The sequence below is a fragment of the Strongylocentrotus purpuratus genome, unplaced genomic scaffold (genome assembly GCF_000002235.5).
Source record: "Strongylocentrotus purpuratus isolate Spur 01 unplaced genomic scaffold, Spur_5.0 spur5_scaffold_8, whole genome shotgun sequence".
NCBI classification, from domain to species: domain Eukaryota; kingdom Metazoa; phylum Echinodermata; class Echinoidea; order Camarodonta; family Strongylocentrotidae; genus Strongylocentrotus; species Strongylocentrotus purpuratus.
Window position 1 is genome coordinate 33,366,126 of NW_022145614.1, and position 144,179 is coordinate 33,510,304.

Below are 144,179 nucleotides of genomic sequence, written 5' to 3' on the forward strand. Positions count from 1 at the left end.
AGGTTTCTGAATCTGAATAAAGTGTTTAGGATGTACATGTATACATCAAAGTAAAGTAAATTGTTAAAGCATACACATTACTTAACCCCCCAAAAGGTTAAATTCTATTCAAGATGCATATGGGTACATGTATAAGAAACATTTATATAAGAAATATTAAAGATGCATTATAAAGAAATTGCATTTGAATATGATAGGACTCTAAGCGTGAAGTATGTATGTGTGTGGAAAAGATTCACTTTGACTAGGTAATTCTTGCCTTTTTCCAGAAACAAAGAAAAAGTGAGTGAATGAAAACTAATGGCATTGGATCATTAATTAAGATTTGTTTTATATCAATGTATGTTTACTGTGAAATAGAAGATAAATTAATGATTTACTTATAAACATATTATATTATGTATGAAGTCTTGATATTTTACTTGATGCATTGCTGTTTAATTACATATATGCATTTTGTATGTATGTGCGTGTGTGTGCGTGTGTGTGTGTGCGTGTGCGTGTGTGCGTGTGTGGATGTGAGTGTGTGTGTGACTTTGCTTCTGCACAAAGCATATGCAATGCATCTCATTTGATACATTCAATTTATTCTCTCACTTTAATACTTTTGCGCAAGTCGATTTTTGCAAACGCTTTACCTTCTGGTCTTAAAGTTGATACTCTAAGCAAATAAATGTCCCTTAATTTGTTACCTACGGCAAGTATATGTTATTTTTAAGTTTTTCAATTACTTAGTATATCACAAAAAAATTCTGTCTACTCGAAATCCTCAATTGAAATGTCTAAAATATCCGCCTCTCTTTGCATAGAAAATCAGTCACGACGCTGGTCTACTATTTATGACCTCACGTCCGGGAGAGAGTATATTCACGTACCCGGATGTTCCATAGCAAACATGTGCAGAGTGATACGATTTTCTGCATATTTTTGTTTCAAAGGCTGAAAAGTCTAATAAATCATAATTCTATGTACAATTCTTTACCTTCCCCTAGTACTTCATAGTATTAATATCAATTCCCCTTTTAAAAATTATGACATATACATGCCAACGATGTGCTATTAGTCGATATTTTCACCATGTAATTTTTGTTTTGGTGTTGAAATCGGCCCAGGCACGGAGTGTACAGTAGCTGTCTACCCATGCACAGTTCATTACCATACACTGCAGCGATCTCCCGATGGTTTCTTCTTCCTTTTTCCCATGTCTTTCGCCTTCCTTGGCCCTGAACATCCTTCATCTACCAATTCTGACACCGGTAGTCAGGAGCAAGTCTTTGTTAGTTGTTTTCTTAGCTGGCAACGTCACTTTCATTCTCTTGCAATTGCCGATAAACATATAACTAGCGCACGTACGTTCCATCACAAGCAAGCAGCGCCTAGAGCAGCGGCTTGGTCTTACCTCCCGATTCTGCTCGCTCCACGAACGTTCATGCAAGAGCCGCATCACTCGCCAAAATATTATAGAGGAAGCGCGCTTGCATGATCTCGTTCAAGTTTGATATTTTACAACATAAAATGTTTAACTGGTACTGTATCCTTTTTTGAGGCAGTCACACACATATATGATAAGTACTATCATAGTTCTAGACCTATTCGTTTTACAAAACTGCTCATGTACATCTGATGACAATAATTTATAATGCATCCGCCTATTCATAAGTGCACGATTTAACTTTAATTCCTAAGCAGTAAACTCGTCTTAAATCTCTACCAAATAGGTGAATATGAGGATGTAAAAAGAAATCAGCGACTGGAAAATGTTGCTTCGTTATTCTTCATTCAAATGAAAACAGAAAATCCATCAAATATACTCCTTAACAACAACAAATCTAAGCTCTGACAGGATAGCATTTACGTAGGGATATCACTGCCATTCACTCTCACTGAGCCCATGACTCCCGTTCGTGACGTCACGGATAGAGGCCCGACTCTACGTGCACTTCCGGGTTTCAGACTTAGATATTTTGGTAGAGTTTACTCGAATAAATTCATTATTCTAAACTTGTTTTGTCGGGTGGACACCATTTGGTGTTATTATGGGGTTAAAAGCTTTCTATTTATGTAATTATCTCAGTATTTGGGATTGTCTTAGAGTATCAGCTTTAAAAATAACACAGAGTTCTGTGAATACGCTAAAAAACAATAATAACCACGGTGGTTTTTTTGTTTGTTTGGGGGGGGGGGTGTCTGAACGAGCCTTAAAATGGGGTACTCAGAGCCTTTTTTAACACAGAGTGGCTTGGTTTCAGTTTTTCAATCACAAAAAGGCGCAATTTGTTTTTTCTGTGCTTTTTTGTTGTTGTTAAACGGTACACCCGCCCCGTCCTCCTTCCCACCCCCCCCCCCTTCATCAACACGGTCATGAAAATAAGACATTACTACCTGATCAACAAGGCTGAGCGTGTGTTTATTGAAATTTGAGCGGATCAAACATCTCATAATAATCAACTTTGGCGCAAGTCGATTTTTGCACTCTCGCAAACAATGCCTCCTGTTCATCCAGGCGTGAACATATACCGCACAAAAATGATACGAAATGATTTGGGATAAAACACTCTTTCATAAGATGTATAATAAATTACTGTTCATAGATTATTAAAAAAATAATTAGCAATTTTCTAGAATTTGGCATTCAATACATTAACATTAATGAGAGTAATATCGATACACCATCAATACTTATTGTGCGTGTTATTTAATCTCAAAGTCACACTGACACTTGCACGAGGTTTGGTCCCAGAGTATGCGTGCCTAATCGTAGCTACTCCTATAATCACAGTCTAAAGGTCATCCAAGTCCGGTACGCCCATCGAGGCCAATGGTTGTTTGCAAACATTTAGGTGTACTACTCCTGACCAGCCTTCCAACACATCAAAGACCCCATCCAGATCTAGAGGTGAGAATACGAAAGGTAAGCCTATATCGTGTGAGATCATGCATTGAAGCTTTTCGTAAGTATAAGATAATGTTTAGCTTTTTCATCGTTATATTGGTTTAGTTTACTACTATGCTGGATTTGTGGTAATTTTCTTTTCTTGAAATAATCATGAGATGATTATTCCTTTATAACGTTTGATTTCTTTCAACATACACCAAATGTATGGGCTAACCTGTTTGTAGCTATAGTGCAAATGATATACGATTACCTGTTTCAAGACATATATGGTAGGCATACTACGTACTAATATGGACAAGGGTGTACGGCCTAGTATGGATTAAATTGAATTGACTTGAGTCGAATTATTAAAACCTGACAACCATGCTTAAAAATCGTGTTTGAGCAAGACATAAAGGAGAAAAGAAAGACTAACAACTTATCAGTACAGTAACCATATATCTCTTGTTAGTCATCAATCTAACTCATTTAAGAACCAGTCTCCCCTCAATGTTAAAATCGCTTTAAAAAATTCGCTAACTTGAGTATGACGTCTCTGTTATCTGATTTTTATTATGAATACGCACTTTTCCTCTGCATTGAGAGAAGCAAACTTATGGTACATTTACTAGGTTTTCTTTGTGTTTATCGAATTTGGGGCCAAACATCAGTGTATGTATTTCCTTACATATCTCTCCTTGGTAATGACCTACAGCTAGTATGTTTATTTATTTATTTTTAATCTCTTGTTTTATGTGAGTAAACTCTTAACAAAATGTTATCTTTTTTCCGATGTAACTTTTTACGAAGATGTTTTTTAAGCACTTGCCAAAAAGTAATACCTAGGGTAGAAGCTTTATTTCCGTAACGATAGCCCTACACACTATTCAGGTATTTTGAATGAGTTTGGCAACGAAAATGAGCACATAAGTTGTCTGTGTATTCTGCATGTATAGTGAACTGTATCATTTCGATGTAAAAGAAATAAGTAGCCCTCGTTGTAAGATTGTTGTAGGATTAATTGCTGAAGATTCCATACAGCCTATTATCATGCCCGCTGCTTTTATCTTGAAAATGGCATGGTAAGATCTATTTGTGTCCAACATTTTGGTTAATCCATGAAAATGTCACGATGATATCTGTGATAACATGTGATAAGACATCTTTAAGGAAGGAACAAAACTCAACAAAAACAATAACGAGATGATTGGTAGTGTAAAATCGAAAAATAGCAACGAAAACAGACTAAAGCTTTTTATCTTGTTCTTATCGGAGTAAATCGCAAGAATGAACAGAAAACCGAGATCAGAAAATATTATAACAATAAAACAGGATCATGATTGTGTCATATTCATGAAATATGTTCACTTACCAATTATATATAGAATTCCCCAATATTCATAATTGGAAGAGAAGGGGGAGGTTTTAAGGTAGGGCCCCATTAACAAAAAAAGAATTAAAAAAAAGCCCCTCTTACGATGAAAAAAAGACCTATTCAATGGTAAAGAATCTCATCTGCCATTCATGTCATATTTCAGCCTTTGATGACATTATAGTATATTTTTTCTTCACTTGTCAACATTACCATATTAAAGGTATGGCCTATAGACTAGTTTTGGAAACGCCCCCCCCCCCCTCAAAAAATGAAATGGAAGCTCGTATTAGCAATCATGTGAAAGAATATGTTTTGACTAGTACCTAATGATACAAATTTTGCCGGGAAACCGCCTACTAATTGATATATTTGGTAAATTATTTCTATCCGGACCGGATAGATATCGCGTAGTCCCGTATACATCTTTCTTTCGTACCATCAATTATAACTATAATTATTACATTACTCCTTTTCTCATCTTTAAGGACAAAATATACAAAAAACATACAGAAAAACAGAAGCAAACAACTTTTCATAGCTTTACCCAAATCTGGCAAAAATAAGGTTTCACAAAACAATATTGCTTAGCCTTAATTTGAGAGTTTAGGATTTTGTTCTTCTTTTGTTTTCTGGGACACACTGAACAGGCTACTTAGCGAATAGTGACCTGATTTGACGGCTTTATTTAGGAAATCTTAAGGTACTATATTCCCATTTGCAGGCCCAAAAATGAAAAGGTTACATTCCAATGGCATTTGAAAGATAATACAAATTTAGAACTTCCCTAAAAAAGGTGGGGCTTGAAAATGTCTTTTAGTGGGAAAATAACGACTATTAGTTGTCAAATCGACTTAGGATCTATAGAGCCAATAAGTAATAGTCTTGATTTTCAGACTATTGTACCGAATGGTCATACGTTTTATGCTACGCAAAGATTCAATCAGTTAAATTTTGGCTATCACAAGAAGTGGGTTATTGATGTAGACAAATGCTCATGTATCCTTTACAGCTTATTTTATGTATGTTATTACCAAAGAGGAAAACAAATACAGTCAGTCACTCAATAGTGTCTGACAGTGAAGTCTAGCAAGTAAACGGGTTTCCATGCATAATTTGAATATTAAGACACTGCTAACGTTTAAATTTCACAGATAGAACATACATGACATATTCATAATTCCTGCAAAGTTCTACAGAGTTTGAGGTCGGCTGCAAAAGGGACATAGCACCTTTAAGAAAGCGATTATAAAACGCAGAGACATTGTATCTTTGTTCGATTCCTCATGAACTTTAATCAGACACCAAGCTCGTTTTATTACGTTTGTTCAAATAGGAATAATGATGGAAACATGAGAGTACAAGATAAGATAAGGCCTAATAAAGAGTATGATTTGAAATGTTAATGTTTGTTGAACAAACAATGGTAGTCCGGGTGATTTTACACCTAAACGGAATCTCTAAATCAACCTCTCACTTCCATTTTGTTGTTTCCTTCTTCCCCCCTTTTTTGTTGTTGTTGCTGTGATTCATTATTGCTCTGTAAGAGACTTTCTCGGTAGTATGTAATTATACATATTCAAGTTCATTACGCCATCGATTGTACACTACGGACTCTATATGTATTTTGTTAATATAGATAATGTAAAATCCTAAAAGGGAAGTCCCCCTGATATTAAGTTGGTTTTAATAAAAGCAGAAATATCCGGTTGAAAATAGGAAAGCTATGAGTATTTGTAGTTGGTTTTAATAAAAGCAGAAATATCCGGTTGAAAATAGGAAAGCTATGAGTATTTGTAGTTGACATCAGTGAAAAAACAAATTGACAAGACTGTGACGTATTTTGCGAGCTCCTCTCCAAATTACTTTGTATAGAAAATGTCGTAATCTGTCATTTTATAAGTTATTGGTGATGGAATTGATTTGTTTCTTCCCAGCGGGATTGTGTAAAAACATATTTGAAATAATTATATTTAGGGTGAATGTTTTTATCGGTTTTAGCTCAAACTTTAATGACATGTTTCCCTCATGTTTTTGCTTTCCATTAAACCAACTTAAAATCAGGGTGGACACCCTATTTAACATGGGCCTACATCATCGTTTACCTTGAATACCTGACAAGAAATATATCTTCCAAGATCAAAGAGGCAGAGGTCTTTGGTTTGCGCTATTATATTCAGGTATTTGTCAACTTTCACATGAGCCGCAACATGGTTTTTTTTATAGCTAGTCGTGTCTAATTTTTGTTCTTCTTCTCCTTATTATTTTCTTTATTCTTCTTCCTCTCCCCCTTCGTCTTTATCTTCATCTTCTTCTCCTCATTCTTCTTCCTCTTCTCCTTCTCCTTCTTCTTCTTCCTCTTCTTCTCCTTCTTCTTCTTCTTCTTCTTCTCCTCCTCCTCTTCTTCTTCTCCTTCTTCTTCTTCTTCTTCTTCTTCTCCTTCTTCTTCTTCTTCTTCTTCTTCTTCTTCTCCTTCTTCTTCTTCTTCTTCTTCTTCTTCTTCTTCTTCTTCTTCTTCTTCTTCTTCTTCTTCTTCTTCTCCTTCTTCTCCTTCTTCTTCTTCTTCTTCTTCTTCTTCTTCTTCTTCTTCTTCTTCTTCTTCTAAAGTACGGTAAATAATAAGCAATTGAATGACTGACATATACATTTTTTTCTGCTATTGTTGTTATTTTCCATTGTCGGGTGAATATTTACCTAATGCATTTCAAATAAACAAACTTTTGAGTAATTTCCATGTCACATAATTATTTAGGATATGGATATCACGTTTCCTAATGACCAAATATTGCCATGAAGTGTCTACACTAGTAATGTTTACACAGTGCTACTCGTGACTCGTGATTAAGAAGATTAATCCCATACTCCAGATGTGTGCTATCTCACATATGAGATATGGTGTACCTGGTACCAAACAAGGGTTAATAACCTCGTCTTACGGCAAACAGAAAATCAAGGAGCTTAATTACAAGAAGACTTTCATGATAATAATCATCCTGCTAAATATAAAACTCATTGCAGATGTAGTATCGAAAATAATGTCGCCCTAGATATGTTCGTTTGTCTCGCAATGTATGGTCAACAAGGGATCTAAAAGATCACGACGTTTCGTGCGCCGCTGCAACTCTTCGTCAGGTGATAAAAGATATTGTAAGCAAGCGTGTTTTGTATTCTACGGGTGGACCGGCGGTCAAATAATCATCCTAGTAAGACAATTAGGAATCTCATCATCCGTCATTTGCAATTGATCTTTTCTTTCTATCTTTTTGTATTTTGCAGATATCTTTTTATTACATTATTATAGGAGACTCAACTCATTAGTTGCAATGGAGACTCGGGAGAGAAGGACAAATAAAACGAGTGGATCAAACTCAGAGAAACATGAGGAGACGATGGGGAACGGGGATGTTACAGAACCAGACAATAAACAGGGCAAGGTGAGACAAACAATTTTGAGTGATTTCTTTTCTTCAGACGGAACTTGATAGTATTCCGTGTTAGCTGTGTGAATGTGTTTGTTTTGAGCATCACACATTGGTATGTAACGCTGAAGCACTGAAGGGAGCTAACCGCTAAAACATGATGATAGCCTAAATGAAGTAGAATGTTTTTCATCATGGAATTTAATTGGTCAGTCCACAGGAGTTTCGACAGTTAAGTGGAAGATACTATAGATATCATGTATGTAAGCTCAGTGGCCTGCAGCTATCATATTTTGATTTCAGTCAACACGCAGTAAATGAATAATTAATGTGTTTAAACGCAGCGTATTCTACTGAAACTACTTTGATTTACTTATACCCGCACCTGCCTACAAATCTGAGAACTTTCCTATTTTGAACATTCTCTGGACGTATGTAGGCTTACCGTCAAATAGAGAAAAGAACTTCCAATCATTCTACCATCAACATTTCTTTCTCTATTGTTACTAACATAATATGACTTTTTTTACCAAATATCCTGTCTCCATATTGGATATTATTGCTTGCTTTCCGTGGACAAAATGAGAGTGCTTTGATCATTCTCTATTTGATAATGCAGATTTGAACTAATATTGAAAATGTCGATTCTTTGTGATTATAGGTCACTATGAAGAGGCAGATGAGTCTCCTAAGTGGTATTGCCCTCATCGTTGGGACTATGATAGGTTCGGGTATTTTCATTTCGCCAAAAGGAGTTCTGAGACAAACTGAGAGTGTTGGCATGAGCCTTGTCATCTGGGTCCTATGTGGTGTTCTCTCTACTATAGGTAAGATTTGTGACGCCAAAATTTATTTTGAGAAAGATGCTTATACAGACAGAAATCTCACTCTATCAAAATAATGAAAACAATTTATGACATTAGTTTTTTTTTAATAATCGTTATCATTATCCAATTATTCATTTATATATGTATGTATTTTGTCAATGTATTGATTTACTTGATTACTTATTCATTGATATATGTATGTATTTTTTTTTTTAATTCACCAGCCAACACAACTAAGCGGCGGTGGGGGGGGGGGGGGGGAGGAGCACTAATTATTTTCCCAATTCGTGAGAAAATAATACTCAACACCCACTATCCCCCCCCCCCTTTGAGTCAGGAGAAAGGGGCTCGTCTTCTTTGTTTTCTTCAAAAAAGGTTAAATTTACCTGTTTTGGGGGGTCAGGGAAGGGGCCGCCCCCACCCCCCCCCCCCCTTAGATCCGCCACTGCATAACCTCCTTGGTCATACAAAACAATTGAACTGGTTGATCTGAATCTCAATAACGTCTCTGTCTGACTCGTTTGTTAAGTTTGGTGTTCAGTTTAATACCCTCGAGGAAAATATGAAATATGAAATGTTCAGTCTCGGTGTTTACTTTCAATCCAATGTTTTCATTTGCTCAATGTGAAGGTGCCCTGTGCTATGCTGAGCTGGGCACTCTGATACCCAAGTCAGGCGGTGAATACTCGTACATATTGGACACCTTTGGTTCTCCACTCGCCTTCCTGTTTGCTTGGGTATCTACTCTTCTCATTAAGCCATCTTCAGTTGCGATCATCAGTCTAAGTTTCGCAGAGTATGTAGCAGCACCTTTCTTTGGAGGGGAGTGTGACCCACCGGATACTATCATCAAGTTGTGTGCTGCAGTGTGTGTCAGTAAGTCCCACGTTCACTATCACGATTTCGCCATATGTAGTGTTGACACGATATCACATGTTTTCATAACCTGTCATAACCCGCTATGATCTTTACAACAAATTTCTGACCAGACATATAATGTGTGAGATAATAGCTGTGTATTCTTTGAAGAGTGTATATCAATGGGGCGTCCCATCCCATCCCATTCTCCTGATAAAATCGACAAACCTCGCCAGCATATAACTAATCATTCCTCTTGATTTCAATCTTGATTGAGTGTTTAAAGAAAGTTGAATCAATTCACAAATGAAATATACGATCACTCTACTATTATATTCACCACTAACAAATCCTAAGAAAAGTGGCCACCTCTCGTGAAATACGTTTGAGTTTACAGACTGGTGTGTTCTTATGAATGGTGTAGCACGTATATGTCACATGGTTTTCATTTTAGTCAGGTTTCAGTAGATTTCAAATCTATGAAGAGAGAAGATTACAGACAAATACTTGGAATGAAACACAAAGAGCATGTATCTGGCTTACTTCGAATGATCGGGTCATCGCGTCCGGTCGTTGGCCGCGTTACACGACCTTTCGTGAAACGAAAGCGTTAGATCACGCGGCTTGCCGTAGGGTTTTCAGTGTCGGTTAAATTGGACCAGACCATTTATAGACGAGATCAGGGGCGGCTATTCTGGGGGACGGGGGGGGGGGGACACGTCCCCCCTCAATCTGTTTAGGGGGGGTCGTCCCCCTCAAAATTTAAAAAAAAGTGGAGAAAAAAATGTATAGCAAATACTGATTAAAGACTGCAACACACTTTTATGCTCTGAAGGGCCAAAGAGTGCGGTGTTTAGACAAATAAAAATGCAAAAATCTTCTCACTTGGTAGCTACGCTCCCTCGCAAAATATCCTTCAAAATGAACACGTAAATACCGAGAAAAGTGAAGTGTGAAAACAGTATATTGCTCGTTTTTATACTATAGTTTTGCTAGGGAATGTGATTTTTTAATACAACCTAAACCTTTAAAAACCTGTGAGGTAGTCACTTCCATCACTTTCACCCCTCTCATTCACTATGCTCCCTCGTACTTGCGTATTGATGGGGGGGGGGGTTTGGGGAAGTTCCCCCCTCCAAAATTCAAATTCACAGTGGTTTATTTCTAATTCGATACCAGTGATTTTTAAATGTTGCTGAAATGGCATTTTCCCCGAGTTTCCGGGGGTTCTAGCCCCCCTGAACCCCACCGCGGGCCCCTGGTTGCTCATCTGACCGCAATTAAATGCCTAAATGCCTGAGCTTCGGGGGCTTTGCCCCCCAGACCCCACCAAGGGCCCTAAGGAGGCCCCTGGGTGCTCATCTGATCGTTATTTAATGCCTAAAACCCCTGGGCTTCGTGGGGCTCCGCCCCTGGACCCCAATCCAATTAGTGACCTGCAGGTCAGTGCATGTCATAAATAAGGTATAATATATAAAATATGCTCATCTGACCGTAATTAAATGCCTAAAACCCATGAACTTTTGGGGGATCCGCCCCATGGTTGCTCATCTGAACTTAATTTAATGCCTAAAACCCCTGAGCTTCGGCTTTGCCACTGGACCCCACGCCACTTTACGCTCCACTTGCTTCGCTCGCTTTGCTGTACCAGATGCGGATTTTTTTTTTCTGCATTTCGCCCCCCCCCCCCCCCCGGTCAAGAAAAGAAATCGCCGCCCCTGGATGAGATGGGTTCATATCACAAACATAGCCCCCGACATTTCGTGAATAAAGAGACATGTTTTACAAAAGATCGGGTAACGCGACCACCCGACCCTACGCGATGATTTCATGTTTTGATTGGTATTGGAAATAAGATTATTTGTATTGAATTCAATTGAATTGACCCAAATAACCTAATGATCCGAAGTAAGCCCATGTATTAACTATTATGAGACCTCTTGCAATTATACATTTATATATGGTTTAGTGGATAAGGTCACTAACTGTGGATATCACATGGTTCACGGTTCGAGTCCCGCCGCGGCACTAATGTCCTTTGTCAATATATTAATCTTCTTTTTCTGCTCTAAATATTCTGATCATTATATAACATTTGAAAAAAATACTTACAATATTAGCACAATGTAAAAGGCTCTATTTGAATGAACCATTCAAAGTTAAACTTATTATTCTCCCATCTTGTTTTAGTTTTGATTGTGGTCGTCAATTGTGCCAGCGTCAAATTGGCAACAGGTGTTCAAAACGTCTTCACGGTAGCCAAGCTTCTAGCTTTAGTTATCATCATCATTGTTGGATTTATTCAACTGGCACAAGGTAAGACAAGTAAAATGGTTTATTCTTTTCTCATTGATCGGTTGATTAAATAAATGTATTGGTCAGCTTTTTTTTTTTTTTTTTTTTTTTTTTTTTTACTATAACAAGAAGTCATAGAATAAATGTCTAGACAAACAAATGTCGCTACTCTCTTTAGCATTCAGTTGTAAATGAATTGACATGGTTTATTCACTTGACTCTCAATCCAGGAGTTGAGGGTTTGAACCCCAGTACAGCACTAAAGTCCTTAATTTGTCAAAACATTAATCCACATTTGCCACTATCTTCCCAGAGGCAAATGGACACCTGCCGATTCCTTGGGTAATGATAATTGCAGGGCCTTCAGTAAGAGCCTAAGGAAGAAAAGCAGTTATGTTGATGAGGATTCCCTGGCCAACCAAAATTATTAATTTTATTAAAACATAATACCGTGTAGATCCATTAAACAATTAAATTGATCTTGTTCCTCGAATATACTCATCAAAGTGTAAAATTTCCAAACGGAAAACAAAAGGTCTGGTCTAAAAAATTGAGTTTAGTTGAGAAACGTGCTACATCCATGGAAAAACGGGAAAACGAGACCAACAGTTGATGGCTCGGTATTGTGTGATAGTTTGCCATGTCCATTAAGAACTTCAACAACAGTCTAATTCGTTATTTCTTCATACTGGCGAATTAATGTATAAAGCGTGAATTTTGAATTTCTACGTTATCAGCACCAACAACTTAGTGCATTTGGAAACGTTTTATCTTTGTTTATTTGATATCCTTCTTTCAAGAGGGCCCCATGTGCGAACAGTGCATGTCACTGATAAAGGAGGTTAATATTTGTTTTATATCCCACATCGTATTTCAATTCAGTTAATAAGTCAATAAAACTGGTAAAAATCCGAAAGAACGATGAATTTGACAGCACATAACATATCATACATGTCTACAGTGTATGTACACTAGAGATCACCGAGGGGATGATAGTTTGTAGTAAAAAAGTACTAACACACCCCTAGCTCACGGCCATGAAGTGATGGTAAATATATCATTGATCATATGACCTCGTTTAGACCAATCAGATTGCAAGATTCTTAGTATGCGGGATATAATAACAAATAATGAAATTGATAGTAATATTTGAGGGTTATCAATTTTTATTTTAATGAAACTGCATAGTTTTTTCTTAAATAGTGAAGTAATCCATCGGACATTAGGTAGGTACAAGTCCACTTCAAATCCACCATGATACAAAATGTGAGATATTTTTCTCTATCGGAACTTAAATTTGACGGACATGATAATGTTTGGGACTAAACTCTTCTTTAATCATTCATATTATCATACGAGTTATTTTGTCTTCATATAAGTGTTAGGCATATGACTAAAATAAAATGCACCCCACCCTGATTACATAAATCATAGATTGCGTATAATTACCTACATGTGAATACTAACCGTGTATTATGCATTGCTTTCAATGATAAAGGCTTACCTTCAGCCAGATACCTTTATCGTACGAAAAGACGCCAGACCGAGCTAGGGTAATAAACTGACCGTCAAAGCCTATAAAATCATTTGGAAATGCAAATACCTTTGTTTACCTGTGACCCGATAAAAGCGTGGACCTTGATATATCCTGCACTGTTATGTAAAAGAAAACTAGATTGAACCGGTTTAATATGACAGGACAATACCCTGTAGAGCGATGTCTGGACTTTCAACTTTGGTGTAATGACCAATTTAGGGAATGATAGGCACGTGCCCCGGGCGGCACTTGAACAACGCACAAACGAAACCCGCAAAATGGAGGGGAAAAAATGAAAGAAAAGAAAAGGCAAGAAGAAATGAATCTTTCGCTTCTTCAGGTTAAACCCATATTACACTTATCCATGTTTGCTTATAATACACTAAATCAAACTAGACACTAAAGATGGACGAACTGATGATAAGACAATAGTAGTAGGTATAGCACACCAAAAATAAGTACAACAAACACATGTTATTTGATGATTGCAAATGATCAAGCTTTATGAAAGCTTCAAAAAACAAAAAACAGAATTGAAATCGGTCAATGCGTTGTGATTTATACCACTTTTTTTTAAATCTCAAAATTACCGAAAAAACCTGCCAGAAATGGTCGAATTGGCAAAAATGGCAAAATTCGACAAAGTTGACAACTTAATTCATCACTTTCTTGAACTCAAATATTAAATTAAATTATCAGACACTAAAATATCATCTTTGTGGTAAAAAATACAAAACAAAAAATTCATATATCTTTTTCCGTTTTGAAAACAGAAGCCAACAAAATAGGTAATTTTTGCCATTTTTGCGAATCTGCAAATATGAAAAAGTTGTGAAAATAACTAAGTCCGCCTAATTAATATGCGCATATGTAATCAAATCAAAACCGAACATGATACATCAGTGAAATCTATGTATATCAGACAGGTATGAAAATATATTTTATTTCAAATTTTAAAATATCATGAATATTCATCAAATATGCAAATTAGGTCATTTCAGCTAATATATATATATATATATATATATATATATATAGGAAAGTCAAACTGTTTATTTTGTAGGCAATTTTAAATCATATATTTATAGATCATATTTACACGAAATATTAACATTAAATTCCAAATATTTTTGCAATGCCAATAAAATATGGCGATGGAAATTACTTGGATCACCGTCACAACTATTTCCTCGTATGTTTCCTAAATTATTCAGAAAAACCGATCAAATGATAAGAATTTGCAGACTTTCAGCTATATCACAGTATATTTTTCTTTTAAAAAAATGTCAGATTTGAGAATTTATGACGTTTTTCCGGGAAACCATTCAACAGGCCATAACATTCCACAAGGACTGAATTTTAGAGTAAAAATAAGTTTGGTGACACCAGTACAGTTGTGGCTACCTTGAGTGCAAACAACACATTGATTAAATGAGTGTAACACATGAGGATATTGCATTTTTTGTAGGGGAGTTTTCACCACGCAGAATAATAGTGCAAGTCAATGGGCGATCAGCGGGCCATGGCTGAAAAGACAATATTCTAATTAAATAATTTAACATATTTCCCACATGCCTATAACAATGAAACACACAGAATTGTAGTTAAAGGTATGCTTGAAATATATGTGAAATAAAAAATTAAAAATATTGTTTTTTTTAAATAAATTTACAAAAACTGCTATTTCTAGCAACTGACTGCCGTTGTGTGTGTGTGTGTGTGTGTGTGTGTGTGTGTGTTTGCGGGGCAGACTGTGTGCACAGGCAGTATGATCACCCTAATAGTAGACGAATTGAATTGATACCTGTTGAATTTAGGAAACACACCTGGCTATATATCAATGGAAGTGACAAGTTGAATAACAGACGAATTGGCATTTGACCCAATAGCCTTTATCAACTTAGAAATATGTTAGATATGTTGTTTGACTTTCTTCTTCTAGAGGCAGAGCTCCATAGCGGCTAGTGCTCATGAAAATGAGTGAAAACATTTTTAGAAATGAAAAATTCAAATTTTAATGAAACGTGGTCGCTAGAGTAAATGTTTTACCGTCAAATTAGTTTGCAATTTTGTAGAAATCTTGCCTAATCTGAATCCTCCCCCCCCCCCCGTCACTTTTTCGAAAATCTGGCTTACCATTGTGAAGTCAAGCGGTAAGTCGCCGCAAAAAAAAGCCGCAGGTTTTTAACGAATAAATGAATCTTTAAAAAAATGGCCTTATAAAAAATGTTGACCCAGTCTCAAACCTCAAATTGTAATACTCATAGAACAGAGATTTGAAATGGAGCCGAAAACCTGAAAGAAATTCATAGGACAAAAATATATAAGTCAGGTAAAGCAATCCTCAAACCTCCTCAAACATTTCGCTTCGATCGGTCGCTCTGTAATATCTGATTAAGCCCAGTTATTTGTAGGGTTAATGTTTGCAAAGATTTGTGTTTCCTATGATTTTGCAGGTAACACACAATATTTGGATCCTAAGATATCATTCCAAGGTTCTACTGCTAATGTAGCCGCATATGGGATCGCTTTCTATCAAGGACTGTGGGCATATGATGGATGGTAAGACAATGCCGGGTCACAAGCCAAATAGAGACTGAATCTAAGAATCACTATGACTTTTAAAGGATTGTAATGAACTTTACAAGGTTTTGGAAACAAACATCAATAATTAGTGGAGTGCAATAATGGATGCCTTCATAAGCTTTCAAGCAAAGCTAAAGATATTAAGTTTTATGCGGTCCATTTTGTAAGAAGCAAAATTAAAAATCGTTCCCATCTATTGTTAAGTACACTTGAAGGGATAGCTGAGTTATTGTTTAAGATCGCAAATGCCTTCATAATGCATGGTTATTGCTCTTATTCTTTTTTCTTCTGTTTTTATTGTTATTGCTCTTATTCTTATTTATGACATTTCTAGTGCCCTTTTAGAACCTAAAATTGAAGGTAATTTTAGACCCCCACATTTGTGAATTTAGATTAAATACGATCATTTCAATTCAGCTCCACTTTCCCCAAAATACGGTGACCGTTAATTAATAAGTTGATACAGAATAACAATACATGGGCCGGCTAGTTGTGCGTATTATAACCAACACGAAAAAAAGCCAACAAAAAGTCAGCATTGGCATAAGCTGAAATAAAACGTATAAGGCACTATTTCTTTTTTTCAACGGCTGATTCAAAATTATAAAATATTTGTGGGGCCCCACAAATACTAGAAATGGTTATATTTATGGATATTGCAGCCGTCTCTGAACCGATTTTGATCAAACAAAGATGATTTTATAATCTAAATTGTACATTCTTTCAAATTTGACACTCAGTTTTTCGTTATCTCACAAAAAAATATTTTATGTAGTGACCTCTGAAACAAAACTCAACTATCCCTTAAAGTATATATATATAATCACGTATGCCTTTGAAACGGCCGGAAATTTTAACGCAATGGCTATTTTTTACTTAATGCCTCGATGACATTATTTTTTCAAGGCGATTCAATTCATATTCATAAACAATATTATAAACTACTTCTTTTGTTCCTTATTACGTTATCATATAGTTAAGATTTGTTTATACATTTATGATAATAACGTGTATGCTATGTAATTTGCATTAATGTTCATGTATTTTACGTATAGCCTTTTTTAAATTTCCCATTCGACAGGAATCAGCTTAATTACGTCACAGAAGAACTAATTAATCCCTACAGGTAAGCAATTCAAATCATTCCAGATAGATAGGCCTTATTATGTATAGAGAAATAGACTGTCTCCAGGCATAAGAAGAAAAATACAAGGATCACACAAATTCTAAGTGAACTGTGAACGCACACGTTACTCTTAAAAATTGGTGGTGGAAGTTATTTTACCTGACTGCTAAGAAAGCATAACATAAATGCTTGTTAGTAAGCAACCAGGCGGCCGACGGCTTTAAGTACTCTCCGAGGGACATGGTAATGAGGATTATTGTTTTACCAAAGGGCACTGGCCCATCGCCTTGGTTTCGAACCCGGGTCACCGGATTACGAGACCACTGCTCTACCGACTGAGCTATCGCGCCTCCTCTAAAATGAATGTATTTTCGTCACAGAAAATTTAAATTTGATCATATTTCTGGAAACATAAAGATTAAGATTGAGTATAAAACTCACAAGATAGAAGAAAAGTGTTAAGTGGTAAAGAGAGATACTTTATTCTAAAATTATTGATTTTCTACCTCTTTTTTTGTTCTTGTTCCTTTCCTTTAGAAACCTTCCTCTTGCCATTATCATTGGGATTCCTATGGTTACCGTACTGTATCTATTGGTTAATATCTCCTACTTTACCGTCATGTCACCAGAAGAACTTCTACAATCCAGTGCAGTCGCAGTGGTAAGCACATTCTATCCATCATATCGTTTCAAGATTTACACCGGCGAATGCAGGAATATCATTCTCGTTCAGATACGACACAGCGTTTTGTTTGGTTTTTGACGCTTCACATTTCGGAAAATAATATCTCAGAGATTTAGTAAATACGCGCCGGACTTTTTTAGCGCGCTGTTACCATTCGTTTACACGTTAAAAAAAAAAAAATCCGCAGCAGCTTTTTTGCTGCCGGTTACCCCGCCATATCTGAACGAGTCTGAGAGCATGATAACAACGGCAGTTAAAGTGTGCAATGTGGTAGACCTAGCATTATATTTTCCCCAAGTAATATATAACAAAGAAGTAATCGTATCGAAATTGTAATTAATATCCGTATAAAAAGAATCCAGTAGTCCATATAACCTGTTTAGTCATTCAATCGTACAAAATGAAAGTAACGAAAATACCAACCAAGGACGTCAAAAATCAATATGAAAGTGTGACTTCAGTTCAATACATGAAAACAAATCTCCTTTCCAAGGCTTATTTCATTTAATCACTGTTGACCATTCATATATGACTATTTGAATATCTTTAATAAGGAAATGTTGAGTTGATATATTCTTTAAATGAACCGATATGAAGGAGAACTATAGTTGAGATGATCAAAATTCCATTCCCCAACGAAATGTAAATAAATTAATTGTAATCACGGGAAATAATCTACTGATAATATCTAACTCGTTGTAAATCCCTCTAAATGTGTGCTGGACAGACGTTTGGTGACCGAACATTGGGTGTCATGGCATGGATAATGCCTTTCTCTGTAGCATGCTCTACGTTTGGCGCCGCTAATGGATCATTATTTACGGCAGGAAGGTACAATACGTGTGACTATCGTTGACACGTCGAATCGCCGTTCATTCCAATGTTGTTTGTGTCATGATTCATAATGGTACCGCGTGTTCAAGACAACTTGAATGTTAAGTTCATCTGTTTGTGTCCTAAAGTTCAATGTGTTGAGATGCCATTTTCCTTATACTTCTACACATCGAAGGCATATTCCATCGAAATTTTGTTTAGCATTGTGCTACATCCATAGTGAGCCTCAGCCTTACTGTGTAGTAGCTTTATCCGCTTCTTGTTATATCCATCTGATTTGATTTATCATATTAGGTCTTTATATCGAATTTCATTTTGTATTTTCAAATGAAATGGTGAATGTAGATAGAATAAGTATGCTTTAGCCATTTCATTGTCTATGGTGATGACGTACTGTGCATAATTATATATTTCTTTAAAGATCGTCATGTTGTTTAACAGGTTGCCGTAATTATTTCTTCTTTTTCATGCATGGCTCCATTTTTTGTTTGATATATAATTGTTTGTCATCGTATTTTGTTTGTATAGCGCTTGGAGACTTCGGTGGAAAGCGTTTCATAAGCACCGTTTATTATCATTATTATTATGGCATGGTTATTAATCATAAAGTATTTTAATATAGAACTTTACTGCGGGAGGTTCTGTATTTCTACCAATGACATAAGAAAAGCTAGTAGGTCGAAGAAGGGGCTTACGCCCCCCCCCCCCGGTGATTGGAACGCAACATGTGAGAGATAAGGGAGACGGGGTGAAAGAAAATACAAAAACAGGGAAAGGAATCGAACAGAGAAGAGGATGCGTCTTCCCGACACCCTCCCCGTAGCCATTGGCCTTCTCAATTCGCATTTCATTCACCAAATACGTACGACTGCTCTCCCTTCCCCTCGTCTATATGTCTTTATCATCCTGAAATGACACCTTTCCAAAATTATAGCTCTTATGAAATGATACCCCCTTTTACGCTTGCGTTGTATGTTATTTCTGCAATATGTCCAGGAGGGGTTATGACCCCCCCCCCCCCTCGTGATTGTTGCGTGTTGACCTATATTGTTCATCAATAAGATTAGAATATCACACATTTAATCGATTTCGCGTATTTTATGTGAATTGTACTCGCTCTTATACCATAAATTGTTACCGTTACGTCGTCTATTTGTCCTGTTGCTTTAATTAATTTTGTTTGTAGCTGCAGCCACGATTTATTTATCCAAGCCCCATTACCTATATCCAAGTCCCATTACCATTACCTATATCCAAGTCCCATTACCTATATCCTTATCTCATGGACGGAAGCAATGGGAATCTGTAACATTTAAAAGGCACATACTGAAAGGTTGATGATTTTAAAGTCTGAATACTGGCAGCAGTTCTTCAATGAAAAGGTAAAGATGAAAACAATTACACTGTCACTGTCACTTATATTGTTATACTAACCATGAAATAACACAATAGAGGGTATTTATACTGATACGTGATAATATTAAATATGATAATCATGCTAAATACATGATATATTTATGTTATACGTATTTACATAAACAAAAACTTTCGATTTTTTTTTTCTGACTAAGACACACAAATTGTCTTATTAGTTTAATTCGAAAATATTGGTACTTAATCTTTAAAATTCAAATCTGCAGACGTACGCAGACCGTACACTTGGTCCTATGGCATGGATAATGCCAGTGTTTGTTGCTATGTCTACCTTTGGTGCAGCAAACGGAAGTGTATTCACATCAGGAAGGTAACATTTCCATAAAGATCTGATTTCACCCATAATACAATGAAGAATGATAATTTTGAAATGATTGTGAAATAATCACCGCTAAAAAAACCTATTGCATAACAAATCCAACTACATTTCTAAAGGCTCGTTAATTACACATATTATTACGTGGTAAACCACTGCGGCAATTAAAACAGGACCTACACTGTCGCTCATAAATTTGGAATATTTTTGTTTTGCCCCAATTTATGGAATTATTTTAAAAATAATTTAAAAATAATAGATCTAGATAATAGTATACATTCTCAGATTTTATTGAATAATAATTGGACAATGTGTGTTTTGCGTGACTGCTAAAGCATGTGTATGCTACTATGCTTATCAACTAGGGGACCTACGCTCTTAAGTCATAAATGACAGTAATGAGGATAAATGCCCCCACAAAAGGGCACTAATATAGCAAATCTACACGGTTTTGATCCTGGGGTCTCACAGTTACGAGGCCATTGCTTTGTCACTGAACCATAACTGTACGCAGCGGGGGCTAGGGTAGGGGGCAGTTTCCATAAATTAAACAAAAAAACAGAAAATGCAATAAATTTTCAATAATTTATTGCATTTTACCCCGGTCTCCAACATAAAAAAATCGTCTGGACGGCCATGCATTATGGCTCAAGGCATGGGCACACGGACGATTTTTTAATGTTGGAAACCGGGGTAAAATGCAATAAATGATTGAAAATTTATTGCATTTTTTTTTAATGGAAACTGCCCCCTACCCTAGCCCTCGCTGCGTACATTCATGGTTCAGTGACAAAGTAATGGTCTCGTAACTGTGAGGCCCCAAGATCAAAACCGTGTCGATGTGCTTTATTAGTGCCCATTTGTGGGGCATTAATCCTCATTACTGTCATTTATGACTTAAGGGCGTAGGTCCCCTAGTTGATAAGCATAGTAGCATACATATGCTTTAGCAGTCACGCAAAACACACATTGGAAAATTATTATTCAATAAAATCTGAGAATGTATACTATTATCTAGATCTATTATTTTTAACTTATTTTTAAAATAATTCCATAAATTGGGGTAAAACTAAAAATATTCCAACTTTATGAGCGACAGTGTATTAATTACGTGTATAAGAATGGTAAGTTGTGGGTGAGAAAAAAATGTAACAAAGGCCTCTATTTACATACTTCTCTGAAGCTCACTTTTGTTTTTGAAGGAATGGGTGATGTATATTTCATATTGTTACGGAAATTGTTTTTAATTTTCATACTCGTCATATCGTGTGGATATCAAAACATCATAAACCCTCGCAAAAAAATAATAAACACGCAATTTTAAATCATTGCACATTTCATTAGTTAAATAACGACGTGTTTACATGCTTCCCAAAGAAGGTCATTTCCACACTGACATTTTGTATAACATGCCAGATTAATAGTCATAATTCAGAAGAAAAAAATTGTCATCGAAGAAGGTTACTTTTTACCTATGCCAAGGATAATAAAATTGTGTCAAGAAAGGCGTATTAAGGAAAACAGTTCTACATGTTGTATATTCTTATATTCTCAGATCATTTCAAGGCAGCTAAGTTTTCAGCACCAGTATTCACATCACATGTAACTGTCATGAAATTCTTATGTGTCAAAAAAAGAAGATTTTCTATTCGATGTGAATCCGTTTTCACCATTTCATCATAACTCATGGAATCCCATGACTTGCTCAGGCGAATAAAAATTAAAAACATATTGTGTCTACAAGTATAAACGATTATAATCAATCATGTCATTTTCATTTCAGGATCACTTTCGTGTAAAATGGAGACATAATTTACATTATAATTGCAGGACTAGTAAGCTTATGAAGACTAATTATTTCTTCCAGTGATCATTATTTTATGCATTTCGATAGAAGAACAGTAATATAGTGTAATTATGCTAAATGTTTTAATTAATGTGATTATCCGAAGACACTGGGTGATCGAACGCTAAGTTTGATGTCTTGGGTTATCCCTGTATCGGTGGCTGCTTCGACGTTCAGCTCAGCCAATGGTACATTGTTTACTTCAGGAAGGTAGAAACTTTGTCTTAAAATGAATTAAAATCATAAAGCCTAGAAACCCTTGTGGTCCTTGACCCCTCCTTTTTTCTCTCCCTATCTCTCTCTCTCTCTCTCTCTCTCTCCCTATCTCTCTAATGCTCTCTGTCTCTCTCTCTCTCTCTCTCTATCTAATGCTCTCTCCCCCATTCTCTCTCTACCTCATTCTCTCTCTATGTCTCTCAATATATATATATATATATATATATATATATCTCATTCGCTTTCACTGTCTCTCTATCTCTCTCATTATCTCTCTCTTTCTCTCTCTCTCTCTCTCTCCCCCTCCCCCTCTCTCTCTCTCTCTCTCCCTCCTACCATAGCCTCTAATTGCCTCAATCTCTCTCCTATTTCGTGCACCTCTTTTTCTCAATTCTTTTCCCCAACAATCTTTCTTTCTCCATGTGGTCCTTATTTCTAATTCATGAAATATATTCTTGTGGAAGTAGGAAGCAAAGTATAAACCAAAGATGATGCATTTAAAATCACTGATATTGATGAGATATCTATCTCTTACTATATTGCTCCGTCTCTCTTGAAGCGCAAAGTCTTTAATTGCATAATTAATCAGATATGTTTAGTATATCTTTATACCTGCTTTATCTTATATGTACTAACATTTATTCTTAAAAATAAATGATAATCTTCCTTGATCAATAAATTTCTCCCACACTACAATTTAACAGTTTCTTTAAGCATAAGAAAAAATAATTTCCTTGAGAGCTCTCTTTCAATCTAATCAATAGTGAACTATCATATGATATCATCGCCCATATTACACGCATTGTTCGTAAAAAGTCGAAATAGCGGTACTCATGAAACTTACTATTAAAATAGTCCTGTTGAATCCGGAGTATATTGACGATTTTGACCGTCTTGACCATTTTCTTTTTGTTTGTTTATTTATTTATTTTAAATTGATTAATTTGTGCATTTAATTTGTGTGTTTATTCATCCATTTATTTCGTTATTTTTACTTCATCTTTTTTGATCATCCATTATTTATGTATTCATTTGTTTGTTTATAAATGTATTTATTTATATATTAATCATTTCATACTGTATTATTTAGTTACCTTTTCATATCAAGAATGAGTAGTTTACAGCTTGTTACCACCGAACTGCTACATTAGCTATCAAAGTTCCTCAAAGTGCACATGTATTCATTCCACCTGCCAACCTGTTGCTTGCATCCTCAGCAGGTGGAGACCGATTCTAGTTGTTACACAAGCAATTTCTCTAAAACTGTACATGACGCGAAGTTTGACGGTTGTGCCCTATACGGGATCAGGTCACAATAACACTATTACTCCTATGTCTGATTAGGTTTTTTTGATCAATTCGATATTTTTTCATATTGTACCAAAGGTGCGATGATCCATACAGTAATAGATATAACATTGTAATTAATGTTTATTGAGTGTCTTTATAGGTAGGAGTAGAATGCGTTTGGATAAATTGTTACAACGTAGCAACTTACCCCATCTTAAACATAATACACTCACTCGCACACACGCACACACACACACGCACACGCACACACACACGCACACGCACACGCACACACACGCACACGCACACACACACACACACACACACGCGCGCACACGCACACACGCAAACTCACTCCACATACACACGTATACGCACACACGCACGCACACACACACACACACACACACAAACTCACTCCACATACAAAGGAGTTATTTTTTTTAAGAGACACTCAAAGAGTGCAAAGACACGCTCAATTCAATGATATATTACAAAAAGATGTACAAATAAACCATATTTCAGACAACCACAAAATACCACATTATTTGTATCAAAATATACCACATATGGTGTAAACACTTACCCCAGCCAGCAGCGGAGGAGATGTTATGGCTGTCGGTGGTTTTTTATTATGTAATCTCTCGTATAAAGTGAAATAGAAAGCGATATTACAAAATTATTTTATTGGTTATAATGAAGTAAAATAAAAATGTTTCACCAAGATGAAAATACATGGAATTTATCATTATGTGTTTGAATGATATAATATACTTCATAATGTAATATTTATAACAACTAGACCCGGTCTCCCCTATGTAATAAAATCTGTTATGTGATTTTATGAAAATTGTTCTTGATCATGATAGATGTATAAGGCTTCTCGGCTAAATGTTTAGTTGTATCAAGATGTGACACAATATATGAATCATCACATAATTCTACGTATCATGCTGAACTTAATTTGAAGAGTTAGACTAATTAATATCTGATTTATGTAGATGCATGTAGCCAGATAAAGCTAAATATGCTTTTCTTGCGCTGAACACTTACATTCGCTGTCATCTAAAAGTTTGAGCTTTTTAAACGTTTGATTTATCACCTTATAATAGTTATGCTTTTACAAAAGTTTCTATTTATGTGCAATACGTATTGAAACGAAATGTTCGCCATGTAACGCATCAGTAGAGAATTAGATATTGCCAATTTTATGATAAAAATGCAGTGGATATCAGTTGATTCGTTGGCGAATTAGTTTACTGTACACCTTCATGATTATTCTTCTCTAACGATAATAAATTAATCATAATGGATTATGAACTTCCTACCTCGACAGGTAATCTACAATCAAAGTAGTTTATTTTAATAAATGTAGATTGTTGTGCAGATTAATACTGATTATGACTTGTTTTATATGAATTTTATACCACGAAATAGGGAATGAAGTTAAGAATTTACTGTAGGGCAGCTGAGTTTTAAGCGTGTTTCTAATTTGATTTGAATGATCTTGTTGCAGACTGACGTACGTAGCAGCACGAGAAGGCCACATGGTTGAAGTATTGTCTATGGTACATGTGAAGAAATTGACTCCTTTCCCTGCTATGATATTCACGGTAAGCTTATCTCATTTAATAGCTGCTATGGACACTGATTAAATGTGCTATCAATATAACATCACTAACGTTCCACAACCACCATCAACACCAACACATACACCTCACCACAGCCAACACCACCACAGACAACACCACCACAGACAACACCACCAACACTTACATCCCACCACTACCAACACCACAACACCACAATATTACCCCCAACACCGACATACTACCATTACCAACACCACTATCCCATCACCACCATTACCACCGCACTACCTTAACATTACCGACCCTGGTGAATTTCTACTCGATATAACTTTGATAAAGTACGGGGGTTGAACTTGTCGTGCACATAGATAATTATTTTTTACCATGCACGTCCATCATGATTATCAACGTGATGCAGAGGCGGGCAGAGGCATAGGCCCCCCACTTTTTACATAGGAAAAGTGCCCCTTTAACTTTTTTTTTAAAGAAGTGCCCCTTTTTACATAGGAAGAGTGCCCCTTTTACTTTGACAAGTGCCCCTATTAATTTGTAAAAGTGCCCCTTCCCCTTTTCAACTCTGATAAATGTCCCTTTTATTTGGACACGTGCCCCTTTTCCTTCGACAAGTTCCCATTTTCCATTCTCATAAGTGACCTTTTTTTATCTCTAGTAAGTGCCCCTAGTTAGGTACGAGAAGTGCCTCTTTTCACCTCTGATAATTGTCCTATTTAAATCTGAGAGGTAAATGCCTCTTTTACTTTGTCAACTGCCCCTTTTCCTTTGTAAGAAGTTCCCCTTTCCCTTTTAATAACTCGAATAAGCGCACCTTATATTTTCACATGTGCCCTTTTCCCTTTCTAACCAGTGCCCCTTTTCCTAATGATAAGTTCCCCATTAAAAAAGAGCCCCTTCCCCTTCTCATTAGTGCCCCTTCTCTGGTAAATGACTCTTTTCAGGTACGAGAAGTTACCTCTTTCACTTCAGATAAGTGCCTCCTTCACCTCCGATAAATGCCCCTTTAAAATCTGATCGGTGCTCATTTTCTTTGATCTAATGCACATTTTTCTTTATTACAAGTGCCCCTTTTTCATTCACATACCTGCCCCTTTTCATATCTGGTCATTGCGCCTTTTCAGGTGCGATAAATGCATCTTTTCACCTCTGATAATTTCCCTTTTAATAAGATATAATAACATCTTATAAATGCCCCTATTAAAATCTGATGGGGCCCCTTTTCCGTCGACAAATGCCCATTTCCTATTCTCGTGACTGATTTTTTTTTTCCATCCCTGGTGAGTGCCTCTTTCTGAGGGTGTAAAAAGTGCCCCATTTTACCTCTGATAATTACTTTTTGTACTTTGGCAAATGCTCCTTTTCTTTCCTGATAAGTGCCCCCCTTTTCCTCTCATCAGTTAACGCGCCCTAGCTAATTTCAAGCGACTAAGAGCAATTTCCCCCAAAGCTCGCTCGCTACGCTCGCACGCATCTATAGATGATATACTCATGTTACTTATCAAAGGTCTTTGCAGTCTTCCGTTATGAAAATATGCTTATAACCCCATTAGGAATTTAGGATTGGGTTTTTTCCTTTTTATAAGATGTAATTTTTCGCACTGCAACCTCACACATCTTAAAAAAATTCCTTCGCTCGCTTGCAAACAATTTTTTAGACAATCAAACCCAACTGCAAAGTATGATGCTTAAGTAATATCTTGTATGGTGTATAAAGTGAAACAAATATTGAAATCATCCCTGATAATTGTAATCACAATGTAGGGCTATATACCAAATTCCCAATGTCTACAAGATTGTATATTTTCGCTTTGATTCCCTTTTGTATTTCCCTTTGTAGGTGCCCTTTTTTCTAGAAAGTGTCCTTTTTTCTTGGTGCCCCCCCCCACTTTGTTAGTCACTCGGCCGCCCATGGCGTAATGCCATGATATTCTAGTATACTTCATGTCCAAAATGACCAGTCTAGACTATTCTGACTGGGAGAGCGATAGTTATTATTAGTCAACAATTTTCTAAAACATATTCTAAAAGGGTAACAAGATTCACTTTCGGGCTACAGTTGTTTGAAAATTACCTGCAGGTGCTTGATGAGGTGATTTGTAAAATGAAGGGGAAAAAAGGTAAATCAAACATCCAGAAAACGGCCAAGAGGGTTGAGGGTTAAATGAGAGAATTTTTTTGAATCTTGTACGAGTAAGGTTATGACGGTAGGGTCCTTGTTCTACAGAGCGTTAGTAACTTCAACCATCGCTCTGTAAAAATGCAGATGCGTATAAAACTAAGATGCGTAAATATCGAAAAGCGAACATTTGATCTCCGTTGGGCAATGGTGATACTTGTCTGGTGTAGGTAGCGTGATAATCAAAAAGGTAGTTTTCATATCATCATTTCTCATATTTTGTTTTTAGGATGAGTGTTATTCGTAGGTGCATTATATTGATCATCATCTTACTCATTCTTTGGTGTAAACCTCATCCTATCATTTGTTTTTACATTATCTTACTTGGTATCTTGCAGGCGATTCTTTCCATTGCAATGCTTCTGCCCAGTGACTTTGATACCCTGGTCAACTACTTCAGCTTTGCAGCCTGGATGTTCTATGGAATCACGGTATCGGCCCTGCTTTATCTGAGATACAAATGGCCTGATGCTCACAGACCTATTAAGGTACAGAGCTAAGTATTCTCGTCAATAAGAATGCAGTTGAAAGTGTGGTATTATAATTTCATCGCTTGGTTTTAACATACGAACTGACATGAACTGACCATGGTGAATGAGTATTCAATATTAAAGGCTCTCGGTAACATCATGTGATAGCATTAAGACGGAAAAAAGGAATCAATTAATGGGGCATTTAGAGGAATGAAGGAAATTCATTATTTGAAAACCCGACTTTCTTATTGATTCATCCTTGTATTTGTATCGATTTCACTCAAGTACTTCAATACTAAGGTATTAGTAAATCGGAACTGATTGAATATTTCATTTTAAATAAATAGCGTCTTACCTCTTTCGGAAATTCCTTATTTTGTTTATTACAAACGCAATACTAAGTAGGCCTTGTATATGAATTTAAAATTTTGAATAGAAGCTGAAGTTAATCTTTATGAAAATTATAAGCTGGTCGAAACGTTTTTCATAATAAGGTATCATACTCATTAGTATTGTTATCATCATTATTATCATCATTATTATCATTGAATACAAAAAAAACTTATCCAAGCGACTCCCCGGCATCCTTGTCATTTTAATAAAAGAATGCTATACTTTTGATGACAGGTTCCCATCGTGCTACCCATCATTGTGTTGATAGCGGCTGTATACCTCGTGATTGCTCCTATCATTGAAGAACCAGCTCTGGAGTTTCTCTATGCCTTCCTCTTTATTCTATCTGGTCTCATCTTCTATCTACCGTTTGTTTTCTACAAGAAGGAATTGGGCTGCATGAGTAAGTTAAAGATACAACATGTATACATCTTAAAATTATGCACTGCATGGCACAGTGAGATTAAATTGTACCACTCACCTGAAAGAAAAACATATCGTGCGTAGGTAGAAGGTATGAAATCAATCTCAGTAAACGGTTATGGAATATGATGAAGAAGACACAGTACAATAAAACCCTGCACGGAAGCCAAATCGGGCTCCGTGCGTGCAAAATAATATGCGAGTGCCTACGTGTGCGTTAGCTAGTCTACTCAGAAAGACGTTTCACTGTTCACTTTGAAAAAGTAATACTTGAAGCTCTTATTTTGAATACAGTATAGCCACATGAAACCTCTTAGATCAAAAATCTTACATCATGAAGACGTCACACCTTTTGCATTTTAGAATAATCACTGACAGAGTGATGGAGGTGCTTCATAAATACCCAATTGCATGTTCGCCATCTTGAAAATAATACTTCCACCTGTGTGTCAGAGAATGTGCCGTCGGTGAAAATATGAATAGGGGCCTCATGAAAACATAACTTTCATGAGCCCGAATCCAGTATTGTTGTACAAAAGACTTTAATCTGCCCATGCGCGGATTGTACCTACGAACTAGCTCATTCGGCAACATTTTTCTGTTTCCTTTCATTTCAGAATACTTAACAGTATTCCTGCAGCTATTATTTCAAGTAGCGCCCTCTAAGTACGTGGCTCCTGAAGAGGTTGAAGAAGAAGAGGAAGCTATCGTTGTGGAATCATGAGTGCTTTCTCACTAAAATCACCAACTTTACTCATTTATGATTTAATCATTGTTGCAGGTTGCACTTTTGTGAACTCTTATTTGCTTGTACCGAATTATTAAAGGCTGACACTTGAGGAAAAAAAATGAGTATCATGCAAGATTCCGAGGTTATGAATGTCAACCTTTGTGTCCTTTACAATTTAATATTTTATGTAATGAAATGGAAATACAAATAATTTTCTCTGTGAAATAGATTTGTTATTGTAAGTTGCTTTTGTGATTGCTCTTCTTCATTTCATTACGAAAATTAATTTTGTTTATTGTCATAATGCTGCAATCTCAGTATGCTAATTTATATGTAACTCAGGAATAAAAACACGTACGGCCTTTCATAAATCAGTAGACTAAATAAGCTAAACTGTATTTTATTTTGGCCGCTTTCGAGAATAACTGAAGGAGAAGTATTGGCCTGGTGTTCAGTCCTTACATGTATGTGTGCATACACCCTAAATCTTCGATGCGAACAAATTTTAAATACTTTCGAGAAAAACAGCTATTGGAATAAATCTAGGTGTATCATAAAGCAAACAAATTACACTTTCTCTGAATGAATCAAATTATTTCTGCTTCTTTTAAAGTGGAAAATATATTCCATCATTAATTTTTAGGGTAACTTTAAAACAATAAGCTTGTTAAATATGATTTTTGTGTAATTTACTGTCGTCTCAGAAAAATATTTAACAGGTTTAAACAGTGTTTCATTATACTCTACTTGATGTTCTTACTTATATTTTTAACGTCTCTCCCATATTTTCTATTCATTTTCTCTTCTCTTGTATATAATGTAAAAGTGTTATTTGTAGTTGATATTCTTTATTATCAGTTGTATTTTCCTTACACTGCTTTCGGGGACCATGCCTCCTTCAGTTATACTTCAGCTTTGCCGACTTCCTGTAAAAAAAGGAAAAGAAAATAAGACAGATACTTATAGGACTTACATTATGCAACGTTGTCATCACCTTTATAATGATCAGACTTAAGTTTGCAAGTTTGCAAGTTTTTCATTTGGGGGGCCTTCTGCCGTAAGATTCATGTAATAGAGATTAACTCAGGAATGAATTCATCTCGTTATGCTGCAGAGTTACACATTAATTAATAAAGAAAATCTGCAGAGAGAATTTAATATGCAAATAGTCATTTCCTGTGCCCACATCTGTTCATACTTCAATTATAAGAACGTTGGCCAACCATGCCTTATGAATGTTCATTAGAAAATATAATTCATTATTAACAGAACAAAATGACGGCAAAAATAATATGTAAAACTAAACAAGACAAAGCAAAACAGAAAGAAATATATGTGTATGATAGAAGTATGTATTTTAAGAGGGTGGTAATTATTATTCGGATAATATCTACTTACTTTATACACAGAATAGCATCACTGCAACAACTGTTGTTCCTAAGGCCCTGCAATTATCATAACCTCATCAATTACCAGGTATCTACCTACATCCGCGAGAAGAGTGGATTATTTGTTTTATTAATATTATGGTCATCACTCTTTTTGCAAACCTTCTGCTGAACTTCGGAAGAAAATATATCCTTTAGATGTCAAAAACTTTCGGACTGTCAACCAATTTAAAACTTGTTTTAAGACACATTTATCAAAAATTGCTTTTGATGATTTACTTACTCTGTTCACATTGATATATATTTAATATTTGTTGTAACTTGTAGGTTTATTTGTATTTTGTTTTTTAAATATGGAAATGTTTTTCATTGAATTTCTTTTGCTATAGCGCTTAGAGACTTCCGTGAAAAGCGCTTTATAAGCTCTATTTTTTTGTTAATATTATACAAATATACACTGTCTTGAGAGGCTCTGGTTAAAACTATGCGCAAGAGTTGACTCCAATAGTACTATTTGCTGAGGGGCGCATAGTTTTAACCAGTACCTCGAAAGGAAGGCATTGTAGATTTGTTTTATATCCTGCATCAAATTGATTTTTTTTTTTTGAATTTTGTTACTGAAAATTTCAAATTTAAAAGTTACAGTTATTATAAAAAGAAGAATTCAAAATAAAAATAAATTATTAAAAATTTAAATTTAAAGAAAAAAAAAATCAATTTAACATCTTTGTTTGAATCCCCAAAAATGTAAACTCCCAAATGGTACTTCTACTCCCAAATAGTACTTTTTCAGAGCAATCTTAAAATAGTTGAAATATTTCTGGTCATGTGACGAGCTCTCAACCAATCAAGAGCCAATACATTTTTGATGCAGGATGGATATATAATTTGTTTTATTATTATCATTTTTTTATGTATATATTACTATTATCATTATTAAAGTAAAGGTATGGTGGTTTGAATACTTGACTGGAGATTAGAATGTCGTGGGTTCGAACCCGGCCACGGCACTAGGTGTCACGTTACACCTAGTTGTTAAATAGGTTTGAAGGAATTCCGTGAACGCTGAAATACCTTTTTAGCCTTGCAAAAGCCGGGGCAATATTGGAGCTCCTTGGTTTAAGGATATCAAATAGTATTATTTTTTTGATATATTGTCAAAGGATGTTAGTGTCGAGCTGGGAGTCGAACCCTTAACCATTTTATATATTATGAGTCAAGTAAATGAACCACTCACTAAACGACGACAATTCCGTATCTTGTAAATAAATTGCTGTCATATATCTGTTACAATGTTTTGAATAAATATAATGCACGTTACATGAAGCAAAGTTTTTACACGATATTTATATTACACTCGTCAGAGTATATGAAAGAAATCTGTTTGCGACTGAATTCATTCAGTTCCCCCCACGTATTGTTTGACTTCTGTTTCCTGCTCTTTCTCGCATTTTACTCTAAATGCAAAAGCTAAAAGCTTCAGTGTGTCTATAACCAAGGTTATTCTTCGGGTTTTTCAGACTGTTAACCATCTCGTACTTGGTAATTTTTGTACAATGAGAGTATGTCAATTCAGATGGTAAAACAATGATAATATTCTGGATTTATATGGCGCTTAATACAAAATACCGTCTTTAAGCCCTTTACATCTCCACTCCCTGGAGTATATTATTACCATATTAATAATTTCATTATTAAAATATACATATATTTAAAGACCCACTTTAACCAAAACCGGCTAAAAATGGGGGAAAAGACAAATAGAATAATTTTTGACGGAGATTCCAAACATGACAATTATTTTTTTGTTTAGAAATCATCAATAATTCTGGAATCTAGCTTTAAATATGATGACTTTCATGAGCCAGCTTCTTAATTTGTCTGCTTCATTTTGCTATTAATGTTGGGTTTACGTTAAATAGTGCTCCTACTTAAAATAAATTGCCAGTACTATAAATTCAGTGGCGTATGTAGGAATTATATGGGCAGTAAACATTTGAGAAAGGAAGAGAAAAGAAAGGAGAAAGAAAGGAATAGCCAGGAAGTGACGCATAGATCAATGTAGGAAGGATGACGGTAGGGAAATTGATTTGGAACTGGCTAAAGACAGGAAAAGATTGAGAGTGGTGTAACGAGGAGACCTGACCCCCCTCCCCTCTCCATAGAGAAGACCCATGGGATGATGATGATGATGATGATGATGATGGTGGTGATGATGATGGTGATGATGATATATGTAGGGATTATGTGCACGAGGCAAACAATACCATTTCGCCCCTATTCCGGCCTCATTGGCTTAAAAAACAAACCAGATTTTATCGATTTTCCATACTGAAGCATTTACCTGGGTTTTGGTAAAGCAAATTAGTGATAAATAATCGACAAGCTAGGAACATTTTACAAGGCAACCAAATATTAGTCTATTTCACATTCAGAAGATTGAAAAATATATATAATTATTCCATTCAATTACTCCTATATTCAGGGCTCAAAATAAAGGAATATTCGGAGGCAATATATAATGCTAAGGGAATTAAGCAACGCAAACTAAAAACTAGGGTTTCTTTTGCATGTTGAAACTTAAAATGCTATTTTTTGCTCTGCAATTCAGACTCTGATGAAGCCACACAATGCTAGAACAATGTGCCCGAGCTTTAGAAAATGTTCACATTTTGAACACCCTACATTTTGCCTTTAGTTTAATTTTTCTTCTTCTTATCTATTTTGCGTTTTCGCCCTCGTACTGTCTGGACACGTGCCCTCTCTGTCCCTATATATGTAGACACAGAAACAATTTCTCGCTCAGTGGCTCTGCTTCCTCACAAATCAAAAATATACGATTAGAGTCTTTTATTCAATTTAATATAATCTAACCCGATTACATTTTAAAGTTCATTTTTCTTTTGGAGAGCTATCTTTGTATATTGAAATGTTGAATTAGAGTGAAATTTGCACATAGTATGTAGATAGCGATATAGCTGCTAAATGCAAATCATGCAAAAGACTTCCTATTCGAACTCCGACTCTTAGAGTCGGAGGTCGAATTCATTAGACTGATGAATATATTAGATAGATGAATTTATGAATGTGAAGATAAAATGGACGACTGACGAAATAGGTCTGAAATAAATTCCCTTGACCAAGACACTTAGAAAACACAGTCAATCGATGATAAATGAATGAAAAATCAGAAATTATAGTGGAATTTTAGATTTCGGTGGGGGGGGGGGGGGACATGACCTAGGTAGTTTAGTTAGATGACAACCAATATATCTTAATCATGTCTGAGCTGGTACACAAATTGTGTGCTTTCGTGTCCCCTTTTTATAAGAGCTTGTAATCATAATAATGAACATTTGAGTTTTGGGGCATCTACATCATATTTTGCAGTTGCTTGCAAAATGTCTAAAATTTACTGAGGTGAGAATTGTTTCTATTGCACGTACCCAATCAGATCGACCAACCAAATGTGGTAGAATTTGAAGCACAATCTCATTTAATAATATGAATGAAAGCTTACGTGACTCCTGTGCAGCTATCCACAAGATTTCACAATTAGATCGATTACAAGCCTTGGGGAACTTTTAAACAGAACTATACAAAAAAAGGGGGGGCGAACAGGGGGCGAACACTCAGATTGAAGTAAAAAGGGCCCCCAAGTATAACAGTATTTTACTGACTAGGGCAGCCATATGTTGAATTAAACGAAATAAATAAATAAAAAGAGAAACTTATATAATTAGAATATGGGCATTTCTAAGAGGTAAAAAAAGTGGGTTCTTCCTCAAAAAAGAAAAGTGACACTAATTGAAGGTGAAAACGGGCAATTATCAAACCTAAGGGTTATCAGATTTGAAATGGAGCACGAAACAGAGGCGCAAGAATGCACTTGTCATGATGGGGGAAAAGAAACATGTTACAAAGAAAAAGGAACACTTAAAAAAAGGAAAACGTGGCACTTTTGGGGCGCTAGACAAAATTGGAGTACTCTGCCCAATGCACCCCGGCGGCGTTATTTTCTTCTTCGGGACAGATTGGGGCTTATTTTTTAAAAGGGGGTCTTGATTTAACCCTAACCCTAACTCTAAACTTTCCCATAGGCTCAACACGCACCTATGCCCAATCTGTGCCGCCGAAAAAAATAAAGCACCCCGGCGCGCCGCCTCAGTTGTGACCTCCAGCTCCACGACCCCTTATAATGTTCGGAAAATTTCCTTTTATTTTTAACCATGACAGATACCGTACCATCAGCAGGTTCTTGGTAATTTTGGCTGTCGAGTCGATATATATCTCTCCGAAAATGGCTTGTTTTGGCTCATTCCTGCGGAGGACTGCTTTTTTAAATGGAGGTTTGAATTCTGTAAGAACATTCGTGACAGCACCCAACTTACTCTCACAAAATGGTAAGTGTAAATGTGTTAATGAGCTATTGTTACTTTGCCTCTCTCGATTATTACTAACTCCGGGAAGCTCCAACACCGGCGCCGCAGGCGTCGGAGCTTCGGGTGGTTTCGTTGGTTTCTCGTGGCGTGGGGGCTAGTAAAACAGCCGATTGGGTGATATTATCGTTAAATCTGCAAAGGGAGTACCGTACCCTGCCCGGTATCCGCCCGATAGGCAGTTTTTCTTAGATAACTTTTTCTGAAAATGAATTATACAGGCGCTAATGTATATCAATTTGTAGCCGAAATTCTAGCGAATCCAACCATGCCATTCTTATGCCTGAAATCGTAAGCGATTGTCCGTAGTGCGCTGTCTGCGTGAGGCATTTTCCTTGCCTATTTCCGCCTAGACCTGCCCTAATTCCGCCCGATGGTGGATGCGCATCAAAAGTATAGAAAAGGGAGACATCTCGGGTAAACGTTAGGCCAAATAAAATTGCTTCCCAGTAGAATTTTTTTTTAAATGCAAACTATTCTCGACATCTCTCAAATCTTGATTCAAAAATAAATTAGCGTATATTTTTAGGCATAATAATTGGTTGGAAAAAGCATCTAGCAATATTGTCATTAGAATTATCATCATCGCCGATATCGTCTAAATGATCATCATTACAATTTTAGGGTATATAGGTCTATAACGCAAATGTGGTTTCCTGTTTGATTATTTGTTTAAGACTTCAAGTTGTTGTGTTTTTTGTTTTCCACTTGTTCTAAATTATGCAGTATTATATTTTGATAATGCATTCAATAATAATTATAGCCAACTTGAAAGACAAAACTTTCCGAAATGATCTTAAAAACGAAGTTGTCGATTCACTTCCATGGAAAGTCAGTGTTTTTTTTTTTTGCAAAATAATGTAGTACTAATTAATGCAAAAGGAGTGGTGGTAGGGGGGGGGGGGGTCACCAGTCACGTTTTTGCCACTTCAACAACCAAAGAGGGTTGAAAGCTATTGTATAAGTATTTTGTTGACATTACCGTCATACCGAGAACAGCTCAAATCATGTCCTGCAATGTATTGCCCTTCTCTAAATTTGGCTCTATACCCCCTCCCCCACATCTTCTACATAATTCATCTATTTATTTATTCATTCAATATTCATTCATTTTATTGCCAAGAGATATTTATGTGATGGATAGAGATAAAAAATGTTCACCTTTTATTCTCCATAAAACTTTAGCAAACTAACAACGTATATAAGAATTACCCTAGCCATTTGAAAGGCTGACAGGCGTATAGGCCCTTGTGAAATGTATTATTTATAGTTTTATACTACTCTGTCATATACTACTCTTCATATAGGTTTATTTCACATAAAACAACATTTATTTTATTCAAAGTCAGCTGACGGAAATTTGATAGCAGCGAAAATGTCATGGTCCATGTTGGTCATGTTGGCAAAAATATATAACACACAAACATTTGAAAAAAGATAGAAAATAATTATAGCCTAATGTATAGAAGCACTAAGAAAGAAGGATATAAAAGTGAAGAGGGAGACTAAAAGAAAAATGGGGGAAAGGAGGGGTGTAATCGAAGAAAATTGAGGGAATAAATTAAAAAGACTATAATAAAACAAAAACTAATACATCAATCCTCTGCATGCATCCTGTATTGTATCAGAAACAAGCACTCTTTTCGCTACAAAGCCACGACGCTGGATTGAAAGACGACACAAGCTTCAGCGACATAGAACATAAATACAAACTTTTTGCAAATCTACCAAACCTGGCAACATTTTTAAAAGCCGGACTTAGTTGTCATCGGGATCACTGTCGGAGAACCGAACTTCAAGCATTTTTTGCAACATTAATCAATCATATATAATTTTGTCACAAAATATAACTGCATGATTATCACATACCACATCGTTACCAGAAATTGTCGGTTGCTTGATCGAACGAACGGCCAAACATCATTGCAACATTCTTCGGGGGGGGGGGGGGTGAATTCCCAATTTACAAACTGTTAACATTCTAGGTCGAATGTAGTTTTATAGTATTTGTGTATTCTTCACCTTCTTCATACTCTCGAGTTGCGATTTTATGGAGTAAACCGAGTGTTTTAACATGGAAAAAAGACAATGAAGTGTGCACTTTCAAAAAACCAACCGCAGACCTATAAAAACCTTTAAAAAACACACAAATAGACTAAAAAACCACGGGCAGAACCTTTTCTCTGTTAGAGCATAAACAACGCACGGTTTACATACAATGAACTAGCGCGTGTGTTTGAGTGGACGGAAATAGGGCAGGGGCATCTCAGGGCGACATGGCCGAGTTCAAGCCTCGATAACTTTTTTATAAATAATAATTTTCGCAAGAAATTTGCTCAGGTAAAACATCAGGAATTTAAACTTCCATATCTCTTTAAACAAAAGTAAAATTTCCACCATATTTTTTTCTGATCGTTTTGAATAGGAACTTGATGTTTTTTAAAAAGGTTGATTCACACCTAAATAAGCGCATAGCTGACTGCTGCACAGTGACGTCATTCGCGTATCTCCGTTAAATGGGCGATCGACAGTGTACCATATTTCGTGCACATGTTCCTTACAACGTGTATGCTGCTATAGGCAAGTTAGTTGCACACCTTCATTGCGCACCGTAGAAACTCGGGCGATGGAAGACGGCCGTTGTGTACTGGTAACGGGGGCGGTAACTGGGCAGGGTACGGTACTAACAATTTTTACATCATAGGGTGCACGACTCGTCAGGGCTCAACTCCAATCACTTGAATGTATAATTTGAAGAAGTCTTCGATGGGAAAAAAAAGGTTAATTCGGGGTTCTACACCAACGATTCTTCCATGTCGCAGCGTTGATTCAAAATAGCGATGAAAATGTACGCATGCGCGGCAGTGGCGAAGAAAATATGAATATTCGTGCTATCGACCGCCGATCGCACGAAATCGCTGAATATGCACGAGGTTGAGAAGGGCTCTGTTTGTTCGAGTCGTCCATATTCAGCGATTTCGATTATCGGCGCTCGATAATGGGAGCTTATGAGATACTTTTTCACTTTATCGCGAAAATTTTCTAATGGCGGCCATTACCACGGACCTAGGGGTACCCCTACCAGAAGATGGCGCTCTTCCAAACAGGCAACATTGAGTGTCATTTTGACTACGTAAAAATAGCGCTTTCGTAAGATTTTAGCACCAAAATATAGTGTGAGTGTTGTGAAAAACACCTTTCTGATAGTTCTACCTAAAGTAAATCTACCCAAAACGAGAAAATAATACTTTTTTCATGAAATCAACGCAGTCAAACTTACCCCCGTCGAACGATTTTAGATCCAGTTTCCAAACCTCCGATGAATGCGCACTTTTTGTGTAGGGTTATGTGGGCCAATCAGTACACCAAACTTGCAAAACTTATCCCCGAATTACTCCTTTCACAGGATGCATATCCGATGCATTTTATATTGTAAATTAGGTTAAAACTTAAAGGTAATACAAAGTTTTGGTATGGGGTCATGAATTTGGTTCAAATGAACATATTGGAAGCATATGCGATCCTACAATATTCAGTGATCATTGTTAAAATCGAGTCTAAAGTTATGAAATTATAAATAAAAAACTTGTTATGTTGTATAGCTGCCTCTCAAGGTCAAGATATTACTTGAGCCGTGAAACAATGTTTCTTGACTAAAATCGAACAATTAGCTATTCCCATTTGGAAATTATACATCACAACTACATATTCTGTGATTTTCATGGTCGCAGCTACCATTGTACGGCCGTAGGCGCAATTTGAAATTTATCAAAATTTACCGGGAGCACCGGTAAATTTTGATATTCAATTTTCTCAAAAGCAGAAGTGTTTTAGAGGCTAAATTTTCTAGCGCTTATAATACATCCACAGGGGCATCCAAATATATAAAAATTGTGAAGAAACACTATCCAGCCAATTTTCAAAATTTCCCAAAACTTTGTATTACCTTTAACTAGATCTACTTTGGTTCCACTTACCAACTTGACTGAAATAATCTGTTTAATGGTCCATTTTTTAGGAAATTATGTGTCAAAATCGATATCCATGATAAAGATCTTGCAGCGGGCGTTTAAACTCTCGCTGCACATGACGTCATCTAAATCTCATCCCTTCTAGTCTACGCCGAAGGCAAAATGATTACAACGGAAAACTGTACACAAGCGACAAGTTCGTAATGACATGCACAGTTTTTCCGAAATAAGATCTTTATTACCGATTCGTGAACGGGTGATGCATACAACGGATTCCGCAATGATGCTCCATGATGCATGTGTCACTTACGCATCACAGAGACTTTCACGTTATGAACGATAAATCCTTGGAAAGAGGGACAACTCGTAAAAGTAGAAGGTGAACTGGGGATATTTTATTACGCAGAATCCGTTTTTTTCGCATTGCCAGCGCGTGGATCGGTAACCCTACACTTGCAGATAGCTTCTCTAGACGTTGTTTGTATGTAAAGCATGTTAGAAATTTAGTATGGAAAACAAGAACGAGTAGATCCAAATCGTCTTTAAATAGCCTCAAGAGCCAAAATATGGTTCTTTTGGTGTGGCAGCCAAACTGGGATGGTGTATTCAATTACAGGTCTACATATGGCACAGTATAATCATTTAAGGATGGTTGTATTTCTCGAGTTTACAATCCGACGCACAAAGGCACATAACCATGCACATCGGGATATCACAGATTGGATATATTTACTCCAAGAAAGATCACTCGAGAATATTAATCCAAGAAGTTTACATGTATGTGAGGTAACCACATCAAGTTGACGACCCCCCAGATTTCTCTTCTAGATCGCGTAATATGCATTACCGATACTTTGATGTTTTGCATTTGGATGCATTGACCTCCATCGTATTGTTAAAACACCATTGACCGTCTGATAAGTTGTCTACCTTTGTAAACATGAACTGTTAATTATAGCGAAGGTCTTATTTGTAGACTGTCGATCACAAGGTCTGTGGTTCGAGTCCCACCGTGGCACTAATTTCCTTTGGCAAGACATTGATCTACAATTGCCACACTCAACCCAGGTGAGGTAAATGGGTACCTGGCAGGATTATTCCTTGAAATACACTGTGCGCTGATAAGGCTGCCGAAGCTAAAGCTAGGGTAATAAAGTCCAAAGCTCTTTGGAAGCACATAGAGATGTTATTTCATAACGTATTATGGGCTATAAAAGAACTGAACTATTATTATTATTATTGATGATGTACATTCATACCATTACTAAAGAAAATATTGAACACTTGTGCCTGCTTACAGCTTCCCATGGTGTAGATATTGGATTAACTGCACCTCACAGACAAAGAAGAGTTATCCGACGGACCAGAGCAGCTGCTATCAAGGATGGTAGAAGCCAAGCTCAACTAGAAGCTCAGGCAAGACACAGAACATGTAAGTATATCATGTTTCTCTCAATCAAGTATTTGTGTTTATATGGCGGTTTATTTGTCTCTCTCAAATAACCAGCTATTATTCTGTTATTGCAATGACGACCTTCGTCATTGCCTTGTTTTCGTTCACATTCTTCTTATTAATATTCATGGTTCTTCTTCTTCTTCTTCTTCTTCTTGTCGTCCGGAATCCCATTTGCTTTGCACGTAGTGCTTGTTATTCCTATCTAGGTCCTTTTCTCTTGCTCGATTCCTTTCAAACTTCGTAGGCGTAATCTCTGATATCCAATCTAGGTCACCTACTTTTTCGTTTTCTGAAATCACTCATGCGTAAATGTCCAGGCGTTATTTTGTCAGTTTCTGGTCCATTTTAAGGCCTTTCTTTCTTCCTTCCCATCTCCAATATCATAGATCCTACAAACTTCTAACAAATTCCTTTAGTTAGTCTGAGACATGTTCTTTCATCTGCGACGTATAACTTGACCTTCAAAATGCCATCTTTGTACTTAAAATTCAAATCTGAAACTGTCTCCGTCAAAAATCTCTCAAATTCCTGAAAAATGGACCCCTAAAAATCTAAAACTGCCATAACTTTCTCATATAAACTCCGTTTTGTGTTTAAATCTCACATTATCCTTATCTCATAATTGCTCATAGCCATGCCAAATTTCATGCTCCAATGACAATGCAAAACATAAATTTCGCCCTCTAAAGTTCTGGGAATTGGCTTTCTTTCTGTGGCCGTATCTCCATAATGGCTTGGCAAACCCGTACCCTTTTTTGGATTTAGATACTTGAAGATATGCCCTTTCCAGCCATATACAAAATTATATACCCTAACACTGACCAAGTTTGAGATAAATGCCCTCCAAATTCGCCATTTTCAAGAAAATTCCAAAATAACTTCAACTTGCTCTAAATTGGCGATCTTTATACCTACATCAATAAAACTTGACAGACACATGTATCCATATACGTGACAACTCTCTGCTAAGTTTAGTAAAATTTGAATATGTCAGCGCAAAGTTATCGCCAAAAATGATGAATTTACTATGCATTACGTAATAGCGCGTTTAATGCGTGCAATACATTGCGCGCAGATAACAATGGTGTCAAACTAAACCGCAATGAAGTGCCCTTTCCAATGATACCAAGTATAGTATATGTTCACACAGAAAATTGTGAGTAAATCGCATTTGAACAAAGGTCACTACACGAATTCCGCCGAGTTTCCGCCCGAATCTAACACGTACATGTATTGGCTATGACGTAATTTTTCAGACTGCTTTTCGCCCCTTAAACGTTCTATTTTTTCCTTGAAAATTTGCAGTGACATGCCGAGTTCCAATACGCAGTGCACCTCCTGGCCGGATTTTTGAAATTGGTCAAGGGGGCCATTTAAGACGCCATTTTGTCCTATAAATCTATTTTACCTCACGAGTTTCGATAGGATTATCATAGAAAAAAAAAAGTGGTTTACAATAACAACCATGAAATTTTCTTTCTAATGATACCAAATACGGCCCATGAAGAGACGTAAAGAGAGAGAGAAAAAACAATTTAACTCCGGTCATAATACAGATCCTGTACGTTTTCCGCCCATGCATTACCATCATTGTCTATGGGGCATATCGGGTTCACGCTTTTGACCCCCAGGACGATCTTTATTGCACTGACGAACATGCACCAAATCCCCTTGGTTTTTGCACGCAGTGCTTGTGAGCCCTTTCTAGGTTCTTTCCCCTATCCCAATTTCTTTCAAACTTCGTAGGCATAGTCACTACCATCCCATCAAGGTCACTGTTGAGGCCTTTCTTTCGCCCTACCTTTCTCCAATATCACAGAAGCTACAGACTTCGTACAAATTGCTCTGGATAGTCCGAGAGAAGCTCTTTCGTTTGACACATAGAAACATGGCGTCATTGCACGCACATCGTTGTGACACGATTGCATTTCTAGTTGTATTATTGTTCTTATTCTATTACTGCAGATTAGATTTTGAAAAAAATCAATAATTTACTGTGATTAAACATAGAGTATAAAGAAATAGTATTTTACTAATGTTTAGCTACAACTAGCAGCGAGTATCTTACATACCCCATTATTATCAAGATAAAAAAGGAGTATAGTGGTGATGATGTTGATGGCTTCTTGTACAGCGTCAGTATCAGCCTCTGCTGGTACTCGCTTGCAACTTTCTTAATCAGTTTGTCAAATTGAGATTATTATCTTCGTTTAGTGTCCATTAGTCTTTATTATTATTATTATTCATGAGATGAACAGGATATTCATTATTTAGATAACGATTGTTCATGAAATCAATTATCAAATAAAATAAAACAGTGTTATTTGAGACTAAAACTAGAACAAATAAACAAACATGATACAACAGTATACAATGCTTTTGATATAATTTGTTATGTATTGATTTCTAATTCCTGCAGTGAAGATTCCGCTTGATCAGGTCAAAGATGTCTGGGAGGAAACTAGTGGTCCATATCATATACGAGATGTAGCCCTTCATTATGGTATCTTCAAAGATGTATTTGATGGAGCCAGCTTTGTGCCATATGTACCTCTCTCAATATCATACAGACAGAGCTCAGGGGAAAACGTACCAGTATTCAGGGGAAACTTTGTAACTCCAGCAGAGGTAGATTATTTTTAACTTTTTCTCTTTCAACAAAAAGAAAAGCATAAATAGGCATAATCAAATAATGATAAATCCTATCAAAATGAAGAAACATGAAGCACATATTATCATTCTGAAATGAAAACAGGAAAATTATGTTAGAAGTTTTTGAACATGAAAATCATGATAAGCCTGTAGTTAATAGTTTCTGTCTTGCCTGTGTAGCAAGATCAAGACATAACATGTACATGTACATGTACATGTACATGTATACACTGCTGTCTGACAACGATGACAATGTCACAACATATCTTGGATAAGTTTTAAGGTTAAAAATTATACACTTAGTGAAATTGAAGTGTAATTGAAAATATTATGAAACTGAAGTACATGGCTTGCTTGTTACGGCATCATCTTTGAACAAATTAACTGTTCATCAAGTGAAAGGTCACATTAGTCCTGTAGAAGTTTTTCAGACCTGGAAAAGTTGATAAGTACAAGGTTTTTTTGTTGATTTGTGTTCTGGATGGGTATTGAAGTAAATTCAGCTTGGTTGCCAGCTTGGCAACCTTGAGCAACTCTCAATGGTTCTAGCTTTGGTTAACATAGACAGATTATAGTTCGCACTGTTATATTCAACATCTTTGGCCTACGTACGTACCTGTCTCACCACATATTCAATTCCATCACTATCATCTGCTTTAACCATATTCAGTGTGTTTCCGACAGTCTCTCTATTAAGCCAATGACTGAAGCCCAACCTTCAATGTGTATGATGACCACGTCATTTCCTAGACATTTCATGAGGTTCGACAACATTGCCTTGCAACCAAGATAACCACCACATTGGACATACAATTTGTGAAGCTAAATAGAGTCCCAAATAATTGATATTCTACATATATGCTAATTAGGCTTATTAGTACAATAATTACATATTAAGCCAATTGCATTACTTAAAAATAAAAACTGGTATCACAACTGAATCCCTCATAATGGAAAACCCTGGAAAAGTCATATTATCCATGTTTTCAATCTTTCTGGATTAAGATTAGCAACATTATTAAATATTGCACATACAGTGTATATGCTAATTAGGCTAATTATACTACATATACATATAATATCTTCTCATGAATTAATGATTAATCTTTCAAAAGTGATTTACAATGGTGCATTGCCCCATTTTTAGGCTTTTTAGATAAACAGTGACAATGAAGTCCATATATTGTACATTTTATGCTAATTATGCTATTTAAGACAATTGTATTACATGTACTTAAAAATAAAAATTGGTGTCATAAATGAATTCCTTGTCATAGAAGACCCTTGAAAAGTCGTCATATCCATGGTTTCAGGCTTCCTGGATTGAGATTATCAACATTATTACATATTGCACATACATGTATGCTAATTAGATGATTATGCTAATATGGCTGTTAAAAAAGTTGCTCAAGGTTGCCAAGCTGGCAACCAAGCTGAATTTACTTCAATACCCATCTAGAACACAAATCAACAAAAAAAACCTTGTACTTATCAACTTTTCCAGGTCATGTACATGGTATATGGTACCATCTACTGGACTACATACTGAGTACTGACCATTAAATTTGGTAATTTTGTTGTCACTGTTGTTTAGATTCTTTCTTTTCTCGCCTGTCCATTAAGGGAAAACTCAAGTCTGATGCATGTATATATGTATGTATGTCCAAATTACGCTAATTCCAAGTCTTATCCAATTATTTTTTTTGCAGTTTACATGTAGTTCATTCCAATTGAGAAGCAATTTCTATCTATTTTTCATTGAATAGTCAGCTAATAAATGGACCCTTTTATAGGGATAGATCTCCCCTCCTTTTTGGTCAAGAGCTATCAATTTGGAATGAACTTTCATTAAGTGATACATCCTATAATGGGGTCTTATGGTCCAATGGATAAGTCTCCAGACTGTGAACCACAAGGTACAGGGTTTGAATCCCTGTCACAGCATTTATGTCGTTTGGCAAGACATTAATCTTCACTTGCCACACTCCACCCAAGTGAAGTAAATGGGTAAAATGCTTGAGTGCTGTAATGACAGCCAGCCATGCCAAAGCCAGGTCATAATAAAGGAGCACCAGAAATGGCAATGTGCCAGATGTTGGCCCTATACAAGACTCTCTTTATTGTTATAATTATTACTTGGCTTAGAATTTATTAAATTGCTTTCATTTCCTGTACAGTCTGCTGAAGCACCTGATGTTAGTTTTACAGCGTCTGATGATAGTTTATGGACTCTCCTCTGTACTAATCCAGGCAAGTCAACCCAATCTCGTTAAGATCAAGTCAGACTTCTCTTTAATGGGCAGATCTAGCCCTCATAACAACATGACTTGATAACAAACATACTAAAATAGAGAAAGTAATCAACAAGTTTTGAGGAAAATCAGATAACATAACGTTACAAATCGTTTGAATAATGTAACCGATTGCTAAAGACAGATTAGAATATTAGCAATTTAGTCATAAACTCTTAAAGGTATTACAAAGTTTTGGAATGGGGTCATGAATTTGGTTCAAATGAACATAATGGAAGCAAATGCGATTCTACAATATTAAGTGATCGTTGTTGCGGTTGAAAACGAGTCTAAAGTTTTGAAATTGTAAATAATAAACTCGTTATGTTGTATAGCTCCCTCTGAAGGTCAAGATATTAATTAAGCTATAAAACAATGTTTCTTGACTAAAATCGACCAATTAGCTCTTCCCGTTTGGAAATTATATATCACAACTATATATTCTGAGATTTTCATGGTCGCAGCTAACATTGTACGGCCGTATAGGCGCTATTTGCAATTTATCAAAATTTACCGGGAGCACCGGTAAATCTATATATTCAATTTTTCTCGAAAGCAGAAGTGTTTTAGGGGCTAATGTTTCTAGTGCTTATAATAAATCCACAGGGGCATCCAAGTATATCAAAATGGTAAAGAATCACTATCCACCCAATTTCAAAATTTCCCAAAACTTTGTATTACCTTTAATGTCATAGGAGCATTAATGATCTATACATTGTTAGAAGTTTCCTCTCTTGTTTTCAAGAACGGATTTACTAACATTTTCCAAGATGTATTGATGGTAACATGATATTCTGTAGATGCATATACACTTGTATGTAATGTCAGCCTTTTTTGCATACAAATTGATAAAGTTTCTTTATTAAAAAAGGGGTATTAGAGACTTATTGGCATACTACCAATTACTATCTACTTTTCTATAATTATGTGCAGATGGCCATCTACTGGACAGTGAGGCTGAATATATGCACTGGTTAATGTAAGTATATATTCTGCATTATTAATATAATTGAACATTGTTGTTACTGTACTTTCATCATCATCATCAACTTCAGGTGGCGCTGTAAAGCGCTGCTGTTGCCTTCACGAGAGCATGCCATGCAACTCTTTCACCTGCCATTTGTGTTGCACCTTTCATCTTATACTTTCATCTTGTTTTAATGTGCAAGTGATTTCAGTATTTGAAATGTAAGTTGAATGTTCAAGTTCATTTTTTATTAAATGTTTTAAATATTTTAAGGGCAAGTCCGACCCATTTGCAAGTTGAATTGAATAATTATAGAAAAATTGAACAAACAAAACGATAACATTTTCATCAAAATTGGACCCCCCAAAAATGTATGGAAGTTAAAAAATGTGAAATTTTATGTTTTTCCCCTGTTTCTTTTGATGACACACCTGCTATATCATTTCCCTCTGTAATGCAATAAATTATAGTAATGGTGATTTTGCACTTATTCCATGGGACTCAAACCATATGATGATCATATATTCTACCATATGATGATCATATATATTCTACCATATGATGATCATATATATTCTACCATATGATGATCATATATATTCTACCATATGATGATCATATATTCTACCATATGATGATCATATGCATTCTGTCATGTTCATACAGTGTCCCTCTGAAACTAATGTACAAAGAAAAATGTTCTGAAATAAAAAATGATTTAAGAAGATTATTCAGATGAGTTTGCACACATTGATGTCACGTATCGGTTTTCAATGTGATTATGTTCTTGTATTGAAAGAGTTGAGAAGTTTATTTCTATAGCCATCAGTTTTAGGCAGACAAAATTGTTTGGTGCATTATTAGCTTGTAATCCATTTTGTAACTTTTCCAACTTCATATTTCAGTGTTTATGTTTGAAAGTAGTATGAGTGTACTTGATGGTAATTTCGATTTGATTTGATTTGTAACAGAGGGAACATTCCTGGTAATAGGATTGATGAAGGAGAAACATTAGTAGACTACTTGGCTCCCTTTCCTGTCAGAGGTACAGGCTATCATCGTCTTATCTTCATCCTATTCAAGCAACACTCAAGGATGTCATTTGATGAGGAACAACAGCAGTTACCTTGGTAAGATTCATCCTGCTACAATCCAAGCTTTTTGGTTTAATGTTCATTGGGCCCAAGCAGAGCCATTCGCCTTGAGTCTTTATTTTATCTTTTAGAAGATTTAAACTGTGGGTCTTGTGGGATACCAAAATGTCTTTGTATGCCTCCGCTACAAAGTAGCCGGAGACATATGATTATGTCTTTGGGTTGTCCATACGTTCTGTCCTCTGTACCCATTCATACTGGCTGTTCCATGAAAATCAGGCCAGTTTGAAAGGGGTATCAGTAGAATATATACTGTTGACTTATATTTATTAAAGATTATACAAAAGTTTTGGTATGGGGTCATGAACTTGGTTCAAATGAACGTATTTGAAGCATATGCGATTTTATGATATTCGCGGTTGAAATCGAGTCGAGAGTGATGACATTGTAAATAATAAACTCTTTATGTTGTATAGCTCCCTCTCGAGACTGATAATACTTTAACCTTAAAACAATGTTTCTTGACTATACAATCGACCGATTTGCTATTCCCATTCGAAAATAATATATCACAACTGCAGATTCTGAGATTTTTATGGTTGCAGCGACCATGGAATGGCCTTAGGCGCTATTTAAAATATTTGAAATTTACCGGGAGCACCGGTAAATTTTTGGTTATTCAATTTCTTGAAAGCAGAAATGTTTTAGGGGCTAAAATTTTCTAGTGCTTATAATACATCCACAGGGGCATCAAAATATATCAAAATCTAAAGAATTACTATCCATCCAATTTTCAAGATTTCCCAAAACTTTGCATTACCTTTAATGAACATTTTGTGGCCATTTATCTTAATCAAGTGTTTCTCAGTAATTTTAAATAATTTTCTCTGATATTTTCACCCTCTTTGCTTTTATTGTAGTCATAGTTTGTCTGCAAGGACCTTCAAGACCCTAGAGTTTTATCGTAAATACCAAGATTTGATGACACCTGCTGGTTTAGGGTTCTACCAGAGTAGATGGGATCAGTCTGTACAGCAAACCTTCCATCAAATCCTTCGTGAGTCAATTTCTTATTCTCTACAACTTCTATTTTTATTCCTCAATGCAATTCTTTTTGCTGCAAGTGTAAATTTGTTGCTATATTCAGTCAAACCTGCTTTAGCAACCACCTGTATAGAAAGACCGTTTTCCTTGAACATGGTTTCCCATTGAAACATGTACCAAAGAAACCTGGGGCCGTATTCTGAACCCTGTGTTATCTCTAATATTGTTGTATCTTTGGAGATAAGATAAAGTTGGTATTCTGAACATTGTTGTATCTTTTGTTGTATCTTTTCTCTCTTCTCTTTGGTCGCGCCTGCGTTCAAACTTTGGTGCGCTTGTAATTGTGCTTATTCAGTAATAAAATGGCGCTTAATCCTCATTTGCATATGCGCTTGAGAGATAATATGACAAGATAATTGGTATTCTGAAAATTGTTGTATCTTTTATCTTATCTTATCTTGCATGGTATTTACAACAATATTTACAACAGGTAGGGGGTTGTTGTATCTTTCATGGTGATATAATGGCGGCAATATTTCTTGCCCAGAACCAACTTCGTGCCAATAGACGAGTTAGAAGAAGATTGTGTGTTGACCGGAAACATCACAGATGAGAACTTTCTGAGAAATTACATGCTAGGATATGACGATTTTAATGCTCTCATCTTAACCAATATAGTGAAAGCGTGTTGTCTTCCGTCATCCACATGCCACAGCGCATATGATGACGCGCGTAATAAGCGCTCAAATAACTAATTACGCCCAAGATTAGTATGCGCTAGGCGCATCTTCAGATATGGCATAAAGTATTCCTATTGGTTGACCTACTCATCATGCTTATATAAAACAGATTTTGATTGGTAGGGTCCATACAAATGGGCGTGTCAACGGTGGTCAAAGATAAGATAGAGGCGGTCCTCAAGAGATAACACAGGGATAAAATGATGTTCAGAATACCAACTTACAACAATATTAGCGCTGTGTTATCTCTGGAAGATACAACAAAAGATAACACAAAACTTACAACAATGTTCAGAATACCACCCCAGTACATAAAGACCACTTGCCTATGAAGACCACTTTTCTTGTCTCTCTTGGGTGGTCTTTATATATAGTTTTCACTGTATATATTGTCCAGTGAAAATAGACCTGTATCTCATTGTCTTTGTTTTTGTTGAATCTTTACTTGTATCAAGGAGTTCTAACTCCTTGCTTGTACATTGATGTGTGTTTTCACAAGCATGTTATATGTATTTTTATTTGATGAAATCAGAATTATCAGACTTTACATGAATAACCTAGAAAACATCCTTCCATTGAACTTTTTTGTTGATTTGTAATCTTTAGTGGTCCCAGAAAATTTCTGCTTTGTTGCCCAAGGAGTAACCTTGAGTAATTTGTATAAATCCTAAATCCCCACTGGTAGAAAGAGTTATGGCGCAAGATGTCTTACGTAAAATGTGAAACGGAAGATCTACGTACCGGCATTGCAGGCACGCTGATGGACAATGCCAATAGTGTTGTTCATCTTGTACATGTTGAATTGCATGATGTAATATAATAGTGAGATGTTATACTACATGTAGTTGAACTACATGTCCAATAATGATGTATGATATATCTGTTTTAGGGTTGTAGGGGGCTTGGTTCTTGGTAGTTTTCCATCCCAATAACTTCTAAAAGGAATGTATTTACTCAGAAATAGGAAAAAGAATGTTTCGCTTTCATTCATATTTTCTTGCGTAAGTACAGGTTGCAGACTATCTTGATTCTCTTTTCTTTATTTTATCTCAAATTATTAATGCTACATTTTTTAATGAAATATAATTACCATGAGTTTGTTTATCTTTGTGTATACAGGTATGAGAGAGCCTGTCTTTGAGTACGATCATCCAAAGCAGTATATTGCTCCACAGAAGAAGTGGCCTCATCGAAAACCAATCCATTATCTCAACAAATTCATACCTAGCAACTAAAACTTCTTCAGTCTTATCATTATGACTTCTGCAGGATAGATCAAGACTTGTGTTTTGTTAATTCATGAAGATATTTGTCTTTCATGTGAGTAGAGTTATTGTTATGACGTACAGGTTTATTAATACCAATAGGCCTTAATTCTACCAAATGGGCAAATGATTATTGGAAAAATGTGATTGAGTTTTAAACAATTGACTTTCTGCTCTTTGTGTGAATTGTAATTATATCCCCATTTTTTTTTAAAAATAAAGAGTAATATCCCAATGTTAAATATAAAGTTGAGTTCTGATCATGCGATTGCATTGTGAAAGAACAGGTGTGGAATGAATCAGAAAAAGTTGATCACATAGAATGTAAGTATTGGTGTGTACTGCAGGGTTCTGGAGTCATAAAAATCATAATAAATTTGGCCCAGTCTTGGTAAAGTAACACGCACTGTACACAGAAATATGTATATGGGACTACACAAATGGTGTCGGGCCTACTTACCTTGATTTCCTTATCTTTCTATGCCCATTACTCAGCCAGTATACCGGTACATTTTCTACCAAAATTGTTTGGCAAATGACATTTATTTGTAATCTTGAACATTCAGTTTAAGCTTCGTTTGATTCTGTGAGAATTCATTTTCTTTTTTTACCAGAACTCAAGTTTATTTTTAATCCACTCCAGATCTCAATTGGTAGATATTGAGTGGTGATCATTGTAATTTAGGTTCGACGTGGAGAAAACAAAACTTCTCACTCGTACAACCTAATTCAATCTTGGTGAAGTCAAGGTGTTATTCCAGTTTTTAGAATATAAAAACAATAATTAATGTGAATCTGCGCGATGGCTCAGTGGTAGAGCAGTGGTCTTGTAACCAAGAGGTCCAGGGTTCGAAACCAAGTCAATGCGCTCGTGCCCTTTGGTAAGGCATTAATCCTCATTAAAAGGGCCCTCAGAGATAGGCACTTACTTCCAGTCTTTTTTTTGCTCACTATATTAGAGCGTAGAATGGATGCGTGTAGTCTCAGGTGGACTTATGAGTAAATGAAATCTGTGAATTTAAGAGCTTTGGTCTATAGATTCACTTGCCTTAAATGTGTATATATATATACTGGAGGTTTGTGTTCCTGCATATAACTACTTAGCCGTACTTGTACGGCTAAGCAAATATTTTCAAATTACTGGTGAAAGATTCAACTGTTCCCCAGAATTCCCCAAAATTCTCACAAAGTTTAGACATAACATGAATCTACTTCACATATTGCTGTTTTTTATTGATGTGGGAGATAATAGAGTGGATGTATCAAGATGGTTTCCCAAGATCCTGCAAACGAACCAAACACTAAGAAATTTAGTTTTGTATGTTAGTAGTACTATGTTGTTATACTGTATTCAAAATATGAGCTTCAGATACTACTTCAGTAAAGAGATTCTGCTAGTGTAAATATAATTTTGAGTAACATAAAAACGACTTGTGAGTATATTACCTGATGCACCTGTACGTGTTTGCACAAGATAGGTCCTCACAGAACCGAAGTCCGTCTTGGACTCGATGTGTGCTGTTTTTTGTTGTTCTTTATTTTAAGCATTCTCCTTATCCATCAGCCCATAGAATGCTGGGTTAAGTTTTTTTTAGGTTGATTTTACAAATTATAGCTGTATACAAATTATTTTTAAAGTGATTGGTACACTTGAAAGCAGAGTATAGGTCAAATACATTTGAGCTTCTTGTTTAGGAACCCTTCTTGCCCTCCTATGGACTGTTGAATCCCTACAAAGAGAAAAAGCCACATTCTCATTAAGCTTCTTTTCTCTTAACGAATGTTTAAATCACTTTATTTTTAATTGACTTCCCTTTCTTTCTGTGGAACCACCAAAAGAACTGGCCTATTCACACTGTCTGTGATGTATATGACATCTCTGTGCATATAGGATTATTTCAGACAGAAACAAAAAGTTTGTTATGTGGTGATAACATTAAACATAAAGGATTACTTTAGATAAGATACCTTAATCTCTTTTTTCATGGTCTGGTCATGTGTATTTAAATGAACAACATTGGTGATTGCTAGAAAAAGAATATGGTAGAGAAAAGAAGGAGAGAGAGAGAGAGAGAGAGATTAGGAGGAATAGAGGTTAGTAGAAAGTGAGAGGGTTGGGTTGGTGTAGAATGAGAGAGATGAAGAGGACTTACTAGGGTAGTTAGAGAGAGAGAGAGAGAGATTAGGAGGAATAGAGGTTAGTAGAAAGTGAGAGGGTTGGGATGGTGTAGAAGGAGAGAGATGAAGGGGACGTACTAGGGTAGTTAGAGAGAGAGAGAGAGAGATTAGGAGGAATAGAGGTTAGTAGAAAGTGAGAGGGTTGGGATGGTGTAGAATGAGAGAGATGAAGAGGACTTACTAGGGTAGTTAGAGAGAGAGAGAGAGAGATTAAGAGGAATAGAGGTTAGTAAAAAGTAAGAGGGTTGGGATGGTGTAGAATGAGAGAGATGAAGGGGACGTACTAGGGTAGTTAGAGAGAGAGAGAGAGAGATTAGGAGGAATAGAGGTTAGTAGAAAGTGAGAGGGTTGGGTTGGTGTAGAATGAGAGAGATGAAGGGGACGTACTAGGGTAGTTAGAGAGAGAGAGAGAGATTAAGAGGAATAGAGGTTAGTAGAAAGTGAGAGGGTTGGGTTGGTGTAGAATGAGAGAGATGAAGGGGACGTACTAGGGTAGTTAGAGAGAGAGAGAGAGAGATTAAGAGGAATAGAGGTTAGTAGAAAGTGAGAGGGTTGGGTTGGTGTAGAATGAGAGAGATGAAGGGGACGTACTAGGGTAGTTAGAGAGAGAGAGAGAGAGATTAAGAGGAATAGAGGTTAGTAGAAAGTGAGAGGGTTGGGTTGGTGTAGAATGAGAGAGATGAAGGGGACGTACTAGGGTAGTTAGAGAGAGAGAGAGAGAGATTAAGAGGAATAGAGGTTAGTAGAAAGTGAGAGGGTTGGGATGGTGTAGAAGGAGAGAGATGAAGGGGACGTACTAGGGTAGTTAGAGAGAGAGAGAGATTAGGAGGAATAGGGCTCATATCAAAAAGTTAAAGGGGCACTTATCCGAAGGAAATATGGTACTTATTAGAAAGGAAAAGAGACACATGCCGTCGAATAAAAAAGGGCACTTATTATCAGAGGTGAAAAGTGGCATTTAAGCGGAGAAAGGGAAGGGATTCTAATTATTACAAAAGGAAAAGGGACACTTATCAGAAGGAAAAAGTGCACTTATTGAAAAGGAAATTGGGCATGAGTCAAAGTAAAAAAAGGGGAAAAGATATCAGGGGTGAAAGGGGAATTTTTTCGAACCTCAAATGAGGCACCTGTCAGATTTTGATAGTGGCGATTATTTGGGGTGAAACGGGGGCATTTATGAGAGGTAAAAGGGGGCACCTATCAGAAAGGGAAGGGGCACTTCTCAGAGATGGTAAGGGGTGCTTGCCAGATATGAAAAAGGGCACTTATGAGAATGGAAAAGGGACACTTACTGCAAAGGAAAATGGGCACTTATGAGATTCTAATAGGGACATTTATCAAAGGTGAAAAGGGACATTTATGAGAAAGTGGATGGGATGTTATGAATAGAATGGGGATGCACTTTTCCCTTTTCTTCCACTCCGTCTATTCCAAGTGGAATGACTTATTTACACTCGTTTACACTTTATCTCCAGCTTATAATGTACCCTCTACTTTCTCATCTCTTTCACATTCGTTTCCTCACTCCCAGCCTTTACCATTGTTTGTTTTTATTTTATTTGTTGTTGCCAACCTATGCATGACTAATCCAGGCACGATTAATAATTGTTATTATATCCTGCATCAAAAATTTGTTGGCTTTTGATTGGTTGAGAGCTTGTCACATGACCAGAAATATTTGACCTATTTTTTAGAGAGTACTATATGAGAGTACTATTTGGGTTTACTATTTGGAAGTTGGAAAAAAATGTGAATTTTTCTTTTAATTGAATCAAATTTTTTTTTCAAATCTTAATTTAATGAAAACAAAATATTTTAAATCTTTTTAGATAAAAATTGACATTTTTTTTGTTCTAAATTTTTTTTCTCCCAAAAATGTTTTTTTTATTTTTTTTAATTTATTTTTTATAAATTTTTGATGCAGGATATAAAACAAATATACCATGCCTTCTATTCGAGGTACTGGTTAAACTATGGGCCTCGTTGACTCCAAAGTACCTTTTGCTTCGGGGCTGCGCCCCTCAGCAAATAGTACTATTGGAGTCACCTCTTGCGTATAGTTTTGTATACTATACATGATTGAAATATGATTGTAATGTATGAACAATGATTAATGTATAATTGTAACTATGCATGATTAATATATAATAATCATACATGATTGATATATATTTGTAATTGTACTGTATTATTGTTTGTATTTGTTTTATATGTAGTGCGACCTGCCATGGTTTCGGAAAGGGAACATGGACCTCGTCTTAAATGTACACATGTATTACTTTTATATGAAATAAAGGCATGATTTAACAACATATTATATACTATCATTGTTATTTGGATATTTTGTATTTTATTTTTCAATAAATGCAGAAACATCTGCAAAAAAAGAAGATATTGAGTAATGAAAATTGTACATCAATTATACTACATGTACTATGGGACTTTGTAACATTGTTCAGATGAGAGATAGTGGTGCTAAGGTAGTGACTTCAATGCTAGATGTACAATTAAAGATAATCAGAAAATTTGAGTGAAACGGATCATTATTCATGGTACAAATTGAGAAAAACTGATCTGATCGATTACTTAATTCTCCTTACTATATTATTCTACTTCTATTATGCTACTTGTCAAAGCTTGTTCAGCATCAAGAGAAGGACAATTTAACTACATTTTAGGTGAATGTAAGTCACAAAGCAATAAAATGGCTCTACATTCCAATTCAGACAATTAAGTGTTGACAGATATTTAGTAGCCTGTTTTATATATTTTCTCATGGAAAAACGGTTGGGAAAATTCAAAAATGGTTGGGAGAATTTACTGTTAATCACTGTTAGAGGGTGCCTCACATCGACGCCTTCAAGGAAAACCATAGATATCTTTGTGGTTTGAGAATTTGTTCAGGATTTTTTGCATGTCAGAGGGTTAGTATACTAGAAGGAATATAGTAAGTAACATTTTATACAAAAATCAAGCAATTTTTTTCATCAACCTTCAACAATGTTACCGAGTCACTTTCTTTTCTCCAGATAGATTGAATAAAAATGTGGATTATGTTCATATTTTACCCACTGTGTACTCGCTATGACGAAAAGGTGGGCTCTTTGAGGATAAAGTTAGAGGTAAATAATTAGCTAAAACAAAGCTTTTATAACAAATCACGAGTTTGATACAAAATAAAACTGACCAATGACAACAAAATTCCTTACTTTGATGATCTCATTTATTTTGTACTGAGTTATATAACTCTCCTTTATGAAAGGTGCCCCTTTCAATAAAGATTATTATTATTATTATTACACATAGTAGTAGTAGTAATACACTCAGAAAAATGACGAAATTGGACACACTGTATACGAACTTTTAAATAGCTGTCGTTGGTAAAGTATTAATTTTTCATTAATATTATACAATATTACACCCCCTGTCAGTCAATATCTGTATAATATTTTATGACAGTTTAAATGACAGTTTTGAACAATAGAGAATGTCCCCCTTTTTTAATTTGCTGAGTACATGTAGTCAGGGGCCCTGTTTGTACGATTTAGACGACTTTGTGCGATATCCTGTTTCGATATCATATCAACTTTCGATAGAGTTGGAAAATTTCTAAATTCCTTCCATGGATTCAGCAATATGAACTCGCTGATAGTAATTGTTATCGGATGAAATACGAACAAGCTTGACCACACCCATCAGGATTGCCATAGCAACCAATATTGCTATCATTCCAAGGAGGAGCATCGCAAGAGGGTTGTAGGAAGACAAATCTGTGGTCAATAGAAAAGATGAAATATGGTATAACAACTGATTGTGGATTATATATAATCACATACCTATCCATGGGAACGGCAGCCATCTTGAAAAATAGCCCGAATGTCAGGGAAAATGTACCGAGCGGCCATTTTAAACGTCCATTTTGATAGAAGAAAAAAAAAAGTGCCTCCTCCTTCCTATTTTTCGAAAAAACAGGACGCTAAACATGTTTTTTTTTTTTGGCCTAACTGAGTGGGCTTTTATCTATATATAAGGAAAATGTTACATTTCAGATTTTTGAATGGCTTTTGTTACACAATAGTACCAAGCGCGTAGCCAGGATTTTATTTTAGGGGGGGTAGTGAGCACGCGAAGCGTGCGAATCGCTTAAAGAGCGCGCGCAGCGCGCTCCCTAGGGGGGTGGGTGCAGGGAGGGGGGAGTTTGAAAGAAGACGAATCGTTGTACCTTTCTCGACTCGCAATCCTTGTCTGAATTCAGTCCGCCCCTCATGCGCATAGCGCGAAAGCTTTGACGTATTATTAGACAAAGAAGATGATTTGTTGTACCTTTCTCGACTCGTAAGCCTTATCTGTATTCAGTCCCCCTCCCGCGCGAAGCGTGAAAGCTTTGACGTTTCATTAATTTATTAGAGAAAGAAGACGATTCGATGTACCGTTCTCGACTCTTAATCCTTATCTGAATTCAGTTTCCTCCCCTCCCGCGCAAAACTTTGAAGTTTCATTAAATTATTAGAGAAAGATGACGACTCAAAGTACCGTTCTCGACTTCTTAATCCTTGTCTGATTTCTGTTCCCTCCCCCCCCCCCCCCCCCTCTCGCGCGAAGCTTTGACGTTTCATTAAATTATTAGAGAAAGAAGACAATTCGTTGTACCTTTCTCGACTCTTAATCCTTGTCTGAATTCAGCCTCCCTCCCTCCTCCTGCACGCAGCGCGGAAGCTTTGACGTATTATTAGACAAAGACGATTCGTTGTACCTTTCCCGACTCCTAATCCTTAATTTGAACCCAGTTTCCCCCTTTCCGCGCGAAGCGCGGAAGCTTTCACGTTTCATTAAATTATTAGAGAAAGAAGACGATTCGTTGTACCGTTCTCGACTCCTTTTCCCTTTTTCTTCCTACGTCCTCTTACTTTTTTCTTCTCTTTCTCTCTCTTTTTTTTTTGGCCGGCGTTTTTGGGGGGCGACCGCCCCCACCACCCCCCCCCCCCCTGGCTACGCGCCTGAATAGTACATACCATTAGTAGCCATATCACTGGTTGAGCGACGAATATGAATCGGACCATTACTGATTGTCTGAGTGGACATAAAGGACGAAGATCGACGTTTGCGGTCGGGGTTTGGAGGTTGATCTGAGGGTGGAGTTTCTGAGGGGCATCCTGCGTCTCGAATCGATTGAGCCTCCACGGCACCACAGACATTCACTAAACAGTGAATGTACACCTGCGAAAATGACGATTATGCATGCATTACAATACATTTTTGATACTATCTTACATCCAAACACATGTGCTTTTTACGTTTCCCTAATCTTTAAAGGGGAAGACCAACCAGATATTAAGTTGGTTTCAATAAAAGCCGAGTTGCCATTCATTTACACGTAAGTAATTACTGAACCCAAAGAGAGAGGGTCATACATGATTTAACCAGGAGCGTGATTCTACAGTTTTGTTTGTCTTCAAATATACTCATGAAATGGGCAAAGAAATTTCTACTAGAATTAGGTGTATAAGTTTCATGCCATGTAAATATTTTACCTCAGTATAATCTCCAACAAAGGCAAACGCTTTAAAAGAAAAGCCTTCTCGATTCAATCCTAGGAGACGATTGATAACAACTGTTCCATCATCTTGGCAACTGTAGAACCAATCGAAAACAATGAACCCGAGTTAGGAGGAGTCATAGCCGTGGGAGAACCGTCAGGGATTCATGAAATTCGTTGAAAAAAAAGAATAAAACTAATAATAGCATTTATAATAATAATAATAATAATAATAATAATAATGATAATTATGATAATAGTAAAAATAACAATATCAATAATACCTGTAATACTTATGATAATAAAAGCAACGAATATTTGTGTACATTTTATGCTACAATTTATGGGTCCAGTTTACCAGACACTTTCTGGTTAACCTACAGCAGATCTACGAAAACTCATGTCTCGGCCCAACACTTTTAATACAAGATGTACACATTCGTTTAAAAAAGGCTAGTAATCGAAAATTCGTTATTGTACAGACATCTTGTCACCAATTGTGTTGCTCTTATGTTTGGCAACCAGACAGGACTAAATATTTTTGCCACTAATATTCATTGTAATATTTTGTATTATATATCCGTATCCCAAAGAGCATCTTTGAAGAAACAAAACATTATTTGCATTCAATTTACCCATTCTTTAGTGTATATTGGGGAATATTTTCACAAAATATCGTGTAACTCGTCAACATGAAGCACACGGCCTTTCGTGATTATGTGGGGTAAGTAATCACGAAAGTTTGTGTAACCCAACAACCCGACCGAAGTTAACATCCGACGGAACAAAGTAAGCCGAGAAGCTTCAGATCATCAGCATCAATGCCGACCTTCCTGAGGGCCTTTAAATTATTATAAACCCAGCAGTAAACCACTTACCCATTTACACCTGGATGGAGGGTACGTGGCAAATGTGGATTAATGTCTGGCCCAAAGATTTAAGTCCCGGACTTGGATTGGAACCCCAACCCTTGGATTTACAGTCAAGTGAATGAACCACTATACCATCACTATATGATTTCTACTAACCCTGAAGAAATTAGAGAGTATTGTGGAACGGTATCCGAGCCTTGAGTGGTTGTCGCCCAGCAGCTTTCAATAAACATACCAACATTTGATACCGAGTTGAGACCCACAGCAAGGAAGAGGTTCTGTTGTTGCAAGACAAATGACGTGGTGTCCAGTTCCTTATTCTCAAAAGAATATGTCTGGAACCTTTCCAATTTCAAACTGAAGTCACCAGAGCCCTTGTCGCTAAAGGACACCTCACCAAGCTGTGGTCTGAAGGATCCACTGACGATTTCCTCTTTCTTGAGGCAACATTCAACCCGAACCTGCATGTGATATTCACGGGTGATCACTGTACCGTCTTCCGAACCAGGCTTGGCGTAAGTGATCACGTTGGTGAAGGTAATAGTTGTGTTATCCTCCTGTCATGACACCAAGTAATATAAAATAAAATAATGTTGCGAGAAAAAATGAAATCCAGTATCGAGTTCCAAAAAAAATGAATGTATATATTGTAATGTATATAATTTTTTTGTCATTTTAAGATGACACTGAGGTGATTGTTGTGTCTCTGTCCTGTAATTGTACTGATATATAAACATGAATCAGTAATACATGTAGTCACTGTTCGGGCGATATCACGGGTTTAATACAATACCCATTATAATAATAAGAGTGGGTTCTTGTATAGCACTCAGGTCTGTTAGACTTGAGACTCCTGACGCTCCGAAATTATTACCCCAGCTTTAGCATGGCTGCCATTATGGCGCTCTAGCATTTTAATAATTAATTACTGCCAGGTACCATTTACATTAGCTGATTCGAGTGTGGCAAACGTAAATTAATGTTTTGCCAAAGCACATTAGTGCCGCGCTATGTGCCGAGTTATAGAAAGAATTACTTCTCTTTACAATAATGAACTATACCAGCCATCATCTAACCACTCAAGCCAAAATACTGGTGTTACATTTTGCTGTTCGTTCGTTCGTGTCTCCTTAGATCAGGATTAATATATATATTGTTGTAATCGCTATTGTCCGGGGGGGGGGGAGCTCTCACGCCCCCCCCCCCCCGACAGAAAGAAAGTAAGGAAAGAGAAGATGAATGCTCGTTATAGAGACCAACGATTTATAAAGTAAATAAATTGAGAGTTGCGCACCGTCTTTCAAGACATAATAGGCAGTGTCGTTGAAGAAAAGAGCATTTTTTTTTTGTCTCGAAAATTTCGCAACGACTCAGCCAGCCGCTGAATAAGCGGAAGGGGGGGGGGGTAGGGGTAAGATTAGTTTTTTGGGGTCACCCTTTGGTACAATTTTTTTAAGGGGAGGGTTCATAAAATATCCCACACATTCAAAAATTAAAAGGGGGTTCAACCCCCAACCCCACGCCCCCCCCCCCCCCCCCTGTGTACGCGCCTGGCCCATGGTATTGGTAGCCATGGGAACGAGGGCGATTCATACCAGTTATCATTTAAGGAGTCATACCTCAAAGGTGGTGCCACATTGATCGTAGTTTGTAGTGAGAGTGATCTCAGTGATAGAGCTGTTTACACCGTAGCAGGAGTGGTTTCGAAAATGAACACCAGATGCGTCACCCGGGACTAGCCGTTTATCTATGTTGACGGTCATTGAAGTACTCCCGCACTCAACAGATGTCACTGGTATAAGAGAATTGTCGAGAACAAAGAAAATGTCAATTACGTCACCCTTTTCATTTTATCTCAGGTGCCAGAAGCAAAAATTGCCGTAATCGATTATAGTGCGTATGGGTCAGTGGGTGAGGTGTGCTTGTGTGTTAATGCAGACGGGTTGTTCAAACATCCTGGCTAAATCATGATGAACAGAAATTCATCCAACACAAAAAATATTCAAGATACTTACGCTTATCTTGACACATATTGCCAGCATATCCTGCTGGACATGTGCAAGAGCCTTGCTCACAGATCGTTCCATCGACACAAATACTATCACATGCATCTGAAAACAATCAGAGACAACAGTTGCTCTATTAAATGATGTGGCACCAGAAAATACGAAGGTAAAGACAAGCTGGTAAAAAAAATGTTTTTGCCACTTAGAGTTCGAGTTGGATTTGCTGTTGCTGTCGCTTCTTGTCTTTGTTGTTGTTAATATACCAATATGGGCATGCCGCGCGTTGAGTTCTGGCAATGATAGAAAATAAATTCTCACAGAATCCCCACAAAAATTACACTGAATCATTTAGTGTAATTTCTTAAGATTCTGATTTTATATTCAGAATTTTAAAGATTACAAATATATGATGACTTGTGCCAAACGATTTTGTTAGGAAATGTATAGGGGCTGAGTAATGAGCATAACAAGACAAGGACATCAAGGTAGGTAGGCCCCACACCGTGAACTTAATACGGGACACTATGTGCAAATAAGAGTTGTGGTTTTTATTGAAGATGATTTCCAGCAAGTTTTTGTGAGGTCGTTTTTATTTTACTGTTGTAAACAATCAATCTACTAAAAGACAGACAATCAAGAATGAATTATAGCCATGTTCTCTCGACATACGATTCCCATACCAGAGCTTAAGTTTAGCTTGGAGGAAAGAGGACATACATATTTATTTTTTTTTGGTCCCAAAAAAAAATCGCAACGACTCAGCCAGCCGCTGAAAAAGCGGGGGGGGGGGGGGGGGGGGGGGGGGGGGGTAAGAGCACATTTTTTTAAATTTTGCTCCCGAAAATTTTGAAGTCGTGCCGGCCGCAAATTCGCTCGGTGGGGGGGGGGGGCACGTGCCCCCTGTGCCCCTGGATCCGTCCCTGAATACAGATATGGCTTTTATTGTTTTACCTAAATGACAGAAGTTTCCGCTGAAACCCTCGGGACAAACACATGTATTGTTCTCACACGTTCCTCCATTGTCACAAGGGTTGGTTGGTTCGCATTGAACTGTTGAAAAGAAATAAAAAGCACAGTTGTTGACAATAAAATCTATTTCCTTATGTGGTCTATCGAATATACAGTGAAAAATTATCTGGATGAGACAAACAATAAAAGTGTAGCTTTAAAATTCCTTGTTCCTCATATAATAATGCTTCCTTTTTGTGGAAACTACTTCAAAGCTGGCAAAAGCTTGTCTACGCTTGAAAAGAGCCCTGGTCTTCGACTGTGTACGCAAATTTTTTAACCACTAGACGACGGAGGTGGTAACAGTAGTATTCTGCTACACTAGAATCAATCAACGACAAACAACGTCTCAATCTAGTTAATCTGTGCCTTTTTTGCCAAAAATCCGTAAAATCCGATATCTTTATACGTCGTTCCGGTTATTGAGTTGGGAATTATTAATGTTATCAAATATTAAAAAAATAAAATGTTTTATGCTATGTTGATTTTGCATGGAACATTAATAAAAGCAACTTATCATAACTACAGTATGTGGACTCTGGATCTGACACATTGGAATCAAATGCAAATACAAAAAATAAAACTCGAGAGAAAAAAAATATTTGTAAAACTCACGTTTCATCCCACAAGGGACTAAATCCATTATGGCGATTAAGAATTTGTTCATTTAAACTACCTTTCCTTCAGCAAAGTTTTACGATTTATGTATATATGGTGCAGTCACTTGTCTAGACGATCAGTGTAAAACGTTACTCAATACATTCAACAATAGTTTGTACGGATATTTTTGGATTTAGCTCCTTATGTAATGACACATCCGGAAACGTCGTTTTAGAGGACAAGTGATTTTATTTCCTTTTAAATTCAGTGAAAGATAAACTTTGTAAATGATGATAGAGTATATTCTATAAGTAGTATTAATGTGTTTTACATTAAATTGACTCGTTAAAGTGATTTAAGAGTGCCAACATAAAAATGGTAGACCGGGGGTTCATTTCAAAAGGATCCAAATATACAAAAATCCATTCATGAAAAATTATGAAAAATTGAATTCATTGCTAGAATTCATTTTTGCAATATCCCTACCATAAATACAAAACAGGAAGGATAACTGACAAGGGAAAGTGGTAAATTAAGATACATCCGTTGATTTACTCGAATTCCGTTAGGAATGAAACTACTATGTTATTCGAAAATGCGTAACCTTTTATTAACATTTATAATAGTCTGATATACATTACTACGTAAAATAATGTACCTTTCCCTATCTCACGAAAAGTATCTGAAATTTCGAACATCCAACTTCCTGGTACTCCATAGTTACTAGTTGATAACAGATCGACGTCGGAGAGGTCAATTAACACGTTGACATCGCTATCAGTTATAACAGTCTTGATAAAGAAGATGATAATAATAATGATAATGGTGATTACGATAGAGATGACGATGGCGGTAATGATATCAGCATTTATAATGAAAGTGATGAAGATAATGATGATGATGATGATGATGATTACGGTGGTGGTAATGATGGTGATGATGATGAAGATGGTGGTAATAATGGTGATGATGATGATGATGACTATGGTGGTAATGATGGTGATGATGATGGTTAAGATGTTGGCGTTGATGATAATGATGATGGTAAAGAAGATTATGAGGATATTTGTGATAACAATAGTGTTGCTGGGACTCCTTCTGGTATTAAATAACATCATATAATTAGCAAGATTTGAAAGACATCCTACAATCTTCAGTGTTAATTCATGAGTAATGACAGCTTTTTAAAATTATATGATCTATTTTAAACGTCAGATGCAATCTTAAGGCATATAGCTTTGATTTTGTATAAGTCATTTTATTGAAAAATCAAAGCATTCTTTTAAGACCATTTCCTAATAAATAAATGTCATTTAACTTGCTCTGTAATATGTAATAGTCCTCTTGATCTTAATATCAGATGTGAAAAACTATGCTTCATAAAACTCAAAATGGAAGGGATATATCTGCGTTATTTAACTGTTGATGGTAAATGCAATATACTTCCTAATATTACATTATGTTCAATATCTCCTTCGATGCAGGAAGAAAGAAAATACGAATGACTACATGTAAATTACCATTTTTAGGGTATCAAAGGATGTTATACTACGTGTTCTGAAAGAATTTAAAATAATAAATTGCATTCTTTCATCTTTTTTGGTTTCTTAGATTGTTTGTTATTTTGTTTTGTTTGTGTTGCCACCATTACTTACAGCGTAACTCTGGTCGATTTCCCCATAGTTAAAGATAACGTAGGTCAGCTTCCCATCTGTTCCGATTAGTACTTGAAACGTACTTGACTGGACACCAGATAAAAAGGGGGGAACATAAAAAGAATTGGTTTTATTTTTCAGGACGCCACTCAATGGTTTTATTTCTATCTTGATTGATTTGAGGAAATGAGAAAGCATTTTGTACGAACCCCTTGTGAGGACCCGAATGGAGGTACTAGTATCCACGAAGCAACCACAATTGTCAGTAAAGAACGGCCGATAAACTCTGGTGTAGCAATTCGAATTGCACGCTCAGCTTTACTGTATGTTGTTTGGTCAGTTCCTTGATCTGATGTCCTTTAGGTTCATGAATGAATTAAACATTTAAAAAAAAGCGAGTTATTCCATATGTAATAATCCAAACAGTATCAGGAGTGAAAACAAATACAACCAATGAAAACTAAATAGAAATCACAGCGGGCTTACTGGCGTACGGGCACATTCTAACCGAGGGAGGGCGGGCGACAGTTGGAGCGTAAATTGGCGTGGGGTCCGGGGGCAAAGCCCCATGAAACTCAGGGGTTTTAGGCATTTAATTAAGGTCAGATGAGCATCCAGGGGGCGGAGCCGGAAGCTCGGGGGTTCTAGGCATTAAATTAAGGTCAGATGAGTATCCATGGGCGGAGCCCCCAGAAGCTCAGGGGTTTAAGGCATTTTATTACGGTCAGATGAGCATATTTTGATACCATATTTGTGACATGCACTGACATGCAGATCACTAATTGGAGTGGGGTCCAGGGAGCGGAGCCTCCTGAAGCTCAGCGGTTTTAGGCATTGAATGACGATCAGATGAGCAACCAGGGACCCGCCTCAGGGCCCTTGGTTGGGTCCAGGGGGCAGAGCCCCCGAAGCTCAGACATTTAGGCATTTAATAACGGTCGGATGAGCAACCAGGGACCCGCCTCAAGGCCCTTGGTGGGGTCCAGAGGGCAGAGCCCCCGGAAGCTCAGGGAAAAATGCCATTTCAGCATCATTTCTAAATCACTGGTATTGAACAAGAAATAAACCACTTTTTAATTATGTTTTATTTTTTTAGGGGGGGGGGGGGACTTGGAAACAACGCTCATAGTTTTACTTACGATACTCTCTTTCTAAAAATGTATGTTCCCAAAATCCTCATAAAAAACCCACAACTTACCAATAAACAACTGACTAATTCGGGCAACTCCGAGATGAATACTAACAAAGTATGGGTCAAGACAGGACACCAGTAATACTTTGAGTAAGAGCATTTGATACGTACAATCAATAGGAAGATGATGTGAGAAGGGGATCTGAAGTCTTCTTATAGTGTGAAACTTTCCCCCTTCTCCCCCATTCTCTCGTCTCTTCACCAGGCCTCTCTTTCTACCACTATTACTCTGTGTGAGTACATGTACGTGTGTGTGCGTGGATATGTGTGTGTTTAGCCCACCCCCTTCTCCCCCTCTCTCCCTTCTCCTTCCCTAGCTCTCTTTCTCTGCATACCGATCACTATGTGTCTACATGCATGTGCGAGTCAGTGTCTTCCCCCCCCCCTTATTTTTCACCCCTCTCTCTCTCTCTCTCTCTCTCTCTCTCTCTCTCTCGAATAGTCTCATCTAAATCGCTATTAACCTCTCTGCATATCCCTGCTTTCTCCCATTTCTTGCTGCATCTTGAACAATTACTATTTTGACGTACGGTTTTATTGGTATAATCATACAATGAAAGTTTTAAGTGGAAACTTACATCAACTCTACATGACTAATAAGATCTAATCAAGTCGAAATGTTATACAACACCTGAAGTAGACATTGCCGGAGATTCTGATATCTACATCGTGTGCGAGAGGAGCAAGATGTAGGCTATCCAGCTGATCGTCGAAACTTACAAACCCGTTATCCGATATCTGCATGTCAAGACAAAACAATTAGAATATATTGTAATTGCAATGCAGAGGCGGCCCTCCGGGGGGGGGCAGGGGGCCAAAATGCCCCTTTTTACATAGGAAAAGTGCCCCTTTTATTTTGTAAGAAGTGCCCCTTTTACATAGGAAAGGTGCCCCTTTTACTTTGACAAGTGCCCCTATTACTTAGTAAAAGTGCCCCTTTCCCCTTTTCACCTCTGACGAGTGCCCTTTTTATTTTTGACACGTGCCCCTTTTCCTTCGACATGTTCCCATTTTCCTTTGCAATAAATGTTCATTTTCCATTCTCATGAATCTTGAAATTATCTTGAATAAGTGCCCTTTTTAATCTCTAGTAAGTGCCTCTTTTCAGGTACGAGAAGTGCCCCTTTTCACTTTTAATAAGTGCCCCCTTCACCTCTGATGATTGCCCCTTTTTTAAACTCGGATGAGCGCACCTTTCATTTTAACATGTGCCCCTCTTATTTTCTAATAAGTGCCCCTTTTCCTTATGATAAGTGCCCCCTTTAAAAAGAGAGAGCTCCTTCCCCTTCTCATAACTTCCCCTTTCCCTTTCTAATAAGTGCCCCTTTTCCTTATGATAAGTGCCCCCATTAAAAAGAGAGAGCTCCTTCCCCTTCTCATTACTTCCCCTTCCCCTTCTCATAACTGCCCCTTTTAAACATCTGAACGGTGCCCCCTTTTCATTCAACAAATGCACATTTTCCTTTATTATAAGTGCCCCTTTTACATTTTCATAAGTGTCCCTTTTCATATCTGGTCAGTGCCCCTTTGCAACTCTGATAATTTCCCTTTTAATAATGATACGTGCCCCTTTTCCTTTCTAATAACGGACCTATCCCCTTTTCACCTCTTATAAATGACCCTATTAAAATCTGATGGGTGCGCCTTTTCCGTCAACAAATGCCTATTTCCCATTTTCGTAAACGCCTCCTTTTCATCACTGGTGAGTGCCTCTTTTCAAGTGAAAAAATGCCTCATTTTCACCTCTTATAATTATCCTTTGTACTTATACACGTGCTCCTTTTCTTTCTAATAAGTGTCTTATCCCTTTCGATTATTGTCCCCTTTTCATGTAATCATTAAACGTGCCCCTTATTTAAAGCGACTAAGAGCAGTTTCCCCCAAAGTTCGCTCGCTGCGCTCGCTCGCATTTAAAGATTATATAATTATGTTACTTATCAAAGGTCTTTTCAGTCTTCCGTTATGAGAATGTGCTTATAACCCCATCACGATTGGACTTTTTCCTCTTTATAAGATGTAATTTTTCGCACTGCGACCTCACAGATCTTTAAAAATTTTCTCGCTCGCTTCGCTCGCTCGTAAATGCATATTCAGACATCACACCCAACTGTAAAGTTTGATGCTTAAGCGATATCTTGTATGATGTATGAAGAGAAACAAATATTAAAATCATCCCTGATAATGTAATCACAATGTAGGGGTATATACCAATGTCTAAAAATTGTATATTTTCGCTTTGAGATTTCCCACTGTAGGTGCCCTTTTTTCCAGAAAGTGCCCTTTTTTGTTGGTGCCCCCCCCCCCCCCACTTTGAAAGTCGCTCGGCCGCCCCTGTTGCAATGTTTTTACATAGACCTCTTTTATATCAATCATAATGGGAATCCGGGAACATCCAGTTCGTTAAGCAGGGCTCCCATTTAGCCGAGTTGGAGCCTCGAGTTGTGGCGAGCTGGCGCAAGCTTATGGCTAGCCGTTTTATCATTAAAACATATTTCTTGATATCAAGAATTCAATTCTTAATATCACGAAATCGAATTCTTGATATCACAAATTCAATTCTTGATATCAAGAATTACCATTGCTTTACAACGTAAAATTATTACTTGATATCAAGAAATATGTTTTAATGATAAAATGGTTTGCCATAAGCTTGCGCCAGCTCGCGACAACTCGAGGCTCCAACTCGGCTAAGTGGGAGCCCTGCTTTAGAAACCGACAAACCCGCGACATTGTCTGTCTCACGAAAACTCAGAAGAGTCTGTACAAGGTGTCTGGTCTGCGAGACCGCCATCGGAAATTCCATTATTTCAGGCCAGATACCGATTGTGAGGCTATTAAAGATAGCGAAACCGACATATCTGCTATTCCATGATTCCATCATTCGGGCCAATCGTCTTGTGACGCTGTTAGAACGTAATAGAGACTGTTATATCTAGGCGCGCCGGAAGCAGTTTGGGGTTGGGGGGGGGGGGCGAACATTCCAGGAGCAGTGGCGTAACGAGCAAAAACGTTTGTAAAGGGGGGGGCAGAAGGAAAATCTGCGTCACCACCACTCTTACACGTTACATGCAGGCCCCGCGGAACGTTTTTAAAAGTGGAGTATCACTTAGAGCGGAATTTGGCGTGGGGTCCAGGGCCTGGGCCCGGCGGAGGGTCAAGGGGCTTAAGCCCCCGGAAGCTCAGGGTTTTTAGGCATTAAATTACGGTCAGAAAAGCACATTTAGATACCTTATTTGTGACAATGGCAGGTCATTAATTGGCAGGGAGTCCAGGGGCAGAGCCCCCGGAAGCTCAGGTTTTGTTTAGGTATTTAATTACGGTTAGTTGAGCACACAGGGGCACTCTTTAATGCCATTGATGTAGTCCAGAGGGCAGGACCCCCTGAAGCTCAGATGTTTTAGATATTTAACTACGGTCAGATGAGGATCCAGGGGCCGGTCTAGGGCCCTTGGTGGGGTCCAGGTTACAGAGCCCCCGGAAGCTCGGCGGGTTTTAGGTATTTAATTACGGTCAGATGAGCATTCAAGGGACCGCCTTAGGGCCCTTGGTGGGGTCCAGGGTACAGAGCCCCCGGAAGCTCGTTTTTTCTAAGGTATTTAATTACGGTCATATGAGCATCCAGGGGCCGCCTTAGGGCCCTTGGTGGGGTCCGGGGGCAGAGCCTCCGTAAGCTCTGGGGTTTTAGGCATTGAATTACGGTGAGATGAGCATATTTTGATACCTCATTTGTGACATTGGCAGGTCACTTATTTTTTTTCTCTCTCTTTTTTTCTTCTCTGTAACATACTTTTTCAAAAAGTGAAGGGAGGGGCTCTAGCCCCCGAGCCCAGCCGTTCTGCAGGCCCTGTCAAGAAGGCTTCTAAATAAGCATATATTTTGCCCGACTGTAAATTTGGGAATTTCTAATTTTCCAACAAACGCATTTAAAAGGTATGACTTACACAAAAATTGAGAAAAAATACCGGAAAATCATGTCATTTCAGCAAAATTTGTAAATCACTGGTACCGAATAAGAAATGACCCCCCCCCCCATAAGTACGCCAGCGTTCAGGGGCTCATGTCTTCTTACACCTAAAACTAAAAACACACACGCTTTCCCATCCTCTCACAATATTTCCACGATATGCGCATATCGCTAATATAAAAACCTGATTGATAAATATAGGTGGCATGCGGAATGTTTAGGAAATTTAATTCCTGTTAACTTTCCTTTTCTTAGAATGGAATTTTATATGTGATTTAATTCAGGTTTTTATTATTGTTTTGTTCTTTTGGGTTAAAAATACAAACCATCTTTACTCCTTTACAGCTTTTCTTTTTTCTTTATTTAGAGGGGGAGGGGGCGTTTTTTTTTTTTTTTTTTTTTTTTTTTTTGGGGGGGGGGGCAAATGCATTTTGCCCCCCCCCTTTTTGGTGGGGGGGGGGCAAGTGCCCCCCTGCCACCCCACTTCCGGTGCCTATGGTTATATCAGTCATTCGGCTACCGCCTTGTGAAGCTGATAAAACGTTATCATGACCTACAGTAAGAGAGGTACTTTTGTTTTGTATCTCTTTGTGCTTCTTTAATAATAATAATAATAATAATATTGGCATTTATATAGCGCTCTTACAGACATACATGTGTATCACAGCGCTTTACAACATATTATTATTACCCCGGTCATCGGATTCAGGCTTGCCCGCACACAAGGTATGCACATTCTCCACTCCCTGGGGAGCATTCCAGCCAGTCGCCATTTTACAAGCGCCACTTGCTAATCAAACCACATTAGCTTTCGCATCCTACCGGGTACCCATTTTAACACCTGGGTGGAGAGTGGCAAATGTAGATCAATGTCTTGCCAAAGGACATTAGTGCCGCGGCGGGACTTGAACCGCGGACCTTGTGATCCACAGTCCGGTGACTTATCCACTCGACCACGACACCTCTAAGTTGCAGTCACTTGAAAAGCCCTATATTGGCGACTTGTCAACAGAGTCCTCTATCTTGGTTTGAATATCAAAATGTTTATAAATGTATGTATGCACATTATATTCGTGTCGAAATGAATGACCAATAAAAAAAAAAACTGTTGGATTTAAAACGTGAATCGTCTAATCTTCAACCTTTTTGCGTAGAGGTGTCGTGGTCTAGCTGATATGTAACCTGATTGTGGATCACAAGATTCGGGGTTCGAGTCCCGCCACGACACCAAGGTCCTAATAATAAATAGAGGTTTTCTGGTCTGTAAAGATGCAGCGAAACGAGTATACTCTGCATGATTGTGTTAGTATGGACGAATGTGTGTATATCATGTATATATATATATATATATATATATATATATATATATATATATATATAGAAAAAAATATAAAAAGTTGAAAATAAAAATTGATTCCGTTTAACGTCTGCAACCTCGAATATTTCGCCGATGAGGTTAATAGGGAAATCATGTTTTATTCGATTTTTTTATTAGAAAATAATCAAACGTAGCAAACGACGCATTGCACAAAGGATATAGCGCAGCAACTTGCTAGTAACCAATGAGAGTGTAATTAAACAGAGAGTATTTAAGCAAAGAAGAAAAGGATAGAAAAGGAAAGGTAAGAGCAATGAATGGAGAAGATGAGAAAGTCAGAAAGGGAGAGAAAGGTTAATAAACGAAGAACCAAAGAAGCCAGGAAAAGGGTTTAAAGAATAAAGGAGGAAGGGAAAGAAATCAAGAGGAAGGGAGAGAGAAAGAAAGAGAGGGGAGGGAAAGGAAGAGAGAAAGAGAGAGAAAAGAAACACAAAGGACAAAACAAAGTAAAGGAAATAAAAAATGAAGCAGAGGGTAAGGGAAACGAATAGGGAAAAAAAGAAGGAAACAAGGGTAAGTAAAAAGGAAGCGAAAAAATAGAGGGGGGGATGAACAAAATTAAGAGAACGAAAGAGAGAGTTAGAAATCAATCAATTGATTTATGTAAAGCTCGAAGGGACACATTCATTAAATAATTTGGTATATCAATCTTTCCTCCCGCTTCTTCCTAGATGGGTCAGTAGGGAGTTTTCGCAAGCTCAACGCGGACGGAGAATCGGCGGTTCGTGTGCAAAATCGAAAAGCTACTATACAGTGTGAGTCAAAAAAAAGTTTACACCTAGAAAATTGCTAATTATTTTTAAAATCACCTATTAACAGTAAATTATTGTACATCTTATGAAAGAGTGTTTTATCCCAAATCATTTGGTATCATTTGTGTGTGGTATCAAGACGCGATACATGACATTCCTGAGAGAGGGAGCAGGGAGTGGGAGGCGGGAGTGGGAGCCTGGAGTGGGAGGCGGGAGTGGGTGCCGGGAGTGGGAGTGGGAGCTGGGAGCCGGGAGTGGGAGGCAAGGAACATCATGGTCCCATATTATTATAACATTAATAAAATGAATGAAATAGCAAACTTACACTGACTTCGTTGTAGCTCACCCCGTCAAACTTAAAGGAATTGGAGAAGCTTAACGAAGCAAAATGATCATCGCCCCTAATTAGCATCATCGAGTCGTTAAACTCTGCTGAATTCCCATAAGGAAATAGGGTGCCTACATGAAATGCAAATCAGTGGATAGAGAAGCATTAAAGCAGGGCTCCCACTTAGCCGAGTTGGAGCCTCGAGTTGTGGCGAGCTGGCGAGATCTTATGGCAAGCAGTTTTATCTTTATAACATATTTCTTGATATCAAGAATTCAATTCTTGATATCACGAAATCGAATTCCTGATTTCATGAATACGAATTCTTAATATCAAGAATTACCATTGCTTTACAACATTAAAATAATTTCTTGATAACAAGAATTGATTTATTGATATCAATTAATAATACAACGGCTTGTCATAGGATCGCGCCAGCTCGTCACAACTCGAGGTTCCAACTCGGCTAAGTGGGAGCCCTGCTTTACGCTCCTAGAAACAAACCAACGCGGTACGCCTGTTTCACAGTACCGCTTTACCGACAATCTACAGGGTTCATTAATTCTTAAAAGACTTTCGATTTTGTTTTCTTTCTCTCCAGATAGCCTTTTAAATTCTCCAAACAAGAAGCAGCGAAGTAACAGTGGCACAATGGCAGTTGCCCCCTCTCCCAATCACATGGCAAAATATAAGAAATTCAAGAAAAGAAGAAAGGAAGAGAGCGAGGGGATGGAGAGGGAACATATAACGTGAGAGAAAATACTATCCTATACACTCTCCCCCTGACTTGATGGTCTTGTTGATTTGTATTCGACCAGGTAGTAAGACTGATTTCCCCCACCCCAACGAACTCAGGCAGCGCCAATATCTATATGTCACTAATACCGGACGCCTCTTAACACCAGACATGTCAAACATGTTTCCATATACAAATATACTGACCATTACAAACTTATAAAACAAATTGTACCATTAAACATTTGTCGTCATTTAGTGAAAAATCAATAAGCCCTTTAAGTCTTTATAAAATCATAATAATCTGGTATCACACATAAATTACATCTTTTATCAAACTTGGATTTTCAAACATTTTAGGGAAATATATGTTTCAAGTTACAAAAGGAGGGGGAGCCACTCGGCTATATTGAAAAGTAACGCGTAGACTTGGACATGACACAAAAAAGTGATTAAATCGTTAAGCCTGCTTAAAACCCTGTTCCATGTCGTAATTTCCTAAGGTTGATCCGAAAGTTCGTCATTTTAAAGATGAACTAGGGTTCATAAGGCTGAAAATGAAATAGGGTACATTATTCCGAAAATAAATAGGAATCATAATCCCGAAGGTTCATACTTCCGAAAATGAAATAGAACCTGCATGCACAAATTTGTGCAGGCGTATTGTGGTATTACGAACCTTTGGAATACCGAACCCTTTTTTATTTTCGGAATTATGAACCCCCTGGCATGGGAAATTTCTGTTTCAGAATTACGAACCTTGGGAATTATGAACCTTTGGGAAAACCAGTGACTCCCTAAAGATTTTCATACGCTTGATATAACTTTTTTCAATTCAATTCAATTTTTTTCTTCAATTTTGCCAATTTGAAATTTGCATGGATTTCAAATTCAAATTTCAAATTTATTCATGTTTCCAACAAAACATTACAAATCAATTATAAGCATTTAAAACAAATTTAAGAAATACATGTTGGAAACAGAGGGGTCCACTAAAAAGCAATGCTTGTACAAGTGTGAACACCTAAAATGAAACTTAGGAATAATGAGTAATTAAATTAACTAATCTGTAACTACAAAAGGAACTACAAAATAGGGGAAAGAAAAAGGGGGATGCCAACAGAGACGAGAAAGGGACAAGACAATTCTTTACACGCCAAATATAGAAGAACACGGTCATAATACAAGGAGTTAACACTTACCATTTTCCTGAGCGAACACACTTATGGTGAAACACGAAAGAAGGATGCACAGGAATGAAAACATCTTGACTGTTCTGTATCTCGACAAACAAACAAATGATGGAAAATGCCAGTAGATTATATGCCAGATGGGATGATAAAATAAAAACAAATAATGATCAAGGACAAGTGGTGGCGCTAGGATTTTTTGAGTTATGGGTGAAGCTACTCCAAGGGAATGAACAAGGTTTTTTTTTTCTCGGAAAAGTGCAAAAATAAATCAAAAATGTTTTCTTCCTCTCGCGATAATGCAAACCTTCAGGATTTATTTTATTCAACAAGATTTTATTTGAAGTGAAAGTGGTCTGGAAGAAGAATGATCATGCCGGAAAAGTTCTTCGTTTTCTGTTTTCTTTTCTTATATTCGTCCCGATGTTTCACCGCACCCCTTTTCAGAAATAAACGTCCCCGCTAAGCTATTTTTATCCTAAACCAGTCCTCTAAATAGCCATAATAATGGGACTGAGCAGTGGCGAATATGGGGGTGTAAGGGGCATCTTTCTATATATGGCAGCCCATGAAGGGGCAAAAAGGCGCAAAGGATGGGGGAGCCATAAGCTACAGCTTCCTTCCTCGTGTTAATGGTCCGTTTAGTCCCTTGGGTAATCTTTCTGGGGATCAATACTTTTATCTTGGACCCCCTTGTATTCAGGGGCGCACTTCAAATTATCGGGTGCTTGTTTCATTTAAACCCCCCCCCCCCCAAAAAAAAAAAAAAAAAAAAAAAAAGTTGGACTGATTACGTAGTCTAGAAAATCGCGATGTCATGCAATCGATTTGAATCCATAAACCCTTCCTGTTGTGATGGTTTATATTCCTTTGTTTCATCTCCGGCCTGCGCATCTGCTCCCGATTAAAAAGTGGTGTCCTTCAATCCTTTCACACTTTCTCGGTTCTGTTGACAAATATTGTTTTGGTCCTTGAAATATTTTTCTATCTGTTAAGCCCGTTTGGCAAGCCGTTTTGCTATTTAAAATTATATTTGGATATCACTAATTCCTTTTCTGAAATCACGAATTCAATTCGTGATATCACGAATCGAATTTTTGATATCACAAAGACCATTTCTTGATATCAAAAATTGGGCTTATGTGATAAACCTATGGGAATTTGTTATATCACAATTTTGAGTTTGTGATATCAAGAAATCGATTCACAGTTTATTCGAGCATTAGCTTTGTGCAGAAAATCAACAGGGAATTCAGCACTATCTTTGTGCAGAAATACATAGGGATTTCGATCATTACATTTGTGCAGAAATTCAGCTTGGTATTCGAGCGCCAATTAAATGCAGGAATTCAGATGGGAATTCGAGTACATGTATTTACTTTGTACAGAATTTATATAAGTTAAAATAAAAATAGCAAGAGACTTAATACGTAACCATATCATTCATTAAGAACGATTTGAAATATGTTTAGACGAATTGATAGAAGTAAATTGATTTGCAACATATCGAGTATTCAATTAATGATATGTTGTCAATTTAAATGAAACCCATCATTCTGTTCCATATATTTTCGAGTTTTAATTGTTCAGGATATACATTTGCTTACAGTTATATGGACATGTCGCATAGAAGAATTGATGACTTCACTCAGACCAGAGGTGGAAAGAGCTCTTTTTTCTTTATAAATAAAAAAATACTGAAGCGGAGGGGGATCCTCAAAAACACACACTTAAAAAAAAATGAGGGTCCCCCCCCCCCCCCCCCCCCACTGCGTACGCGGCTGCATCCACACAATCATTTCTCTACACACATATTATTTTAGTGATGCTACTCCTAGTCATGAAAATAGTCCGAGTCGCTATAGTGGCGATCTCTACGTCATCCTTTTGTTTCAGGGAGGGGAGAGGGGATCTTTGTCCCTCCTTCAAACATAATGATGACACAAAATCGCTGCCACTGCTGGGGGCTACATTCGCATTGCACAGCAATGCAGATTGCGATATTTCTAGTTTTCCTGGGGATCTATACTTTTATCTTGGACCCCCCCCCCCTTGTACATTCAGGAATACACTTAGGGATTCAGGGATATGATTGGGTGCTTGTTTCCTCCAACCCAAACGAATTAGACTGATCACGTATCTTGAAAATTGTTATTGCCGGCAATCGATTTGAGTCGCAAAAATCCTCCCTAATTTTGTCACCTGGTTTTCATTCCTTTGTCTCATCTCCGCACATCTGCTACGATTAAAAGGCGGCGTCCTTCCATCCTTTCACACTTTTCCAGGTCTGTCAATAAATATTGTTTTGGTCTTTGAAATATTTTTCTGTGTGTTAAGCTCTGCGCACACGTACACTACACCAGTGGCGTAATTAGAAGGGGCAGGAAAAAAATCTGCATCACAACCACTCTTACATGTTACATGCAGGCCCCGCGGAAGGTTTTTCAGGCATTGCTTTTTAGTGGACCCCTCTGTTTCCAACATGTATTTCTTAAATTCGTTTTAAATGCTTATAATTGATTTGTAATGTTTTGTTGGAAACATGAATAAATTAGAAATTTTGAAATTTGAATTTGAATTTCAAAGTGGGGGCTTAAGTATTAAGTAGAGCGTAAATTGACGTGGGGTCCAGGGGCAAAGCCCCAGCGGGGAGGGGGTGGGGCCAAGGAAGCCCATTGTAGCTCAGGGGTCAGATGAGCATCCAGGGACTTGCCTCGGGGCTCTTGGTAGGGTCCAGGGGCTTTTGAATTTCATTGATTAAAAAGGCTATAATCAGGAGAGGAAAAGTACACCCGGCAAGTGCATATACACAAAGTTGTATTTTGTTTAATTCACAAGACGCCGACGGGCCCCGTGAAAAGAAGGAAATTATAACAGGTGTGAGGGAGAGAAAGAACGGGAGATAGAGATTGATAAATGAGAACGATGGGGAAAGGAGATACCTTGAGAAAAAGTAGCTGGAAAGGAGGGTGGGCAAGGGTACAGCTAAATTCCGTTCGAGAGCCGGAAAAAATGATGGTACAGAAGAAATAGAGGGGATCACGGGGAGTGAAAGAGATAAAGATTTAAAGTAGAATAAAATGATAGAAAGAGAGAGAGAGATCAATGGGATATAGTATTAAGAGTCTATTTTCATGTAAACGTTATCTGAAGTTAAAGCTAGTTAAAACTAATAAGGAATCAATGTAACATTATGCTCATTTGCTTCTAATTCATGGCATTATTCATGTTTACAATGTATTTTGCTGAAAACGATTGTTGGCTATAGTTGGTGATTGTGAATTTATCATGAATGATCAATTGTTTTTCGAAACTTTGATGATAATAATACGGGGAGAAGCTTTATCATAATATGCTTCCTTTCTAAAGAAACATGGTGTAAACAGGGAACAAGAATTAAGATAGGAAAGTAAAGATTTAGAAACAAAATGTGTAACAAACGATGCTAAGCCTTATTATAGGAAATTTACGAAATGAAATTAGAATTAAAAACTCTCCGCTTAAACAGATTGAATTGCGATGATATCTCGTATAAAGTGGCTGGAGTTTGTTTAAACCCAGGGACGTGATAGAGAAGGACTGGAATCAAGCCGCTCTCATTTGACCCCATGCTCCAAGCCGCCGAAAAGTTATGCGCTAATCTACAACTGTTGACCAGGTGGTGAGATAAAAGAGCGCATGAAATTTCAAGATTTAGAATTCCTACATCAGAAAATAGTATCACTGCAACTGTTCGCTGTCCCTTCCAATGATTTCTCATCCATTGTTGAATGTGTAAAGAGTAGAACAAGCGAACACAAACTTATGTACTTTCATCCTTTTTTAAACTTGAAAAATACAAAAAACACGCGAAAACACGCATTAGCAAACTTAATGTTATTGAAGATTGTAAATCATGGATCAAATAACGGGGCATTAAAGCATGCACAAATTAGCGCATCATCCTAAAATATTGAGTTTTTGACAGGATGTAATTTTTCTTTTACCAACTCTGGCACAGAAATTAAAGGAAGGACGGAGTTCTAAATTTGAATATTTGTTTGATGCACTATTCCAAATAAAATCCCCATATAAAGTTTTTGATTTACACTGAAATTTTGCCGGTAATTTAATATTTTGTAATAAATGTAAAACTGGTGCCTGGCTTCCAAAAGTCCCCGCAGTGGAAGCGCGGTTCGGAGCATGGAACTTCAAAGCCAAGTGGAATGTTACACATCCCATTGTTACGCTTTAGAACTCAAGAATGCGTTTGAATAAATTACAAGAGTTTCGCCTCCTTTTCTTTCACCTCCCTGGAAAAACAGAGCAAAGTTGAATAGGATAGTGAAACATGCCAGCAGAGTAATTGGGGTCTCTGTGAAAGAGCTTGAAGATGTTGCAGAAAGGGCATTATTGGCTAAGTTGCAAGTGATTGTGAAGTATTCTAATCACCCTCTGCATAATGAAGTGGTTTTCAATAGATCAGGAAGAATTAGGCTACCTAGAATAAGAACTGATAGGTTCGGCAGGTCCTTTCTCCCAAATGCAATTTATGTAGATGAATGACCCTGTTCACCTCCCGAGTACAACCCCCTACCCTCTCATTCTCTCTCTCTCTCTCTCCTCTTTCTTCTGCTCTCTCTCTCTCTCTTTCTCTCTCTCTCTCTCTCTCTATATATATATATATATCCTACAGTTATCTATCCCCTCTCTCTCTCTCTCTCTCTCTCTTTCTGTCTCTCTCTCTCTTCATATCCTGGAAGTAGCTTACAGGGGGTGCAGATGGGTAGGATTTTATAAGGTCATGGGGGGAGGGGGTCCTCCCTGCTGTTATGGTTGGGTGGTTGGTAGTTTGTGAGTGACTTGTGGACCCGTCAATTCAATTCAATTCAACAATATTTTCAATATCTCACACTGCACTTTTCCTCCTTTTCCTCCTTTTTCCCTCTTTCCTCTCTATACTTTTCTCCACTTTTCTTTCTTTCTTCTTTCTTCTTCTTTCTTTCTTGTCTCTCTTCTCGCCTCTTCTATCTGACATCAATTTTCTTCTTTCAACTGTACAGTGTATCTGCCATCTATATGTACATGTACATGTGATAGCATACAGTTGTATTTGTATATTTTGGCACGCATTGTCTTATAATCATATGTAACAGTACTTAACACAGCTGCAGAATAAATAATGTCTATTACAAAGCAATGTTTTGAATGAAATTGTATTTGCATCATCTCACTCTCTCTCTCTATCTTTCTCTTAATTTCCCTCTCCCTTTCTCCCTTTCTCCCTTTCTCTATTTCGTTCTCTCTCTTGTCTCTCCTCTTTGCCATCCACTATGATGTACCTTTAGTTTATGTCTGCTAAAAAATAAACAGTTTTTATCTGAAATTTGTAACAATTGATGAGTAATTGATTTTAGATCTTGGCCATGATTTGTTCTATTTATATGACATTGATTGTTGTCATGTACATTTTCTAAAATATATTTAAGTTAGTTAGGAGCCAGTGGAGTACAAATAATCAAATGATTCCCCTGGCTCTCAACAGAGAGGTTAAATTATATTACATTGTTATGTTATTTATGTTATTTGTAGTTATTTGTCTATGATATGTTAATGTATTGTTATATTTTATACAAATGTGAGCCGTAAGACGATTTTTATGCCTTCAATTTATTTTGTGCATGACAATAAATTCAATTCAATTCAATTCAATTCGATTCAATTCAACATATGAAATCCCCTAGGCAAGATGGCTTTACTGTAGAGTTCTACCGTTTTCCTATTATAGTCATCGAACCATGCTTATTTTACAAGACACCTATCACAATCGGAAAATGGGGACTGTAACTTTGATTCCAAAAGGGAACAAGTCTAGAGATGTACTTAAAGTGACTCGGTAACATCGCTGATGGTTGATGAAAACAAACTGTGTAATTTTGGTATGAAATGTTACTCATTATATTCCTTTTACTGTACTCACCCTCTAACAGGCAAAAAATCCTGAGAAAAATCTCAAACCATAGAGATATATATATGGTTTTTCGTAAAGGCGTCACTGTGCAACGCCCTCTGAAAGTGATTAACGGTAAATTCTCTCAACCATTTTTTAATTTTCCCAACCGTTTTCCATGAAAATAAAACATAAGACAGGCTTTAAAAAAATGTCAACACTTAATTCTCTGGAATGGTATATAGAGCCTATTCATTGCTTTGTGACGATTTACATTCACCCAAAATGTAATTAAGTTGTAATAATATAGTTGGGAGAATTAAGGAATCGATCAGATCAGCTTTTCCCTATTTTTATCAATAATACCTTAGCCCCATTTTCTCTCATCTTAACAATGTTAGAAAGTCCCCTCCAATTTCCTTGCTTAACGTTATATATGAACTAGCCTACGATTGTATAGCATAATAAACTAAAATGGGTTTTGTCTTATTTGATAAACGAAGATCAAAAGTGATTTCTAAAAGGTCGTTTTATTTGGGAAAATAAACGTTTTTTAAACGACACATTACTTTACTCTGAAATAAAGGATATGGCTGGCATGTTACTCGTCATTGATTTCAAAAAGGCATTCGACTCTGTGTCTGTTAATAACATTTTGAATTTTTTCAATTTGGCCCATCTTTTCATAAATGAATAAAATTGTTTTATGAAAACGCTTTTCCGTGTGTCCTACTTATTAACGACACTGTACATGTACAGATAGACTATTAACAGGGCGAGGTTGTCGTCATGGAGATCCATTGTCTCCGTACCTGTTTTTGTCAGTGAGTGAAATACTTGGTATCCTGATGCGTCACTCAAATTCTTTTTTTAAAAGTTGGATTACATATGAATGGGAAAACACTCAGACTGTTGTAATATGCAGATGACACCATCTTTACACTCAATGGTACCAGACAAGATTTACAATGTGCCTTTGAAATACTTGCTGACTTTGAAAATATGTCCAATCTCGAACTCAACATACATAGCACAAATGCAAGTTATATGGATCGGGAAGCACAGAAATTTACACGAATAAAAATTGAACTGGATATCTGGAGGTTATTTTTAGGTACCTAGGTATAGACTTCTCGGTACATTTATCACAGATGGTCGAACATAATTATTGTTAAAAGATAAAAGAAATTAAAAGTCAAATGACCCCGTGGTTGAAACAGGGACACTCTCTCTGGTTGAAAAGATCATTGACCCCCTTAGGAATAGTTACCAATGTTAAATCGTTATTTATACCCAAATTAAACTACCTGTTTCTATCACTTCCAGAACCAAACTCACCCACTATTAAAGAGGTAAATCGATGTTTTTACTCGTTTATATGGGGTAATAAACACAACAAAATATGAAGAAAACAAAAACAGGGTTTAGATCTAGAAGATAAAGCATGGTGTTCGTATTGTCTGATTCCCCATCAGTCAACTGATGATATAAATATGAGGTGGTTCCAGTTTAAGCTTTTAAACAGAATACTTAACATGAAAGATTCATTGCAGAATTTCCAAATAGTTCCTGATAAATATTGTATATTTTGTAACAGCAGTAAAGAGACAATTATCAGTGCATATTTTTTGTTACTGCCCATATTCAAATATAATATGGTCAAAACTTGAGCAATGGTTTTGAAGTTCAGTACGACCAATACAAAGGCCGAACTCACAAACTGTATATGTATACAGATGGGACTAAAGTTTTGGAATTTGTCTCTTAAAAATGTGTCTCTTTTAAAAAAGTTTCGGGTTTTGAAAAAAATGGCATTTATCAGATTTGACCTTGTGTTACCTCTGATGTGTAAACTGCGTCTAATTTATCGACTGGAGTGAGTGTGAACTGTTTTATTTTTCATAATTTGGCCGATAGAAAAATTCCCCAAAGAAGTGCAATATATATGTGTGTTAAGGTAAATAATGCTCAGTAGCTTTGTGTAGTGTCCGTTGCTGTTGTGTTGCTGTTCATAAAATGATAACCAAGATAGTTTCCTCCAGGATATTGCAGGGTATTAACTCTATAGGGTATGGTTGAACAATCAGGGTTGATTAAACTGCTCTATTGCATACTTCATTTTTGGACCTAAGTGCAAATGGTCTTGCACCCTGATTGTGGCTATACCGTAATCATAATAAGAAGTTATATTTTCAGGAAGATTAATAGTCAAGAAGACTTACAATAATGTTGACCTTTCATCACTTTTAAATTGGTTCAAGGACAACGTGGTTAATGATCTTGACTTTTTATGCGGAACAAAATAGCTTCGCGAAAACCTAGATTGATTACTTATTTGCAACTTGATATTATGTTTGCAAAGTATAGCATCGAGTATTGGAAAATTATGTATGATTATTTCGAGTGACTTCTTGATCAGAGCTCCTTGATAGGAATTTATGAGTCGATGCACATGATTTGATTACTTGATTTCATTTAGACAAAGACAGAAGTGTAGACTGTAGTAGACTTAATTATTAATCTATGACATGTTTATACCAAGTAATAACTTGCTAAGTACAGAAATTAAGTAATTTTTGCTAAGTTTTTCAGATGACCAAAACCGGTAAATTGATTTTGGTTTTGTAGTTATGGGTGTTTGGTGCTGTATTTCTTACAAAAGAAAAGGGGCATTTGCCCTATGTTAAAAGGGGCGCTTTGTGAGTACCTGAAAAGTGGGAGTACACTGTGCCCCCCCCCCCCCCCCTCTCACGGGAGGGCCTTCTCTGATAGTTGGTCATTCGGGTCTTGGGATCAAAGCACCATGAATATATGTGTGGTCTATCATGAAGGTGGGTCCCACTACTTTCTGTATCTCGAAAACAAATCTATTTCAATTAATAAATTATTTTCTTCTTCAGAAGCCCCGACAACTTTACTAACATATGCAAATTTTATGCGTGCCTTTTAAACAAATGTTGTTCTTGTCAACCTTAAAGCTTACACAAGGCTTGCTCGACATAGCATCAAGTAATGTGTACAGACTGGATTCCAAGTATTGTAGTTAATTAATGACATGTTAATGGATAACTTGTCACTAGACACTAGGTCCCCACACTATGAACATTACGGACAATGAAAGCGGACAAAACATACAGTTCCTCATGTAGACAAAGGAACATCCCTTCACTGCTATTATGTAAAAATGTGTAGAACAGGTGAATATGCCTGTGACACCTGTTCTATACATTTTTACATAATAGCAGTGAAGGGATGTTCCTTTGTCTACATGAGGAACTGTATATTTTGTCCGCTTTCATTGTCCGTCTTATTCATAGTGCCAGGAGAGAAATATTCATGAATTGGAATATATTTAATAGAACATCGTTTTATTTGCCTGCTATACACACCGTCGTATGTATGAAGGGAATACTTTGCATATAGTATTTGTTGTGATTTCTGGCATGCTTCTGGTATGCTGTTGAGTCTTCAAGAGAATCTTTTGTTCAAGAAGTATGCATGTCCTTAGTTGTACGGGTCTATTGTGATTTGTCACTACTGCAGGTTTGGGGAAAATAACACATAAATACATCTACATCTACTTGAATACATGGGAATTTACGTCGTCCAAAATAACACGTCTGTCCCATTATGAAAAAGAGATCTTTACAATGACATGAGGAATGTTAAACATGCTTTATAATATTTAAGTACATAACTTATATCGTGAATGATAGGAAGGGTTTTAAGAAAGCGTCGTCCAATCAAATCTCAGTATGTCACGTTTCAATCTAAAGCCAATCAAACCCAATATTACTTGTTTTTGCTCACTGAGTGTGCTGTCCGCTGCAGATACCCCCGCCATAACTCTCTTTTACTACCCAGTGCAAACTTGCTAAACTTGCATCTGTTCTCCCTCATACACCTCTTCCAAGAAAGTTATTTCCCCCAAACGTATTGGTTTGATTTTTACCTCAAGCGAATATTCGACGATTGTTGCCGTGTGTTTGGAAGATGGCACGTACAAAGCAGACGGCTCGCAAGTCAACGGGCGGGAAAGCTCCAAGGAAACAGCTTGCTACTAAAGCTGCTAGAAAGAGCGCCCCAGCTACAGGAGGAGTCAAGAAGCCTCATCGATTTAGACCAGGTCAGAATTTATTCTGAATTGGAAAATTGTTTTGCATATAATGTCAGTTCATTAATTTTAAGATCATATGGCGTAGGCCTCAACTGGAGCGGTTCTAGACTGCATGAATAATATAAAAAGTTCTGCAATTCAAGTTTGAGCGTTGATATCTCTCATGTTACTATCATCAGTGGCGTAGACAGGTTCGTACACCTGGGGGGGGATGACTGAGGGGCGGACCTAGCTTTTTGCTAAGGGGGGGGGGTTGACCAAAATAATGACGATGCGGAGCATCGTCAACGAGCCGCGAAGCGGCGAGCCGATTTTTTTTGGGGTGTTTATTTGAACCCCGTAAGTGATGTTTTCCTGGCATCTATTAACACAATGGAGACCATAAAAAGCAGTGCATGATAACGTCTTTTTAAATCAAGTAACAGTTAAATACACAGTTATATCCAGAGTTATCATGTGTTTGGTTAAGTTACCAGATGAGTTGAATATCTTCTCAAAATATTTGCACTTGAAAGGGTTTCTCTCCAGCGTGCGTTCTTTTTTCTTTCTTTTTTTCTTTTGTTTTTCTTCTTTTTTCCCCTTTTTTGTTTGTTTGTTTTTTGGGCCGCACAAGGGGGGGGGGGTTTAAACCCCCTAACCCCACCCCCCCCCCCCCCCCCGTAGATCCGCGCCTGTTTAATCTTGTGGTTATCTTGTGGTTTCCAAACCACAAGATAACCACAAAATACTTGTAAGATTTTCTTTTTTTTTACCGTCTGAATTGGCTTTCACCGTGTGAATGCGGCTAATAACAATAAACACAATTACAATAATGATGAGGATTATTATTATCATCATCATAATTATTATTATTATTAATATTATAATTGTTATCATTATTATCACTACTATTATTATCATCATTATGACTTATTAAGTAAGCAAATATCATTCCCCAAAACCTGGGGGGGATGATTGTACATGCCATCCCCCCCCCCCACCTTGTGAGGTGGGGGGGATGCATCCCCCTCATCCCCCCCCCCCCCCGTTGTCTACGCCCCTGACTATCATCACATACTTGACGTTTGTTATTGAAGAGCCTTTGTTCCACTTTTACAATGATGTCCCATTCGTAATGATTATGTAAAAATTATGTTACACACAAGGTTTAATTGTCTAAACTTTCTGAATGATCTGTAAACAGGAATGGACTTATATAAATCTATTAACATGTTCAATTGATGGTTAAGATAATTCACGTAATATGCTATCACTGGTTAGAATTCACTTTTCTGACATACCCAATGCAACTGGGATGAAATGTGACAAACTGTCCCAGTTCATCCTCAATAGGAGAAGAAACCACTAGACGTGAATTAAAGTGTTTTTTCTGTGTGTACTATATTATGTGCTTACTATATAAGTCTATTCTGAAAAAGTGTGAAATATTCGACCTAATTAAAGGGCTTCTATACTTCTGCAATCTTTCTCATCTTTGGCTCTGAATTAATGCTTCACCTAATTTTAAACATCGCTTGATGATCGCTTGATGATCGCTAGATATTGCTACAATAATGCATCAGCGAAAGATCAATGTACATGTATCAGCGAAACATCAATGTATTGTAGAAAAGATTAATGTCACAACAAGTCATACGAAGAATCTGAGAAAGTGGTCAATATAAGAGCATGAATAATTTTTCTTGCAGGAACCGTTGCTTTGCGTGAGATCCGTCGCTATCAGAAGAGTACGGAGCTGCTTATCCGCAAGCTTCCATTCCAGAGACTCATTCGTGAGATAGCTCAGGACTTCAAGACTGAACTCCGTTTCCAGAGTTCTGCTGTTCTTGCTCTTCAGGAGGCCAGCGAAGCCTACTTGGTCGGTCTCTTCGAGGACACCAACCTGTGCGCCATCCATGCCAAGCGTGTCACCATCATGCCCAAGGACATCCAGTTAGCCCGTCGCATCCGTGGAGAGAGAGCGTAGCCATGCCTTGAAGGATTATGACTTTGTGGAAAAATTGTTAGTTATACTGATGCAAACCTTTTGTAATGATGTATGTTAGAGTCTACAGTTTCGTATCGATTTCTATAGTTTCAATGTAATGTCTTTTGTGTGAACGTAAGTTGACATCATGGCAATCATTCTTTTTAAGGTTTGTTGGGTTTTGTTGTTGGTTGGATTGAAAGTGAAACATTTTGATGCGTATTGATTTAAATAATTAAAGTAGAGCTATAGTCCTTTATTAATATGTTCAAAAGTAGGCTTGTTCAGAAATTGAAGCCTTAGTGGGTGGGGTCAATATCTAAGGCGGGATCAGAAGCGACCCATCATCACGAAATGTTGCACTCGGCTTGGAAAATCCCAAAACGAGACCGTTTTCCAGTTTCCTCAGAAACGGACCATTTCATAAATTGTGGTTGGTAAAATAAAATAGTATTCGTCGCATTACATTCTTTTTGATAATGGGTGAACAAAAGCTAAACATATTGCACGAAATAAGTCATTGACTATCCATAATCACAGACGTATTAACATTCCTCGGGGTCGTGGATAATGCATATTGTCAGTAATTGATTGTAATCATACTTGAACTTTCGTATATAATGATCAAGAATACTGCATACTCTTATTGTTTAACATATTCATAGAGTTTCTAAACAGTCATTCTCAAAGGTTTAAGACTACCCTATATAACAAAATTGAAACAACAAAACGGACAAGTAAATAAAAGCATCTTATTAGTTGCTAAAACGCAAGAAGAGAGTGCTTACACTTTCGACGAAATTTGAGTGGTAAAGTCAAATTACCCCTAAACAATAGCAAAAGAATTTATATTACTGCAATTCACTTGAAAACAATGAAAATGATGGACATATTTTAAAATCAATGTAAAGAATACAATTTGCATCATGTTTGAATTTGCTTCAACAATGAACAAATTAAAAGTTATATTTTCATTATGATATGGAAATAAACGATTTGAATTAATGGAGTGTTCAATCCGACGTGTTCAAGGTATAGGTCAGTTGTTTTATGAAAAATGCTTCTTCGTGTGTCCTACTTATTAAGTAGGGGAGGAGGTTCATTAGCATAAACAATTCAGTATAGTGTTTAATATTTGTATAAGATATGCAACTAAATTTCCACTAGAAAGATATAAAAATTGTTTTATTTATCACAATTGACCATGTAACCACTTCCGTGAATTGAAATGCAAAAGTTAATATCAAAATATCGATTTTCATATAGTTATGATTGAAAATATTTATAATGTTAATCAGCACGATATTCTACTTTATTCGCTAACGTTGAAAACAGTTAATGAATATCACACTATTGTAAAAGGAGGCTTGGGTGCAATTTTGGACGAAAATATGATTTAAAAAAAAAAAAATCTTTATGGCTGAGGCTAATTTGTGTCACATGTAAAATGTATTGGTTATAACGGTCTTATAATGTACTACCGGTAATCATTTTCATTGACAGTGCCAACATTACTTGTGACACTTGAATTTATTATATCTGGTTATTAGATGGCAAAGTATGATTAAAAAATATGAACTTTTATATATTTCTGTTTATAAACTTATTTGCATATTCCACCTTGTTTACCGACCTTGCAAACATCGGATCATTTAGTTCAAATGGGTTATTTGTTTCCAAATTAAGATGAACATATGACTTTTGATTTCCGTGTATTGTTGTAGATTATTCGCACATTATGCACATTATGTTCATTACATTAATTTGGAAACGTGTCTATATTTGCACTGACCTTGAAAACATCGAGATTGAGTACAATTTAAAGGGGAAATATGAATTTCAATTATAATGGATGTTTATTTTGCATTGTAATAATTGTTTCCATCGTGTTAGATGACATTAAGAGCATTATTTAGGGCACATAAGTTTCAGTTGGATACTTAGATGCACATTATGAAAATAATTAATTCCCTTTCATGGTCGATATTAATTTGCATACCATGCAGATTACATTCATTGTCATCTAATGTAAAAAGCATATCAATTTAAGCACGAAACCACATAAAGTTGGTACTTAAAGGCCGACTTTTTATAGATATATATATTTTTTTTTTCTTCATAATATGGTTATAGATAATTTTCATATTCAGCAAATTTAACTGCATGTACTTTCCAAAATTTACATCTTCCAAAACTTGTAATATGTCGTTTTAGAGGACTAATCCGCAGAGCACTGTAATGAAATGAATTTGTTTTTAATTATTATTATTTTGGGGCTAATCCACAAAACTCTACAGTTTTAAAAACTGCATTGCGCATAAGAGTCTTGCTATCCCAATGCTTGAGCTGATTTTACATTCAGACTGCCAGAGTAGGCCTAAGTACTATGTTGCATTGCAGATGGAATGTTATACAAAACCTGCCTTTAACAAGTAAATTTCATTCTATGGGAACACAGCACTACTCTGCTGATACGGAACACTTTAAATTACATGTCATTTAATAATTCAATTAGATAAAATAATGCAGGCCAAGACACATGAGTACCAACAAATTTCCAGGTGGTCTTAATTCTTAAACATGTGCAAATGATTGTAATTATTAGTTAACTCCAATGCAATGCATGAAAGTGTTCCTTCATATTATTTATTGGCTTTTACAAGAAATAGAGAGAATAGCTACGGGGAGTGGATTGGATTTACTACATAATCATAAACATAAAATTGTATTCGATAAAAGTAGAAATGCATATCACTATAGGGGAAAATATTATGCTTAAATAAATTTAGATTTCTGAGCTGACTTGAATAAATGTGTTTTCCAAAGGCTCTTGAAAATGTATAGATTGAGACGGTTTCGAGGAAGACTATAGTAGCAATACTGTAGGAGCCAGGATTAGGAAACTTTGAAAAGAACCTTTTTTGTTAGTCTGTTAATGTGTGCGTATTGGAATTGTATTGTATACCGCTTAATGTTTTGTCTATAGATATTTTGGTAACCAATAAAGTTGTTCAATGATAATATACATACGGGACGTCTTGTCATAATTATCTTGGTTGTCGTGTATTACATTTAAAGAAACCTACCAAATCCATGGTCCGTGCCATACGATATTTATTTCAACACGGAGATACTTGCTTCAGCTACTGGCTGTTCTCCTGCAAGTCCGTGCATAAATAAACACATACAATATAAACAAAATCAGCAAAATTTATAAAATAACAAATATACAGAAAGAGGCCAAATTGTAAGACTAGGACATATGAAAATCTAAAAACAAATATGAATCTTACAAAGAATGATTGAACCAAGATTGAGTATATAGGCACTACTTGCACATTAGATTGCATAGATTGCACATATAAGACGTTCAAACAGTATACAAGATGCAAACATGACTGGGTGAGAACGAAAGATAGAGGGGTAAGAGAGAAAGAGGAGATTTTAAAAAAGGATATTTTTCGTAATAGGCCAGTTTCGTAATGTAACCTAATTTAATGCATACGTCTTTGTGAAGTGCCTCAATACAAATTATTTCATTCACCTGATAAGAATAATAGTATTTCAATAGTCATAATGCAACTGCATATATTAAGTGTTGCTAGGTAGGTCAAGCCATAACGTTTGTCCAACCTGGCAACAACTAATGTATGCAGTTTGGATTCTGTCTATTGAAATACTATTATTCTTATCAGGTGAATAAAATAATTTGTATTGAGGCACTTTACAAAGACTTATGCATTAAATTTGGTTACATTACGAAAGTGGCTTATTGTTTTGGTATCTGCGTTTCATTCTTTTTGAGAATATTTACGCCTATCACTTTTTTTTTCTTCTTTTTTTGTTTACTTTTTGTAAATCATAAATTTCTATTGAAGTCTTTCTACTTAAGTAGTGATCAAAATTTTAGGGCATTTGGTTGACGTGCGGTATGTGCACACCCCAAAAAATAAGACTGTAATTTGGTGAACTGATAAACGGAATACCGGGGAAAATGTAATTTTGGGCAGCTCTGATACAGTATTCCGTGAATATCCAGAAAATTGTTGTGTTCACTTTATAGAATAAAACATGAGACAAGAAGAGCCTATGCAAACAAATGTCGAAAGTATTTTCTACACCAATGTATGTACGCCTCATCGTTGTACATGTATTTCAGTCAGTTAAGCTGAGATCTCTATGTCATACAAAATTAGTATGGGGTGGAACAGATGCAATAAAGATACAGTATGTTTGATTTCTTTTTCTTTTTATTTTATTTCTACTGACACTATACAAGACATGCATATCCTCCCAAGTTGTTTAATTATATACATCACATTCTCTTTCCATATGAACATGAGATGTGTACCGTTTGTTATAAAACGGTTCAAGGTATTGACAAGGTATTGACAACAGTAAACCTTACAATAAATCCCAGAGAACAGTTAACTCTGCATATCTCTAAAAGTCACACAAGCCAATTATCATTTTTTTGACCAAACTATGCAAAAAGTGATATTTACACTTTTCCAATGTCAAATTTTGGATACTGGTAAATCAAATTATTTTGTTGCCATCTCAACATTTAACTTGTAGATTAGAATCTGAGTCTGACTATCACTGAATTGATTTTAACAGGCATTGCCTAGAAGATAGTAATTGGGACTACATTTATAATCCACTTTCCCTACTTAAAAGGATATTCAGGCAGGCATGTTTTAAACAAGATCCTGCCCCCTCCCTAGATATACACTACTCGCATCATACAGGCTTACTTTCATGATGAGAAAATAACCCTCTTTTCACTATCTTTTTCTTTCCATCAAAATGGATAGATAATGCACAAACGTATTATAACAGGTGCATCAAAGAAGTGCAATGATGGGCTCACAGATCTTATTGTTAAGGGCTGACCTAATTAGAGAATCACTGAGCAATCCCAACAAGATGATTAAAATCATAGAGGGGGGTGTTTAGGTTCATTAGCATAAACAATTCAGGTCTGACCTACAATAACTTTCAATGCCTCTCCTACATAAAGAACAGGAAAGCAAGTTAGGAACGATTTACTGCTATCATTGTTATCATTTAGGTCTGACCGGCCGTTAATTTTGATCTTGGCTTTTGTGCAATCATGTTTATTTCGGTGATTGTGATTTCATACTTATGTAGGGCTTAATACAAATGTTTCTATTAAAGCACTGTATCATTATTGAAATTATCATTAAGTACATGATAAATTTGTACAAGGGGCAATAGGCAACATACTGGGCAAGCTTAAATTTTGGATGACCCTATTTATCTACACAAAGAGAAGCATTTTACATAATGGCATATTTAGAATGATTTCATTTGCCTTTCATCTGAACTGACAAAATCCTGATACCTGATTCATAATAATAGAAAATACATTACAAATAATGTAAATTCACTGATACAAAAATATGAAAAAATAACTGTTTACTTTGAATCCAATAGCGACTTTAAGGGGAGCACAAAAGATAATGTAGGCCCCGACTGGAGATTTAAATCATATCTTACTTCTAATTTTAGTTTTAAAGAAAAGCAAATGTGGGTATGAAATCACAGAAATCTGGCTGCCTTTTGAGGTTCACCGAAACCATACCTGCACTTTGAGAAGCCAAACATGAAGCATCATAATTTATCCAAAATATTTATTCAAACTATAAATCATGATAAAAGTTATGATTTTATCTGAAGATTTTGCTTTTAATTAAAGCATGATTTATGACATACTAGAGTTATATAAATAATGACCTAAACTACCACCCCCCCCCCCCTCCAAAAAAAGTTTGCTAAATAATACAATAAAAAGTATTTATCATGAGTGCATTACAATTTTAAGTTTTTAAATAAATCACAAGCTCTTCTCATACTCTTGACTTGACAATCTCAGCTCAATGATCCCTTTTTTCTGTTCTTTATTTTGAGGGGGGGGGGGGGGGGTAAGTATAGTAAATTTTCAATATCACATGCCTTCTTGCATGTTTTTAAATCAGAGTCACATAAAAACAGAATATCAAAAATGTGATTTTGTGTAAAATCTCTCTTAGGAGCCTAAGCTGTATTAGAAACGTTTATACAGAGTATATTGAATTTATCATTTGTTTTATCTGATAAATCTTAAGAAGAAGAAAAACTGCCCTACAAAAAAAATTACAAAAAGAATTAGTTTACATTCATTTTTAGTAACTACATATTTCCAACTGTAGTGTTAGACTAACGTAAACAAAATCAATGTTATAATGATTATGTGCCATTTTCATTTGAAACTTGATGTTAAAAGGTAGATAACACACGAGCAATACCGTGTGAAATGCCCTAGAGCATTATGAGTGTAGCTTTAGTCATCTAGCATGACAATGTCTTCACATTCAGCCGATTCCTGATTGGTTATTTTAGGTTTCTTGATGAAAGGTGTATCATCTCCAGTGGTAGATACAACATCCTCAGATAACTTCCTCTTCCTAGAATCACCATCACTATGTATCTCCATCTTTTCTTCCTCAACAATTACTTCTTCTTCATCCTCGTCCTCTATAATCATGAAGTCGTCATCATCATCCTCTACGTTGTTTGTGCTCTCTGAGAAATAAGACAAATAAATATAAATATACACTATGTAATTAAAATCGCAAATTCTTTTTTGGCTAAAGGTAACAATAATTATAATAATAATTATAATAATAATAATAGTAGTAGTAGTAAAAATTATAATAAAATTAAAAAAAATATATATGATTATAATTATAATAATAACAATTCCAACCAAAACAACAAAATGCAGTTCTTGTATAAAGGGTATAATTTTATGAGAAAACATTTCTTTGTGCTTCTAAATGACTTTGGATGTTACCCTGGCTTTAACCTTGGCAAATGTAATGCTCAGTGCATTCAAGGCACCCACTTACTACACTTGGGTTGAGTGTGGCTAATATAGATCATTTTTTTAGATGAAAGGTTATCATGGCAAGAACATATTAATACTATTCATAAAAAAGCAAGTAACGGATTATATATGCTGAAATCTATAAGAAATATAGTAAATGAATATGAAATGAAATTGGTTTACAATTCACTAGTATTGTCTCACTTAAATTATTGTGATGTAGTATGGGGTGGATGTGGAAGTACACAGAAAAACAAATTACAAAAAATTCAGAATAGAGCAGCACGAATAATTAATAGGTCCTCCTCATCAGATGAAAATTTAACAAGACTAAATTGGAATAAACTTGACAATAATAGAATGAAGAATGTAGCAATTATGATGTATAAGATTGTCTCAAAACATGCTCCTGAGTATTTAGTAGAAAGGTTTATATTTGCTGACCATACATACTATACACGTTCAAGTCTGTATAATGTGAAAACAATAAGATCAAAGACTGAGACTATGAAAAGATCTTTTAAATATAGAGGGGCCTTAACATGGAATAACTTGCCACATGATGTACAAGGTGCTAAATCATTAAATATTTTTAAGGCAAAGCTGACGTAATATGAATTAAGTGTTTGGGGAGGGGCTAACTTATTAGTTTAAGAGAGCTTTGTTGTTGTTTGTTTTTAAGGTTTTATAGTTGTATACATATCTTCATAATTTCAACCTATTTATCATTCTTATTTATGTTATATTACTCCTACGCAATATGTTTTAAATGTCTAATCGTGTGCAATATGATCTTTGCAATACGATATCAGTTTTTTTCTCTTTAAAAACAAAAACAATTATATATGTAGTATTTAACTGATCCATATTCATAATGCTCTTTAAGTTTTTATCATTATTCCATACTTCATTTTACTTCTACTTAATATGGAATACGCATTTGTCTTAATTTCATAATTATTACACATTCTACATTATGTGTTTTCTTTTGTTTATTGTTTTATAGTTTGATTATTAATATTTAACATAAATACATAATATGTTCTTAACTTATTTATAATCTTGTTAAACTTCTTTTTGTTTTTACTTTATATATATATATATATATATATGCAAACAGATTATGATGATCATAACTTATTTCAATTGTTTATCTTTTGGGCCTACCAATAAAGTTCTAATTAAGTAAAGTGTTTTTAGCTTATTTCCTATATATTGTCGTGTTATGGTTGTGAATTTGTCAGTGTTATATTACTTTTGTTTACATGTTATGATCATGTTGTTTTTTATCGACACGGCCCTGATTGAAACCAGTCTGCAAACTGCTTCGGGCTTTTACCATGTATAAATAAAATAAACTCAACTCAACTCATTCTTTGTATGAAGGGTTTTGAGCCAAGCAGAACAATTGGCACATCTCGTGCTTTGAACAAAAGTACCCAGATGAAGGGTTAGTAAATTATTTAAAATCTCATGGTTTGGGTTGCATGAATGCATTAAAGCTGAATATGTGTTGAAATAAGCACAAGCTATTAAAGAAAATGGATGTATGTGTGCAGTCCTTGCAAAACACTTGAGTAAAACAAAAAATTATCTGCATGTTTAATGTGCAAGTTCATACAAAAAACATTAGGACATAATGGTGGAAATTGAGATACTAGGTTCCAAACAGCTTCCATACAGCTGATATTAATAATATTGAATGGCTTTTCTTTCCTGGGGCACAAGGGCATAGTTCACTCGCCAAAGGAAGTTAGTGTTTGAAACCCTTGTAGTACTAAGTCCAAAGGCTAAGTTTATAAACCAATATTTTCATGTACAGATATTTTCGCCCCCAAATTGCTTACGCGATGACAACCACGCTACTTGCATTTAGGTAGAACCATATCATTAGGATATGGAGCTGGTAAATCTGGCTAAAACCCTGATTTAGGCTTAAACTGTTGACTACTAAATTCTCTCATTCGTTTATTACAGGAATCATCTCGTACCAAATATGTTGTAGGCAAATCTATAATTCAGATTTTCCAAAGACCGCTAACTTCTCATTTTCTTGAGTATTACATGGATCTACCCTATGGAATTCTTCATGAATGGAATGATGTTTACCTTGAGAAGGGCCAGCCACTTCTTCATTGCCATTGGTTGATGATACTTGGTCATGGGATTCAGCCTGTGCTACTGATTGGTTGTCCTTCTGATCAGACTTTGCTTCTGCCTCCTTGTGAATAACAGGTAGCTTACCAACAACCTCAAACTCAGCCTCTTCCTCAAGAGCTTCTCTGTAAATAAATGCACAATTAGTTTAGTAGTGCTTTATATGGAAGCGTCCATTGCTATTATCATCTTATATGAGTAGTCTGAAATGCAGGACAATTGCTTCAGTTTCTTACTACCCATAGCAAGGTTTTTTTTAAAGTTGGATGGATGGAGACGCTAACATTATGGATCATATACGATGGAAAAATTATTATGAGTCTATTTTCGACATAGCAGAAAGATCTCTCAACTATATTCTGATCTAATCAGAATAACGCATACTTTGCAACAGCATTTGTTTTAAGACCACCAGAAGAAATGAATAATTTGAAAGTATCATTATTGTAAGAACCAAATGCATTGGGTTTGAATGTTAACCCATGGTTATCATTGTAAATATTCTTGATTCTATCAATTAAACAGAAATGAACTCACTCATATTGGATATTGATGACAAGCTCATAGTTTTGAAGGAAATCATCAGCTTTCAGGCGACTTCCACCGATAATCTTGAATTCACTCAGCATTTTGTACATGTTATCTGACAAATAAGTACAAGATCAACAATCAATGCATAAATAAGATACATATAGTATAGATGACATAGGGGAATAACTTCTTGAGATTAAACAGTTTCATTGAAGTGTGTACCTGCAACAAGGAAAACCAATTTTGAGAAGAAAAAATCCTAAAAATTTACAAGATGTTAAGCAATAATAACATTTATATCATTTTAAATATATGAAGTTATCATTCATATCATTAATATTCTGCAGGCATGTTCATTCATATGTAGAAATGGCTTAACTTTTATACCAAAATGCAACTGTTTATAATGACATGCTAAGAAAGGTATTAACAAAAACAATTGAAATCTGCCATTATTACCTTCTGTCTCTCCTTCCTCACTAGAAATAATAATGGTTCCTGAAAGATAAACAAACAAAAACATATTTTCACTATCCTTGTTGTTACATCATGATTGTGTACAGTTCTATTGTCAAACTAGAAACTTTCATGAATTGAAGCCTTCTCACAGCCTGTTCCACAGCATAAAATGTTCACAAATTGGTGACCATGAAAAAAACATATTCATATATAAACAGTGTGTCCCAGAAAAAACAAAACCAAGAATTATAGATGTTTTATCATAACTTATTCACAATTACAATTAATAAATGACACATATTTGTAAAGCTTAGATCCTCCTCTTTCATTTGATGCAACTCATATGATGCATATTTCACGCATGAGTGATTAAAAACAATTTGAAGAGAGGAAACCAAAATAATAATAAAACCAAAAGGGTAATAATTTCCATAATTTGATTAAACAAGCTCATTTTCACTGGCTGCCTGCCGTAGCAACAAACAGAGATGACAAAAGACTTAACTCCGTTCTGTTGACGATCAGCCATGCACAAAGAAGACGAAGACTTGATGCATGGCTGATCGTCAGTGTCTTTCACTTATTATTAGTTCATACCTTTGCCATCTTGGATTTCTACATCAGGGGCAATCATTCCCAAAGCAGACTTCAATATCTGATTCAAGAAAAGTAAAACAAGAAGGTATAGGGATCATTCTCAAAGCAGACTTCAATATCTGATTCAAGAAAAGTAAAACAAGAAGGTATAGAAAGGGATCATTCTCAAAGCAGACTTCAATATCTGATTCAAGAAAAGTAAAACAAGAAGGTATAGAAAGGGATCATTCCCAAAGCAGACTTCAATATCTGATTCAAGAAAAGTATAACAAGAAGGTATAGAAAGGGATCATTCCCAAAGCAGACTTCAATATCTGATTCAAGAAAAGTAAAACAAGAAGGTATAGGGATCATTCTCAAAGCAGACTTCAATATCTGATTCAAGAAAAGTATAACAAGAAGGTATAGGGATCATTCTCAAAGCAGACTTCAATATCTGATTCAAGAAAAGTATAACAAGAAGGTATAGGGATCATTCTCAAAGCAGACTTCAATATCTGATTCAAGAAAAGTATAACAAGAAGGTATAGGGATCATTCTCAAAGCAGACTTCAATATCTGATTCAAGAAAAGTATAACAAGAAGGTATAGGGATCATTCTCAAAGCAGACTTCAATATCTGATTCAAGAAAAGTATAACAAGAAGGTATAGAAAGGGATCATTCCCAAAGCAGACTTCAATATCTGATTCAAGAAAAGTAAAACAAGAAGGTATAGGGATCATTCTCAAAGCAGACTTCAATATCTGATTCAAGAAAAGTATAACAAGAAGGTATAGAAAGGGATCATTCCCAAAGCAGACTTCAATATCTGACTCAAGAAAAGTATAATAAGAAGGACAGGTATAGAAAGGGATCATTCCCAAAGCAGACTTCAATATCTGATTCAAGAAAAGTAAAACAAGAAAGTATAGAAAGGATAGCCTCATATAGTACATGCTTACAAATTGATATATCAGTACACTTTGATCAATTGATCTTATTTACTGTGTGTAAGCCACAAATATGTTTAAATAATAGTACACTTTGTACAACAAAGTAAGTGAACACTTTATATTGCTAATTTTTTTAAATATATATACCACCTATAAAATTTGGTGACATACAAAATGTTGGGTCAAAATTTTGTAGAATATGGGTCTTAGAGATGTTGCTAAATAAAATCTCATTGCCTCTTTACTTAGATATCTTGTATGATCATCAGAATGTACATGTATAATATCATGTAAAAGTAAGGATTGAGGAAGGATATGTGATTGTTATTACTCACCTTATCTTGCAATACTCTGACTGTTGTTGAGTTTGTGTTCAGTTTAATGGTCACCTGATAACAAATCATAAAAACATCAGTGAAACTAGACACTTTGACATGATGAAAACATCTATCAATAACCTACAGCATCAAACTAGACACTTTGACATGATGGAAACATCTATCAACAACCTACAACGTCAAACTAAACAATTAACAAGGGAAACGCTCTCGGGGGTCTCGCCTCCATAACGCAATTCAATATGATAAACCAGAACGTCAATGACGTAGCGCTCATCCGCATCTCGCAACAACAAATATCTTAAATTTTATGTGGTACACTTTTGAACTGGTCAAAAAATAAAAATTTGATGCCCTGGAAGGGACATAATTTCATTTCATTTGCATAAAGTACCATAAATAATCAATGGAGCAAAATCTCACAATTCTGTGTAGAAGTTTAGTGTTCCAAATTTAACTCTACCAGATAAGGCAAACCAAATCAAAATCGGTCAAGAAATGAGGGAAAAGAAGCAATTTTTGTTATTTTTGGAATAAATTTGCATAAATTACCATAATTAATTAATGGAGAACAATTTCAAAATTCTGTGTAAAACTTTAGTGTACCAAAGTTAGCTCTACGATATAAAGCAAACCAAAATCAAAATCGGTCGAGAAATGAAGGAGAGGAAGCCTTTTTTGTGATTTCGAATAAATTTGCATAAATTAGCATAGATAATGAATTTCACGATTCAGTGTAGAAATTTTAAATCCCCCTCCTAGCCCTATCATATGAAACAATCAGAATCACAATCGGTTGAAAAATAACGAAGAAGAAGCATTTTGAAAATCTTGATGTTGATGCCATAACAAAGTCTAAGTTTGTTGACCTTAAATGACCTTTGACCTAAACTTAGTGACCTGAAATTCTACTCACATGATTGGGGATACTTGATTACCCCATAGTCAAAGTTTCATTGACTAAGAACGTATACTTAAAAAATTATATCAAAAATTCAAAACTTAACCTTAGGTTAAGTTTTCGATGATGATGCTACAACATAGTCCAAGTCTGTTGACCTGAAATGACCTTTGACCTTGGCTTTGTGATCTGAAATTCTACTCACATGATTGGGGATACTTGATTACCCTATAGTCAAAGTTTCATTGACTAAGAACCTATACTTTAAAAATTATATCAAAAATTCAAAAACTTAACCTTAGGTTAAGTTTTTGATGTTGACGACGCTGCCGTCGCCGTCGCTGTCATGGGAAAAGCAGCGCCTATGTCTCGCTTTTTGCTACGCAGGCGAGACAAAAATATGTCTAAGTAACTAATCATACTGATCACCATTACTGTAATAACAGATGCTTATAATATATTTATACAAGGAAAACTTCAGATTGTGTTTGTCCACCTGTGACCAAATTGTATAAAAGTTCCTAACGAGCATCACTGACTCATGTTCAGTTGCACTTGGAACAATTTACATGCAAAGTTATCTTTCACCGACAGTTATGTTAGTGTAATTATCCTCCCTCAGTAATTTCTAAATAGTCCAATCACCCTTAGGTTTCTATTGCCCTGACTGTATCAGACTGTTCCAAAGTGACTTTGTGCGGATAATCCCTACTAGCGCCGTCACTATTGTGCATTATCATGTATCAGACTGTTCCAAAGTGACTTTGTGGGGATAATCCCTACTAGCGCCGTCACTATTGTGCATTATTTGTATAAACAACAAATCCTTTATTTAGCTGTAAGCCTAATCATATTCTTAGTATACTTTATGTTTCTATGTTTTGATATTATAATTGAAGGACACTATGGAAGCCTGTATGAACAAACAAGCTTAACATGATACTTACTTACCTCAGATTTATCTGCACATACATAGCAGTTAGGATTGGGTGGTATCAACACAGCCTCTATTAACAAACAAGCTTAACATGATACTTACTTACCTCAGGTTTATCTGCACATACATAGCAGTTAGGATTGGGTGGTATCAACACAGCTTCTATTAACAAACAAGCTCGTTCGTTCGTGTCTCCTTAGATCAAGATTACTGCAATCTTGATCTTCGGAGTAGTTGCTACAACCGGCCGTGTCAGACACGTTGCCCCGGGGTGCGAGATAGGACTCTTGTAGCGTGCCCCCATTTAAAACAGTTATACAGTTACAGTTAACAATACATTTAATTAATAGTATGAAACTATTAAAATTACTCTCATGTTACGGGAAAAAATATTGCATATACATATATTATGAATCAGTTGATTTGGTCGATCCAGTAGATGGCACAAACACGGCACTACTGGACAGAGATCCTAATAATTACAGAGCTTGGTCTTGTTGCTCTGTTCGCCAAACAAACAAACAAGCTTAACATGATACTTACCTCAGATTTATCTGCACATACATAGCAGTTAGGATTGGGTGGTATCAACACAGCTTCTATTAACAAACAAGCTTAACATGATACTTACTTACCTCTGGTTTATCTGCACATACATAGCAGTTAGGATTGGGTGGTATCAACACAGCCTGTATGAACAAACAAGCTTAACATGATACTTACTTACCTCTGGTTTATCTGCACATACATAGCAGTTAGGATTGGGTGGTATCAACACAGCTTCTATTAACAAACAAGCTTAACATGATACTTACTTACCTCAGATTTATCTGCACATACATAGCAGTTAGGATTGGGTGGTATCAACACAGCCTCTATTAACAAACAAGCTTAACATGATACTTACTTACCTCAGGTTTATCTGCACATACATAGCAGTTAGGATTGGGTGGTATCAACACACATGGGACTAACAGCTTCTTCCGGAAATTAGGAAACCGAGTCATGTACACCTGCAATTGATATATGAACCGAGAATTATAACAAGCTCAACTAGCACTTGATGGACAGCTTAAACCTTTCTTATACAATATAGAACACATGAAAAAAGAAAGAAAAAAAAACACACACAAAAGAGCTAATACAGAGTATGCAATGTCTCTATCCTATTACAGGTAGCTTTAAGCTAAATTGGACTCTTGAATATAATTTTGTCATCGTTTTCTAAAGTCAACATTCTTTTATAACGCAATGATATTTACCTAGTGACACCTAGTGACACGAAGTGAATACCCGATTATCAATGACACTTCCTTGCCTACTACATGCACAATTAAGGCTATTTACATATAAACTGTAATCAAAATAAAAAAAACTTGTTTTCTTCATTATAATACTTGTCTCACCAGAATACTCTCATATTTTGAGTTATTTATTTGTTTTGTTTTTGTTCTAGCATTGGAAAACATAGTCTTTAGAAAGAGAGAGGAGGTAGACAATGAAACTATACTTCAATTAGGAATCAAAACACTTCTATAATATCAAACCCTTGACATGCTTTTAAACAGACAAATGTGAGTTTGTTGATAGATTATTGGACTTACCGTTTTACATTTGTCCATGTTGTTTGAGAGAACTTTGAGTGCTTCAATCACAATGAGTCCTGCGATGACAGCATTGGTTGTAGCTATAGCTGGAATGATGTTACCTGCCATTGCTATATTACAAAAATACATACCATGTCACTAGCAGCTTTGAATCACCATACCAACATTCATGTTCATCAAGCTTTGTTAAAGCCCCTATCAGGGATTCGCAAGCACTCAAATACGTATTTCAAAATGTATGTGTAGCGGCAAGATGAGTTTATGGAAGTATGTGCAAACTTTCAGATTAAAAGACTCTGTTTTTCTTTCTCTACGAGTGAAAATTGAAGCCCTCATTTTGCACACATCAAATGGGGTGAATAAAACACTGCAAGTTGAAAAATTAAAATTGGAAAGGAAAAATGACTGTATTTTTGTTAACAATGAATATTTTGCCACCATACTTTTAGGAAAGTTTTCAATTATGATTTTTTTAAAATACATTTTGTTCTTTTTACAAGTCTAGAGATTTTCACCAGGCAAATCCCTGGACACAGTGAAGAAGAAGGAACATTAACAAATACATGCATTGACATAAAACAAAACTTTTGAATTGCTTACATGATTATAATATAAACCTGTGTAGCCTAAGTTCTATATTAATGATGATGATGCTGATGATTATGATAATAATACTACAAACAATGGTATTTGCTTGCTCGCTAAGTTAAGAAACAAAAAATAAATCTGCTGTGATGAATTTCAGATTGGGGTGACGCAAATCTTTTTATTTAATAAGAAGCGTGCCATGACTAAAACTAAAAGAAAGCTTGAAAAATGCTGTGACTAGATCACAGGGAGACCAACATTGGTCTTTTGTTTGAATGTTGATCGTCAGATACAGTTGGGCTATCATACGTGCCCATATTCTGCATGGCTGTTTTTCGTGCATATCATCTCCAATTTATTAATGGAAATCAAATCTAGTCATTTTTTTTTTTAATGATTTCAACAAGGCATGTTCTAAATCATCAATCGTCTAAATTCACTGTCCTCCATTCCTTAATAATGAATGACCTACTGCTGAGATGCGCTCTTCTAAACTTGCTCCCTTTCTGTATTGTTTTAAATGATACATCGATTCCAAGATCAGCTAGGAAGCTCTTCTGTCTTGTTGTTGTTATTATTATTATCATTATTGTCACATCATCATCACTTTTACATTCATCATTATTATAATGAGTTGAAAAAGTGTAGTTTAACTCTACAGGACTTACATTTTATATCAAATCTTGTTTTCATAGGAATACCAAAAATATGTGATCTGATGTTAGCAGTAGATGCTACAAAGTCCATTGCAGCTGGGTCATCCTGTCAAAGCAAAACAACAAATAGAATTATTGGCCTTACATTATTCATATTCCAAGTACCACTTTTGCCCTTTCAGGCCTTCATTTTCATGCTCATATTCCAATTCTTACAATGTATGTAAAATTTAAGTAATCAAATTTTAATTTTCACCATAGAGAAACCTAAACCCACACAAAAAGCGAAAGGAACCACTTATCACCCAAAGTAGGTTCTCATCTACACTTTAGATTGCTATTATCCAGTGCATAAGACTACCTTATCCTATGATCACTCATGTGCAGGCCCACCATGTCACATTGTGTCTAGTATATGTTTATCTTTTCGCTTGTGTGTAAACACTGTCATACATGCATATCTACCTATCTATAAGGACATACATGCATATCTATCCATTTATTTAAAATGGTTTATCTATAAGGACTTGTGTATACATGCATATGTACCTATCCATCTATCCATCTATTTATCTACCATGTATAAGGGCTTGTGGGCACATACCAAGAAAAATAGATAACTTTAGAAGGAAAAAGCCCAAGACAGAAGAAGGATAACAAAGAAGGATAGATAGAAAAATGAGAGAAACTGCCAACAAAGAAGAACCTTAGGTAAGACAGAAAAATTCAAGGAAAAACAAAAACATACAAAAAGATTTGGATATAGGAAATGTGTGTGGATATAAAGTATGCCTACATTGTCATACAGGAGCTAGTGTCTACATCTACCTTAAGGAAGATAGTGTGAATGCTTACCTTATCCCATACAAGCTCTCCTCTGTCCTTACTTTGAAGATGTAGATCAGCTAGTGTCTACATCTACCTTAAGGAAGATAGTGAGAATGCTTACCTTATCCCATACAAGCTCTCCTCTGTCCTTACTTTGAAGATGTAGATCAGCTAGAGTCTACATCTACCTTAAAAAAGATAGTGTGAATGCTTACCTTGTCCCAAACAAGCTCTCCTCTGTCCTTACTTTGAAGGTGTAGATCAGCTAGTGTCTCAATCTACCTTAAGGAAGATAGTGTGAATGCTTACCTTGTCCCATACAAGCTCTCCTCTGTCCTTACTTTGAAGGTGTAGATCAGCTAGTGTCTACATCTACCTTAAGGAAGACAGTGTGAATGCTTACCTTGTCACATACAAGCTCTCTTCTGTCCTTACTTTGAAGGTGTAGATCAGCTAGACTCTACATCTACCTTAAGGAAGATAGTGTGAATGCTTACCTTGTCCCATACAAGCTCGCCTCTGTCCTTACTTTGAAGATGTAGATCAGCTAGACTCTACATCTACCTTAAGGAAGATAGTGTGAATGCTTACCTTGTCCCATACAAGCTCTCTTCTGTCCTTACTTTAAAGGTGTAGATCAGCTAGACTCTACATCTACCTTAAGGAAGATAGTGTGAATGCTTACCTTGTCCCATACAAGCTCGCCTCTGTCCTTACTTTGAAGATGTAGATCAGCTAGACTCTACATCTACCTTAAGGAAGATAAGTGTGATTGCTTACCTTGTCCCATACAAGCTCTCTTCTGTCCTTACTTTGAAGGTGTAGATCAGCTAGTGTCTACATCTACCTTAAGGAAGACAGTGTGAATGCTCACCTTGTCACATACAAGCTCTCTTCTGTCCTTACTTTGAAGGTGTAGATCAGCTAGTGTCTACATCTACCTTAAGGAAGACAGTGTGAATGCTTACCTTGTCACATACAAGCTCTCTTCTGTCCTTACTTTGAAGGTGTAGATCAGCTAGTGTCTACATCTACCTTAAGGAAGATAGTGTGAATGCTTACCTTGTCACATACAAGCTCTCTTCTGTCATTACTTTGAAGGTGTAGATCAGCTAGTGTCTCCATCTACCTTAAGGAAGATAGTGTGAATGCTTACCTTGTCCCATACAAGCTCGCCTCTGTCCTTACTTTGAAGATGTAGATCAGCTAGAGTCTACATCTACCTTAAAGGGGAAGTCCACCCTGAAATTAAGTTAGTTTTAATAGGAGTAGAAAAATGAGAGAAACAAGTCAGTGAAAGTTTGAGCAAATTCCGATTAAGTTAGGATTTTTTAAGTTGTGATCAATCAAACACAAATTGGCAACTCTATGACGTATCATGCGAGCTCAACTTCCATTTGCTCAGTACTAAAAAAATCTAAAATTTTCATTTTCCCTCAAGAAAAATTTCAACCATACATGCACCCTAAATATAATAATTGCAAATATGTTTCTATACTCCCCCTGCAAGGAACAAATATATATTCCGTCATCAATAACGAAGAAAACATGATTTTATGGAATATTATGCACAAAGCAAATGAAGGAGAGCTCGTATAATAAGTCACAGAGTTGCCAATTTGTATTTGATTGATCACAGCTTCAATAATTCATAACTTTCTTATTTTCATTCAGAATTTGCTCAAACTTTCATTCACCTGATTTTCTTATTATTCTGCCTCTATCGAAACAAACTTATTTTGGGGGTGGACTTTCCCTTTAAGGAAGATAGCGTGAATGCTTACCTTGTCCCATACAAGCTCTCCTCTGTCCTTACTTTGAAGGTGTAGATCAGCTAGACTCTCTGCAAACACTCTCACACAATTCTGCAGATTCCACTGTCTTTGGTCCTTCAGTAAGTTACCCTTAGTGTTGCTCAACTCTGCAATAGTATACAAATAATGAATGGTTATGAGTTCAATAGTGTGAATATTTTCATGAGTTGAAAGATTAACATTCTATTTGAGTTAAATAGAATTAATGTTAATCTTTCAACGAATGAAAATATTCGCACTATTGAACGAATGAAAAATATTCCTTATTTGTTTTATACAACATCGAAGAAGATCTAATAGTACGTTAATCAACAGATTATGCTTTACTCCCTATATTAAAGATAAATTAAAGTTGGAGTCGAGCCTTCTCGATTACATTCTGATTTCCTTCGAGTCAGATACACGCAGGGATACGCGCACGGCAGAGAGGTACGCAGTCTACAAAAATGCATGGCGAATATAACCAAAAATGCACGCCCGTACAATAGAACATCTATTAAATATCATGTGACCAACAATCCTCCAATCAAATGACAATGATCCACGTAGGTGTTATATAAAAGACAGTAACGTTAGTCTCTTATTGTTGACCTTACTCATGCCTGCTAGACAGAGTTCATTATCATGTCTATTTATTTGTTTCGTTTATAATGATCACATAGAATATATGGTACGAACATTAAGAAATCAGTAGCTCACATGAGGCCGATTCCTGTACCCAACATCATCACGCATGTGTCATTGGTTGGTGATGCATTGTGGGACACGGCTGTTGACACATTGGGACATTGTGAGCTGCAGCTGGCAGTATATCTCTGAAGTAGTGTCAGTAGAATACCGTGCTTTTGAAATATCTTGAACTAAAACTTCAGGTAGAATATAGATATAACAAACTAACAATAATATTTCAATGTGGGGTTTCTGAAATATATTGGAATGGCCATGTGAATGTGCATGTAAGAAAGGTAATCTACCTCCGGTGTCTGGCAAATGATTCCAGTCGAGAGGGGTAGGGGCTCTCCTCTTCTTCCATAATTTCTCCATTGACAGAAGATACTTGATATCCTCATGGAAAAACTGTACATGTTAACAGAAAGAAGAAAAAAAAATGAAATACACCATTTTGATTAGTATTAATACATATGTTGTTATGGCTCATTGCATACAGCATGAAATGCAAGGATGGACACATAATGATAACGCGATAAAGCTAAAAAGAATCCAATGACCAAGATTATCACACCAGAGTGCCTCATAATTGTAAAACAACATTGATATTTACAGTAGGCTTGCATTAACATTGACATTACAAATTACTATCATCTTTATTGTCAAAAATAATTACTGCTGAGCTACATTTCCATATGTTATTCTGTGTTAATAAGTTATACTGAGAAATCTCTGAAGAATTTGGTAGAATCTCATTTGTACCTTTCTGAAAAGTTTCTCAGCATTGAAGTGACATTCCTGAGCCCAAGTCCTGGTTGATTCTCTCATGACATTACCATGATCCATAGTTGGGATATGATCCACTGCTTGCTGACCTGCGTCTCCTGCTGCCTCAGGATCAGCAGTGTCAGGTGATACATCTTGATCTGGATCTTCCTCTCCAAACAGCTGACTAATTAATACAAAATATTTCATACTTTTTACTGATATTATCTGTTTTATTAATCAGCTGACTAATTAATAAAAAATATTTCATACTTTTTACTGATATTATCACTTTTATTAATCAGCTGACTGATTAATACAATTTGTTTTGTGCTTTTTATTGACATTGTCTTCTTTACTACTCAGCTGACTGATTAAATACAAAATCCATAATAATTGCATTGAAAGTTTGAAACCCCAAAACATAATGCCTCCAGTACCACTTTTGCCGGCGGAGGCATAACAAGCTTCAACTATACAGGCGAGAGAAATACAGGTCTGCAATTCTTACTTGAATAAATGCTTTCCCCATACGATGCAGTGTATAGGTTCAGATGGAGTGTTTCGTATAGTGCATCCTGGGAAGGATTTCTGGGGTGGAGCTGGTTGGCATTCGTAGCATTCGGTTAGACCCTGTAAATACAATCAATATACATACACATCTGTATCACCATGGATGTTCCTACACATGTATACATGTATGTCTAGCATTGGTTGTATGTAATAGACCATGATGTGCAGGAATACATACTCTATTGTTGTTACCTTTTCTTGAAAATAACTAGTATATTTAATGTTTTAAATGACAGTTTAGCACTGACACATCTTCAATTGTAGGAGGGATGTGGGAACATAGTCTAACATTAAATAAATAATCAATAAAAGTGCATATCATTCAATCCATGGTGCGTGACAATAAGTGGCTACTCAAAACATTTCACTGGTTTAACTGCCAAGTCCCTGTACTTGGACCTTTCTTCTACACCTACAAGTATTATATGCTTCATTTGGAGAGACTACCGGTACTTCACCAGTAAATAGCCTCCCCCCCCCCCCCCCCTCAGCTTTTTGTCTAAGATTAACAGCACATACTACCTTGTCTACAGGTAGGCACTCACTTTCTTGCTAAGATATCCAGCTCAAACCAGATTCAATAGAGTTAGGCACTCACTTTCTTGCTAAGATATCCAGCTCAAACCAGATTCAATAGAGTTAGGCACTCACTTTGTTGCTAAGATATCCAGCTCAAACCAGATTCAATAGAGTTAGGCACTCACTTTCTTGCCAAGATATCCAGCACAGACCAGATTGAATAGAGTTAGGCACTCACTTTATTGATAGCTAAGATAACCAGCACAAACCAGCTTGGCTAGAGTTAGGCACTCACCTTTTTGATGACAGTCACCTGACCGAGATAACCAGCACTGCCACTTTCCACCAGTGGTACATCAGCTGCAAGACACATCCGGTTAACATGATTCCTAGCAGCTGGCAAACGAATAAATTACAATAGATAATTCATCAGATGACAGGGAAGAATAAACAGAATATAATTTTAACTTTATCCACACTCAGTAAGAATATTAGTTCTCTAACCTTACATCACACGGAAAGGAACATAGCCTGGCATGGGAACCCCCCCCCCCCCCTTCCCCAGCTTTAAAGGTTCACATGGTCAATACATTTCATGCCATGTTGTTTTAATAATTTCATTTCACAAATAAATGACAAATACAAATTTACCCAACAATTACAATGGATTCTTGTAATATTGTGTACAAGGTCTGTTCTAAATTCAGAGGTAAGTCCAACCTTAAAACAAGCTGTTTTGAAGGAAAGCATTAAATACATAATATTTTTTTTTCTTCTGAAAGTAAAGACAACAACACTCACTGCAGTGTTGTTTGAACATCACCCTAGTTAACCATTCTTGAAAGACAGATTCAATGATGGTTTAGGACCCCAAATCAACAAAATTAATGACAGTATAAACGTGACCCTACATGACAAACTCACTGCTAATATGAACATAATTGCAGACCACTTCTTACCTCTGTTATCTAAAGCATTAAGCACCAAGGTGAACTGCTTGAAAAAATCACGGTTGTATTCTGGGCTGTAGAGAATAGGAATTAAAAAAAGTTAATAATGAAATCAGTGCCAATCAAGAGGGGAATGTACCTTCCACCCTAAACAAAAACAATAAAATAATGATAATGATAAAATCACATTATCCTCTACTTTATGGGAGCCTGTTCCATCCTGAAACTTTATGTACACATATAAGTAGGTATCACAGTTAACTTTTGAAAGTTTCTAAATTTCACTTCCCCTGCCCATTTCCTTTTTGAGCACATGAAAAGAAGAATTTTGATACCTCATTTGTCAAATTTGAATAAGTACTTTTGAAAATACGGCCACTTACATAAGAGACCAAATGGTCAAATTTTGCGTAATTAGGCTATAACTGACAATAAGCCATTTTCAAGGTGATATAATTTTGTAATTAATTGATGAATCACCTTTCTCTTCAAAAAATCTGTTCTCTGTAGTGTATAGATTTCTACATGCCTATTTTTTTTAGGTTCTTTTGACAAATATTTTTTTTGTGGAATTTTTCAAATAATTATATGAAGCCCATTTTGATGCGTGTGACAAATGCCTATTTTTGCGTCGCCGGAACAAGTTTCATGGATTTTGAAACATGGCTAGATTTAAGAGTGTCTATCAAGAGGGGCTGAATTTCGGCATATCTGGGATATAGAGTGGTGAAGTGTGACGTCATCAAAAATCTATTTTTAGAATTTCTCAATTTTTTCTTCATATTCCGAAAGAACATCAAAAATAATGTCCAAATGTCGAAAACCAATTGAATATGTTAAGTATTGGCTGAGATATGACCATCTGAATGAATATATGTCCTATGGGAACTCAGTGTTATATGCTCTGGCTCCTAACCATTAGGAGCCAGAGCTTATAACTGAGTTCCTATGGGGAGTATATTTATTCAGATGGTCATATCTCAGCCAATACTTAACATATTCAATTGGTTTTCGACATTTGGACATTATTTTTGATGTTCTTTTGGAATATGAAGAAAAAATTGAGAAATTCTAAAAATAGATTTTTTATGACGTCACAGCTTCGGTACTCTATATATATATATAGATTAATTATTTCTGTAAGTTTGGACCATCAAATCCATTTAAATTAATTTTAAATGGCATTTGAAAATGGCTCTAAACTCTTCAAGAAGTCCAGGTAGACAAAGGAACATCCCTTCACTGCTATTGTGTAAAAATGTGTAGAACAGGTGTCACATGCATATTCACCTGTTCTACACATTTTTACATAATAGTAGCAGTGAAGGGATGTTCCTTTGTCTACCTGAGGAACTGTATATTTTGTCTGCTTTCTTTGTCCGTCATATTCATAGTGTCAGGGTACAGCTGTATTCATCGGATTTGCGCTCAAGCACCGTCTCGCGGTCATTCTTAATATTTACATGATCGTATTCTCCAGTAAATTCTCTTTCTTCTCGTATCAAAATTGAATTAAAAGTATGTTTTTCTGATATAGAAAAATTGTTTCAAACTTTTCACTCTAATTTTTCATGATCTTTTTAAAACATACCCCCATCATTTTTTATATGAAAATAAAGCTTAAAGATAAAGTTGAGTTCTGGTCATGCGATTGCATTGTGAAAGAAAAGGTGTGGAATGGATCAGAAAAGGTTGATCATCTAGTATATAAGAATTTGTGTGTATTGCAAGGTTCTGGAATCATCAAAATGGTAAGAAATTTGGCCAAGTCTTGGTTAAGTTACAAACACTGTACACAGAAAGATGTATATGGGACTACACGAACACGTGGCGTAAAGATCCCACCCCCCGAGTTTTATGATGTTACATGACATATTTAGAATATGAAGGCATTTGAAGAGCCATGCTTTTCAGGGAACATGTCTTATCTGATGTTCTTCCACACTTGCATAATAAGAATGATAACGCTCACAAATTATTTTTCACCTCTTCCCAGAACTCAACCTTCTCTTTAAGATGTGCTCTTTCCAACCAGTGGATTTTTAAAACTCAAAGACAAATGGTGTTCAAGCGCATTGAGCTAAAACTAGCGATACAATTCAGCGATCAAATAAAAATGGGGACAAACGAAGTGACACGGTACGAATTAGAGGGTAAATCTCAAGCAACTGTGTCGTAAGTAAGAGCTTCTTTTTTTTTGGGGGGGGGGGTGGGGTGGGGGGCCAATTCATGAGAAAATATTTAGCAGAATACCCATGGGGGGGCGCTTTTTGTTTTTGTTTAAAAAAAGGTTTAATTTACGTTGTTATCCTATTTTTTCAAACTGTTTTTTGGGCTAGGGCCTGAAAAATCGCCACTTGGATCCACGCCTGTATTATTCATTGGTGGACTATACACAAGTTAAAGGTAAACATAACCAATGCTTATAGTTTTCTTGATAAAAGGCTTAAAAAGAGGTATAAAAATATTTACTTCATTCTACTGTCGTACTTAGGATGAATAGAGGTATACTTACTTCATTACACTGTCATGCTTAGCTTCAATTGAGACATCAGGATTGAATGTCAACACACTCTCTTTTGCAACCTATTTGTACACATAACAAAGGAATTGATGTTACATAAAATCATTAAACTTGTTTTTTCAAAAAGATTTCTACATGTAGGTTATCAGAAGCAAGCAATAACAATATCATCATAACAAAGCTTCTTGCTATTTAAGCAGCGAGAGTTGACATACATGTACCCATTCCAAGCCACAGACAGGGATGTACATAAACTACATGTTGGTAACCGACTGAGCTTATGGCCTGTTCTCAAAATCCTGGAATGCAATTTCCCACCATTTGCACATTACCAGACATAACTGTGTTATCATCTTCAGTGATTGATAACGCACTTTGTTTTTCCTTTTCTTGATCCATATTCTTTCAAGTACTTTTTCAATTCTTGCACAATCAAAATTTAATTTAAAAATGTCCAGGCATCATTTTATTTTGCCTTTTGCATATTTAACTCATTCCTAGCAACCAATCTTTTTCAACTTAGGCATGCAGGGGAGGTATTCCATAGTTTTTAAGTCAGTGAGATGAAATTAGGCTTCCATGCAGACCCAAGGAAAAAAGAGTAGGAACAACATTTTGAGAAAAAAAAATTGAAGAAAAGTAGGATTTAGGAAACAGAAAGTAGGATAACAGATATTTGAAAGTTCTCCCGATTTGATTTGTTTTGTGAACTTCATGTCAATACTCACCTGGAAAGTAATCTCACTATGTGCAGTAGCGGAGTCAGCTTTTCAGTATGGGGTGGGACAACTGACCCAGATTTATTATTTTTTTAAAGGAATAGTCTCAATTCAAGAGCATCTGACTTGCCAACATGCTTAATTTTTCAAAGAGAATCTTACCTGAGCTTTTGATTTGCCAACATGCTTCCTCTGGAACAGAAACTGCCGGTTGAGATTGCTGACATCAATGGTATCTAAATCAATCTACAAAAATATTTAAAAAAATAAAAAAAAATAAAAGAATCAAAGGAGTTACATAATCATTTAAAGAAAAGCGTCTTGGTGACTTGAGAGCTGCACAAAGCAATTCACTTTCAATTTGAAATGAAAGTAAATTAAGTGGTAAATTTGATTATGAACACAAAGACTAAAGGATCCTCCTCTCTACACTTAATAATAGTGATCAGTGTAAAAAAGGTTCACACGCGGTAGTCTGCTAAATTCAGAGACCTCTGTGCATGAACTTTTCTATACTAATGATAATGTAATCACTAATATCTTAAGGTAGGTATCAAATTGGCAACCCAAAAAATGTTTTTTATGTGTATACAGCTGTCTTTGCATTTCAGCCAGAACTAAGAATTTTTGTAATATATTGCGCCTTCACTTATTACAATCAGGACCATGTGGAAGGTTAGTGAATCGGTATCACTGATGGGGGTCGTTTCTCCAAACCGTCATAACTATAGGTACAAGATCAACGACATCTTGAGTTTCTCGACACTGTCGCTCAACTTGCCTGCTAAGTGTTTCACAAAACCGTCTTTGTCAAGATTGCAAGATGAGCGAAAACTTCTGCGACAATTCCTTGTCACAACTCCAAACTTGATATCTATTTAGGATGCCATCTCAAGGCAACTTTATGTTAGTCTATGGGCAGTAGGGCTGCGACGAGTAGTTGAATGCTTGAGTACCCGCACTGTTGACAACTTCTCAAGTACAATTTCTTGTACTCGAATATTCGGCTGCAAAAAAAAAAAAAATTAAAAATAAAAAATCCCGGTCACCTGGCACTGTCCAGGTCGACGCTTACCCGTGCCAGGGAGAGCGGCGGCCGCTGGCATGGTACTGTCGGTAAAAATGTTTCCCAACTCAAGCACTGTCAAACTCACCACTCAGAAACTGGGACCAAATGTCCGGATTTCTGTTTGGACTCGGAGGAAAATGGATTATTCTGCCATCTTTGGTTTTTAAAACAGCATTGTTTACCGTTATTATTATTATTAAATCGGCACCTTCAACTGCAACTCGAAGTATAATTGCATGCGTTTTCGGCGACGGATCTGGGACACTGACCCAGTGGTATGGTGGTTGCAAAAAAAAAAAAAAAAAAAAAAAAAAAAATATGGCGTCTGAATATTCGCTTGTAAGCCTCATTACCAACCAAAAAATTACTTTTTTTTTACGAGGGCTCTTTTCAGATTTTCCCTTAAAAAAATAGCCCCCCTTAATTATTTTGCGGTGGCTCAGGGGGGGGGGGGCTTTTTTTTTAAGGTTGTATTTTTTAAAAACATGGTTTTACCTACTTAAATTCCAAGCAAAGGCAAATATACATACAGTTGTAACGTAAATATGTCATGTAGATTATTGCAGACATATTCAGATACCCATGATTTATTCACTTTGTGTTAAACATGTGGCTTATACGTACATGTAACTAAAACTTGTCAAAAGGAGAGTTTTGTTCAACTGTTCACTTTCCATATCATAAGAAAATATTATCACTGACACGCAGGCCAAGAATTTTTTTTTTATGTGGGCTACTATACCCCATTGCATAAAAAAAACCAAGGGGCTACTTTAAAGGTACTACGTCCCTTTTGCAGCCAATCTCAAATTCTGTAGAACTTTGCAGGAATTATGAATACTAGTATGTCATGTATGTCCTATCTGTGAAATTTAAACGTTAGCAGTGTCCTCATATTCAAATTATGCAAGGAAACCTGTTTACTTGCTAGACTTCACTGTCAGACACTATTGAGTGACTGACTGGCTTTTCTTCTTCTTTGGTAATAACATACATGAAAAGAGTTGTAAAAGGTACATGATCATTTGTCTACGTCAATAACCAACTTCTTCTGATGGCCAAGATTAAACTGATTGAATCTTTGCGCAGCATAAAACGTATGACCATTCGGTACAATTGTCTGAAAATCAAGACTATTACTTTTGGGCTCTATAGCCCTAAAGTCGATTTGACAACTAATAGTCGTTATTTTCCCACTTGAAGACATTTTCAAGCCCCACCATTTTTAGGGATGTTCTAAATTACTATTATCTTTTAAATACAGTTGGAATTTAACTTTTTCATTTTTTTGGCCTGCAAATTGGACATAGTACCTTTAAGAAAAGTGGGGGCTACCTTTGAAAAAAAGGGGGCTACCTTCTTAAAGAGAAGGTTGAGTTCTGGGAAGAGGTGAAAAATAATTTGTGAGCGTTATCATTCTTATTATGCAAGTGTGGAAGAACATCAGATAAGAACATGTTCCCTGAAAAGCATGGCTCTTCAAATGCCTTCATATTCTAAATATGTCATGTGCATCGCTTAGGCGGATACTGCTTGCGCGCTGTGTGAAGATCTAGGTACGACCATCGATCCGATTCAACCACAAAAGTTTTAAAATGTTGACGGAAGTTTCTAGATTTGAAGTTGATAGTTGGAACAGAGATTTCACTCAGAGTCTCAGACACATCAATAAATTGATTTACCAATTCCTAGGGAATATCAATTTATGGCGGGGGCGATTTTTCATTATATATCAATTTTTTTTCGCCCTCGTCTTGATTTTTACTGTGGCGATTTCAGAGGTTTAGGGGGCGAATCGCCCGTCGCCACCATGTATTTTTTTCGCTGCTCATTACACTGTTGTGCACAGCCTTAATGGGCAGCGAACAAATTAAAACTGAAACTTTATTTTAAAAATTATTTCTTGATCTTCAAGCTCTCATTTCACTGATCAGTTCTCATTGGTAGATTCTATATAAACATACAAACGGTTTTAATAGGGTTTAAATACATTAACAAGTTCCGCGTTTAAGAGGATATCCTTGTTTATGCCGACGATCCTCATTCTCATTCTCATCCTGATCCTCGGACCCTCTACTGGAACAAATACAACCCAATTGAGGTAGGGGCGCTAGTCCGAGTATAAGGATCGTCCAATATAAACGAGGATCGTTTAAAATTCTTTTGTTACGAGCCAGAGATTTTGGGAACAGGAGCATGCATGCGGTCCCTGTTCCCAGAGTGGGGGGGGGGGGGGGGGGGGGGCGCTCAATGCGCAAAGTTCTTTGTGCTCCGGCGTCAGTTCTCCCTGAGTTAACGCAGGGGTATGGGTTCAATTAAGGCATGGCGATGTTAATACAATACTAGATCTATAATCCATAATTTCATATTAATTATCACCAAGCCCTTTATAAGGCTACAGCTATACACCCTACTCAGTTTTGAACGAATGGGGATTGTTGTTAACTGGTTAAATTAATGTTATAGATCTAACTTTGTTAGATCTAAATCCAAGCATGCTGCAAGTCTGTAATCAATCTTACCACCACAATGGTCCTAAAGCCAGTTAAAACCAAATTCTTGAGAAGCTCACATCCTATTCCACCGGCCCCTACCACCAAAATTTTGGAATTCGACACAGAACTTGCTAGTTTTCCAGGCAGAATTCCATCAATGGACGTAGCCATTTTGGGCGAGTGATAAATAACAATCAGTTCGGACCGCGCGCGCGTTCGCTGTATGGAGCGCGCGCGTTCGGTTTATAGTGCGCGTACGTACAGGCAGAGTGGACATGTGTATTGACCACTTGAGGTTAATGGTAAATGACCACCTTCTTCTTCTTCTTCTTCCTCCGTTGTTCTCGGAGATCTGCAGTTGTATTCTGCAAGCGTCAGTGTTGGTGTCTTTCGTCTCCAGCTGTTGACATTGTAGTTACAAACATTCAAGTGGGAGAGGAAAGGATAGCAGGGCTGCCAACCTTTGGAAAGAGTTTGGAGTGAGACAATGCGAGGGAGCGGAGCGACCAAGCCCGAGGGCGCGAAGCGCCCGAGGGGGGGTTGGTGTGGAAGGGGGGTGTCCCCCCTTCCACGGTAGGGAGCTTTTACAATTTTGCAATTGAAATGGTGCAATCTGGTGCATACTTTAACCCTGATTCCACAAATACATAAGGCAGGATTCAAATAGGTTAATTGATTTCATGAAGTACACTGACCTTGAAAAAATACAAACTTCCACATTTGTAAGTGCATTATTCCAAATCAACTTTCTTTATAAGCTTAGCAGTTGAACCTCAACCTATGATTATCTGTAACAAAATGGACAAATCCTCACTCAACAGGAACATGCATACTGAAAATAATAAATAGATATATAATATATAAAAATAATATAAAAATTAATAAATAGATATATAATGAATATATAACAAATACTAAAAATAAATAAATCATACTGCACAATTTTCATTCTTCAAAATAAGTATACCTCTCATCCAGTTAATCTTGAGATAAGGCTGGACTGCTGCTTCCCAAGATGATACTAGAACAAGTGATCATTATGATGTCTGTCCATACTGGGGGTCATTCATTCTTAAAAATAAGTATACCTCTCATCCAGTTAATCTTGAGATAATTTGCATTTCAGGATGACCTTACTCTCTGCTGGTAGCTCAAACTTAAAGCAAGGCTGGGCTGCAGCTTCCCAAGATGATACTAGAACAAGTGATCATTATGATGTCTGTCCATACTGGGCGTCAATTAGCAAAGCCATTTACTTTTTCCTCTCATCCAGTTAGTCTAGTGGGATTTGTTGTAACTGGAGGTTGCGCTCCGCGATGCCCTCAGTACCTCTGCTGGTGGTTCAAACCTGCAACGGGGCTCCGATGCTGCCATCTTGATTGTCATGATGGAGCTGAGCGTTCCATTTAAGTGGAGGGCATTCCTGGTGTCTGTCTTGTTTAGACCGATGGACGAAAAAACCCTCTCAGCATCAGCATTGCTGTGGGGAAGACAGAGCACCAGCTGAGCCACCTTAGCGAGCCTCAAGAACCTCGGCTGCCCAGTTACCTCGTTCTTCAGCGAAGAAAGGTGGACCCAGAGCTTGTCAATTCTAAGAAATTCAGCTTCTGCATCTGTAGAAGTAAACTCCTTCCACTGCCTGGAAGACACCTCATCCATCATCTGATAGTCCGTAAACTCTTCTTGCACCTTGTCCTGATCTTGTGGACTATTAAACGGCAGTAGATGCTGGAACCTAAAATAAAAAAGAAATGAAACGCAAAAAATCTCAGATCTGAAGTAACAATATCACCTCAAGATTCAAATCATAGACTGATTTGATTCAAAATTAAAGACTAAGACAGGCATCTCTGCATTTTTTATATGGCAATATCCGATAGAGGTACGGGCAATGTGAATTTTATGGAGGAAGAGTAGAATTAGAGTGTTCAGTCTATCATATAGATTTGATGGGAGCACCGTGGCGTACGCAAGATTTTTTCAAGAGGGGAGTTTTAACATTTTTTTATCGGGCCGAAAATTTTGCAACGACTCAGCCAGCCGCTGAATAAGCGGGGGGGGGGGTCTCGAAATTTGATTTTTTTTTTTTTTTTTTTTTTTTTTTTTTTTTTTTTTTTTTTTTTTTTATTAAAACAAATTACCAAAGAGGGGGGGGGGGGGTTTTCCTTCAAAATACATACATTAAAAAAATACCTAAGGGGGGGGGGGGGTACCCCCTCCTCCTGCGTACGCGCCTGATGACCACTAATCATTTCATACCATGTGTAATTATGTCGCCCAAACTTTGGCATAGGGAATTACATGTACATTTAGAGATCTAATTTTAACATGAAATAATTGTATAAAAAGATGAATTAACAAAATAAAAATTGACTGCTTTGGAAGCTGGTTTGTGACCCAACAGTATTAATAAGGGGGGCGGGGCGGGGGCGGGGGGTTCCGGAAGTATTTAGCGCTCATATTGTCATTGCCTTAGTTTTCAAAGAAAATTATTCATCAAATTGTGCCATCATTAGTATTTTTCTTTTATCGTCTAACATATAGATTGATAAAAAAATTCCATTTAATTTTGTCAAATAACCGATTTAAATCGAACCTGCCCGGGTATAGACAGTTTCAATGGCGGATCCAGGGGGTGAATCGGCCCCTAGCTCCCCCTTTGATGTCCTTTGGGGCAAGGCGACGAGGGAAAGGAGAAAAGAAGAGAAAAGAGGATAGAATATATTAAGGAGAGAGGAGCTATAAGACCGAGAGACGGGTGTGAATTTCAAGAACGAATTACAATTTCTATCGCTCTTAACGGCCGGACGGACTTCTTTCTTTATTTAAATGAAGAGCGTCCGGTCCCAATTTCTACCATTGAGGATGCAATCTTGTAGCCACGGGAGATGGGGGGGGGGGGGGCAGAACGCCCCAAAGTTTATAAGAACGAACTGTACGTGCCCCGTTTGTAAAATATAGTCCTGCTCGTACTAAACGCTTTCAAAATAATGCCTTTTATCTAGATAAGTCGTTTTTATATTTAAAAATTGCCCCAGCCTATAAGACTGAACATTTGCCCCCTTAAATTCTACTCATAAATAAAAAGTAAATATATATAGAGGCGTTCGTACCCGCATTCGTCCAGCCTCTCATCATGATTTTCAATCACGTGCCTTGTAAACTTCATGAATAGTTTTCATACTCAAGGCAACTGCATAATATGCAATACCAAAAACATTCCTGTTAAATAGAGGCATTGATTGATTAAAATACTTGCTATGACAACATATTTTAATCACCTTTGTCTCCTTCCATACGATTTCTCATAGCCTCATAAACATTATGTGCCCTTATCAAAAGCGCAATTCGTTAAGAGATAATAATAATAATAATAATATTAATAACAACAATAGCAATAATGATCATAATTATTTGAATTTATAAATTGTTCTCCTAAAGCTCATGAACCAATGATGATTATATTGAATAGCCCATTAAAAGCAGTGGAGAGATGTTTCTAATCATTAATCAAGTTTAACAATTTTGGATGGTGTAAAAATTATTTATGTGAAATGACGAGATCTTTTCTGTTCTGAATTGTTTGCTTAGTTGTTTTGTATGTTCCATATTATTGTACTTTGTTTCTTGTATTATTGTAATGCTGGTGGGAAGCATAATTATTTCCACATTTTGGACGAATAAATAAATCAATCAAATAAGTATTTGTTGAATTTCCCCCAAACCCACTCGTCACCCAACTCATTTTATCCCTTTTGCAGGCCAAAAAAATGGCATTTGAAAGATAGATGATACTAATTTAGAACTGCCCTTAGAATAATGGGGCTTCAAAATGTCTTTAAGTGGGACAATAATGACTATTAGTTGTCAAATCGACTTAGGAGCTACAGAACCAATAAGTAATAGTCTTGATTTTCAGACTATTGTACCTCATGGTTGTACGTTTTATACTGCACAAAGATTTAATCAGTTTAATTTTGGCTATTACAAGAAGTGGGTTATTGATGTAGACAAATCCTTTACAGCTCATTTTATGTATGTTGTTACCAGAGAAGAAGAAAAAGCCAGTCACTCAATACTGACAATATAGTGCTGCCACAGTGAAGTCTAGCAAGTAAACGGGTTTCCTTACATAATTTGAATATTAGGACACTGCTAACGTTTAAATTTCACAGATAGGACATACATGACATATTCATAATTCCTGCAAAGTTCTGCAGAATTTGAGGTTGGCTGCAAAAGGGACATATTATCGTTAAAGGTCTTATACACTTTGATTAGGAGGCTGCATGTGCTTAAAACCCAATTACGATTGATGATTTCACCTAAATATAACAAAATCTAATCGGGCGCAATGCGACATCAGAAATCTTTAAAAATTTGCTCGCTAGCTTGCAAATAAATGTCCACACAATTTCAAAATATGGTGCTAAAGTATTTTGGGGCACGTAAAGGAAAATGTTGAAAAATATTCCTGATAATAATTTATTCTAATGTATAGGGGTATATATATATATATATATATATATATTCCTCTCTCTCTCTCTCTCTCTCTCTCTCTCTTTCTCTCTGTCTTTAAACATATTTTGTAATAAATATGATATATATATATATATAATTATATATATATATATATATATATATATATATATATATATATATATATATAAATATTCAGTGTAAGTACACCTATTAATACATCTAATTTAAATTTTGGCCGCCAAGGGGGGGGGGGGGGGGCGGCGTTGCCAATTCGGCCCCCACCTGGATCCGCCACTGATATGTTGTTGGTAACCTTAGACAGATTATTTTGTGGTATGTACATCCCATTTTGTTTCGGATAAAGCAATGTATTGCTGTTCAATTTTTTTTTTGTCTAGCTGTCAAGTGCCAATTTAGACAGTAAGATTCGTAAAAGTTTCTTTTTTCTTTTCGATTCCAAGTTTTGGAGACACCGTCGCGTCGCTTAGCGATGAAATTGGCAACAATAGTCAAATTTGACTAATAGCCATTATAATACCAAACGAACAACAACATAAGTCATCATTGGCAACATTAACAAAATTGATTGCCAAAAATTGTAAAATTATATCGAAAGAAGAAGAAGAAGTTAATAAATCAAGAAAAGAGCGATATATCTACCCCTGAGTTCTGAAACATCATGCTTCATAAAAGAGGTAAGTAATAGTAGGCACGAAGCCATGACATTTTGGAGACACTGCAGTGCGCCCGATTATTGTGGGCTAGCTAGCTCAGAATTATATACAGACTTTGACCCGTAACTCCGGCGTGGATATATCTAACTCCAGGGAGCTCCGACGCGACGCCGCGCCTTAGATCTACATGTAACTCCGGGAAGCTCCAACACCGGCGCCGCAGGCGTCGGAGCTTCGGGTGGTTTCGTTGGTTTCTCGTGGGGGCTAGTAAAACGGCCGATTGGGTGATATTAATTATTATCGTTAAATCTGCAAAGGGAGTACTTACAATTTTTACATCATAGGGTGCACGACTCCTCAGGGGGCAAACCTCAGGGCTCAACTCCAATCATTTGAATGTATAATTTGAAGAAGTCTTCGATGGGAAAAAAAAGGTTAATTCGAGGTACTACTAGATCTAGTACTAGGTAGGCCAATGCCCAAATCTAACTTTTTAATTACTAATTTGTTTATAATAAAACAAAGATTAAAAGAAAGCATTTTCTTTCACTAAGACAACTCACCCATCTGCCGACTCCATAAGTTCCATAAAATAGGAGATATCCAGCTCTTTTGTAGCCATTTCCTTCTACGCCTATCCGTACGTAAGAGCCTTGAAACAATTATATCTCATGTCGCAAAATTACGTTCATAATTAGACAGGCCCGAGGGAATGGGCGTGTCATTGTCCGGACAAAGTTCATGATGAAGTTTAAAACTTCGCGCGAAAGTACAATCACTCAACAGCGGCTAGCCTTGAATCGGTCGCACACGTACACACCGACACAGGCAAGCCCCGATCCAATACACACCGACACAGGCAAGCCCGATCCAGGCTGAAATCCAGCCATCAATGTGCGAACGATTACATCTTCGACTACTACGAGCCGAAGGCGATGGTTGAAAAATGAAGAAGAGATATCAAAATTGGCAGGAAAGAAATAGATATAATTCATTGATATTTACCTTAGATGTGTATTCCAATAACTTGATTTCCTCATGAGTATTCCTTATGATTTCAGTCGGAGATCTACTGTACAATCAACAAGAACGACCTCCAAAATCAGCACAACACATTATTTAATCCCCGGAATGATACTATGCATGCACCTCGCATGTACGTACCTAGTTAGCTAGCTACCTGGATATCTCTCTCTCTCTCTCTCTCCTTCTTCTTCTTCGGCTATACGTGACAACATATCATCCAATCATGTCTTTTCAACCGAACTTCTCAATTGGAGTATAGACTGCTCACGTAAACATTTTTTACTGAAATATCTTTTTTTAACATTTCTCATGCATGATTTACTGCACGAGCTCGACACTTGAGTCTATAGTGCTGTGAGAATAAGGTACTGTGTGTGAGACTACGAAAGATTTGTCTGGCGCGCGATATGACCGGAGGTCATACATATTCATACTATGATGTCGCAAGACTTCCATATTTGGCTAGAACAATGACAGCACTGTTTACAGTTTTTCTTCTCATTTTGAGATGGCTGTAGCTATGGGGCTCAAACCAACGCAAGATTAACATAAACATCATACTCTATCTACCTTCGAATGTTCAGTTTGTAAAAATCTGTATTTAAAAAGATATAATCTTTTTTCTTTATATTTTCTAGTCGTTAGAAGTAACAATTGTGAACATCTGAAATGTTGATCTAGATCAAAAGTTCTTTACTCAAAACGGATCCCATATTTTTAGGGTCTACCTTCTGCCAATGAGAAGGTTTTTAGTGAGCAAACCTCTACGCCCTCTAGGATTTTCTTAGTCGGTTGTGCACGCCCGTCAATGTCTTCTGCTAGCCCAATTATTGTATTCAAATTAGTGCTGTAACATCACGGATATCTCCAATTCCGTTTAACCGCCAGTCAAAACCGGACGGTTTTCGGTTAAACGATTTAAAAAAAAAAATTTAAAAAAAATTGTTTTTTTGTTGTTGTTGACCGACGATCAGCAGCAAGCCAGGTCCATGTGAAAAAGCGGGAAGGACTTTCATTTAACTGTGAGGTGCATTTGAAGGCGCCGATTTGTGCTTATGAACTTGTCATCAAATAATAGTAACAATGTCATTTTTAGAAGAATGTGTAAGATCATTAATGTAAATTAAAAACAGTAGAGGACCTAGGATAGAACCTTGTGGTATGCCGTGTGTAAAAGTTGGATGAATTATTATTATAAACTACATACGGTATTGAGATCTGTTACAAAGATTACTTTCAAACCAAGATGAAAGACAAATTGGAGTGTTGTTCTAGTTTCGGAGTGGTGAGTCAACACACAGATTACTGAGCTGGGAGACATTGCCAGGCATAGTGCCAGGTGGAGGGGCATAAATCGAAACGTAAACAAAAAAAACAAAAAAATATTTTTAAATAAAAATTTATAAAAAAAAAAAAAAAAATGGAAAACGAAACCGTCCAATTGAAAACGGAATCCGCCATATGCGGTCGGATACCGGACGGTTAAACGTTTGACTACAGCACTAATTCAAATACATCAAAATCTGCAAGATCGTCAACAAATGGTGAAAGACTGTTACAGATCCGTGATTATAGGTATGTTGTGAAATGTATAATTGTATTTTCTTTTCTTATTTTCATCAATTTTTATTTTTACATAATTTTTTTCCCTCTGCTAATTTTTTGAAGTGGGCGACGAGCGCACAAATCGTAGGTGTAGAAGCCTTATACGCCCGGGCATTGACCTCCCTAGTACTACACCAACGATTCTTCCATGTCGCAGCGTTGATTCAAAATAGCGATGAGAAGGTACGCATGCGCGGCAGTGGTGAAGAAAATATGAATATTCATGCTATCGAGCGCCGATCGCTCGAAATCGCTGAATATGCACGAGGTTGAGAAGGGCTTTGTTTGTTCGAGTGTTGGAGCTTCCCGGAGTTAATCTACATGTAGCATCGGCGCAGCGTCATGTCACACACATAAAATAGAAAAATGAACGAACATCTCAGATTACTGAGATATTGGTGCGAGGAGGAAGCTTTTGATTTTCCGTTTTTCCCATACCAAAATCATGATATTTCAGTCAGACGCTTTCTAGTCTCTAGACGTCACCTAGTCTAGACTGTCTCTAGAGACTAGAGTCTAGACTAGATCTACTAATTCAGTAGATCTATCATCTAGATCTAGACTAGATCTATTTTGTTATGATTTTTTCACTTAAAGGTGAAATTCAAAGAAGATCACAAATATGTCAACTAATGTATCACTAGAAACTGGTAAGCTTACAGATGGCCATCGGACAAGTTTTAGATCAACTACATATTGGGTGATTTATAAACGTACAAATACAACCACCTCCATAGCAGCTGGGATATACGAGAGATTCGCCGGAAAAATAACAATATTTTAATGACGTCACTATATGGACCAACACTGCCCAAGCAGACGACATCCCATAGAGAATGAACATAATTGCAAAGCTATTATTTCTCAAATTATAATGAGTTTAGTGTAAATAAATGTAATGGCATGTCAAACCATTCAAAAGGGGATATGACCCGATTCTGATAACTAAAACCTTTTGCTTGTAAATAGTTAATACACAGGATAGGGGTCAATTAACAATCAAAGAAACCAGGCTTTCAAATTGAAAACCCCCCGGAATGATATTAAGGACGGCATTTGTTCCCTCTTGAAACGCCGAACATACCCCGGTGTGTGCAGCTGAATATACAATGGCGTCTTATTTTGTTTACAAGCGACAGATTCCTTTATTTTTGTATCGCTGCATTTGTCATCAAAATAAAATCATGCCCGGGGTTTAGAGTGAGGCAATAGATTATACATTTAGCCTGACGGTAGTGAAGTAAGAGAAAGAACTCAAGAGAAGATGAAAACACAGGCACTGGAAATGTGCGAGATGTCATGGGACATCGTCTGCTTGTGCAAGTCATGTCCATACTGTGATCTCACACATCTTAGCAGCGTTCGGAGAGCTCTTCAGGTGCTATGCCGGGGCTGTATTTAAGCGTTTTGTAATTTATAATAATCACTACTTCGAATGTTTCCAAGCATTCAATTTTGATAACCTTGTCGAATTAAAGTTTCAACTTTGCGATAATGAAAATAAAGTTAGTTTTTAAAATCAATGAATATCTACTTTGAGATTTAGGGAGGCTCATGCGCAGTTACCTGTACATGCCAGTAATAGACCTAGATCTAGACTTAAGCGTGAAAATGCCTGATTTCGTATTGCCAACTTGAAGTTGATTTATGATAATACGTTTACACAAAGTATTATCATGAAGTAAAAGTCTTAGCTTAGTATACTTCAGCGTGCGATGGAGTTTGCTGCATTTAGTGATACTCTTTGTGTGCACCATTTTACACTAATAAAAGTATTAGTAATTGATTATGTACCCCTACCTACAGAGAGGCCCAAGGCACCTTCACTCAACAGTATGTATGCAGCTACTCTACCAGAGACAACACTCCCTAAGATTCAACTCGCTAGTAGGATGACTCGCAGTGCTGTGGAACCTAGACCAATGGTGAGATCATTACTTGTTTCATAGCAATGAAAGTGCATAGCATACATGTACAGTGTATATCAGAAGGGATGTTAAATTACTATACAAATATATCGGCGCTTGTTCAGAAACCTATCCAAAATTTGACCTGTAACTCCGGCGTGGAGATACTAAAACATACCCGAAATGAAGTAAATATTCATCATATGTTTGAATAAAGATCATGAGATAAAAGTTGTTAGGTACTTTTATTTTATGTTTCGTGTCAATTTTCTTGTTATCTTTGGAGCATTTTTCAGAAAAACGTTGATATTACCGGTAGTATACACTTTTCACAGGTTTCATGGCAAACCGCTGCACAATACAAGTCCATACCGATGGTGGGTTGCGGGCGGATGCGCGCCTGTGTGAAGTTATCTACCGTCATGAGGACCGCAACCCACCATCGGTATGCACTCATATTATGCAGCGGTTTGCCTTGAAACCTGTGAAAAATTGTATTCTAACATCAACTTTTTTCCGAAAAATACTCCAAAGATAAGAAGAAAATTGACACAAAACAGGTAATAAAAGTAATAACTTTTAACTCATGCTCTTTATTTAAACATTTGATGACTATTTACTTAATTTTGGGTATGTTTTAGTGGGGTATCTCCAGGCCGGAGTTACGGGTCAAATTGGATAGGCTTCTGAACAAGCGCCAATATATATCATATCAAGCTCCAGCATTCAATTTAACAAAATGTACGAACCAACAAATTCAGAACTTCCTGAGTGATGTTATCTTTCACAGAGGCTGTGTAGTGGGCTGAGGTTGAAATATAATGACACATGGACAATTCTGAATTAAGAGATGAATGTATGTCATAGAAGAACGAAATGAAGGCCTATGTAATATAAATTTATACTGGTATGTAATTTAAAGTATTTGCCATCTCTTTCCTTTGGAGTAGGGTTTTTCCAATTACATTCAGGTTTCATATCAGGTGCACGCAGCTATGAAAATACAAACAATTAATACACGCAGGTAAGAGAGGTGTGCAAGTCTTATCACTTTTGTACACATTTATACCTTGCAAAAAAGTTGTTATATTGCACACTCGTGCAAGTTTGCATGTATAACAAATTGTTCAGCCTATAGGATACTCGCTCACATAATACCTTATTTTTTAATGCGATTTGTAGAATATATAAAATGGAGTTTTGTTATTGAAATTATCGTTGGCTGGAGCTCCATGGAAAGCAATGTGAAAATGTGAAGAGGTTGTGTTACCTCAGCAACATGCTACCCTTAGCAACAAGTGCCAGGGGAGGGTAAACAGCAGCAGTTACATCATGGATTTGATATGCACTATCACCCTCTCTCACCTCAAGAGTAGCTCCCCTAAAAGTGAAAGGGAAACTGTATGATGCCTGTGTAAGGGAGTGCATGGTATACAACACAGATTCGCATGAAGCCATCAAGTGTACAAGATGTTGAAAGGGCTAAGATGATTTTGACTCTACAAAATAGACTCCTCAAAGCCTTACAGCTGACTTAAATAAGATGGGTTGACTGAGATTGTATGGGTATGTGGTCAGGAAAAAAAAGGCATTGGCTTCAGAGAGGCAGCAATGAACTTCCAGGTTGCAGGCTCAAAACCCCATGGTAGACATTGTAAAACATGGAAGGAGACACAAGAAGAAGATATGAAAACATCTGACCTCAACCAGGCTGATGCCGAAGATCAACAGGCTTGGACAAGGGCCATAAGGGAAATGAAACGTCCTACCCCATAGCATCAGAAAAATGGACAGTTTTCAATAAGGCCTAAAATAAAAACTTGTTGCATTGCCCTTTGCGACCGACCCAAAAATCTGAAAATCTACGGTCGGCATTTTAAAAAAGTTTTTTTTTTCAACCGTTTTTTAGAATTTATTGTATTAATGAATACAAAAATATGTATTTTGTTTGACTTTGATATAAATGCATAAAATCAAATTATTCCAAACAATCTTCACATTGCTGGCAGGTTTTACAGGTAAATAAAAACCAACTTCGTCAGCAGGAAAGCACAGAGTGTTGTCTCAACACAACATTGCAAACCATGGATTATTATGAGGTGAAAAAGATATGAATGAAATGGTGACTCAAAACACATGTATTAAAGCAATACAAACTGAGAAATATCAGCCAAAAGAGGGCGGGAAAAAAACAAAAAACATTTAAAACTGAAAAATATCGGCCAAAAGAGGGCGACATAAAAAAAAAAGTTTAAAAAAAAAAAAATCTTTTCCGACCCACCGACCCATGTTTTGGCACCTAAAGGGCAATGCAACAAGTTTTTTTATTTTAGGCCTAATGGTGATCATGCACATACATGATTATCCTAATATGAAGTGTGTTACAAGCAGAACAAGTAATGTAATCACATTTTAAGAAAGTAAGTATCCCACATGAGAGTGGTTATGCTTACTTGCTTAAGTCGGGTCAACTGCCCGAGCTGTGATGGCCATCCACACATTCCTGTCCAGCATGGCTGCTTTTATCTCTGACAGTTCAAGTCCCGTATCCTTCTTGAGTAGGTCTGTATAAGTAAGATGAGGTCTTCCAGGTTTCCTCTTCCCGTGTTTAGGCTTCCAGAGTATAAGCTGAGATATTGGTTCTTTGATGTTCCTACAGCTGTGTCCTGCAAAACGTAGTCTTCTTTTTTTGATCTTTTCTGATACTTTTGGTAGATCCTTCCCGTACAGCTCTTTATTGGTCATATGCTGGTTCCAGTGCACGTTGAATGCTGTCCTAAGAAGTCTGGTGTAGCAACCATCTAATTCTTTTGCCAGCTTTGTTGTAACTGCCCATGCTTCGCAGCCGTATAGAAGCACAGATTCAACTGTAGCAACAAACAAACGTTGTTTGAACTGCCTAGGAAGAGAAGATTTCCAGATTCTTCCAAGCTTGCTACACGCTCTCCATGCTGCTGACTTACGAGTGGTTATGATACCATTAAAGCCCATCTGCACTAGTTTGGCCAGGAGGATCATTAGACCTCCCTGCTGGTCACTGACAGATAGTTATCTTATCAAATCAGCTCTGAATTAACATAAGAAAAAGGGGACCATGGGGGACCAATGGTTGCCGTTTAGGCATTGTTTGCTATATATAGAGGGGCGCAAGTAGTAGTGCAGTGGTGATTTAAACTAAGAAAGCTATGAATTTATAAAGTTGCAATTGACAAGGTTAAATTTCAATGGCATTTGAAAGACAATACTAGTTAATTTAGAACTTCCCTCTAAATGAAAGGGCTTGAAAATGGCTTTTAGTGGGAAAATTACTACCATTAGTTGTCAAACCGACTTTAAAGTGATTGCAATCACAAAGTAATAGTCTGAGTTTCAGACCCTTTTACCTTATGGTTGTACGTTTTGTGCTGCACAAAGATTCAATCAGTTTAATTGTGGCCCTTACAATATACAAGTAGTGGGTTATTGATGTAGACAAATGCTCATTTACCTGTTACAGCTTATTTATGTACCAGTATGTTTTTACCAAAGAAAAAATATATCAGACAGTGAAGTCTAAATGGTTTCCTTGCATAATATGAATACTACATGTAGGACACTGCTAATGTTTAAATTTCACAGATGGGACATACAACTGTACATGATTGACATATTCTGTTTATTCATAATTCCTGCAAAGTTCTACAGAATTTGATGTTGGCTGCAAAAGGAACATAATATCTTTAAGGTATGTAATTCTGAAAGTGGAATAGGGCTCATTTAGTGGAAGTTTCTTATTTCCGAAAATGAAATTAGGTTAAACTTAAATGCATTTGTTATAAATTCTGAAGACTCGTAATTTGTAAAAAGTCTCCAGGTTTTCTTTTTTTTTTAAATAATAATTTTTAAAAATAATTATTAAACTTATTTCATTTTCAGAAATACTAACATTCAGAATTATCAAACCATTGACAAAGTATGAACATTTCTAGTTTTTTTTTCAAGTTTTTTTTTCAAGTGCATTGAGATCACAAAATTGTAATTCTTTTCATTTTTTAAATCTAAAATCATTTACATGTTATAACAAAATTTACTGCCTATTTTTGTATAATTGTACTGATAAAAAAAACCGAAGATAATTGACAAAATCTTAATTTTTGGATTGTTTGAAAATCATGATTTTGTTTGTCTAACCCTGAAATCATTTACTGTATTCCTTGTATAATCCATTGGGTAAATTGATAATAATTAGAAGAAAATAATACCGTAAATCTCCGTGTAAAAGGCGCACATGTGTATAAGGCGCACTCCTATTTTTTTGGGGGGGGAAAAAAAAAAAAAAAAAAAAAAAAAAAAAAAAAAAAAAAAAAAAAAAAAAAAAATCGTTTTTTGTTTTGTTGTTGTTGTTGTTTTGTTGCCGAAAACACACGCGGGGAAGGACCTTCATTTTACATCGAGGTGCAGTTGAAGTTGTGAACTTGTCAAAAATAATAGTAACAACAGTCTAAGGCTTCATGATACCAAGTGTCCCACACCAGCCTCCTCACATCACCTAGCAGAAGCACTGTGTTCTATGCCAAACATCAATAGTCATGCATGATATGAATAGCATCCTCTAAATTTCTGACAATGGAGTACCTAGGATAGAACCTTGTGGTACACCATTTGTTATAGAAAAAAAAATTGAGGAATTATTATTATAAACTACATATTGAGATCTATTAAAAAGATTACTTTCAAACCAAGATGACAGACAAATTTGAGTGTTGTTGTAGTTTCCGAGTGGTGAGTCACCACACTGATTACTGAGCTAGGAGACATTGCCAGGCATAGCGCAAAAAAGTGTGCCTTATACACGGCCGATTTACGGTATGTCTTGTTTACAGCGGGTAATCCCATCAGTGTTCAGATCTCCCTGAGGGCCCTGCAAACGCTTTAGCCATTTTGATATAATTGAGCCATCTTGATCTTTCCTTACCCACTGCTGTAGGCCTAGTCATTGTGGAAACTATTCTTGATTTGATTATCTCAATTTAAGACAATATTGAATCTCATGTTCATACCAAAGTTGTTGTCTTCTTCCTTTCATCGATAGGTTACTTTACAGTTACTACAAACATTCTCATGACACAAGCTATGCAAACAAATAATCGCACAAGTCTTTAATTTAAAAAAAAAATCAGTTAGTTCATTTATAATATATGTAATTGATAGTAATTGATAGTACATGTACATAATTGACTATTGCAATGAATAGAAAATAAAACAGTTTAAATTGCTCCATTACAGAGTACTGTTGAATCCTATCATGGTCAAAGGTCTTATCTATCACTTTGCTTCAAACACTTGGAATCATTGTTTTGGAATTTAATTTTGTAGTCTTGTTAAATGCATGCTCTTGATAGAATGAGAAATTAATCATCAATCATATAGCAATGTCCTGTCTTAACATGGGTTTAGAGCATTCTACTATTAGCATGTACAAGTTCTTCGACTAGTATACTCACTATTGGCTTTTGTGTCTAGTAAGAGTGTAATTTTTGTTATCTCTCAAAAGAAGTAATGTTTTAAGCTCATACTTTGATTGTAGTATATAGCTACCTGGAACCTAAACATACAGAGCAAAATATTTCTTGTTGATTGGTACACTATAAGGCTGTGGTGGTGATATCAAGAGATTTGTATTATTGGGTGCAAGAAAAGAATAAAAGATTTATGTCTTGAGTACATCAGATAAAAGGGCCCATTTGATGCATTATTGACAAGATGAGACTGCAATCCTCACATCTCAAGATGGAGAGTGTAGCAGAGAGAAAGGGATCAGTTGTTTGCATAGTGTAAGTGCAGGGCTTTCAATGGACTCAAACATGGTTACTATGGTTTGGCTTAAGCCGTCTATTGTGTCTACTGTCTATGCTTGTGTCGCATTTCTTTTGACTGTTTGGCTGGCTGCACAGGACTCACAATAGTGTTTGATATATAGGCAGATGAGCTGCTCATAGACTTGTCATGACGGGATAATCCTTTGGGTGAAAGAAACCTTGTTTTTATAGGATTATTATTTCATCAACATTTCCAGAGTGGCCTTTATAATCCTTATGCTGGTGCTGAAGAACAAGGATTATAACTACAGTTTAGTATTGATTGATGGATAGTTGGGTACTTCAGTAATGAAGTGAAGGCCAATTGGATTATATGGATGCAAGTGCTCATGTACAATAATTTTTTTCACGATGGACTACTCTGCTAAGGAGAGCAGATGCAGCTAGGTCTAAACTCCACTAAACTTTCAGCTGTATATATTTACTTCACCTCTCAAAGTCTAATGTGCACTTTCTATCTTTGCTGGAAACTTTATTAACATTGTTGATAACCTGAAACACCAATGCAATGTAAACTAAATTATAAACAAGCATCGATGGAACAGTGGAAATTAAAATAATATCGTACAAACAGTGTAATATAAAAGAGGATTTGTGAGGACTGACTTTCAGGATGTCTGATAGAGGAGCAGGGTACTCACTTCCTGCTATGCCACAGAGTAGGAGAGCAAAATCAGCAGAGCTTTATCATTCTCAACACAGAGCACAGTCTGCTAAAAGCACTCATAGTGCAATTGAAACACCATCTTATAATGCTGTCTCCAGAGCAGTATACCTTCGCAGATTGAACCTTTCAATGGTAAATAGATCTGCATGTATTTCATTTCATTTATTTATTATGTCCATAGAGGATAATTGTTCCTATTTACATTCACAATCTTGCTTTACAGTAATTTCAGAAGTACAACATATAATTGACAATCATGATTACTTGATTAAATAATTGTGAATTTTTTTTTTCTCCTCACAATAAACACATACTTCATGTATGTCTGATTTTTGTTCAACTTTGTTTCTGATTTAGTCTCAAGAACCTGTAAACACTAATATACACTGTACTTGTACTACACTTTTGTGTAACATGTCTATTTTGCATAGTTTTCACGTTCTCTACCATGCATTCTTGTGTTCGTTTAGAACTCTTCTCTCTGCTGGATTTCATTAACAAATCTTATGGAAAGTGGAATGAATGCATTAATGCATTGACTAGTTCTTGCTTTTACAGATCTCAATCTTTGTCCGCTTCTCAGGTGTACACTATGTACTGGTCATTAAGGGGGTGGGTTAGATCAGACATAATGGATAGGGTTTTAGTAGAAACTACTCTTTCCTTACAGACTTCATCTAGGTCAACGGTATGGTTCATTATTTGCTGGCTTGTTAATTGTACAACCCTTCTCAGGTTTTGTTTGTCTCTTTGCTTTGCATTATTAAACCAGATAATGTAATCAAATGTGATAGTACTCTGGATGAATGACGGATAAAAGAGAAACAGAATTCTATTGTTCACATGAAAGTACTTTAACTTTCTAAGAAAATACATACGCTGGTCGCATCTTGTTAGGGTGTACTTTGACTTGTCCTCCCAAGACAGCTAATGATCGATTTCTGTGCCTAGACCTGTATCTATAACTTTCAATATTCTCATTGGTATCATGTACAGGTCTAAAGATGGGTTCAAAGCAATTTCTGTTGTTTTACTTTGAGTTCAGCAGTAAATGGTTTTCCCTAAACAAATTTTCGAACATGGAAATGGTAGCTCTGTAATCAAATTCATTTTCATTTTCAATCAATCCTACTATAAGTATTCCTGTATCATCTGCATATTTAGGTATGTGAACAAATAGAGTATTTGACATACAGTCATTGGTGTACAGGGTAAATAGAGTGGCAGAGAGGACACACCCTTGTGGGGTACTAATGGTTGTGATAAGTTTGTTGTAGAGAACACTGTTGACCTGGACCTTCTGTGTCTAACTTTCATGGAGCAAGTCTTGCTTGTAGATGTTGAAGTTTCTGTAGTAGGATAAGAGGTTCTATAGTATTAAATGCCGATGAGAAGTCAATGAAAGTTGCTCTGGTATAACACCTTGCCTAAATGCCTTATCTATGTGTTCGTACAGGATGTTTCAAGGTGAGAACTGCAGCAGTAACGGAACGCTACCCCAGTATCAAACAACTAAGAAAATGGAATCTTATGAAATTTCTTGTACACAGGAAAGGATTTTAAAAAACACATCACAGAGTTGCCAATTTGTGTTTCCTTGATTAAATAGTTAATGGAACTCTCTTGGTCTTTATGAGAATGTGCTTAAACTTTCACAGAAGTGTTTCCCTCATCAAAACCAACCTGATATGATTGTGAGAGTTGACTTCCACTTGAACAGTAACGTTTGTATGATATACTCTACATGTAATAGTTTTTCTAATATTGTACTGCTTAACGGTATTACAAAGTTTTGGTATGAAGTCAAATTTGTTTAAATGAACATATTGGAAGTATATGCGATCTAATATTCAGCAATCGTTGTCGCGGTTGAGATCGAGTCTAAAGTTATGAAAATAACATAATAAACTCATCATGTTGTATAGCTCCATCTCAAGGTCAAGATATTAATTAAGCCATAAAACAATGTTTCTCGACTAAAATCGACCGATTAGCTATTCCCGTTTGGAAATTATATATCACAACTACATATTCTGAGATTTTCATGGTCACAGCTACCATTTGTACGGCTGTAGGCGCTTTTTGAAATTCATCAAAATTTTCCGGCAGCACCAGTAAATTTTTATATTCAAGTTATCTCGAAAGCAGAAGTGTTTTAGGGGCTAAATTTTCTAGTGCTTATAATGCATCCAAAGGGGCATCCAAATATATCAAAATTGTATAGAATGACTATCCACCCAATTTTCAAAATTTCCCAAAACTTTGTATTATCTTTAAGATAAATCTTGGTAGAGCAGAAAGAATATTTTGTCCAAAGATATCAAACTGATGTGTGTTTCATCTCCCCCCTTTTATCTGCCAAGAGAATTTGCCCAAGTCAATGTACTTTTAGTTTATATACCACCGAGCTCAGTTAAAGAAAATGCCAAGCAAATAATACAGGAACAAGTGAATGAACTCTGAATAAGGTTCGCCGATGCTCCCATTTCATATCAGGCGATTTCAATCAGTGTGACTTGGAAACTGTTACGCCCCATTATTACCAATACTGTTATGTTGATATAGTGCTCAACAAAGTCAAGAAAACATTTTAGATAAATGCTACTGCTCAGTTAGGGAGCTTACAAAGTACATCGTCTTCCAATATAGGACTTTACTGTTTGCAATGTTATGCCAATGTATACATGACTAATCAAGCTGTTTCTCTGAGTATTTTATATTATACAAAGGGGTTTTATAAATAAGTATGTGATATTCTAATCTTTCTATTGAATTACCTGCAAATATGATCCTAGAATATTGTATGTTTCTTTTCTCTTTTTAGTCAAACAAAGCGGATGTATCAAACCTTCAAAGATCAGCAACTCCTAATTCCTTCAAGTAAGTGGGTTCTATATAGGGTTAATCTGTATTTCTCACCTTTGATCCAGGTAGTCATTGAGTACATGTATCTAAACTCATATGCTGAAATATTGAAATAGCCTGCATGTGTGCTGGTACAGTTGCTGTGGGTATTAATTTACAATGCTCTTTAGAAATGCATAGAGATGGTAAAACATAATTATGATATTAATGCATGCTATACTGAAAAATAATATTATTACTCATATATATGTATGTTTGTCATAACAACTGTTCAAGTATCATGTGAATTTATAAATCAACTTGTAAACTTCATTAATAGACATCACTCAACATTGTAATTTCTCAAATTTTAGCTGCTCATTTTGTGTTCCATGGACATTTCAGTAAGTCGGATATCAGTTTGCATTTGATGTAAATCCTATTTTCACTGCCTCTGTGTGCACGTTACAGATTTTGTTGTTGCCTTGTGTTGCACAATTGTTGCTGTTTAATCATGTATACAGTTTGAACCATTTTGAATAGTCTATTTTATAAGTTAAACTTAAGCTTATGTGAATACTGTTATTACCTCTTCGCAACTACTTGTAAAATACTTCTACATGTACATGTATATAGACTGAAAGTGAAATAACAATCATGCACTTATGAGAAGAATTGCTAAGATAAACAAATTAAACATTCTTTGATATTTGCATGGTTCTTCATTGCCACAATTTTGGGTTGGTGAATTAAGTATGCATTACCAAACTATTAAAGGGACTATGTCCCTTTTGCAGGCCAAAAAAATGAAAAAGTTAAATTCCAATGGCATTTGAAAGATAATACTAATTTAGAACTCCCCTTAAAATAATGGGGCTTGAAAATGTCTTTAAGTGGTAAAATAACGACTATTAGTTGTCAAATCGACTTTAGGGCTATAGAGCCCAAAAGTAATAGTCTTGATTTTCAGACAATTGTACCGAATGGTCATACGTTTTATGCTGCGCAAATATTCAGTTTAATCTTGGCCATCACAAGAAGTGGGTTATTGATGTAGACAAATGCTCATGTACCCTTTACAACTCTTTTCATGTATGTTATTACCAAAGAAGAAAAAAAGCCAGTCAGTCACTCAATAGTGTCTGACAGTGAAATCTAATAAGTAAACGGGTTTCCTTGCATAATTTGAATATGAGGACACTGCTAACGTTTAAATTTGTACAGTTTTAACAAGATTTCAGTCAAAATTCTTTCCCTTCCGTCCCTTTTGCCCCGAGATCGATTGAATTCACTCGAGCTTCCCCTCCCAGCCCAGCTACTGTTGGAATCTTTGTCTTTATTTTGTTCATGGTGGTATAGCATGTGTCATTTATTACAGGGATTGTGTTTCTACCAGTCTTAGTTTCTGACTTCAATGTACAAAATGGTTGATGCTGTTTCACTTAATGGTTTCATGCTGAAGTAATTCCTGATTTAAAAAAAAAACTATATCTAAACAAATTTGGTATAATTTTGAAGCTTACAATACTATATGCCTGCAAAGTTTCATTAGTAATTAAAGGCTGTATACAATTGGAGTTACAGCATTCTCAAGTTGGAAGACCTGGGGTGGTGCCGGAAGCAGCGCCGCATGTACGAAATATAAATGGGAAAATTAAGAATGTTTCTGCAATTTTCTGAAAAATTAGTATATTTTTGTCAAAACTTGACAGATGGCTACAATTTTAGGATGACATCATCAACTCACTAATTTGCAAACAGCCTATGTGATACATATCACTGTGTGATAGTGGTGAAATTATGTGAAACTTTCTCCTTTTCGTCCAAGTTTGGTTTAACTTTCACTATTCATTCAAGTTAACTTGCAAATGGGTTTGACTTGCCCTTTATTGTGTTCTTCAGGAAAATAGCATTATTATTGCCATGGGGGGGGGGGGGGCCACAGAAAATGTTATGATAAAAAAGACAATAAGATTTTTATAATGTTTAGCTATACTTCATTCTTTTTACATAGTTTGGTTCATGGTACGGTAGGAGGGGAAATATTGAGGATTTTTAGGACCCTTTCCAAATGTAACTATGGTATCTATCCTGGTTTCCTCACCCTGCTCAGAGGTTGATTGCATCCACACATCTCCATTCTCCAACACCCTATGTACACACTCTTGCAGTGCCATTCCCCTCCATGTCTTAATGTTTTCCTCCTAGTTGGTTCTTGGCTTTCCTTTTGGTCTAGTACTTTCTACTTTTTTTCGAACAAATCTTTCAAGAGGTTCTGATGTCTTTAAATAGGACCAAAATATATTTTGCTCTTTTAAAAAAATATTCCTATAAGGACATTTTTTTAAAGCCCTGCCATATGTAATACACTGTATATTTCTCTGTTAGTTTTCAAATCTTTCCATGATATTCTCTTGATATCCCAATGTAAAATGTTGTCATTTTCTGTGTTTATCTTTTGTAATTTGCAGCCATATTGTGTTTTGGCAAAGTATGATGCACAAACTTTATGTAGATGGGGTGAAATTGAAATCAATCTAAATGTGTCTTTTGGGGAAGGGCCTGGGGCTAGAACAACAGAAACAGTTAGATTGGCATTAAGTAACTTTAAGGCATCAAATGGTATGGTCTTGATGAGGTGACTATTTCCTACATAATTACCAGCAAACAAGTTAAGTGTGATTTTAAGCCTCCCTTTTTACCAAATATTAGGTACCATGCCAATTCGAATTCATCTCATCAAATTCAATGAGCAAACCAAACTTTATCCAAATCATTTAGGAAAAAGTGCATGAATCAGAATGGATTCATAGTTATGTTCATTGTAACTTCCACATTGTGGATAGAAATAAATTAGCTCTTTTGTTTATTTAACCAGTTCAAACAGCAGGTTGAAGCAAGTACCCCTTCCACAAGTCAAAAGTAATCCACTTCTGCGTTCAAGTTCTCCAAGAGGTGTAAAGAATGTCTCCATGAGTGGTGATCGCTATTTAGGCACTTCAAAGTCTGGACAGCAAGACAGTCAAAGGTGGGCACTTCATCTCTCTCATTTTTAAGTCATAGCAAAACAAAAAAAACAATGGCTAAAATCAGTATTATAATGCCTCAGGTTTATATTGTGTACTAATGCAACTCAACGCAGTCTCTTTGTACCATTTGGAAAATGGTGCAACATTTACAAAAACAATCATAAAATTGTAGTTTTAGCATGTTTCCTTGTGAAATTTACAAATAATTTAGGGAATACCTCTTCAATTACTTACATACAGAATTTCAAGGAGTATAGTTGAGTACACATACTCTTTGAGATGCTGCCACTCAAAATTTCTTTGATTAGGTTTTGAGACACCCTGTATATATTGAAGGATGAAAAAGGACAGATTTGAAGATCTTGTACCAAAAGATGGATGCAGATGTAGAGACTTGAAAAAAAGAACAGTTTCAAATATATGCTTTGCCACCTAAAGCGCCATTGCAAGTACTTACAGATAAACTCCAGTTCTGGTAAAGAAAGAAAATGACTTCTCATAGAATCAAACAAAACTTACACTGAATGTTCAAGATTACAAATAAATGACATGTGCCAAACAATTTTGGAAGAAAATGTATACTGGCTGAGTAATGAGCATAGAAAGACAAGGAAATCAAGGTAGTACTAGCCCCGACACCATGTGTGTTGCCCATATAGCTTTCTGTGTACAGTGCTTGTTACTTTACCAAGACTCGGTCAAATTTATTATGATTTTAATGACTCCAGAACCTTGCAGTGCACACCAATACTTACATGCTACATGATCAACTGTTTCTGATCCTTTCCACACCTTTTCTTTCACAATGCAATATTGCATTACCATGTACTATAAAGTTTATCTTTAACTATTTTTGAAATGCTTAAATATTTTCAGTTATCAGTAAGTGATAATGATCATGGCAGTTCTCAAAACTCTGGTATTAAGTGTGATTACTCTTTTACAACAAGTGATCATAAATATGATTTTGTTTTTTACCATCCACTTTTCAGCTCTGTACACAAGTCCTATCCACAGTATGATGCACCCTCATTGCCCAAAAGAGAGCAGGTTCATAGGTTTGAAGAGGAGCAGACTAACCTGTACATCACACGTACTATGAAACGAAAGTCTGAGGTAACTAGAATACAAATGATGCATGCGCATGAGTTCATTATATGATCTATCCGCACTCGAGTTGAGGCTGTTGAGGCTGAGCGCGATAGATACATACAGCATCAACAAGGGTGAATAGATCGTACAATGAACAAATGAAAACATGCATCATTTGTTTTATACAACGAAACTCTTAGATCCTTGTCATTAGATGTAAAAGAATTCATTCAAGATTGTTTTGTGACAGTGTGGCTAGGCTGACAAATAAATCTCAAGTTTAATAAGGCTTAATTTAGTGCGCACACATAGATATAGTAAGCGCACTTACCTCTATACCCATGTACGCATAATGCTGCGCAAGAATAGGCCCATGCACACGCAGTATTAAGCGCTCTAATCTCTACATGTACTACTGCGCACTGAAAAAGCATGCAACGCAATAGGCTCAGTAAATGAATCACACATGATCGCGCATGACCAATCATTTGATTAGGATCTGGGAGTGAGGTGTATAAAGTGAACTGTAGGAGAACACTTATCTTGATAGCAGCTGGACTTTAAGGAATCCAAGAAATCAGAGGAGTAGACAAATCACATTAAAAGTTATAAAGTTATCAATTTTTTGAAGTTGTAATATCCATACCTAGAAGAATTTTTTTGTGGCTGAATCAGTAATTTCACAGTGAAGTATAACGCTAGATAACTTTGATTTTCTTCTTTTTATGCTTCCATAAAAGTAAACCTATAACAAATGTTGGGTTACCCTCTACATCTACATCTCTTTTCAGCTTCAAGTTTTTTATATGGTGCTGACTTGATCTGGAATTTTAAGCATTCAGGTTTTAGTGGTTCGGTAGAGATATGTCACTTATGAGCTAGCAGACAGACTGCTCAGATAACACATTATATTATCACCAAAGATTGAAATAATTCACTAATTGTTGTTGTTTGTTTGTATATTTGTTTTTGTGAATCAATAGATCCTGTCTCATCGAGTGGACAGAATGTACTATTTATGTGGATCAGGGTCTCCAGTGCAGGGAAGGTATGAGGTGAATGATTCAGAGTTACAAAGACTCAGAGAATTCTCCAGGGTTAGAAACAACAGCAGAGTTAACAGGTAAGATGTACCTTTATGTCTCCTCCAGCCTACAGGGTATATGTTATTATATTCTAGATCCCGCTGTCTCACTCTCTTTCTATCTAATTTAGAACAACTAGTGGAAAGAGATATTCATGTAATGGATGGAATGTGTTCAGATGCTACATGTGGGGCATGTTATGTACAAATAAAAAAATGGATTAGCAAATATGTTGTAGATGAGCAGGGAATAAGGAATTAAAAGGACTGATTTTCATGATTTGGTTGCAAAGTAGGCAGTATTTTGAATAATTTCCTGTTGGATGGTGAATTTTGATTTTCTAATAAAAGATTGATAAAGGCAACTCCAGAGATACATGTATAAAGATTGATAAAGGCAGCTGCTGAGATACATGTATAAAGTGTCATGATAATGATTGACTGCTCTATTAATCAGCAATAGATGTAACATTGTATATTTCTCATTACTTTATGATTATTCAGTGGACGTTCACTAAGTGGAAGGAGTGTACCGAGTTTGACTGAATCTATTATATTGACAGAAACCAGAGTAAGTCATTCACTCTCATCTCATATCCTTCCGTCTCATACTCAGTTGATATTGAAAGATAAACGATACCACAAAGTGATAACATTCATACATGCAGTGTGTTATCATTATTTAAAAAATTTTCACAGGTGTAAAAATAAGAAAATAATATGATATGCCTGTATTTTCCAAGCTCTTATTTCTCGATCGTTGGCCAATAAAAAAAAATTGTTTAGAATGTCTCAAATTGTACTTTAGAAGTATAAGGATTTAATCAAGAAAAAAATCTATTTTCCCCACAATCCATGTACGATGTAACCTTGACATGCAAATTGATTATTTTTTTGTTTAAGCTTGGTTGCCTCTGAGGGCCCTGCATCATAAAAAACAATGCATATACATATAAACAGACTTGATTATTATATATCCCACATAATATGATAGAAGAAACAGGGATTATCTTGAATTGATTTTATAATTTGGATGACAGAGTAAGAGATCACCTCTTGGATCACCTTTGGGATCACCTCGCTGCACACCTGTACCTACAAACATTGATCTCACTGTAGCAGGAAGTGGTGTCAGTCATAGTGGGGACAAGGTCAAAGGTCATGCTGCATCAAACCAAGTTCAGATTGAAGATGCTAGAGTAGGTCACATGTCTTCAGGAAGTCAAGGTAATGGATTTTTCATTTGTCTGAATTCATACTGAACCAAGTTATGCTGCTCAGTTTTTAGTGGATTTAATTTGATTTGATTTGATTTATTAACCAACAGCAAATAGTAGGAAACATTTCATACAATGGTATTTACATGTTCATCAAGAGCAAATGTCAGGTGGTAAAAGGGGCCAAATGTGCTAGTTTAGCTAAAAATAGAAAAAATATCTATATAAATGAATTTACATTTACCATCGATACTCATCTTTTTTTACAAGATTCAAATTGATGATATGAAATAGATTTCTTTTGACATATATAGACGATTTTCATTTGCTATTTGTTCATTACTAATGTGTTGTAAAGTGCCCATAACCTGACGTCACTGGAGAGTGACAAATTCTATTGGAGGCATTTCTATGTTGCATCTCTGAAGAAATTAGGGCTGTGACGAGTAGTCGAATACTTGAGTACTCGCACTGTTGACTACTATTCAAGTACGATTTCTTGAACTCGAATATTCAACTGCAACTCGAAGTAAAATTGCGTGAGTTTTCGGAGACGGCCTGGGATACTGCTCCCGTGGTGTGGTGGTGGCAAAAAAAAAAAAACAAAAACAAATTAGAATTTAAAAAAATAATTAAAAAACCATGTCGTCCGAATATTCAAGTATTCGCTTGTAAGCCTGGGAGTGTACTCGGGTACCTCATTACACGGTTGTGCACAGCCTTACAAGAAATGCCATCTTATACCTTGCTCATATCTCTTTTACACCTTCTTGCCAACATTGTGCCAATGCTAAAGAAAAGAGACATTTTATTCTTGGGGGGTTTAAACTCCCTGGTGATATTTAAATCTAATTATATTCAGTGAATGTCAACGTTAAGGCTATTGGCAATTTTTATGGGTGTACTCAATTTTGTTGGATACTATTTAACAAATTATTGAGTGTCACATGAAAGCTTTTCAACCAATAGGATGCTCTCTGATATATTCATAAAAAGTATCCTTTTTCAACTATGTACTTGTATTATGGAATATACTTAATGCACTTTACATGTTTATATGGAGCTTGTTAGGCTAAGTGGGCTAAGAGATGTTCAAGTGTTGCGATTTAACTCTGTTTATTACACTTTGGCTATTAAAACACAAAAATGTACTATTGAATGTTACTTCCTCTCTGTAATAATATCTCTTGTTTTTGTTCTTGTCTTCCAGATGCAAATGTAATAAATGGAGGTGAGAAAGAGGGACAACGTGACAGGAAGACAGAAGACTCATCAGAGAAACAAAACATGAGCCCCCATGGGACAGGAGAGGAGGAAAGGGATGAGAAAGATAGGAATGAACATGAGAATGATAGTGAACATGATGATAAGCAGAATGGACATTCAGAAAGGAGCTATATTGAAGGAGGACAAACTGAAGAAGACAGACAGACAGTAGCACCTGAGCATTGTCCAACTGATGGTCATAACATAGATATGAGATGCAGAGAAGATGTTAGTGGTAGAGTGGTAGGTGGAGAAGGCGGTGGTGGTGATGCTGTCACAGAACTGTCATCAGCTCATACTATACAGGATTCAGATGGTTGTCAGAGAGATGTTGATGAGGATAAAGAAGGTTCTAGAGATGGAAGAGAAGATGTTAGACTGGCAGGAGGAGAAGGTGGTGGTGTTGATGATGTCTTCACAAGAATATCATCAGGTGATTCCATACAGCATTCAGATGGTTGTCATGGTGATGGTCATAAAGATGAAGGAGGCTTAAGAATCACCCAGGATGGTGAAGAAAGTGTTACATCAAAGGTAATTTGGGATTCTTAACAACCTGTCTCTCTATCATCCATATTTGTGCCAATAATGGCAGCCGTGCTAAAGCCAGGGTAATAATCGGGAGCGCTAGGAGGGTCGAATCTGACTGACATGAGCGCTATACAAGAACCCACTATTGTTATTGTTATTGTTACAGTTTGCTGTTGATAGGAAGCCTCAGCTAACCAAAATAATTTTTGTTTCAAATATTGTCTCAATAGCTCTCCTCCATAGATAGAAGTTAGCCCATATGGTATACTTATTGGTTTATTTTCATGCCAAGAACCCGCTGATTTTAAGTATGTTTTATGCAATCACAAAAGTATGCAGTCCTCCCCTTGTCATTATATGAGTGAATGAGAGAAGAACCCCACAGAACTGTGATTTATCACCCCTTTGAGTACCAGTACATTAAATTGTTACTTGTTTCACTACTCTGAGGAATATTGCTGTTGTTGTTTTCAAACAAATGTACTGTAAATATGTACATATAGAACAATGAACATTGGGGCAATTCCACGGTAACGGAAGGACACTCAGACAAGATTTTTGAACTTCAGGTTCATACTAAAAGAAATGTTTTATTAGTATGTATTAAACTATGGGGAACAAAATGTGTTTCAGTCAAGTGGAAAGCTTCATCAACTTCACAAAGTTTGGATAAACACTAATTAACTGGAAAAACCATGTCCATTTTTATGTCCTTCCGTTACCGAGATAATTAATATGCACATTCTTAAACTACTTAACTATAATGACAATTTTTTGGGGAGAATTAAAGGCACTTATATAGGTATTATATCTGTACTGTTTCACATCTTATACTAATAAAACAGTTCTTTTAGTATGAACCTGAAGTTCAAAAATCTTGTCTGAGTGTCCTTCCGTTACCGTGGAATTGCCCATTGTTAAGCTATGACTTTGATAGAAATGTCAAGAGTATTGACAAGTTTTTATTGAATATTGACTTAGACATAAAAATGAGATGAATTCATGTAAGACAGTGTTTCTAAACTATTTCTTGTCTTACTACATGTTCAACCCTATCTGGAAAGAAGTATTAAAATTACAAATGTTGTTCAGTGCAGTAACCCCTGCAAAAATGGGATGAGTTTATTTATGATCTGTTTATTAACAAACGTCCTTGGGTTTTGATCTTGGAGGTGCTGTCCTGATATACATGTGCCCGAAACACTTTACTATATGACATGTGTTTCTTTTCAAACTTGATGCTCATATTTTTATTTTATTTTCTCTCATCTCTTTTTCACCACCATGCTTATTTCCCTACACTTAGGAATAGAAAAAACCTCCACGTGTTCTTATCTGTGTGCA

General features: G+C 36.3%; 6 protein-coding genes across 14 annotated transcripts in view; 4 read left to right on the forward strand and 2 right to left on the reverse strand.

Moving 5' to 3' along the window:
- Positions 1-2,835: 2,835 nt before the first annotated feature.
- On the forward strand, positions 2,836-31,016 carry LOC577533 (b(0,+)-type amino acid transporter 1). Of its 2 annotated transcripts, none has more exons than XM_030975820.1 (13): positions 2,836-2,911; positions 7,524-7,681; positions 8,328-8,493; positions 9,124-9,369; positions 11,542-11,667; positions 15,640-15,745; positions 16,851-16,895; positions 17,433-17,556; positions 18,308-18,411; positions 25,033-25,129; positions 27,638-27,787; positions 28,400-28,568; positions 29,206-31,016. In XM_030975820.1, exons 2-13 carry the CDS (start codon positions 7,571-7,573, stop codon positions 29,310-29,312), a joined length of 1,551 nt encoding a protein of 516 aa, XP_030831680.1. In that variant the 5' UTR covers positions 2,836-2,911; positions 7,524-7,570; the 3' UTR covers positions 29,313-31,016. The 2 variants fall into 2 exon arrangements, with proteins under 2 accessions (XP_030831680.1, XP_030831681.1); XM_030975821.1 differs by lacking the exon at positions 18,308-18,411 and adding an exon at positions 20,055-20,158.
- Positions 31,017-34,939: 3,923 nt separating this feature from the next.
- Positions 34,940-50,842, forward strand: LOC577583 (39S ribosomal protein L38, mitochondrial). Its single transcript, XM_030975504.1, has 8 exons — positions 34,940-35,109; positions 40,417-40,548; positions 42,992-43,200; positions 45,402-45,474; positions 46,449-46,494; positions 47,454-47,612; positions 48,497-48,633; positions 50,480-50,842. Exons 1-8 carry the CDS (start codon positions 35,007-35,009, stop codon positions 50,593-50,595), a joined length of 975 nt encoding a protein of 324 aa, XP_030831364.1. The 5' UTR covers positions 34,940-35,006; the 3' UTR covers positions 50,596-50,842.
- A 5,162-nt stretch (positions 50,843-56,004) lies between these two features.
- On the reverse strand, positions 56,005-74,125 carry LOC100890778 (oncoprotein-induced transcript 3 protein). The gene is made up of 13 exons (XM_030976240.1): positions 74,032-74,125; positions 72,092-72,225; positions 66,304-66,410; positions 64,690-64,837; positions 64,481-64,567; positions 63,484-63,616; positions 62,169-62,267; positions 61,227-61,322; positions 60,831-61,003; positions 59,368-59,768; positions 58,335-58,434; positions 57,816-58,020; positions 56,005-56,573 (listed from the first exon to the last, which is right to left on the reverse strand). The coding sequence occupies exons 1-13, from the start codon at positions 74,093-74,095 to the stop codon at positions 56,413-56,415; spliced, it is 1,908 nt and encodes a 635-aa protein (XP_030832100.1). The 5' UTR covers positions 74,096-74,125; the 3' UTR covers positions 56,005-56,412.
- A 9,614-nt stretch (positions 74,126-83,739) lies between these two features.
- LOC579293 (histone H3, embryonic) lies at positions 83,740-89,056 on the forward strand. The gene is made up of 2 exons (XM_030975433.1): positions 83,740-84,074; positions 85,754-89,056. Exons 1-2 carry the CDS (start codon positions 83,942-83,944, stop codon positions 86,029-86,031), a joined length of 411 nt encoding a protein of 136 aa, XP_030831293.1. The 5' UTR covers positions 83,740-83,941; the 3' UTR covers positions 86,032-89,056.
- Positions 89,057-90,263: 1,207 nt separating this feature from the next.
- LOC752724 (SUMO-activating enzyme subunit 2) lies at positions 90,264-115,756 on the reverse strand. 2 transcript variants are annotated; one of them, XM_030975232.1, is made up of 18 exons: positions 115,581-115,756; positions 112,152-112,235; positions 111,262-111,332; positions 108,756-108,820; positions 108,092-108,192; positions 107,216-107,337; positions 106,702-106,891; positions 106,245-106,347; positions 105,241-105,377; positions 102,641-102,734; positions 101,382-101,494; positions 100,689-100,790; positions 97,937-97,990; positions 96,668-96,725; positions 96,071-96,109; positions 95,618-95,723; positions 95,033-95,205; positions 90,264-92,619 (listed from the first exon to the last, which is right to left on the reverse strand). In XM_030975232.1, the coding sequence occupies exons 1-18, from the start codon at positions 115,722-115,724 to the stop codon at positions 92,378-92,380; spliced, it is 1,998 nt and encodes a 665-aa protein (XP_030831092.1). In that variant the 5' UTR covers positions 115,725-115,756; the 3' UTR covers positions 90,264-92,377. The 2 variants fall into 2 exon arrangements, with proteins under 2 accessions (XP_030831092.1, XP_030831093.1); XM_030975233.1 differs by lacking the exons at positions 90,264-92,619; positions 95,033-95,205; positions 95,618-95,723; positions 96,071-96,109; positions 96,668-96,725 and adding an exon at positions 96,794-97,547.
- A 4,825-nt stretch (positions 115,757-120,581) lies between these two features.
- LOC100889312 overlaps positions 120,582-144,179 on the forward strand; it is a 30,323-nt gene continuing 6,725 nt past the window's right edge. The window contains exons 1-10 of one of the 7 annotated variants that reach the window (XM_030975197.1): positions 120,582-120,730; positions 125,147-125,265; positions 134,597-134,652; positions 134,991-135,020; positions 137,495-137,644; positions 138,638-138,761; positions 139,721-139,860; positions 140,326-140,392; positions 140,862-141,048; positions 142,249-142,838. In XM_030975197.1, the coding sequence (XP_030831057.1) occupies positions 120,715-120,730; positions 125,147-125,265; positions 134,597-134,652; positions 134,991-135,020; positions 137,495-137,644; positions 138,638-138,761; positions 139,721-139,860; positions 140,326-140,392; positions 140,862-141,048; positions 142,249-142,838 (1,479 nt within the window). In that variant the 5' untranslated portion in view covers positions 120,582-120,714. Of the gene's footprint in view, positions 120,731-125,146; positions 125,266-128,840; positions 128,972-130,024; positions 131,905-134,596; positions 134,653-134,990; positions 135,021-137,494; positions 137,645-138,637; positions 138,762-139,720; positions 139,861-140,325; positions 140,393-140,861; positions 141,049-142,248; positions 142,839-144,179 lie in introns of those variants that run through there. The other 6 variants (XM_030975198.1, XM_030975195.1, XM_030975199.1 and 3 more) reach the window with 6 other exon arrangements.

Coding starts and splice junctions, on each gene's coding strand:
- LOC577533 (XM_030975820.1), top strand. CDS start 7,571: ATGGAGACTCGGGAGAGAAGGACAAATAAAACGAGTGGATCAAACTCA. Junction 18,412..25,032: donor TCATTATTTACGGCAGGAAG/GTACAATACGTG, acceptor ATCTTGTTGCAG/ACTGACGTACGTAGCAGCAC. Junction 28,569..29,205: donor GAAGGAATTGGGCTGCATGA/GTAAGTTAAAGA, acceptor CTTTCATTTCAG/AATACTTAACAGTATTCCTG.
- LOC577583 (XM_030975504.1), top strand. CDS start 35,007: ATGGCTTGTTTTGGCTCATTCCTGCGGAGGACTGCTTTTTTAAATGGA. Junction 35,110..40,416: donor CAACTTACTCTCACAAAATG/GTAAGTGTAAAT, acceptor GCCTGCTTACAG/CTTCCCATGGTGTAGATATT. Junction 40,549..42,991: donor TCAGGCAAGACACAGAACAT/GTAAGTATATCA, acceptor TAATTCCTGCAG/TGAAGATTCCGCTTGATCAG.
- LOC100890778 (XM_030976240.1), bottom strand. CDS start 74,095: ATGTTTTCATTCCTGTGCATCCTTCTTTCGTGTTTCACCATAAGTGTG. Junction 66,411..72,091: donor TGAGCTACAACGAAGTCAGT/GTAAGTTTGCTA, acceptor CTTGACATGCAG/ATATCGGATAACGGGTTTGT. Junction 62,268..63,483: donor TTTTCGTGAGATAGGGAAAG/GTACATTATTTT, acceptor TCTTTTCAACAG/TTCAATGCGAACCAACCAAC.
- LOC579293 (XM_030975433.1), top strand. CDS start 83,942: ATGGCACGTACAAAGCAGACGGCTCGCAAGTCAACGGGCGGGAAAGCT. Junction 84,075..85,753: donor GCCTCATCGATTTAGACCAG/GTCAGAATTTAT, acceptor TTTTTCTTGCAG/GAACCGTTGCTTTGCGTGAG.
- LOC752724 (XM_030975232.1), bottom strand. CDS start 115,724: ATGGCTACGTCCATTGATGGAATTCTGCCTGGAAAACTAGCAAGTTCT. Junction 111,333..112,151: donor TTGGCAAATCAAAAGCTCAG/GTAAGATTCTCT, acceptor GTGTACAAATAG/GTTGCAAAAGAGAGTGTGTT. Junction 95,206..95,617: donor GTCATCAATATCCAATATGA/GTGAGTTCATTT, acceptor ATTTATTTACAG/AGAAGCTCTTGAGGAAGAGG.